Genomic DNA, 109188 nt, shown 5'->3' on the forward strand with positions numbered 1-109188 from the left:
AGGAAAAGCAGATTTAAGCCAATAGGGGGGCCATTGATTTATCTTCCATATTTGTGACTTATATATAAAGCAATTATTATGCTCTTCAATAGAGATATACCTTTGATAATACTTTTCCAACAAATTACTTTGCTGTTATGTAAAGCAACAGATAAAACTTTGTGTTTTTAGAGAACTAGATTTTTAAATGGTGAACGCTTTCCTTAACGCTTACCTGCTTGCTTAGTAGTCCGCCTCCGCCTCCTCAAGTAGTTGGATCCAGCTGAGTCTTCTAAATTGTGTTAGCTTAGTTCCTGCTCTGTGTCTTTTTAGGTTTTGATTCAGTTTATAATAGTTATTAATAGCTCATTTCTAACTATGACATGCGAGATTACAGTGAGCGCAGCAAGAAATATGCAGGGCCGTTTTTGAATCGTTTTCAGCTGCGGAAAATATTTTCTGTTATTTACACCGTAAAACCTGCAGATGTCACTAGAGAGCCACAAACAGAAACTATTAGCTTGATTTCTCCACATTTCTGAGAATAAAAATTTGTCACGCTTACATTTTGACAACTAGTCTTTTTGACCATTTCTTAAAGATAAAAATACAATTTTCCTGTAGAAAAAAAGCAGAGTTGTCTTATAGTTATTAAAGTTGAAATATCAGGATCAAGTCCGGGAATATAATAATTTCTTTCAGTGTCCTTTTCCATGCTTAACTAAAGCAAAATCGATGAACATACTTTCCCAGACTGTGTAGCAACCCCGTGGAAAATTTCTGAAAAGTAGCTGCCCCAAATTTCCCTGAATTTTCACAACCTGCATACGTTTGCATATAAAATGTTTTAGGAAAGATTGACAGGCATTGAGACAAATTTAACAGAGGCAATCAGCTTCAAACATGTAAGATGATGTACAAATATGAATTAAATATTTTACATTTGTATGTGGTTCTTCGCAAAATCCCCAAAACTTTGAGCCTGGACTCATATTTCCAGAGTGGGGCGCTCAACTCAGTTCAGGCCTACTCTTAAATGCAAAAATTTGTACATTATTATTTTCCTCCCTAAAAATTAAATGCTTCATGTGTTAATTTCTGTGGATGTTATCTACTCGGTTTTGAGCTAGTTAAATCCTCCCTCCATGTATTTAACCGCACGTATTATAACCCAGTCAGATGTTACATCCCTCCATTGCCTTGACAGCCATATTGAACATCCCTATGTATAAAAGCGTGTCAAGTTTGTAATAAGAACCCAAGACTTGGTCGGAAATGTTGGAATTGTCCTTCAAAATAAAATAGAATTTACAAAGTAGCTTGTTTCAACTTTCAATTTGAGCTCAGAACAGTAGTATTCAGCTTTGATGTGGCATTCCTGTTTAGTATATGGAAAATCAGATTCATATCTATGGGGAAAATCTTTAGAACCTGAAATGTTTTAAGGTCTACTGCTTCCGTCTTCAGACCTTCCAGAATTAGGCTTTTATTTTGTAAGCTTCAACCAGAACGTACGGTATTTTATTGCGTGCACATTGATGCGGACACCCCAAATCGCCTTACGGTTGTTTAGACTTAAATGCTTTTCTCATGTCTGTAGGTGATTGAGTGTGCGAGACTTAAAAACGGGAATCGGCATTAAATTATCGTTGTGGTCAATTGGTTACAGCTCAGCTTGTTCCTTTGAATTTTGAGGAAGATACGTCGACCCCCGGTGAGTTTGCCTCTCCCTTAAAAAAAGATGAGCTTCTCTTCAACTTTGATGCGCTACTAGCGGATGTCCTCGTGCTCGCGCCGTTGGCGTCTCACAAATATAGATTTAAACCGGACTGTATACATTAAACTGAACAAACTCTCAGAAAACATGGCTTTATTAGCCCTTTCTCAACGACTTCCTGAATTATGTTGATAAATTTAGCGAATTACCAGCAAGCGAAACTTCACAGCCTCGACTAGGCTCGTCCCGTTATGCGGACTACACCCACTAGCATGAAAATGTCAGATTTCAACGGCTCCCTTCTAAAGAATGTATATTTCCACGGATAGCAATTGCCGTGCTGTAGTTAAAAACTCAAAAAGAAGATGCTGTTTGTTTCTCTCAAACACTGAAGGAATTCTTGGCGTCAGTCTGATGCTAGTGTGTTTTACGAGTGGAGCAACAGTTGTCTCGCCGCTGTTTGATGAAGTTGTGGTTAAATTTCAGTTTAAACGGAAGCCAAATCGGCGGGTAAATAGGTGAGCTAGCTGATTAAACGAGACATGTTGGTCTTCAAACGCCCCAGTTGTAAAAAAAATCCGCACCGTTTCAATCAATTGGATTATATTTTAATTTTTAACAAGTTGTTGGACGTGTGTGTTAGACACTTTTATGGTAAAATTATAACATTAAACTGTCTAAAATAAAGTGCAAGTCCTAGAAGTATCTAAAAGTGAAATGTCTTGACTCATACATCTAAATTTCTTCAAATACTTGTGGGCGGTGATGCTGTCTGGTAGCAGTCAGTCTTGCAACCAATTGGAAGAAACCTCTGACTGAAGACTGTAGCTGTACTTGACTATCCTGACATCCTAGCAGCTTAATATCTGGGCAGCAGAGACTGTATTCCGCAGTAACATGTCCTGGGTGACGCCATCAGTCGTTGGCAAGCACTGCTAATCCACCTCATTTTCTTTTGCCTCTTTAAATCTCAGTCTGGTCGAATGCTTAGAAAGCTGGGACGGCTCATCTAAAACCAAGGAGCAATGACTTTATACGACAACGTAGAAGGAAATGGAAATTATTTGAGGATGCAAATAAGACTGAGGAGGAAAACACCAGCCCTCAACTTACAGGCACAGCTACAGTTTGATTAAATCAAAGCATGTTCTTGTGTTAAAATTACTTATTCTATGAACAAATCCAAGTCCCATTGAGAATATGTGCTAAAGCTGCTCCTTATATAATCTATTTTATGAAGAAGAAAGGACAGAAATGTCAGTAAATGTGCAAAGACACGCCCCAAAAGACTTTCAGCTGTATTAAATTGGGGACAGAATACAAATGCATACAAGTTTTTTTAAATGATTTTTAGTTTGTTTTTTGACCTGGAATTTATCATATAAATGACTGTATTCCCCCCTTAAATAAGTGCATAATGGCTTGACTGCAATTCAGTTCCTTCTGACTATTTCCATTTCCACTTATGTACCTTTAAGCGAATATGGTGGCATTCACTGCACAAGCACCTCTTTGTTTTGTGTTGTCATCGAAAGAGATGGGAAAGTATTTGTTTTCATCCTTTTCCCTCCTGACTTGACATAAAGTTCCTCTTGTTTTATTTGCAACTTTCAATACTTCTATCAAGACGTAGCTGGGAGATTCTGGACTCTGGTGGGAAAATCAAATGTATTAACTGTTCCTGAACTCATCCATTGCCAAATGACTTGTTTTTGTTTTGTTTTTTAAAAATGTTCTTTAAATTTCAGGTCTCACTTCCGTCTGCTGACGGATTTATCCTCTCAGCTGTTGGGCGAAAGGTGGAGAGGAAGCAAACATGCCTAAACCGGTAAGATGGAGTAATTCATGCGTCATTCCTGCATGCGTTAGTTGTGCAAATAGTCTCCCTGTTGTGTTCAAAATCTATTTACTTAAAGATAAATGCGAAGAGTCGTGGAAGTGGTACATTCGCCGTCCTGCTTTCTTCCACTCCTCATGCACTTCTTCCAAGTAAACAACAGCCATACTGTCTTGCAGAGTGCCAAGCCCACTGGGCCTGCAGCAGCAACACTGCAGCCATTGTTGTTGAAAAGGGTAAAAAGAGAATGCCTCGGTACAAGGATGTGAACAGCGCCAAAACAAAACCAATTTGATGCAGTCTTGTCATGGGTGTCTGCTTTCCACAGTCGAGCCTCTTTATCCAAATTAGACTTGGCGATCCTTGTTCTCACTCCTTTGGCGCTGATCAACCTGGCTATTTTAAACGAATTATTCCACATTTGTCTGATTCTGGCTAAGTTTTTCTTCTGCTTGTGAGCAAAGTTGCTTCTTACTGTTTTGTAACTCAACCTTTTAACTCAAATTTATACTTTTAAAAAAAAAATTCTTTACAGCAGAGGACAAGACTCTACCATTAAAAGAGGCTTCATCTGTATTTTGAACAAAAAAAAAAAAGACTTGTAATTAGGAAGCTGCAAAATATAACTGGCTAAATTTGAAGCGCTGGAAGTGAGGCGCCTCCCTGCTGTTGGATGGTAGGAGGTGGCTTGGGCTTCAGGGAGATTTAAAGAGGAACAGACGAGCACTGATTTCCTCCCTCACTTCCTCTTCTCATTGTACAGTAAACAACCTGCCGCTCTGCTAAGATCAATGCCTGTTCATAGAGAAAAATCTGGTATCTTTGTATGGCTACCAGCTGTCTCTGGATTTTCTAAAGTGCCTCTCATGTCTGGATGTGAAGCTAATTGTTTGCGAATGCACCAATCAATCAGATTGATTGGAATTGGGCAATTTTTCTGTATGAAATCAGTTGTTTGTTTTTTTTAATTGATTACATCAGAAGTACAGGTTTGCACTTTTTTTTTTTTAGCTTAATAAAAATCAGATATGTACGAGGGAACGTTCTTTGATGCAAAAATCTTGTAATTCCTCTTTTAAACATCCTCTATCAAACACATTGCCGCTCTTCTTTATGCAGTATAGTCTGTGGAAGAACGAGAGGGGAAAAAAGGGAAGTCGCTGGTCAGACTTAACCAAATTCATATCGAAGTAAAGTTTGAGTTTTTGAGTGATGTAGTTTAAAAATTTAGAAAACTTCACCACAAACCTGTGAACCTTCAGAAGCAAAGCTCTTATTTCATATTTCAGTGTTTTAGATTAAGCCAGTTAATCAAACAGGACGGACATTTGTATTGTAGCTAGACTAGGTTGGGGAGGATCATAATGAAAACATATTTTGAAGCTCTGATTCATGCATTTGATCAAAAAGGAGAAATAAAAACAGATTTATCAGTCTTTAAAACGAGAACCACCAAATTGACTGATTGATTCCAATGTATGGGTGATTGATTGGTCCATCTCTAGTCTTTGGTTTCTGCTTTAACCAAATATTTGAGTTGTTAATTTGTATTTCTGTTAACATTTTATTCCCTTTGCTTGGAAACCGTTCCGAGAAGAAGACTTTCTGATTTCTTGCTTGAGGCTATTTTCCTGTTTGCTGAAGAGAGAGAGAGAGTGTGTGTGTGTGTGTGTGAGGGGGGGTCTGTGTACTTTTTGGGGCCCAGTTTAAGTCAACATCCTGGTTCTGTAGAAGTAAAAGTGCAGCTCGCAGACAGAAGATCACCAGGCAACCGAGCGGCTGTCGAGGAAGGCCGAGCTTCACAACGTAAAGATCCCGTCCAGTTTTTCAGAACGTATCTGTAAACTGCCGACCCTGCCTTCCGATGAACAGTTTTTGGCCTTTCTGGCCTCCCCTCCCCGTGTGGGAGGATTCCCTTGGTGTGCTGGGAGGTTAATCAGAGGGACAGACAGTTGCTCTGAGCCTGGCAGCTCAGATTAGCAGCTCTGTACTGGCTGCAGTCGGCGTGGGTTTGCTTTAAGACCGCTCTCAGCAAAGCCTTTGTAAACAGCTTACGGTGACTAAACAGCTGCACGTTTAACAATGGCCAAATCAGAGTGAGAACTGAGCTTTGCCGCTGAAATGGAGAGCGAGAATCTCATAAATTGACCGCACACCGGTAATGATGCTGCACAAATCTTTAAAGAAGGCTAAAGTTGAGTAAGATTAGCGTCGCAGAAGAGGGCGTGGAGAAAATATTTTTTTGTTAGTTTTTTTTAAAAAGGCAAAAGAAGTAAATAAAGCTGGGTGAAAGTTCTTTGACTGGCTGAGGATTTACCCATCAGGATGAAGCCACTTAATGCTTTTGTCACGTTTTTCCTGTTGTCTGTCTGACTGAGGTTGTCATCTACTGTTCCTAATCAGTGTGCCGGTCTCTTTCCATGTGTTGTCGACTTTTACTGCGTGTGTTTTATCGGTAGAGGCTCCTCAACTGCCCCAATCAGTGACCAGCTGGTTGGAAACTCAAAGATTTCATCTTTTTCCAATCAGATTGTGCATCACGTTCAGGAACTCCCATGTTGCACTAACTGCAACTGTGGTGTGGAACAAGCTAGCAGACAGTTTATAATAGTCTAATTTCAAACAAATAATAACTTTAAATGTATTATATCTCTAACAAATGGACTTGCAAAAGTCAGTTCTCGAAGACATCGCAGTTGTCGCTTTGTATGATTAGCGGCGTCGGAGTCCCAGCATGTTGCTGCCGCCGCTCATCTCCTCCCCCTCTGTCTGCAAGCGAAGGGATTAACTGACTGTCTGCTCCAGACGAGATTCCTCTTCCTCAGCGTGTTGGTTTCCAATGTTTTGGCAGCGTCCCACTCCATGCTTCGCCGCAAACGCAGAGCACGAACACCAGAGTGTCACAACTTAAAAACAGAGATGAGTGCATGTTCTGTTCTGACTCCTGTCTCAGGCATGCTCCAGCTTTTCACATGTACTTAGTGGGAGTCACGAGGTTTAAGTTCAGCGTTTTCTCAGGTTTCCTGGGTTATTCATTCTTGGGACGACGCTGAGAGAAACCACAAGAGAGGAATGATGGCAGAAAAATTGATTAAAATTAGAGCAGAGGAATCCAAAACAATCATTCCTGAGGTTTTGTGTATAATTGCTAAGCAGAAAAGGGAGAAAATCGTCTCCTCAGCTTTTCTTTTTCTTTTTTTTTGGCGCTTAAGTTCTCTTACTGTAATTTCATCTCAGTTTCCCCAGATCTCCTCTCCTGCTTCCTGTTGCGCTCTGCCTCGCTCACAATTTCATTTCGTTTTCTTGCGCTTCGTGTTTGCACCCTGCCCTACTTGCTTGTCACCATCCGCCCTGCTAAGCACCTCGCCGCTTCTCATCATGTGCTGCAAACCGCCACTGAGCTCATGCGCTGTGCTGCTGTGTGCACGTAGGTGTGAGAGGAAGGATGTGAGATGCCTCTGAGGTCAGCCCTCCTCGCTCTTTGTCATCAGCTGCTGCTCGGCCTGCTGCCAGCGCAGCTTAGGGAGCCGCAGCCAATGGCTGACTTTTAGCGTCTGCTCCACCCAGCAGAGGCCTGTAAGCAACAGGCTTGAAGAATTGGTCTTTCTCACAATGTGTTGCTTGGTCTGTATGATGGAAGCGACTTAATATGTTTGTACTGCCGTGGTATGCCAAGAAACCTCAGACACCCGCTACAACCTTCAACTGCCCTTGACACTTTCACCCCACAACATGAAAGCATGATGGCTAAAATATAATTTTTCTGCTGCATATTCCATTAAAGTTCCTTTGTAATTCCAGTAGTGCAGGAATTTATATTTTGATTTTTGTCATTTGATATGTTGTATTTCACATATATTTTGAGGATCTTTGAGGAGTTTGCTTTACTTTGGTAAAGGAAAGTTTATTGCTTTGAAATTCAGGACTAAACTATAGATGACACAAAAGAGATGCACCAAAGCACTAAAAAATTCTAGATTGGATATTTGTGATGCTGTTGGATCGATAAGAGCAGATCTATTAAATAAATAGGTTCACACAAAAAGTTGTACTATTTCTACTTTTGGAACTCAAGAAGATCTGCAAATGCAGGGATGAGTTAGTAGAAAGTCCATTATTGCATAATTTTCATTTACGCCACGAAGCCATTGGCATTGTAGGACTAGAGATACAGCAGTCGGATGGCCAGAGATCTGAATCAGCCAATTTTCTCATGACTGAGTCTTATGCGTCAATGGTAGATCCAGTACAGGAAATTTTTTTTTTTAATGAATTAAGAACTCCTACTGTTTTTGGTCACTTCACCAGCCAGGAAAATCCTGGTAGTTGTACCCATGTCTAATAGTATAATCAAAGTAAATTACAGTTTTTATGTTGTTTTTTTTGTGCAGATCAATGTCCGTGTGACCACCATGGATGCAGAGCTGGAGTTTGCCATCCAGCCCAGCACCACAGGAAAACAGCTTTTTGACCAGGTGAGTCTCACTAAAGTAGCTAAACATGTCATCATGTTTGCACTTGTCATGAGGAGAATTTTAAAAACTTTGCCGTGGAAGATTTGACATGCAGAGTTTTTCCTTATTTTCCATTCCAGGTGGTGAAAACAGTAGGTCTGCGGGAGGTTTGGTTCTTCGGTCTGCAGTATGTAGACAGTAAAGGTTACATCACCTGGCTAAAACTGAACAAAAAGGTCAGTTTCTTTTGGGCTAATTTCTACTTTTGCAATCTGCAAAAGGTATTTCTGCATGTGTTTGAATTAAAATGTCATGTAATTTTGTCCAACTTGCTTGGTTGGTATAAACTGACAGTGATAGATCACAATGTTGGTTATATTTCCCAGGTGACCCAGCAAGATGTGAAAAAAGAAAACCCTCTGCAGTTCAAGTTCAGGGCCAAGTTCTTCCCAGAGGACGTTTCTGAGGAACTGATCCAAGAGATCACACAGAGGCTCTTCTTCTTGCAGGTAAAAACGCTCATTTAAAACAATTTTTTTTTATTATTATTTTGTAAAGAAAAGTAAACATTTGCATAATTCCACTCGAACTTAAAATAAAATCTGGACACAGAATCTCTAATGTGCGATTAAAAAAAAAAAAAATTTCCCCCCATTTTCATTTCTCTTTCAGGTCAAAGAGGCCATTTTGAACGATGAGAACTACTGTCCTCCAGAGACGGCCGTGCTGCTGGCTTCATATGCTGTCCAGGCCAAGTATGGAGACTACAACAAAGACGTCCACAAGGCTGGATACCTGACCCATGACAGACTACTGCCTCAGAGGTAAAATAAAGTAAAAATGCAACAATAGACCCTGCGTTCAACTAGACAACACAAAGGTGTGCAGAAATGTGAAGTGGAAGGACAAGAATACATTAGTTTGTTTTGTTTTTTAAATAAAACCCAGAAATTTGTTGTTTGCATTTGAATTCAAAGCACTGTTGCTTAAAATAAAGTAAAAATATCTTTATTTTAACTGCCATGTGATAAAAACAAATAAAAGTCCAGACTGTCCAACCTGCTCTCTCCCTTGAGAGAGTGACCCCTTTTGTTATGAAAGGAAAATCAACTGTTTTTCATTCCCTGTTTGGAGTGCTTGTATTATTTCCTCCAGAGGAAGCAATTTTAGGCTATTTGACATTCCTTCAGGTGAACGTCACCGTCTGTGTGTTTTCCCCAGAGTTCTGGAGCAGCACAAGCTGACGAAGGAGCAATGGGAGGACAGGATACAGACCTGGCATGAGGAGCACAAAGGAATGCTCAGGTAGCTGTTCAGGTGTTTCTATCATTATCTGCTTAGATTTGTCATTTAATGTTAGAATATCACTAGATTAAATGTGATAAAACGCCAAATAATTTCACTAGGTTTGATTTAACTTTCTTCTCCAATTTGTATTTGATAAAACGGTCAAATATATTCTGCTTTACAAGAAAATGCTTTGTTCTAATAGTCGTAATAGTTTTAAAATCTTTTCTCTTGTGTTTTTTTAGGGAAGATTCAATGATGGAGTACCTAAAAATTGCTCAAGACCTGGAAATGTACGGAGTGAATTATTTTGAGATCAAAAACAAGAAGGGCACACAGCTGTGGCTGGGCGTGGACGCTCTGGGTCTCAACATCTATGAACACGAGGACAAGTAAGGGACTCGCAAGCCTAGAACTTAAACACACATCTAATATCTAATAGGGTTCTTGCACAGTTTGAATTTCATTAAAATGTTTTTACAGGTTTTGGGATTAAAGATGTGTCCTTTTTAGGGATTACAGTTTGGAAATGCAAAGATGTTTTCAGTTTGTAGTCTGTATTTAAAGCCTGGTCCCAATGAATATCTGTAGCAAATCCATTGGGAATTTATTTATTTGTACTATAAGAATAAAACAAATATTTTTTTAAGGTATAAAGCTGTAATTTTTTCAGAGACTCCATTAGCTGGAAGCTCATATCCTAATGTCTCAGTCGTGACAGTTGGTGGGGGTTTGTCAATGTGTGTCGTCATAACGATGTCTGTGGTGTAACCTTAAGCCTGAAGGTGCAGAGTTACAGATATAGTTAGAGGGAGGAAGGAGGGAAAAACTCCCATCTTTTTATTGTTCCAGGGGATTTCCTGTTCTGATGAGTCAGATTTATTTTTCACTTTTTGGAAACTGAGAATAGATTTAATCACTGATCTTATGGGACGTCCTCTTGATGGCAATCTGCGTTGTCAAAGGTTACAGCTTTCTTTCCTTATCAAAGAAACATGAGAAGTAAACAAGAAAGAAAGTGTCCCAATGCAGCAAGCAGCCTGTAATTCCTGATTACCTGAACCACTTTTAATACTAAATCCACCCACTGTGGGTGTTGGTGTAATTCGTTTTCTGAAAACTCAAAATTAAATTCTGCTGTTTCCTCTCTTTCAGATTGACGCCAAAGATCGGCTTCCCCTGGAGTGAGATCAGAAACATCTCCTTTAATGACAAGAAGTTTGTGATCAAGCCTATTGACAAAAAAGCACCTGTGAGTAAACGTTCATCAGAGCCTGAGGCATCAACCAATGCAAGTACTCTAAAAATAAATAAATAAATAAACGTATGCTTATTTCAATATTTCCAGGACTTTGTGTTTTACGCCCCGCGACTCCGCATCAACAAGCGTATCTTGGCGTTGTGTATGGGTAACCACGAGTTGTACATGAGGAGAAGAAAGCCTGACACCATTGAAGTGCAGCAGATGAAGGCCCAGGCCCGGGAAGAAAAGCACCACAAGCAGATGGAAAGGTCAGTAATACGCTGTAGAAAACTCTGAACAGACTGGAAAAAATGACCTCCAAGAGACTAAATACACAACAAAATGCGTTTAATGTTTCCATCAAAAAAAAAATTAATAACATAACTTTTTTTAACTTGAAATTTTAAACCCAGAGTGAAACTTGTACCGTCATCCAAGATGGAGTGCAGTTGTGTGTCAACTAGAGTTATAGTCCCTAACGCCCCGTGTTTCTTCATGTGTTCAAATCTTTTGACGAAGCCCTGTGCCTCCCTACAGAAACGGTCATTTGGCGTACTTATGATGAATGTTCTCAGGGCTCAGTTGGAGAATGAAAAGAAGAAGCGAGAGCTTGCCGAGAAGGAGAAGGACAGAATAGAGCGAGAGAAGGAAGAGCTCATGGAGAGGCTGCGGCAGATCGAAGAGCAGACCATGAAGGCTCAGAGAGGTACCCGTTCTCTTCGTGCCCTCCGTCCATCAAGTCTGCTGCGACTGCACCATCGGTTTAAATCAACTTAAACCTGTGTCTGTACCCTCCGCTAGAGCTTGAAGAACAGACTCGCCGGGCCATGGAGTTGGAGCAGGAAAGACAGAAAGCACGAGAGGAGGCCGAGAAGCTGGAGAGGGAGAGACGAGCAGCTGAAGAGGCCAAGGCGGAGCTGGCCAAGCAGGCGGCAGACCAGCAGAAGACCCAAGAGCAACTGGTCTGTTTTTGGCTTTTGGCACATTTGAAACTCTTCTAGCGTTTGCACTCGGTGTCTGTAACACGGCCGTGTTTCTGGTGTCCCAGGCTGCCGAGCTGGCAGAGTTCACAGCAAAGATTACTCTCCTGGAGGAGGCCAAGAGGAAGAAGGAGGATGAGGCCACCGAGTGGCAGCACAAGGTACTGCAGTCATCATTACTTGTAGAGATTGTAAAAACTGAATGCGTGTCAGGAGTATTTAAGACGTTATATGATTCAGTATTGCTCCTTTTTTTTTTTTCCAAGTGTGATGTTTGCTCAGGGTGTTGATTCCATATTTCAAAGCCAGTTTTAACTCTTGAGAAGCAGCGACAGAAACACATCCACCAACTGTACAACATAATAAAAAAACTAACCCAAAACAAAATAGAGCTCACAACATGAAGGTTTGTTGTTTAACACCGATGGAGGAAGAAAAGGAGTCCAAAGATTACTAAATTGCTCACCTTAAATGATGTCACCTGACATCACTGACATCTAAGGCTGTCAGTCTTGTTGTTTTCAGATGACAGGTTTGCTTGTAATATGCGAGTCCAACTCGTACTTTGGCTCATATTTCTTTATTAGCGAATGTTAGGATAACCAATTTGAAGCGGTATAATCGTCGTCTCTACCTGCTTGTGCTTTAGTAATCAACGAAATCAAAACAAATCTCCAGTCAGTTCTTAATCAGTGTTTTTACTGATTCAAGTAAAAGGAGGGATAAAATTTTGTTTTTCTTCTGATTAAAACGTACCGAAAACCAAACCACGACATTAAAACTAAGGTATGTACCTTACCTTTATTTTTGTGTACTGTTACACCCCTAATATCCTTCACTTTTTTTCCCCCCACTTGTTGGTAACCATTAATTATTCTGTCCACCCATCAGTTAGATGATCCGTTCATGGATTTAACTTTTTATTAATTCTTTTATCTACCCATCAGTTTGTCCGTCCATTTTATTATTTTTGTGCGTGTTTGTCCTTTTATGCGTCTGTCCGAATGTTCACCCGTTCATTTCTGTTATCGTCTCTCTGTCCATCCATCAATTTGCCCACTTATCCATATGGGAAAAAAATCTGAAAATTTGACTTCCAAAGCCTTTTTAACCAACTTAATCTTAACCTAGCTCTGTATTTTATTATCTTTTTAGCCTTTTCTTAACACTCCCTTGCGACAATTGACGAGCTTTATCCCACATAGACACTGTGACATTAATAATGCAGATACGCAAGGTTAGCATGTATGTTTGTGAAAACAAACTTTCACGGCGCCAAGCCCAGCTCCAAAAGCCTGGTGGTTCTCCGTCTTAGTGTCTGTGTCGTCCTCTGTCTCTCTCTCTGCCTGCAGGCTCTGTCTGCTCAGGAGGACCTGGAGAAAACCAAGGAGGAGCTGAAGAGCGCCGTGACACCGGCGCCCGCTCACCCGGGCGGCGACGCCGAGCACGAGCACGATGAGCAGGACGAGAACCACGCCGAGGACAGCGCCGAGCTGTCCAACGAGGGCGTCTGCCAGCTGGACCTCCGCAGCGAAGAGGCTCGCGTCACCGAGGCGCAGAAGAACGAGCGGGTCAAGCAGCAGCTGCAGGTGAGAAGCGCCAACGGAAGGGTTCAGAGGTCGTTTCCAAGGAAGGAAGGAAGGTGGCGTCTGGCTTCGTGAGCCAAACGTTTTTCTGAAACCACTTTCAACATTAGGTCTGGAGTACATTTCAGTTAAGCTGCTACAATCTAAAAAAAAAAAACTTGCTTATTAAAGGTTCATTAAACAAAGACATTTATATCCCACGAAAGCAAATAACAACAAGACTATATTATTTTCTAACAGCAGTTTTGTAACAAAGAAGAAACACGGGCCAAGCAATGGCAAATAAGGGTAAGAGAAAAGGCACACTTGTCTGTCCGTTCGTCTTCATCCTCCTGCCCTCAGCAGGAGCTGTGCTGGCTTAGACTGTAGCCCGGCTTCAATCAGACACTCGACTCATTCGCCCCCAAAAAAATCTGTAAAATCTCTCATCTTTATTCACACACAGCTGAATCCAGATATCTGTATGCAAAAACAATCAATGTCTCGGTTGTTTTTTGCTCAACCTTAATGTTTCTAAATGTTTTAAGACATTTATTTCATGTTCTTAATGCAGTGTGTGTCAACATCTGGATTTAGCTGCGTTTGAAAAATAATAAAAATAAAAAAAACAAATTCAAATACAAGCTTGGCTGCTGCATAGGCCAGGACCAGAACAAATTACAATCGTCTCCAAAGAAACAAAAACCTGGAGAAAATGAACCAAACGAACATTCTTATGAATCAGATATGCAGAAAAATAGTCAAGTTTTTAAGCTCAGATCAGCTCAGACGTTGAGTGAAAGTTGGGATATTTTATTAATGTTGACAGAAAGTGATGACAGGAAAGTTGAGCGAAGGAATGCTCGTAATGACCGTTCACAGCAGGAAGTACGAAGGAGGGGCGAAAAAATAGCATTTTGAAGCTCCAGCTTTGATCAAATCACCCCCTCTGCCTCTGTCCTGTTCACGTTTGTCTCCATTTGTCCTCCCTCCCGTTTGCCTCGTCAACCTCGGCTCCCTCTGTCTCTCCCGTCCAGACTTTGAGCTCGGAGCTGGCCGACGCCCGAGACGAGACCAAGAAGACGCAGAACGACGTGCTGCACGCCGAGAACGTCAAGCAGGGCCGAGACAAGTACAAAACGCTGCGGCAAATCCGGCAGGGCAACACCAAGCAGCGCATCGACGAGTTCGAGTCCATGTGAAAGCGGAGCCGCCTCGTTTCCCCTCCGCCTGCCCAGGCCGTCTGGTTAAATCGCTCGTTGGACACATTGCCAAAGCTTCCTAAGATAGAGCCGCTCTGAACTAGATATTCATCGCCAGAGCCAGTCATCATTAATCCTAAAATGTTTTGGGAAAGAGTAACTGTAAAACCAAAAGCTAGGTTTTATTTTGTACTGAATCAACCTGGCCATAGAAAGCTATTTTTAATTTTTGTTGTTCTTGTTTTCCTTAACCCATGTATGCAAAGCTTGAGTCGGATCCCCTTCTTTTTCTGCTTTTGTTTCTCGCTTGTTTTATCGATGGTTTGAGGATAAACCAGGTCATGTCAGCGTTTGGAGAGCTTCTGTTACATCATGTGAAAAACATATCAAATATTAGAGCTGAGGTTACTTCACTATGTCCTTTCAATTCAAACTATGATTTAATATTTAGAGGTTTATGTGGAAGAAACGGAGCTGCAGTATTTTTTTTATTTTTTTTTATGGCTGGCTGATCAAAAACCGCCAGTATTTTTGAGATTTTAAAAGAAATCTTTTCTGTGAATTAGAAGCGAACAAAGAGCCTCTTGTCAAGCAGCGAGTTCGGACAATTGAATGTAGCAAAGATTAAAAAGGGAAAATGTTTTTTTTTTTTATATATATATATATATATATATATGATATATATATATATTCATAGCAGTAACTAATCAGCTTGTGCCACTCAGCCATCGCCCTAAAGTTTAAAAGTATTATTAAAGATAAGCTAAATGGTTCGGTTGTAGTGATGCCGTGTGTGTTTTGGAGTTTTCCGGTTGAGTCCCCAGTGTTTCATTCCCAGTCACCATGGATGGTTTTCTCTGCCTACCAGCTCACAAAGGAACCAAGGGAGTTCGAAGGACATGCGGACAGATCGATTCGTTTTTTTTTTAAGGACGTGGAAGATGAAGCCTCGGCACCTCTCTGACTGGAGAGCTTATGAAAACATCAGTCCCAAGGCGGGACGCATCTCTACCTCAGTAATTAAAGCAGTGGTGACTGAAAGTCAAACACTTGGGATGCGTCCTCCCCTCCCTGCCCTTATGTAAAAGAAACAAACTCGTAAATTAATTTTTTTTGTTCAAATGACAACAAAAATCTATTCCCTAAAATCTATTAATTCAGATTTAACACAATAATGGAATATAGTTTCAAATAATAGTTTTATTTTTGCTATACCTGACAGCTGGTGTTAGTTCATAGTTTTAGGCCTGCTTCTTGTGTTAAACTTCTGCATCCTCTAGCGTGTTTTTTGCCACAGCAGGTGGAAAGAAATGATCTGGTGCTTCCAGCGCCTGGGGGGAAAAAAACAAAAAAAAAAAACTGGAAAACCAGCAGCCAGGCGTCGTTTCAGCTGCCGGCTCCACCGAAGGGGGAGGGAAAACGCTCTCAAAATCTCCGTGTCCGAGCCGTGAAATCTTCAGTTTGACACAAAGAAGCTGATGATGTTATCTCTGGCACCAGCTGTCACTTTTTGATATGATTTTTTTGTTTCCTCCCCCCTTTTATTTCTGATGTTATAGTTTGTATTGTTTAAGTTAGAGGGCACAGGTGGATCATGATCCATTTCTTTGGCTCACAAATAAAAGTTTTACATTTTAAACTTGTTTTGCTGTATGTATTCTTTAAAACACAAATGGCACATTTCTGCCCCGTCCTTCAACAACTTAGAGGAGACATGTCATGAGAGCCACTTTCTTAGTCCTTAAAATCATTTTTTTTGTGTACCCCAAGTGTCTAGGAGAGAAAAAATAATCTGGTGCTGTGTTAAGCCACGCCCCCTGAGAACAGGAAGTGTCATGTTTTACTGTGAAGGATGGCTATCTGACCATCCTTCACAGTAAAAGGGATGTCTATTCCTTTTTTCCTCTTTGATGCCAAAACAGAAATATCGGCAGTATCGGCAAAAAACTTTGAAATCGGTGCATTTCTGGAGTAAAAATAGATTGATAAACATATTTAAGCAGCATATAGCTTTAATTTTTACTGATTATGGTGAACTTTGTGCGTTTTAATCAAAAAATCCCATTAAATACCAAATTAAGCATGAATAGCCACTTTATTCACAGACCAAGATCTGAACCCACATCTCTTACACCTGAAGTCTGATGCCATAACCTGTAGACCACATGATTTTCTACGCTGCAGAATTTTCTCGTGGCGCATTTATCTTTTCTGCTGTCAATGGAGACTGAAAGAGTGACAAAATAGACATCTTTTCCAGGATTTGAACCTTTTTGAGCCATAATATATGAAACATTGAGCTACTTATCTGATGTGCAAAGATGGTTTTGGTGATGGCATTCAACAAAAGGTAATGTTTTTGTGTCTTTATGATATAAAGCACTATGAACTGTCTTGCTGCTGAAATGTGACATACAATCTTGAATGATAATTAAAACTCTGAAGAGCCCGTTTGCTTGCAGAGCATCTAATTAAACCAGTCAATCCAGGTGTGGTGGTGCAGGTAGTAACTGAGAGTCATTAGTTAAACCTGTCACTCAATGAGCAGTGAAACTACCCTGAAAGTCACTTGTTACATGAGTTCAAGTCCTGAAAAGGTTTTTTCATTTTCTCGATATTCATGCAAAAAATCAAGAAAAGGAAAAATCGGCAGTATCACCAAAAAACTTTGAAATCGGTGCATGGAAAGGATGTCTATTTTGTCAGCATCTTTCAAAATCACCATTGACAGCAGAAAAGATAAATGTGCCATGAGAAACTTCTGAAGTGTGGAAGGTGGTGTGGTCCACAGGTTATGGCATCAGACTTCAAGTACCAAAGATGTGGGTTCAAATCCTGATCTTGGTCTGTAAACAAAGTGGATATTCATGCTTAATTTGGTTACTTAATGAGATTTTTAGATTAAAACACACAAAGTTCATCATAATCAGTCAACATAACATTAAAGCTATATGTTCAGAAAAACATTTCTCCTTAAATATGTTTTTTATCAATCTATTTTTACTCCAGGAATGCACCGATTTCAACGTTATTTGCTGATACTGCCGATATTCCCAAAACAAGAAAACAGGAATATCGGCAGTATCGGCAAAAAACTTTGAAATCGGTGCATTTTTAATCCAGCAATGCACCGATTTCAAAGCTTTTGCTGATACTGCCTACATTATTGTTTTGCTGTTTTTCCATAAAAACCAGCAAAACAGGAATATTGGCAGTATCGTCCATGTCTTTGTTTTTTATGTCCACCTTCAGAAGAACCATAAAGTCAGAAACTTAAACACGGAGCAACTGAATCTACCAATGGAAAGTTCTTATCTTGTAACAATAATAAAAAAAGCATCACCCGAGTTTAAATTAAACTGAAACGCTTAAAAATGGAAGCTTCCTTACTTCTTAAATAGGGTTCACAGACCTTTCAACGCTTTGTTCATGTTTTGACTAGAAAAATTCATAAAAGCTCAACAAAGACATACATTTTATTGTACTTATTTACAATTTTATTTGGGATATATATTCACTAGCATTTCATTGATTTATGACACTTTGGAGGCGAGGGGTTATGTAGATTTAAAAAATATATAACTTAACTGCTGGAAAAATCATAAATCAGAATACTTTTCCCACTAAAAATTCAAAATAAGTTAAATGCTTGGTAGGAGACAAAAATGAAGACAACCTGAAGTGTATTTTAGAGCAGTACGTTGCCTTTATTCAACAATCACAATTACAGTTGGAAGTTTTTACACTGTTAGTTTATTGAGAAAATGTAACAAATGCGAAACTGGATTTTTTTTAGCCTCCGAGTCAATTTTAAAAGACTTACAAGTCAGATGTTACCACGGGTGCAGCACAGAGGAGAGGAGGCCACGCCCCCTTCACGGTTAGATATAAATAAAGTGACCTGCTCAGAAAACGTGCAAGCAAGCAAACGTTTAAACCTACAGGCCCGTCGGTAACATCATGGCAAGACAAAAACAAAAACAACTCATGCAGAAAATTAAGAATTAAAAAAAACCTTCATGCATAATAGTTAGCTGAACATAGTTCAGATTATCGGATGTGTCATAAGCACAATGCCACGAAGAGGCATTACTTTGGGCCCACGCTCAGTCGCCACACTGACACACGGTGCCAGGAGGCCGGAGGGAAGGCGCTTCTTCAATAAACACAAATAATTCTCTCTCAATATTATTGTACAGTTAAACAGATATTTGTACAATGTGTCACCACGGACTATGAAGCAAGCTTGTCAACCAACAAGGCTCACTCAAGCTACCCTCCTTGGTAGCCATTTTGAACTTCAAATGTGGGTTTGAATTCTTTCTAATTTCAAAGTTTTTGCGTTTTTGAGAAATATCTTTTTTAGTCGTTTTTTTTCCTAAGTGCTTTTTGGCAATTATACGGAAAAACATCATCAGGATAGAAACAATTCTGAAGAGAATTTCATCAAAACCATGCTTGATAAGCAGTTTTCACAAAAAGATTAAAAACTGCTCATCAACTGACTTAAGTAGTAACCATTTTGACTGTATGAAAATAACCATGCGTCCCATGGGGATTTAGAAAACGACATCATCATTATGTTGTCTGCCCCAAATAAACGGTCAAATCGAATAGAGTTCGTAAATGAGTGTAGGGTGTGTATGTGTGATGAAAATAATGCTATCTGGGAGAAATTCAAAATGGCCACAGGGATATCGTCTAAATACCATTTTAATCACGAATGAACTCTACTGAATTCATAACTTGGGAGAAATTGTTTTAAGTTCATTACAACTCGTCTTACTTAAATAAAAACAACGCAAAACAAGAATGGAGATTTAAAAACGTAGTGATCCCAACCTTAGACTAAAATCAGGCTGTCAATCACTAAATGTTCCTTTAATGGTTATTTACAGCTGGTATTGCCCACCCTGCTATGGATGTGTAAAAAGATCCACTATATAAACAGAAATGTGAAAATTTTACTTTTTCCTCATTTATTGAGATTGTGTGAATGTAAAACTGGTTTCTTCTTACACATCTTTACCAACGTGGCCAATAACGAAACCCGAAGAAAACAAGTAATGTAGTTGATACCTAAACATAGTAGGTCTGCAACTATTTTTCAAAAAAATATATATTTCAAATGAATTGTCGCAAAGCTATTTGTAAAGATAAAAGTTGTAAAATTGCAATTAAAACAGAACGGTCGGCAATGCACTTTGCCATTTCGCATTACACCGACAAGTCAATGTACTGTATATAAATAATATCAGCGACTTAGTTCATGATACAATTTGTATCAAACAGGGTTTTTCTCCGTCTGGCGTGAATTCAGCTGGGATCTGCTCCAGACGACAGCGGACTCTACTGGCCCCGAAAGCAAAGCGAAGGAAACGGTTAAATATATTTACATTTGCTGTCGACGATGCGTCTGAACTGAAGCAAATAACCAGAGCTGACCCAAAAGTCTAGGGCTAACAGAGAGAGAGAGAGAATGAGAGAGATGTCCCTTACTAAAACTAAGGTACACAGGACAGGGTCACCCATCTCTACGGTTTACAACTCTGACCAAAAAAGACTGCCGTCTCAATAAGACGACATTTTGAACACCTTTTTTTTTTTTTTTTTTTTTTCAATCATGGAAAAAAAAACCCAGCAAACAACACAACACACAAACACAAACAGATTGATACAGGAAACAGACCAAGTACCAGAGAATGAACTGTAGCATAAAGATAATTAATGTGTAAATACATAGTTTTTAAGCACGCCACACATGTGAACTTTAACCTAAACAACTGCATTTCTGCAGGTTTCTCTAAAAATCCTTATTCAGTCAAAGCGAATTCTTATCGACGTCGGTGGCGCACCGTCAAAAACATGATATAAAAGTGTTTCCCACACCGGACGGCAAAATTAGGGTTCATGTTCTTTGGAGTACAAAGAGTTAAGTAAGAGTTAAGTAATAAATGTTAGCCAGGTGTCCTGTAGATTAACTAGGTCATAATTAAATACAGACAAAATAAAAGTCAAACTACTGCATATTAAAGACCAGTAGTTTTGGATATAAAGCTGAAAATGTGTTTTAGCATCCTAGAAAAACTTTCAAACAGTATTTTGTGTTAGCAAGAGTACAATACATCCATGTATCATACATGTTTAATAACTGGTCATTACCATCATTAATGTAGCAGCTGACAAAGTTATAATTTTGATGTAAAATTGTATAAGTTCCTTTGGGCAGTCGTGTGAGTAGTTTTGCTTGTTAAAGACGTGTCGACTATGAAAACAAAAGAACTGGGGCTTCTGGGTTACAGATTCTCAAAGATGACTGTTCCTCTTGACTTGTTTCTTTTGCTGTCCAAACGGGAGGGGATTCTTCAGTAGCCACTTTGAGCTTTCTCTGCCAAGATGGCGGCAGCCAGCTGCTGGGGGTCCGTGACATGGGGGTTCCTAGCCATCACACGCCTCACCAGCTCCGAGGGGAAGATGTTGCAAAGGTCGACGTAAACCTTCTCCCTCACGTCTTCGTAGCGACCGTGCACGGGGGACTCGGGGTGCTGCGGCCCGTACGGGGGAGGAGGGTGTGACGGAAGAGCGAGATGGGAGCTGTGAGGCGGGTAAGGAGGGTGGGGAGAGAGGGCTGGTGGTGGCGGGTGGCCTAGGTAACGTGTCGGGGACGGGTGCAGAGCTGGGTGAGACGAGCTGTAGCCCTCTTGAGGCCACGGTGCGGGGTGCCAGGATGACTGATGCGCGTCGGGCAGACTCTGGTAGGACGACGGCTCGTACCGCGACGGTGGGAGTGACGGCTGCCTATAATATGTCTCCCAGCTGGGCAGCGTTTTCGGTCGATGGTGGTGGTGAGACGCAGAGAGATGTTCGTACAGATGCGAGTCGGATACACTTTCACCGCGAGTGGGGGCCAGGCAGCGGCCAATGGGAGATCCGGGGGGTTGACGGTTGGATTGAGGCAGAGAGTGGTAGTCCCCGGGGCAGCTGGAGCGGGCAGCTAGCGGCTGGTGTTGGAGGTGAGGAGGCAGAGGGTAAAGGGGCCGTTTAGGGGGTCCCTCTGGTGGAGGCTGCTCATGAACACAGCTCTGCCCACACGCAGCATTCAGATGGTAGGAATGTACGGCTGGATTAGAGGTGTGGTTGTGTTGGATGCTTGGGTAATCTGCCGCATGCAGACTGCACAGCTCATGGTTGGAAGCGATGTGATGAGGGTACAGGCGGCCGGCGGGGTTGGGGAAATGAATGCTTTCTTCTAATAGAGGATCTGGGGGGCATCCGGGACAGGATCGGTCACTATACGAATCGCTGCTGCCACAACTGACGCTGCTTTCACTCCCACATTCAGAACCTGCGGAGCCCATCGAGCCGTGCCGCAGCTCCGGATCGTTGGGGTAGCGGCAGTCCGGGCTTCGTCGGGAGGAGAGGCTCAGGCCAGAGTAGGCCCGGGTTACAGAGTAGTAGCTTAAGTCTGGAGTCTCACAGTGAGGGTAGAGATCATGGCTGGGGGCTGGTAGATGCGTCCCTGATCTGGACTGTTGGTCTTGCAAAAGACCAAAACCAGGCGACGGTCCTGCCAGGGCTGAAGACACAGCTAAACCTCCGCCACAGCTGATGCTGCTACTAGAACTGCTACTGCTGCTCCCACCTATGTTGCTCTTCTGGCTTTCTAGTCTGCTTTTCACCAGCAGCTTCTCCTCAGCGTCACTGTATGACAGAGCTCGGATGCTGGGATCCGATTGCCTTTTCGGGGCACCGTTTTTTGCCTCAATGGTGCCAGCTGGCACACTGTGGCTCTTCACCAGGCCAGTATCCCCCTGGTTCTTGGAGGGGACGCAGCTCTTGGCACTGGCACGCAACTCGTCGGCCACGGCGCGCTGAGGCTGAGCTCCTCTCTCGGGGTGGTAGTACTTGCACTTGTGGCCATACGTGCACTTTTTCCCTAAAACAGAGAGTCGGGGAGAGAGAGGCTGAGGAGCAGTGTGTGAGGTAAGTGTAGAAACTGGCTGTAATGGCTGTGACAGCAACAACTATAATCAAGCATCTGTGACATTTCATGTCCGTGCGGAGGACTTTCAACACACTCTTTTTTCCAGAATTGTTAAACGCCTAAGGTACACAGGACAGCAGTTCCTCAAGACCAACTTTAGACACCACTGCTTTAAGTGGATTGTAACAAGAGTGTATTTGGACTCAGCGACTACTTTTTCCTGTTGTTTTCTCACCATATGGACAGGGTTGTTTCTTCTGCTCAGGCATGATTGGCCTTTTCCTCAAGAAGTTGTCCAGGCTGGGGCCATGACGTCCGAGAGGGTCATCTGGAGGCATAAATCTGAAACAAAGTGTTCATTTAAAGGCTGGTAATCCTTTTTCTACATGAGGTTCTTTCTTAAGGCGCAATACAAGTCTCCTTGTAAACTAAAGACCTACACTTCACCATCCTTTAGCAGCAAAATCCTTACTTGTCATTGACGAAGGAATACATGAGCAGCCGCTCGTCTATGAACTTCTTCCACTCAGGCTTTTCATTAGCCAGGTCTCTGTAGTTGTCATTGGAGATGATGATGCCATCTGACTCATAAGCCAGCTTGACGATGAAGCGATCGTCATAACAGACCACACGCCGACCTTGGACGCGCCGTGAGGGGGTGAAGACCAGGATTTTTTCTTTCTCGAGGCGCCGCAGGATCTCCTGATCTGAGAAAGTGGGAAAAATTCAGGTAACGGACATAAAAGAGAGAAGGAATTGCACTGCTTAAAGAGAATATTTTTGTTTTTCACTTACCTGTTATTGGAGCATCGGGGCGGGACTGCTCTTTCCTCCAAGCAGGCACGAAAACCGTGATTTCCTGATGGCCACGCTCCACAAACCAGTCTACAGCCAGCTGGATGCCCTGACAGGAAAACACCTCCTTGTTTCCATGACTGTAGGGCATAACAAAGATATCTTTACATGTATTATAAATGTTAAATTTGTGTTCTTAAGATTGTATTTGCTTGTTTTACTTAAAATTCCTGATTCCATTCAGTCAAACTTCACAATAATCAGGGTTTTTCCCAGGGTTGGCCACCAGGCTCAATGTTTCTGTTGAACCAGGTTCATAGATGACACATTTAACTGGGTATTCCTGGCCAAAGCGTTCCTTCTCACCTCATGGCCACGTTGCTACCGTCCACCACGATCGGCCGCAGGTTGTCCTGGTCACAGACAGACTCCGAGGGTAGCGGAGAGTCCGATCTTTGGCCATCTAGCACGTCAGAGCAGCCACAAGACGAGGATGACGAAGACGATGAGGTAGAGATCAATATTCCCGCTGGCTGCTCGCTGTCAGGTTTGGTGCCCAGTTTGACCAGTTCGCCCAGTATGTCGTTGATGAGGGTGTCGGGTCCGAGCTTGGACAGCACCTGGCGCACAGTGTCTTCAGAGTAACCCAGCTTCAAGGCGAACTCCAGCTTTGCCTGGTATTCCTTCCCCGCCGGCTTAGGCGCTGGTCCTGGTGCAGGGGAGTCGGCTGGAGGCTCGGGAGGGTCCCGCTCCGGTCCTCCTGAGGGATCCGACAGAGGCTCAGGAGGCCCCTCCGTGCCCAGATCCACACATGGCGTGCGGCACAGCGGCTGGTGGGTGTTTTTACTGGAAGTGTAGCTGACCTCTCCTCCGTCTGAGTCTGCTGTGGCCGGCGGCGCCGACTTGCACTCGCCATCAGACCCACCGCTCTCCTCCTGAGGGGAACCAACTGTGGTGGTGGTGGTGGTGAAGCTTTCCGCCTGCTCCTCCATAGCAGGGGGTCCGTCAAGGCCGCCAGCCTGCCGGTCGGCCCCTGCTACGTGGAGATACTCCAGGTCCGCCGCCAGGTCGAGGACTGCTCCCGCCTCCACATGGTCCTTCTGGCCCATGGATCCGTCACAGACATCCAGCACACCGGGCCGAGCAGCGCTCCTTCACCAAGCTCCACTCATCTGAGCCTGACGGGGGAGACGAAACGGAGTTAATAGCTTTAAGCAACATTTTCCCCGTCATCCAAGCTAGTATTAGTATACAGCCAGCATAGACATGTTGCATGCTATCGTTTACATCCGCGTGCGCACAATGCTGGAAGGCAAAAGGACTATTCTTTCACTTATCATCCGTAGCATCGTTTACACTTCCGTTAACAGAATGAAACCTGGAGACGTACGCATTATTAACTCAGTGCAGTGCAGCACAGCAAAAGGGACAATAAGGCAGAAAATTCTTGAACAACCGAGAACCACTCGTATTAGTTTTCGCTCGTGCTCTCCGTGTCAACTCGTTGCCATAGCAATTAACTAAAAACGTCACTGATGTATTAGGACTCAAAATCAAAAAACCATCAAATTCTGCAGAACATAATGTTGTCAAAGTCAAGCTAGCATAACTGACCTACTTCCCTTTCCCTTTTTTTTTTATTTTTTATTAAAACGTTTTCCTGACCTTCTTATCAAGTTATTATAGTATTAGCAATTAGTAGCAAAGCATTGGATCCATTTTTCTTTTATATATCGTGTGCATTTGACTACTTGATAGCCAAAACCAATTGTAGTCATAATCTGCTAGCAGTTTATTTGCCCTCCAGCAGGTAGCTGCGTAGCGGGACCTAGCATGCTGCAACATATCGACATATAGCAGCCAGAATCTGCTTTATAAAAATAATCTTACCAAATATATATATATTTTTTTCTCTTTGTGTTTCTGTAAATTTATAATGTAATCTGCTTTGGTTCTGACTGCGTGCCGCACACACAAAGAACCAAAGGGGCCCCCTCACTGTAATGAATGAATTAATGGACTTCCACCCCCACCCTCTCCAGCCCCTCCCACCCCAAGAAGCTGACCTCAGTATGTTTTAAAAAGCTCTGTGCCACAGCACATTAATCTACAGAGCAACATGGGATGAACCGCTTTATATGAAAACAAGACATCCAGCCGTTAACCCCCCCGAATTCAGTCAACCTTGTAATTAAGGTCCATATGCTCCCTCCCACCCTGAGGTGCTACAAATATCTGGCAAAACCTGCGTGTTACCACCTCAAATTAAACTCCCCGACTGCATTTATCTTTAATGGCAAATGCCTCTTAATGGTGAAGCTGTTCAGAGATGCAACAATTTGGCCATTTTTAGCTCAGAAATCTCACATTTTCTAGCAGCTGCTGCCTGAAAAATGTTCCTCCTGTAAGAGGAAATTGTTTTTCCTTTTGCTTTCATGTCTGTGGTTTGTTCAGCCTGCTACGTTTTAAGAGAGAGCTGATAACAAGAAGGCTGAACTGATTTTTTTTTTTTTTTTTTACTCTTTTGAGCTCTGAAAGCATGCTGAGGTTTGCATCTTTTGAGGAAAACCTCAAAAGATGCAAATACTGCTGTGTCTGCAAATAATTTGAATTATAGTGCAACTATATAATTATGCAAACTGTCATACAAAACCAGTGTTCAGATCAGAGTCGCTGTGACACAGACTGCTACAGAAGTAGCAGATAGCATCTAAAAAAACCTCTTTGAAGAAACTTGCATTATCTGAGTTGCAACATTTAACTTCTCATTTGGATCAACAACATATTTTTTGTACTTAAATTGTACTTAATGAATGAATTGTAATTTAAAAGGGAAACTGGAACTTGCTAAAGTCAGAAGTCTTCCACAAAAAAAATCCTTTGTGAACATTATAATATTTTGGCATATTCATAAGCATTAAAGTTATAATTTAAGAGTCTTTACTTGACGAAAAACACTCAAAGGTGTTTTTCTGCTGCAACAGAATGAAGTCAAGTGGAAAGAAGTTTGAGAAAGAAAGAAAGACACTAGATGTTTGATGTCCATTTAAGCCTGAAAATTTATTAATGTCCAGTGATATGCACAAAGATTTGGATAAATCTTACAAAGGTTTTTACAGAAAATATTTCCAATTAAACAAAAAAATATATGCCAATGTTTTGTGCAGATAAGGTGGAAGTCTAGATTTTTCCTGAAAACAAGTCAAACAAGATCTGGACAAAGCAGACGAGGGGAGGTGAGACGACTCGGAGATGCTGGGAGGGGAGGGGGACCAGGGTGGAGAGCATTTTATGAAACAGGAGCTGCCGAGCTACTGTTGCTAAGCTACAGCTGCTGAAAGCATGCCAAGATAGGAGCGTTCAACCGGCTACCCGAGCAAAAAAAAAAAAAAAAGTCCTATATGAGGGACGAGCTGGGCTTAAGTGTGCCTCACTGACAACAATAGAGCTGCAGCAGTGATTAGGATCGGGGCCTTGGCATTTACCACTGTGGGCGTCGATGATGCCCAAGAGCACATGAACAAGATCTACCTCACAAGGTGACTCATGCTCATACAAAGAGTGAGGCCACATTTTATTTTATAAGGATGCTCTCCTCTCAGGTCCAACAAAAAGCATCACATAAGCAGGACCCAAGGATACAAGCAGTTGAATCAACAACCCTGCTGCCGACAAGCAAACTGAGTAAATGTGCTGGGAAACAGGAGAGCTGCTCATTCTGTATTAGCAGAGTTCACACACACATACAAATAAAATAAAATAAAATAAAATAAAGGGTGACGTAGTTCAAATCCAAACTACTGAAGGTACAAAAATAGACAATAAAGACCTGATGAATCTCATTTCCAGAAAATCCAAAAACATTCAACTCGTCATTAATGCTTCTTATTTGGATCTTTTCAGTGTCGGATTTTCAAGTCGTCCGGCTTTCAGTGCAACGTGAAAGCGTCAAAACGAGCCCCCTCTCTTAACCGGCGGGGGAACCTTTCAAGCGCCGTGATAGAGCCGCTGATGAATATGTAACACACTCCTTACAGCGAGTGTGCAGAGGAGGGGAGGGACGGCTTAAAAAGGCGGTTTTTTTTCTTGGGGGGTCGTCTGGCGGCGCATGGCTGCATGCACAGCCGCTACCGTGCAAAAGTTAATGTAGAAAAAAAAAAGGGCAGAATCAGATGGGGGTAGCAGAGTGTGTGTGGGGGGGGGCAGCAGATGTTTACCGATCGGTCTCTGTACACTTTATTCAGATTAATTCATTAAAAAATCTTGAGAAACACAAATTGAGCTGCAAATATTTGTTTCAGCTTCTGTTCTTTGTAATTTAGCAACACGTGGGGGAGGGGACAGTTCTAGTCCAAATGCTATTCTAAAGTCCTAAAACTTTCTAAGCGCAACAATAAAGCTTTGATTTGTTTATGCTGTTAGAGATCATTTTAGAGTTTGAGACAATGTGTATTCATATCTTAACTTTTTTTAGGTATGTTTTTAAGTACTTTTGACCAATTTTAGAATTGTTGAAGTTTATTTTATGGGGATTTTTTTATCCTAATTTTCGGTTAAGTTGGAATTTTTCCACCTCAGCTTTCAGCAAACAATTCAGGTTTGAATTACTCAATTTTCTTTTATGAACTCGTTTATGAAAATTATGAAATTGGGACGTCCAACATGCTCTAAGGACATTTTTTCTCAACTATTCCAGACTATCTAGTTTTACTGTGACCACACATCGTACTTCATCGTAAACCAGCTTCTGATTTATTGCAAACAGGTTTAAGAAGCAGCTTCCAGGTTGGTCACAATAACATTTTGCTGTACGATAAATTGTTCCAGCAGTGATAATGCAAGCACACATTCTCAAAGATCAATAAACATTAAAGAGAAAAACGATAAATCAAGAAAATGAAAATGATTGATATCGTTTTAATTGATCATGCGATTGATTTATTGCTAATCGTCTATGCAAACGTTCCCCTGTTTCACCCCAGAAAGATTGATATGAGGTCAATCAGAGAAAACTTGTAGCGTAAAAGTGTAGATCTCATATTAGATCTCGTCTCATTTTTATAAAATATTGCAGCTTTTATGAAATCCACACCCAAACAATCATTCCAACATGTTAGGTTTCAACAATACTGAGATAACACTTAGCGGAATAACTTAGGACGCATTCACTTCTAATTAAAATAGCTAAAATCACACGCCAGCATTTCACAGTGAGAGCTTACGGTTAGAATACGATGACTCAGCATTTTGAAGGCCGTTTCTCATGTCTGAACCTCAGACGTTTAGTTTATCGTTCCTGCTTGTTCAAGTGACGGCGAGCCAAAGAGCAGTCTGATTGGACCAGCGTATGAAATGACTTTTCTTTCTTTTTATTTTTTTATTATTGTCAAATTGTTTGTATTTTATAACTCTGAATGTCTAATTTTATTATTTGGCTTTGTCTTGTCTATTATGACGTGTGCTGCTGCCCGTCTTGACCTCTCTTCACCCTTGTGTTCTTGCATAATATTACTTGAAAATGGTCTCAAAATAACAATATTATTATTTATCGCAATAACTTCTGGTGCAGGTCTATTTATTAGACCAAAAAGGTTGAATCTCTCATGCACACATCCTGATTGTGTTGCAAAACGTCTCCGATATGAGAGTCAGTTAGGTTCAGGGGAATAATTGTGTAATTGCCAGCAGAAAGGTGGAGGGTTCATATCACTCACCAGAGCCAGACAGACCTGGGTGTCTCATTTCCACATATTTAAATCCTCGCTGAGCAGATGAGGAGAAACGCTGCAGGCGAAATGAACGCAAATCAGGAGCCAAAGTTGCTCCATCCAAGCCTCTTCCGGAGCGAGACGGCGTCCTCCAGCAGGCCGGTTGGACAATGAGCGGCCGGACAGATGGAGCAACAATGTCCGCCGTCGCCTGGTTTGAAGTGAGAGCTTCTTCACCAATCAGAGAGCAGCAGATTTACACCGAGACATGAGGAGGAGGCGGAGGAGGGGAGTGGCTCTGGGCAGATGCCTGCTTCCCTAAGGCACGCGTACTCTCCAACACACACCACACACACACTCCTGTCCCAAGCCTGAAAGGGGCTTCCCCTGTGTGGCCGATGAATCAAGGAGGGGAGGGCCGGTCAACAATAGAGCCACACAAAGGGAGGCTGGGGAGGGCAGCTGCATCGTGGGGAACACCTGGCTACAGAGCGCCACAGTCACTCTTCTCTCTTTTGTTTCAGGCTGGGGGTGGTTCTGCCACAGGGGGGGAAGAGAGACAGGCTGAACCGTCCGGCCTTTAAGGATGGGCCGGATGAGCTTAAGCAGGAGAGAAACGCAAAGTGGGGAGTTCAAGAAGTTTATGTCCCTCTTCTGCATTGTTGTGGCACACTTCGGCCAGATGATGACTGGGAAACACAAATCTTTGCTCCTCTCGTCTCCATGACGCCCACCGAGCCTCTGGCTCATCGTAAACATGGCAGCATCATGGAGCAAAAACAATGAAACGCAGTTCGAATAAAAGTTAACCCACTGACACTAACGGTTAATTTAGTAATCGATTCTTCTATTGATTATTCTGACAATAAATTGGATAAAACATTGACACATTCTGCAGATTTTTCCATTTAACCAAATTTTTTACATACAGTATTAGAAGTAGAAAACAAGCATTTTATTGCCTAAAATATAATAATTCCTTTTCGTGAATTTGAACCAGCTGGAGCCAAAACTGACAATATTTACGGACAAAGAAGTTTTTATCTTAAATGCAACATAAATTTCGTTCAGTTTGGGCTTAGTTACTGCTCTGAATAAGTTGTATTTTTCAGCAAAAGGCCTTTAAAAAAAAAAAAATCTGCATAGTCCACGATTAATCAATGATTAAATTAGTTGATTTAGTGCAATAATCAATTCATCACGATTAATTGCTTCAGCCTTAATCCCTTTTGCCTCAAATTTCTAGATCTAAGCTTTTAATTTATACAGAATGAGTTTAAAGAAGGATGAATGAGTGAAATTATTTCAGGTACATAAAGTGTACTTTACACTGAATTTGATATGTAAACTATGAGACCACAGTAAATAATTCCTGAACTTCTTCCAGTTTTAAGTATAAATCTACAGTGATCTGGACGAAAAATGATCTTGTAGTCATGTACTGTGTGGAAACGATTTTTTGCGTGGTCTGCACCTCTAATTGCTGCAAACTCTAGAAGCAGCATTCCTAAAAATCCAAAAGCAAATGAATGCCTGAGGGCCAACTATGTAACCATCAATCATCGATTATCACTAATCGGATGTTTTGCTCTTAGGGTCAGATAGAGAAAACTGTTGGACCAGGAGATTTGCAGACCGTCTGTCCTAAACCCCCAACTACTTCACTTTTACTTATGAAAACGGAGCAGAGCTGAAGTTTCCGCATGCATTACCCCAACATGTTATTAACGCAAACAGTTACAAATGTGCAGCTTCTACCGATCAAATAGACTTTTATCGGTAGAAGTGTATATTTCTACCGAGCCAACAAGACAGAAGGTAGTTTATTGGAGAGCATAGTCACCACACTAAGGTTTCATTTACATATGTTCACTTTGTTGCTTCAAACATAATGCACAGAGTCCACGTTTTGGATTTAAACACAAAGCAGGTGGAAGAAACGGACTCCTTTCCCTTACACATGCATAATCTCGGCCTTCCTCAGTCCACAATATTCATGTTTTTATTTCGAGATGTGCGTTTTTTTAAAGGGAATGACAACACCCTATCCTCCTTCTCTACAATCTGCTCCACTATCCATATTTAAGACGTCGCGGAGGTCGCGCGCAGAGGCGTGCACGGCCACCGCAGAAACCCAACACCGTCACGACCTCTCTTCCAGCTTCCACCCGCACCAACGCGCAGCTCCTCCGGCTAATGAGTCCGCTCAGCTCACCGCCAGACTCGGCCACTTACCCGGTCAGGGACGCCGCTGCACCAGTTTGGGGCTAAAACGAGCAAAACCTCCCATTTCTGGGCCGGAGACGGACACAACAAAACATCCGGCTGGGGCTGCAGCGTGACCCAACCAACCTCCGTCGAGCTGATATAGCAACAAAGTATTTCCGGTTTGGAGTTTCACAATAAAACTCCAAAAGCAATCGCTTAGTTTCGTTACAAAAAGGAGGCAAAAGCTGACACTAAGTATTTTTTTAAATCATACATCAGTTTAAATTCAAAGATTGACACAATATCTGAAATACGTTTACTAAGATAAAACGCCTAAGTCTCAATTTTCTAAACTGTAAAATAAACAGGAAGCGATCTCATTTAGAGTTAAAACTAATTTACAAAGCGCTGCTAAAAAGGCCTTCTGCTTGAGGTGCAGTAGCCCCCTCTTGTGGTTAGACTAAAAAATACAAGTGATTTGTAGTTGGACTAAAAAATACAAGTGATATTTTTATTTTGGCTAGCCTTGAGTAGTTAAATCTAAAAATAAAGTCTCATAACGTACCAGCCCTAAAGCCACTCTTTAGGCAGATTGAAGAGGTCCTCTCGGCACTTTATTAGTTATTCATCCTTCATAGAAAGTGATTTTATCTTACAAGTAACATTTCAGCACAATATAGAAACCGATTTTAAGTCAGTATCAGTAAATCCTTAACATTGATTTAAAAAAGTAATAGTTCCACCAGTAGATTATCTTCCTAAAGTTACTTGCAATCAAAAGTACATAAAAGCCACTTCTTACTTGTCCTAAGCAAGCTCTAGTTTAAGTATTTTTTTGCACCATCAGAAACCTAGACATTTACAGAAAAATTAATGTTTTACGAAATAATGACAGCTCTGTAAATCACTTCTGATTTTATTCAATGGAGGAAAAAAAGACTTTCAGTAAAACACAGTAATCCCCATAGCACACACAGAGAGGACATAAATTAGAGGCACGGCAGAGTGATGTTTAAGGGAAAACGTGTCACCTGGGTATTGGAAAACATCTTCTGCCACACAGCCAGCGGCCTACTGTGCACTGCGAAGGATGCAGAGGAATCAAGTGAAATGACACTGTGGACTTATTGAGCAGAAGTTGATTATCCCTGCACAGAAACGTCTAAATGATAATACAAAAAGGGTTACAAAATACAAAACGGGGGGAGTCTAGCCTAAAAATAAACCATAAATATTCATACTGACACACACTGGTTTTAAAAAAAAAAGCAAAGCAAAAGGAAAAACATCTGCTTCTGTAAACATTTCGAACATAAGGTGTGCATTACAATTTAAAAACCACTGCAGTCGCATACTTATCTGTAGAGAAATGTCAGAAACAAAGACTACGTTAAAAAAAATTGATCTGAAGTGGTTCTGTAACACTGCTGTGAGAACGAGTGATTTCATCAGCCCAAGACTACAAAAAAAAGCACCTAATATTAATCCCGTCACCCTCAGACGCACCTGAAGGCACCGTCTGACAGCAAAGACTGCTAGGAAGTTGTGTTGTATGAATGAAAGCAGAGATGCATTTGAACTGTGGAAAGGGAGGGGAAGTGAAGTGAAGAATGGGCTTCAGATATGACAAGTAAAACATTTGTTTTGGTTTGGATGCCTTTTGATCTGGACATGATTATGTAAACAACCAAGTGTCATTAAAAAGAGGTCCAAGATTTGGGTGACATGGCTGGTTTTAGGAGTTCCAGCAGTACACAACATCCAAATGTCTTCAGGGTTTAGCTCCAATTTTAAAATCGACGGGGAACCCTTCTAAGGCAACCGTAAAGCTACAGATGAAGCCTGAAACAGGTAAACGCCCCGATTGTGCAGAGAGACGACGAGTCGATTCTTATTCCCTTTTTCCAGCCCGTCATCCTGCTAATCCTGCATGCTAATTCACAGTTTAACCCTAGCCCTACTTGGAACTAATATAAAAAGAAAATAAAAACAAACAGGATATGTCACATTTCTGGATGTGTTTACTTTGTGTGTTTTTATATTTCCAGTAGAAAAAAAAACAAAAAAAAGACGAAACCTGACGACAGCAGTCAAACCGAACACTTCATGAGAAAGTTAGAGCCCTAAAAATATTACAGATTGAGGATAAATAGTGTGGATTTTTCCTTTACAGCTCGTCTGATGTGTCCTGCTTTGTTGCCGTTTATTTATATGCAGCAAGTCACATCCAAAATATACAGTGTATTTAAAAACAAAAACAATTGGGTGTAATTTTGCGCCATGACGTCACCAACAGGGATACTGTCAAAACATAACTTACAGCACAATGAGGCAAAGTGGTAAAAGTGACTGGAAAACCTGCGAGAGTCTGTAGTTAGTATGTACAAGCTGCTGATCCTGTACCCTGTGTTTAACAGATAAATCAAAGGTCCCTATAGGAGTTTTCACTTTAAGGCGAACAAAGTGAAGACGCAGATTCGCACGTCAAGCACCGATCAGAGGGGAGGACTGGAGTTGTTCAGAAACATGCTCGACAGGGAGGTCAACAGCTACACAAGTTCTGGCACATCAAGTTTTGTTTTCCCAAACAGCAAGAGCTGTCTTCTGTCGACCCCTCCGGACAATTTGCTAATTACATACGAGTTTTACTGTGACACAAAAAGAAATCGATTACCATTGTTCCCTCGGTGGAGTTGGAGGAAAGCGCGCAGGGCAGCGAGGCGACTAGACCTAAAGGTGACAAACCCCAACACGCCTCCATTCGCTCCCGCTTTATTTTCATGATTACAGTCCAAACTGCGGTTGGGATTTGCCTGAGTGTGTGACAGGGAGCTCCTCCAGGTCAGGCTCAGGACGGGCTCGTCTCCGTCGTCGGCTCGTCGCCTCGTTGGCTACCAGCTCATAAGGGAGGAGCGTCCCAGGGTCATAAAGTACACCTGGCTGGCGCCGCCTTGACGCACAGAGGCGAAAAAGACCTTAAAAAAAAAAAAAAAAAAAAGATGTTTTGGGTGGAACAAAAGATACAGACACCAAAAAGTACTGACCACAAGAGACATGCTACTATTTTATAATATGCCAAGTTAAAAAAAAAAGCATTTCATTCTGACCTTGTCATTCCTCTCGCAAAGAAATTTAAGTCTCTGGGCTCTTTTGTGCATAAAGACGCCGTCCAGGTGCCCCGTCTCCACTGAGCGGATCTCGATGGCCTTCTCCCCCCAGCCCATTATCTGGTTTGACCTAATGTAGGCTGCAGCAGAACAAGGAGCACGTTACCTTCATGAGCCCATGATCAATTTGTTTAGTTTCCGTTTAGGAATGCCTCCTTACCCACTGACGTCGGCATTTCTCCCCACTGCAGCACCACGTCCTTGGTTATGCGCCCGTAGGTGTTCACGTAGACGCCCTCGTCCTCGTAGCACACCAGCAGCTCGATGCCGTCCGTGTTGGGGAGGATGATGATGGCGTGGCACTGAATGTTGGTCTGGATCTGGAGAAACGGAGAGTCAGGCGGTAAAGAGCGGAAAACGACACCGTGGGCTTCACGGTCCGGGCCCGAACGCTTACATGTGTGGGCAGGTAGATGTCGTAGACGGCGCCGGAATCCACGTCGACGGCATGGAAGCCTGAGCAGGAGCCGTAGATGACCTTTAACCTCTGGCCCTCCTCCACGGTCAAGTCAACCAGCAGAGGCTTGTGCACGAGGTCTCCGAAAGACTAAAGACCAGCCAGGTGCGTGTTAGATTCAGAGATGTTTTCAGTGTCGGGTTGTAATTTGGCAAAATGTAAAAGTTTCATGTGGTAAAAATCCTTTGACTAGAAAACTGAATCCGTCATGCTCCTTACTTTGAATGCCATGAATTTATGGTAGGGTTTGGGAGCCCAGGCGTACACTTCCACAGAGTTCTTCAAGGCCAACACCAAAAACTTAATCCTCTCGTATTTCACTGCAATGTTCAGGGAAAAAAAAAAAAAAGAAAAAATTTCAGGTAATCATCTAAGATGATTTCTGGTTCACAAATAAGATTGAAATAAATATAATGTACTCATAAAATTTAAAGAAACGACAAAACATACCGACTTTGTAGTGGACGCAGCCCTCGAGGTCGCCCACGTTCACCCAGCCCTGCTTCTTCTCCACTTCAGGGTCGTTGTGCAAAATCTTGTTCCTGAGCCACGACAGGTAGTAAACTCGCAGCTTGTTCTTTTTACCTGAAACAGCCCAGAGCAGAACCGTAGAACCGGCTTTGCATAGAAAATACAGAGATTCTGAATTTGGAAATCCGTGTGCAGTCCTCACCCGATATGGTGACCAGAACGTTGAGTCCCTCCAAGACGTCCATCTGTTGGATGCGACGCCGGTTTATCAGCGGGTAGACTTTCCCCTGACCGCTTCGGTCCAGGAGCATCAGCCCGCTCTCTGTCCCGACCAGCAGGTTCACTCCTGAAGCAGACACAGGACAACAAAGTCAATCAGCTCCTATTTCTGGATTTTTTTAATTTATTTATTTTTATTTTAAATCCTACCCCAGAGTGCTGCACACAGGATCTCAGAGTTGAACCTCTTCTTGTACTTGCGGATCTCTGGAGTGTCGCTCGGTGGGCGCGTGTTGACGGGGTTGACGTTGACCACCGATCCTTTACGGGACGGGTCAGACCTCAGTGGGTCAGCGAGCCGACCTTCTTGACCAAATCCAGCTGGAAGAGGCGGACAGAAGCAGTTCTGGTTGGACTTTTTTTTTTTTTTAAATATACAACACTCTCAATCTAAAAAAAACTCCCTGCGATTAGGAGCCAATATGTGAAAAAGGCTTTAAAATAAACCTGACTTTATTTGTAGATGCTTAATACGACATAAAAATATTTTTATTAAACATTTCTTGCCATTTTAAGACTTCTAGATGCCAAACAGAAACATGTCTTATACTGTACATAGTAGTATGGAGGAAGATTTTCCAAATATTCATCCAATATTTATAGGTGTGTAGTAAAACTAATGAGAGTTTTAGATGGGGAAAAAAGCACTAAAATAGTTGAAAGTATAAATATAGTTTTAGTTGCTTTTATTTTAAAGGGTAAACATAACTGAGCATTTAAAAATAATACACAGTCTGTTTCAATATTTCCCAAAATGGCCGCCTCACCCATGTTGTTAAGGGAGCTGCCGCTGGATGGAGAGATCTGAAGAAGACGAGGGTCAATGAAGGGTGTGAACGATGAAGAGGACTTGTGTTTGGACATGGAGTTGTTCTCTGACTGGGACTGGAAGATATTTGACATTAAGAAAGAAACAAGAGTTTTAAAAGGGAAAGCAGCACTGAAGGCTTCAACCTTCAGAAATAATTAGAAAAAGCTGGAAGAGAGTTTTGAAAAGTGCGTCTGAAATTAAATCACACTAAACTTTTCCTGTTTTTACATTTAGCAAATCTTATATACTTAATGTCAGAATAATGAGATTTTTAACATTAAAATGTAATGATAGTCATTATGGCCAACTTAAATTTCAGCAGGAAAAATATCTGAGTGAATTTGCAAACTTTAATCTTGCTGTTTATGCACACAAAAGAAAGTCTTCTCCCTGAAAGGCAAGATAGCTGCAACTTCCATTGATGTTGTGCTTTTGTGTGGGTTTTCTTAAAACGGATGGAAGTGGCTAAATTATGTCGTTGTCTTTGACATTTAGCAAATAGAAATAATTCTGTTGATTCTACCTAAAACGGGAAAAGTTTAGCCAGATTTAAAGTCAGATGGCGAGAACAACAAGGTTGTTTCTTTTTGCACACCATCAATAAATTCTTACAAAACCACTTCAAGCTGAACTTTGTCGACATAAATGGGCAGTAAAACACATTTAAACAAACGGATCACGTGCAGAATGTTAGTTTTTCAGAGACGGGCGGGAGAAGAAACGTTTTAAACGAAAAACGGACGACAAGAACTGAGCTGAAGGAAATTAAAGTCTTTCCAGACGCAGGCCGCTGTGATTTGTTAGAGGAAAAAAAGATTTCTTTAATCACAAGAAATGCAAGTCATTCTAGTCGGAATCGTCCCGCCGTCGTTAATCCAAAGATCCGGTTTAGTTCCCGCCATGTTGTGGCCACATTCTGCTAGCTGGAGGCACCGATGTTAGCGGCGGTTTGATAGGGTGGATTGTGGAGCAGGAGAGAAGAAATAATGCAGGAGCTCAGGGATTAAAACCAGGTGTCAGTGGAGTCAGACGGAGGCGAAAGTGAAGCCAGGAGGATGCAGACAGGAACCAACAGCCAAGGACTGCACAGTCGGTATAGACGGGATCAGATGTGTGCGCGGTGTCTGTAAATTATCTTGTGTTACTAGGCCTGGGCAATACAGTTTAAAATAAAATTGGACATTTTTCCCTTACCGGATTCAATTTAAAAAAAAAAAAAATCTTGCTTTATTTCTAAAAGCAGCTTATATTTCAACCATCCCTTCTGTGAGCTGTGCAAGAGAGTTTTAGGGTCACGCTAGGAGAATTTTTGTTAAATTGTGAGAATATAATCATAACATTAGCAGAAATTCAGACACAGTTTTAACAGAAGAATGTCATAAAGGTTGTTTTAATGAGTACAAAGCTTAAATAATTAATTTAATAAATTCTCTAAAATTTATTCTGTAGACATTGAGACTCCATTCTTGAAACATTATGATTATTTCCTCTATTTAAAAAATTATATTTTGTTGTAGAGTTGACCTGAATTCAAAGTTCAAACAGAAACTCCTCTCAAACAAGATGGCCGCCCTGGGTGTGCTGACATCACTCAACTATTGAAATCCAAAAATTGCTTAAAAAAATAAATAAATCCTGATTTTTTTCCCCCAAAAAACTAAATCTTTAAAAACAAATAATTTGATTAATTGATAAAAAACTGATTCACCCCCCAGTCCTAGTTTTAAATGTTTAGATGAACACAACCTCTCCACATCTGAGCCCGTTTATTCCCAAACCGTCCGCTCCTTGTTTGTTTGCCTCTGTGGTGTGAGGGCGACATACCTCGATGGCAGTGAGCTCGTCCAGGGGAATCTGTGAGCACATTCCAGGACTGGCCTGGCTAGAGGATGACTGGAAGGAGGAAGAGGAGGAGGACGAGGAGCAGGGAGACATGGACATGGAGATGGAGGAAAGGATGGCTGCAGAAGAGGAAGGGGAGTGATGGCTCTGCTGGATAAGGTCGGGCAGGTGGTGAATGCGGCCCGGGAAGCCGTTTTTCTCCGGGAAGCCCTGACTGGGGCCAGAGCCGGGCGAGGAAGAGGAGGAAGATGAGAGACTGACCAACCGCTTTGTGTCAGCTGTGCTCTGGAAGCAAGAACAGGCACACTTGGGCTCGAGCAAGCAGGTGGAGAGGAAGAGGAGCTGCAGGGTTCAGGGCGTTGCAACTTTTTATCCAGACGCAAAAGTATTCACACCCAGTCTGCAATCGATTAGTATTTCTTAAAATTTACTGAATTGTGTTGCAGTTTTGTGTTTACTATTTGAAATAATTATATTTATTGACACAATCTGTGTCCTTCTTTTGTTTAACCTTTGTTTTTAGCAAGACAACAGATGAAAAACAGTCTTTTGGATAATTATGGCACGTTTTCAGAAATGTTAAGCCAAACCAAGCTGATAGTCATATTTCACATATGTTAGAATGGCCTAGTTAAAGTCCAGACCTAAAACCAATTGAGATTCTGAAAATTCCGGCTTCACAGATGCTCTCCATTCAGTCCAAATTTGGTTGTTGTTTTTGGGTGAAATGTGGCAAAATATGAAAAAGTTCAAAGGGTGTGAATACTTCAGCAAATTATTGCATAATACAGTCGTTCATCTTCGAAGAGCAACACCACCGGTTGCAAACGCAAGCTGCATTTTAACAACAAGATCAGTAAAGGTGGAACATCACAACACAGTCAACATGCAGCAAAACGAGGCAGAGAGGAGAATGAACAACACGGAGCCTGGGCCGAGAAAATGAAAACTGGATTTTTGTCAAATTAAAACTTGTTTTTTTGCTTCAGTCGGGAAGGTTTTCTACCTGTCTGATGACCAGGGTGCCGTCTTTGGAGGGGGTGGTGGCTTGTTCGCTCTCCAGGTCTTCCACCAGCATGGTCTTAGCTGAATCTGTCTCTCCGTTGCTCAGCCTCCTGGCAGGGGGTCAGAGGAGGGTTAGGACCATTCAGCTCAGTTTGGGTTTACTGAGCTTCCAGACTCAACTTTCCAGTTTCCAGTCCTTCGTGTTCATTTTAAATATCTGAAATACTAAAGTTTACTTTGAATTTATGATGGATATTTGTGTAGTCTGCAGTTTTTCAATATGGAACCTGGAAAAAAAACTGATACAAGGAATACAAGAAAGAACATTTCCTGTTGGGGAAACACTTTGACTCACCCCGTCCTGGAGTCCTCGGCTCCTGAGGTGGACTCCTCTCCGGCCTCCTGGTCCACCTCCTCCTCGTCCTCCTCGTCCGTGGTGCCGGAGTCGTCGCTCGATGAGGAGTAGTCGGTCACCTTGTGAGGAGGCCGCACGTCGTCCACCGCACGCAGCTCCTTGGCCAGAGCGGTCAGGTCCTGCAAGGATAGATTAAAGACTCTTTCATTTGAACGGTGTTAAAGCATCTGAAGCCAAAGCCACACCGATTCCTCATCGCTTTCTACAAGTTGGCAGAGATCTTTAGGGAGAGAGGCGTCAAGAATTGACAAAGAAAAGTCGCAATGAAGGAACAAAGGAAGAAAGCAAGGGAATAAAAGGAAGGACTGGTGAGTAATAAGGAGAGTTTACTGCATTTCTAGGTTCAAACAGGTTGTTTAGAGACAAACCCAGGCTTGGAGTCAGTAAAAATGTCACCAGGATGCATTGAGACTGTCCTAGTAGCATGTAATCAGGAACCTCATGATGCCGTTTTATAAGGTCAACCACAAGCAGGGAAAGGGACGTTTTCCCGACATGCTCGACAAAACAAACGGGCTGCAATCTGATCCGACAACAAGGTCAGGTGAGATTAGGAGTCGCTCTGACGTGTAGAGAAGCAGCAGGAGTGTGTCTGCATTCAAATCCAGATTCAGGAAGCTGCAGCTGAGGGTTAACCTGCTTTGTGTTGATGGCGAGCGGTGAACAGGAGGAAGTGGCAGGCATGAGAGAAGCTGCTGCATCGTCATCATCATTCACATTTACTGGTGCAATGCAGGGAGTGGAGTGAAGGTGCGGTCATAATGGGTTCCTACACATCGTTCATGGAAATATGTTGAACTTTCCCAAACTTTGGTTTCCGGAGCTCCCAGTCCTTTGGGATCATTTTAAAATTTAAAAATAAGTTTGCTGTGAAATATGGCCGATATTTCTACACTCGACAGAATCCGACAAATCAGAGACTGGAAGGAAACAAAGGAAGGAAGGGAAAATTAAAGAAAGAGAACAAAGGACAAGAAAAGGGACGGAAGGATGTAGGACACAAGGAAGGAAGGAAACAGTAAGGGGAAGGACATACAGAAGGAAAGGAGAAGGGACAACAGCAGCTAACAAAATGGGAAAAGAAATAAAGTCTGTAAAAACGCATATTTTTCCGAGTTTATTTAAATTTTTCCCATATTTACCCCAAACTCAAAAACTCAGGTAGAAAATCTAAGCTTTTCCAAAGTGTGTAGGAACCCTGAGCATAACAAGGATGTGATGATGACGCAAACGCGTGAACGACGCTTACCATGTCACCCTGGGTTGGAAAATTAAGAGTGGCAGAAAACAGAGGGCAAGAGAAAAATAAAAACAGGTTCCAGCTGTTCACCATCAAGTGTGCAATCAGGATTTTGATTTTCCTGTCAGTTTTGATCAACTTCTGGACATCGGAGCAGTAAAAACCAGGCAGAGGAAACACTTTGACTCCTACAATCTGCACTGAATTCAGGGAACTTTGTTAGAAAATTCCAGACTTTGGTTTCAAAGACTTATGAAATTTGGACAGTAAAATACAGTAAAAGTAAAAATTCAGTTCTTTTGTTTTTTTTTGTCTTTCAGATAAAAAACAAAACAAAAAAAACATTCAGATGGTTTAATCCGTTTTGTTTTTCTGTTCATATCTAGATGTGGAAAATCAAATAAATTCTACACCATCCAAAGCATTTCTTGTAGATTATTTTCCTTTTTCTAAAACACTGATCTCTGATATTAAATTTTTTTCTTGGAAAAAGCAATCAACCTATTTAGATCATGAATTATTTGTTTATGATCTAAATATAAATAAATCAACAAAAAGATTGCTTCATTTTTCACATTTTTATCTTTCACATGAGAAATAAAGTTGGGAAAATTGACACGTTTTTTGAAAGTTTTTATTGAGATTGAGAACTTACAGCTGGTCGAGTGGGCCTGGAGGAGTTCTTCTCTTCTTGTTTTTTTGGGATGTTTTCCGGACGCTGCAGAGGCGAGCCTTCAGATTTAGACGAAGCTTTATGAAAACAAAACGGCATTAGTGAGGAGGAGAAACGCAACACGGACAGAGGCTGTTTTTAATCTTGTAGCCGTTTGTTAGTAAAGTATGTGAAATGTGTACAGTACCAGGCGACTCACAACGTGGCCTGAAGCGGTCACCCGGACTGGCCTGGGAGCTGGCGTTGGAGCCCGAGGAGCTGCCGCTGCCGGGCCGAGACTGCAGCTTCTCCACTCTGTCCCACAGGGGGCGCTGCTCCACATTACTGCGACGCAAAAAAAAGTCAACGGCACAACCTGAAGTAAACCGTCTACAATAAATGTATGTGCCCCTGTGTTATTCAGCAGAGCGTCATGGTGCAGTTCTGCTTGACAAATCAAGTGAGTTATGGTGACATGACATGATGATTGATTATTACTCAGCCACCCTCTGGTTATCAAGAATGGCTTGTAAATGAAACCTCTCACAGTACCTTGCAAAACTATGGCAAGGCAGTGAACTTTTCACATTTTATCAGGTAACAGCAATAACTTGACAAATACAATAAACTTGATTGTATTTTGAGATTTGAAGTCATAAACAGACACTATTTCGACATGAACATGTTAACCACTGTGCTACCAAGCACTTTTAAAAGGTCTGATTCTTTTTCTGTTTTCTGAGTTTAGCCATAAAAACAAAAGAAACAAAAAGAAACCCTGGCTTCAAAATCCAACATGGCTGGCAGGTTTTGAAAATGTGGTAATAACCAGTTTACTTGCACTTCTGTGGCTCAATTGTTCAAAGGTTAAAACATCTGAGAAGTACATCATTAAAGGTGTGTAATGCTAATTGTAGTCGGCCTCTTCGTTTTTATCTTTGAACTAGGATCTGGGTGAAATGTCAAAGCCAACTTGAATGCGTTCCAGTTCAAGCCTCAGAAAAATGCCGCTAGTTTCTGGTTCTTTGTTGGCTTCTTTTGTTGGTTGTTAACGGTATATTCCGACAGAAACAATTATATATATATATTTTTTTTATTTATTTTTTTTTTTTGTCTGATTGTATTAGCTCAACCTCACAGTTCAGCGGAAAAATAACACCTTTAACGTGGAAAACAAATAACTTCTACATTTTCTGTACATTTTAGATTAGTCTTGGTGAAAATGTAAAATAATTGCTCATGGTTGGATAAATGAAAGTTGTCCGTCACTGACCTGCCAACGCTCCTCTGGTTGGGCTGAGACGGCAGCGGGGACTCTCTGCGAGACAACACAGGAGACCTGGATGTTGTCCTCACTGGTACCTGTCAGAGACAGACAAAGGCGTTTCCGATAAATATTTCATTTCGCTTCTGTTGTCACAAATTAGAAAGAATTTTAAAACTTTACACACAAACATACAATGCTGTGAAGAAGTGCTGCTGCCTCGCAAAATACGGCCATTTTGCTGAGCTTAGAGCAGCCCCACACACATCTTTCTTATTGCTTATATCATGAACTTTGACCTTAGTTGAGTGAAGTGAGGTGTGCAGATGTTCCCTTTAATAGATGAAATTACAATTTGAAAGTATTTTTTTTTCTCGCATTTATTTAAATTTGATTTTACCAGAGGTGGGTAGAGAATCCAAAAATTTTACTTCAGTAGCAAGCAAAATTTCTCAGTATGAGAAAGTAAAAGTAAAAAAAATGGATGTCCAAGAAATTACAAGAGAGTAAAAAAGTATTTGGTAAAAAAAAAAGGTTTTGATTATTTTAAGGACCGAAATCAGAATAATTTAAACAACAACAATACTTTATAATACTCAAGTAAAACTAGAAATTACAATGTAATAAAACTACTGCTACCTTTTCAAAAAGTTACTCAAGCAAATATAAGTGGTTACCACCCTACTCTGGATTTGACGTTGAAGGGAAGACACTTTACCAACAGCATTGTGTATCTGCACCAGAAAAAGTCTTGAGTAGGCCTGTCACAATAACAAATTTTGCTGAGCGATTAATTGTCTAAAAAAATTATTGCGACAAACAATAATATTGTTCAAGACCTTTTGACACTGATTTCATGGAAATGACTAATAATTCATGTGATTTCCTGCCATAGATAGATACACTTTATTTTCAAAAGAACACATAACACTGGAACTGATAAACTAAATGAACAAAACAACCAAAAACAAAAATAAAATGCATTCTCAGTCTCCATTAACAAAAAGCGTACTTGAATAAAAGCTAAGCAACATAAAGCGAAAGTGGATATAAATACTGCATTCAACCAAAAGAGTGCAGATTATTAAGTCTGTATACTATATTGCCCTTGATGGGCACATCCGGCTACCTAGGCAGGAAGAGACGATAAAGCCGATAATTAAAATGAGGTCGATAGGTTTAATTTATCGTGCGATTAATTGATTTATCGTTTATCGTGACAGGCCTACTTGAGAGTGAGAAAATAAAAGTAAAATGAGAAGAAGAAAAGCAACCCGTTCACTATGACGTAATGAGCAACACATGAGCCCTTTAAGCCATCTGAGTCATAAAGTCCTTTGTAGTGACTGGGTTTTGTTACTTGAAGATTCAATTCTAATGCATTTTATGAGTTACTTCTGCTGTGACTAAAACGAGATTAAACAAACAAAGGCAGACGGAAAGAGTGAAGGACGATGTGAGAGGAGGAGGCCAACGGTGAGGGGAGGAGGGGAGTGGGATAAGAGCGGCCCTCGCCAGCTCCTTACCTTGGGAGGAACCTCCTCGCCGCTGGTCTGGCGTTCGAGCCGGGTCTGGGCCTGGGGGTGGTGGAGGGGAGGTTGGGGTTGGGGGTCAGGGCGTACAGGCAATGGGTGGTGGTGATGGTGTGGGTCCTGGGAGCGCAGGTGAAGCTGTGCAAAGCTAGAGCTCACGCCGCCAGACTCGCTGAAGGACTGGGAGCGAGAGACCACCGGCGGAGGAGGAGAGGGGGCCGCACTGTTGCTGCTCTTTAGAGCAGCCAGGTGGGACCACTGGACCTTTTAGGGAGTGAGGAAGAGGAGGGGAAGCGAAACAAGCAGACAACACAAGTGAGACACGAGGGGAAGATGCGTGAGGTTTAGCACCTGTGTGTGCTTTGGTAGATACACATGCAGACGGCAGACACGGAACAACACAAAACAATGCGTCCCTTGTTTAAATAAGGCTTCGTTTGTTGCATTTCTTTGGCTCGAATTTGCTTTCGTTTCCGACCAGTCCCCTTAATAAACCTTCAAGTTCGGTTCAGTTGCATATAACGCCAACTTGTGTTGTTGAAAATACTCAGAAAAGATTTCCAAGCAGGAAAACTCAAATTATTCCAATTAAACGTCAATTATAAGAGTATGGAGGAGGAGTAGGAGGAGGAGGAAGGAGTTACCTGAGGCTCCATGGGTCGGTGCATGGCGGAGGCCTCCGAAGCCGAGCCGCCGTTGGAGTAAGGTTCAGAGGAGCGGGGAGGCAGAGGGGGCTGCTTGGAAGGAGGGGCGGACTGAGGGGAGCCCTGAATGTTTTTACGGAAACGCTCGTCAGCCTGAGGACGACAAACATAGGATGAAGGCTTGGGGATATTTTAATGGATGAACCAAATCTGACAGAGGAAAAAAAAAACTAGCAGAAAGGAACTACTTCCGAAAGTGACAACAAAGTCAAATATTTACATAAAATGTAGTTCCCATCTCCTTGTCTTCATTTTTTTTAACAAAGGCAACTGGTGAGAAAGATATTAACATGCTGGAAACTCAGAATTAGACACAATGTTTGAACTGCAAAAACACAAAATCACAGGAAGATTATTTTACTTGTAATATGGGAAAAATGTCCTGTTCCCATATCACAGGTAAAATAATCTTCCAGTGGAACTAGCACTTTCTAACCAACATTAAGGAAATGTTTACTTAAAACAAGCTTGCTGAAAATTTACTTGCATATCAGATTTATCTTATTCCAAGTGCACCAAGATATTTGCAAACCATTAATACATTGTAAGATTTTGTGTTTTTGCAGCGGGCAAACAGATGCACATCTGTAAATACAAAAGCCCAAGGTGAAGAAAGTGGACGGTTAAAGACAGACGAGGGGCTCCTTGCAGACGGGACAGGCTCTGCATGTTAGTTTGGGCCTCAGCCGTCTGCATGCATCTGGCCCTTTGGTTACACACAGACAGCCTTTCAGGCAAATTTCAGAGACAGAAACTTTCATCCAGACCAAAAAATTTCTTTACCACCTCGATATACAATATAACAAAAATAAAAACATTAAGGAAACTATTTGTGTGTGTCAGATAGTGCCTCTATAATTGTAGTGTGTGATGGCAAGCAAGTGGAAGCTGAAAAGAGCAGGCAGCAGGGCAGAGAGAGCCAGGGAGGAGGTTCACCTCTCTGATTGGCTGAGGGGGATGAGCGGCAGCCTCCAAACTTTCTGCCTGGGGGGCTTTAGAGTCAGTGGGGGTTTCAGTAACAGGGGGGCTGCTCTCATCACTCCCGTCTTGCTCTGCTAGCTGGGACTTAGCGTCATCTCCGGGGACAACCAGAGGGGCTTTAGCGGACTCGGAAGCAGCGCCGTCAAGGCCCTCGGCTTTAGGGGACGGGGTGTGGGCTCCGTCGGGGGGCAGTGTGGAGGTCTGCGGGGGTTTGCTACGGTCTAGTGGGGGATTTGTCTTGTCGCCAGGCTGCGGTTTGGATTCATGCTGCAGCGACAGCAGGTAGGCCTGCTCCTGCTGCAAGCGCTTATGGAGGCGCTCTGCCTTGCGCTGCTCCTCCAGCTCGCGCCACTTGAACTCCTGTTGCAGAGCGCGGTGGTGGAAACACATGAGCTAATGCCGTTTTGTTTGATTCAGCCTTTATTATAAAACAGATACATGACACAAACTAAAAGAAGTACAAAAACACAAAGTGTCCGTCAATGGAAACCTGAAATTAGGCCGTCAGTATGAGATGCAGTGCTTCTAAATACATCTGCACTCCTTGAACTTTCCCACATTTTGCCTCATGAATGCAAACTTTTATGCATTTCACTGAAACTTTTGTGGGAAAAACTAAAGTGATGCATGATTGTGAAACAGAGTGAAAAAGCTCACACTCAGTTTTCTTTCTTTAATCATAAAAACCTGAAAGGTGTGGAACACTGCAAAACAAATTTTGTAGTCTAGTTTCTAGTGCAAATATCTCAGTACATTTGACAAAACTATCTTACAAGTAACTTTTCAGCACAATATAAAACCTTGTTTAGGTCAATAATGCCTTAATAAAGATTTAAACTAATAGTTCCACAGACGGATTATCTCACTTATAACAAGATGTTTTCCTGCGCTACAAGTGAAAATCTGCCAGTGGAACTAGTAGTTTAAAAAAATTACTATTGAGGCAATATTGACATAAAACAATCTCCTATTTCTTGCTGAAAAGTTACGTGCACTTTAGTTTTTTTTCCTATCTCAGGTGTACTAAGATATTTGCTCTAGAAACGTAAAAAACTGGTGAGATTTTGTGATCTTGCAGTGCATGCCTTTTTCATTCAGCCCCTTTATTCTGATGCTTCTAAATAAAATCCTGGTCAATCAACTTCCTTCAGAAAAAAAGCCAGAATGGGGCATGTTGGGGATTCAAGAAACATCTAAAACCCAGCACACACACTGTTTCACCATAAAGAAATAAATGACAAAGTGAGTGTTGACAGTGTGCATGTGTGTCTGATAAACTGACCAGCAGCATGGCCTGTTCTCGGAGCAGCTGCTCCTGCAGTTTCTCCAGGTGCCGCTGCTCCTCCTCCAGCTGACGCCGGATGTACTCCTGTTGGTCAAACGCAGCACCAGAACAGAAATCATGACTAGAACCTCACGACCCGACTTCTTATCGTCTGATAATTTAGATTAAATTTCCCAGATTATGAATAAACTGACCTGTTCGCGGTCGTTCCTCCTCTTCTCCTCCTCGGCTCGCCGGCGCTCTTCCTCCTCTTTACGCCGGCGATCCATCTCCTCCATTCGCCTCTTTTCCTCCTGCTCCCGCCGGCGCTGCTCACGCTCCTGTTGCCTCCTCATCTCCCGCTCCCGTCTCTGTTGCTGCAGATTAAAAAGCGAAACGTCAACGTTTCCGAGAAGCGACCCAACCCTTCCCGCTCCGCATGTAAAAAACAACAAACATCCAACCTCTTCTAGCCGCCGTCTCTGCTCCTTCTGTTGTTCGATGCGTTTCTGTCTTTCAGCCAGTAGTTGGCGCTTGTACTCCTCCTGCTCACGGAGCTGCTGCTCCTGGAGGAGTTGCTGGTGGCGGAGCGCCTCTGACCGCTCCTTGTTCTCCTGCTGCAGGCGGATGAAGTCGCGCCGCAGAGTCGACTCTCCCGGCACGTTGACGATAGAGCTGCATGTGACGGAGGAGAGGAGAAAACGGTTACGGTTTCTGAAGAAGGGGACGATGTGAGGAGGTGATGAAGTTAGTAGACGGTACCTCGGCTCTCCTTCCTGCTCTGGAGGATCCTCTTCCTCATCCTCACTGCCGCTGTACTCGTATTCGGTTTCATCTGCACCGTAAAACAACATTTTGCTTTAACACGTCAAAATTGTTTTATTCTGAATTGAAGCACTACTTCAACAAACCACGCCTCACCCTTCTCTCCTCTCTTCTTCTTGGTGCGGTCGATGTGGTCTTTGAGCTGGATCCTGACCTGCCGCTCGTTGGGCTGGTCCCGGATGAAGGGATGCTTCAGCAGCTGCTCGGTCGGAGGCCGCTGCGTGTAGTTCTTCACTAGACAGCTCTCGATGAAGCTGAAAAACTTCTTGGACCTGCCGAAAATGCAGAGGAGCATCATGGGAAAGTGAAAACAAGACAGGAGGAGCTGGATGAATATTATGTGCTCGAAGGGGCAAAATGGAAAAAGTTGATAAACCATTATTTCTTAATTGATGAAATAGTCCCAATATCTAGATTGAAACCCGACTGATGAGCTCATCGGCTCGCCATTCCACCACTCGAGCTCTTATTGTCATCATTCTGCTGGAAATATCTCACTCTGAATCAGCTTGAGAAGTAAGCTCGTCACTGATGAGGTTTGTCTTTCGTAGCCACGCTCTGTGTCAGCGTCAGTAAAATGAGACGCAATTTTCAGATAAATTAATTCATATTTGTCATCAGGAAAAGGAAAATTCTTGTAAAATAAAATCATAAGGCAACAATTAATTCCAATTCTGCCTGTAAACCGTAAAACTTACAATGAGACTGAAAAAATTACTTTAGTTGTTTGAACGATTCCCCCTAAACTAGAGCTGGACAACAACAGGATGACACAAGGATGGTGAAATTGTGTTATTTTGCACAAGTGAAAATATATTGGAACAGTTCCTTTGGTATTAAAGCGCAGCAACTCCCAACACATCTGTGAGCTCATTCTAAATAACCTTTCGTCATATGTGAGCCATGAACATCCTCATCACTCCTACAGCTTCCTTAAATTACTTGAAACTTAAATCACACCATGGAGCAATCAATTTGTGGTATGTAACCAAAAAAATGTAAGATCTAGAGTCGAGAGGAGAAAAAATCTGGGTTGTTTCTGCTGCCAAGAGAGGCTGCCAGGACAGGTGCAGCACAGATGTTCAGCTCGGCACCAATGTGTTTGGATCTAAGCCTCTGTGGCTGCCTGAGATAAAAATCTGACTGCACATAAAAAGAGAAAGCAACGAAAGCTTCACCGTGAGTTGAAACAAGCTAAATTTAAGATGTCAGCATGAAAGTGGATTGGAAGGGATACAGAAATAATCACCAAGACAAACTAAAGACGTCAGATTTACGTGAAACTCACCATTTTTTGGATTTGAGCCTCGGAGGAGGGTTTCTTGGGATGAGGAAGAGCGCTCGCATGGGGTGCATGTCGCAAAGCGCTGCAAGGCAAGTCGTAAACTCGTTAGGAATCAAAGAAATCAACAGGTAAAATAAATAAAGCTGCAAAACAAAAACTCACGCGGCGCGCCCTCCGCCATCTCGATTGCGGTGATGCCGCAGGACCACAGATCGCTCTGCGACACAGCAAAACATTCCCATGAAGCAAACCCGGACAGGTGCATGGACACATCAACAAGGACACAATGTGAGCGCCCGACCCTTACCCGGTAATCATACGTGGCATCTGGGTTCTCGTCGCAAGCGATGACCTCCGGGGCCATCCAATACGGAGTCCCGATGAATGTGTTTCTCCTCCCGACTGTCCGATCCAGCTGGGCGCTCACACCGAAATCCACTGAAGAGGAAGTGGCGTGAAGACCAGTGGGATACGACTACGTAGGGTTATTGAAGTGTGCAGATGTCGAACTCACCCAGCTTCACTTCGGCGTTCTCAGTCAGCAGGACGTTCTGGCCTTTGATGTCACGGTGGATCACATGGTGGGCGTGTAAGTGGGCCAAACCCTGAGGAAGGTAGACAGGTTACATTGGTGATGGGAAAAAAATAAATAAATAAACAGGCAATCTGAAAAGGAAAGAGCTGAAAAGTTTAATGAATTAATTGACTACTGAAATAATCAAGTAGTGAGACTCAAAAAAAGGCAATTTGCTGAAAGAAAAGACACATTCAGAGCAGTAATTAAGCCAAAACTGCACAAAACACATATTTTTGAAATAGAAATTAGTTTCCTTAATATGATGCTGCAACCAAATGATATAGAAGAAGCTTACTCTAAGAATCTCTCTGGAAATATAGGCAATCCAGTCTTCCTTCAGCTGGTTTCCCTTTGTGTTCTTCACCAGGTCTGTGATCGAACCAGCACCACAAAACTCCATCACCAGCTGCAAAAACACACATCATCAGAGGACACCAGACAACAACATGAACTATGTGATCCAGGAAGGCAGCAGGGCTTACCCAGAGCTGGTCGTCATGTCCCGGGGGACTCTTCTTAATGAAAGCACCGTAGTAGGTGGCTATGTTTCTGTGGTGGGAGTACTTCTTAAGCATATTGATCTCCAGTTTAATTTCCTCCTCTTCATCCTGTACGTACAAGATTAAGGCAAACAGAAACATCCTGGTTAGAAAAGGAAAAACAAGTATTTGTTGTAATCACTAAAGAGGAGCCAGTCTTAAATTATCTAATAGGTGAAAATTCATCAGATTTTCTAGATGAATTTTTATCTAGAAAATGCTGTGCTGCAGTTAACAGGAATTTAAATATGAAACCTGGAAAAACTGAAAGTGGAAAGACTGAAGGGAAGACACCAGGAAGGAAAGGATTGGAAGGGAGGAAAGGAAAGAAAGAAAGAAAGAAAGAAAGAAAGAAAGAAAGAAAGAAAGAAAGAAAGAAAGAAAGAAAGAAAGAAAGAAAGAAAGAAAGAAAGAAAGAAAGAAAGAAAGAAAGAAAGAAAGAAAGAAAGACAGACAGAAAGACAGACAGAAAGACAGAAAGAAAGAAAGAAAGAAAGAAAGAGAAAGAAAGAAAGAAAGAAAGAAAGAAAGAAAGAAAGAAAGAAAGAAAGAAAGAAAGAAAGAAAGAAAGGAGAGAAGAAATAAGGAATAAAGGAAAGGAAAGAAAGAAAGAAAGAAAGAAAGAAAGAAAGAAAGAAAGAAAGAAAGAAAGAAAGAAAGAAAGAAAGAAAGAAAGAAAGAAAGAAAGAAAGAAAGAAAGAAAGAAAGAAAGGAGAGAAGAAATAAGGAATAAAGGAAAGGAATAAAGAAAGAAAGAAAGAAAGAAAGAAAGAAAGAAAGAAAGAAAGAAAGAAAGAAAGAAAGAAAGAAAGAAAGAAAGAAAGAAAGAAAGAAAGAAAGAAAGAAAGAAAGAAAGGAGAGAAGAAATAAGGAATAAAGGAAAGGAATAAAGGAAAGGAATAAAGAAGGAAAGAAAGAAGAGAAGAAATAAGGAATAAAGGAAAGGAATAAAGAAGGAAAGAAGGAAATGAGGAAGGGAAGAAGGAGAGGGAAGAAAAGGAAGGAAGGAAAGTAGGAAGGGTAGAAAATAGGAATTAGGGTAGGGGATAAAAGAAGTAAGGAAGCAGTAAGGATAAAGGGGAAAGAAAGGAATAGCCTTGTGTCAAGAAACAAAATAAAGAAAAAAGGAAGTAAAGAAAGGAAGGACAACTCTTAGGCAGTGGAATGAACGTCTCAAAATATAAATATTTTCTCAGTACTTCCTCATTTTCCATATTTAACCAGATCTGGAAACACTCAAATCAAATTCCAGACCAGAGTCCTAGGAATCCTTATCAAAATGTTGAGCTCTGTGAAAACAGCAAGGTTAAGCTTCACTACCGGCTCCCTGGACGAGCGTTTTTTCATCGTTTTCTATATCTAGGAGAACCACGCTGCTCTGAGAACAAGGCAGACGTTTTTGTCACCAGGCAAATGATTCCTTTGTTTGGGAATTAATGACGCATGAGTGACTCACGTAGCAAGTTAAACAGATTGACGGTTACATCTGTGAAATATGTATGACAGTTTTTTAGCTGCTTTTATCCTGATCAGAGGCTCCACGGAGCTGAAAGCTGAGAATACTGATGTGAATATCTACCTGAAACATGATGAGTGAAGGATTACAAGAACGGGGGGAGTGATAAATCAGCAGGAAATGGAACAAAGAAGAAGAATGATGCATCATATAAAGAATGCAGCGTCGAAGTTTGTTGTTTTTAGCAGCGATGAAGCTAATTCCATATTAATGCTGCAGTTAATCTCCGCAGGAAATGACCTTTTGTACTAATAACCTCCACTACCAACTCTTCATAAAAACAGTGTAAACTCGTTGCTTTCACCCAACAGCAACTTGACACTGATTAATGATGACACACTAATTGAACACATGCAGAGAGCAGCCTGTGAGTGCTTTGCTGTATGTGTACATGACCCCTCTTAAAAAGCAAAAGCGAAGAGTGGAGGGGGTGGAGGAGGCTGAACTGTGATGGTTTTTACATTTGAAAAGTGAATAAAAGCAAAATAAAAGCAATGATCCGCGCAGACACGACTTCTTTCCGCAAGTCTTTGTCAGCTGTAGCAAAATGGCAGATGAGCATCTATGCAGGCGGCCATACTGCTGCATGACTCGTTTGAGTTGACGTAAGCGTTTCTGCCGAGCGAGACCCTCGCCGCTCCCCCCTCTCCGCTCCCCATCCCTTCCCTCTGTGCTGCCGCGCAGCTGTTGAATTATCACACCCCCGGCTGCGAAAGCCCCGCTGCCACAAGTCACATGGCGAGGGGGAAGAAAGAAACTCGCATGGCGATGTGTCTGCAGGAGGAAAATGCAGGCGGAGACGCTGTGGTCGAACGACGAGGAACAATAGAGCGACGCTCTCTGAAGATGGCATTTATCTGGTACCAGCTCAGACAACTGAAGCTAAATAAAAGCATCCAGAAAAATATCCTGCAACTTCACTGCCTTTTAAGCAGTCAAAGTGATTTGTTCTTTCTTGTCAGCATTAGAATGAAAACCATCTTTCTTGGGCAAACTCACAGTTAATTAATTAGCATGTAATCACCTCTATGCCAAGCTGCAACAACCAATAACTGGCATCATTTCAGCCTAGGGCTGGACAAGTCAATAACAATACATAATCACTATAGACACATGATCAATATGTCTGATGGGGCTTTCCATGTATAGAATATTCACTGAACTCCACGGCATTCTGGGAGATGTAGGCAAAAGGAAGAGCTTAAAAACAAATCAATCGTCCACCTCTTGTTTTGGCTCACTAAAAAGAACATATTGCACAATATATTCCTTTTTATTGATGTTATTCTCTATTCTAATTTTGGGTTTCAATTAGGCCCTAGCCATAAATACTAAAATGAACTGAAATTAAGACATTTTAAATATCTAAAATAAACACACAAAACAACCAAAACAAAAAAAACGGATGTTAAAGTCTGACGAAAACAAAATTACCCTTCGAAACATACAATCAGGACCAAACGGGTAAAACAGACAACAATGCCAGTTAGGAATTTTATAACAAAAAAAGTACAAACTACTTCATATTGTGTCTCATTATTTTTCAAGAGAGTGTTCTTTCACTATTTTTCAGAGTCATCTGTTTTTAGCTCTTGGGCTAAATGGCTGATTTAAGAATGTGGAGCAGCAATGAGAAATTGGGTCAGCTTGACCCCAGACTTGAAGATGGACCAGCTAAAAATACATCAAGTTTTAAATCTTTAAAACTCCACATTTCTAAACATACATCACGCATATATAGCGTAATATTTAGAAAAACAAAGTTGTAAATAAGGACTACAGTTTATAAAATCACCATGTGAGGTCCACAAGATAGTTTCATCATGTTAGAACATGATGAGTCAATAAATTAATCACGGAAAAGAAAATAATCAATGCATGTCATTTTTATGATCACCGTCTGGGAACACTCACCTGTTCATACTTGTTCTGAACCTACACAACTGGTATCAGCTGGTGTCAAGAGATGCCAGAACCATGCCTTCTGCTTTACGTGACAGATGAGCTTCATTTTAAAAGCAGCATTGTTGGCCTTAGGTTACAACACACCATGAAAGGCACTCCTACAGAGTAGTCAGAAAGTCCAGGTGGAGGTTGGGTAACATTTTCCTTAACCGGATGCGATTATCAGTCGAGCAGATTTCTGATTCATCGCTCTGCCGACTCAAGCAAGGCGTGGCAGGTGGAAAGTCAGGGCCTCGTGGAGTCGGATCATAACTTTTGACAGAGTAGTGCTGATCACAGCAGGGATCATTGAGGCTGTGGGACGGAGGACGAAAATGAGGGGGATTCAATGGGTCCTGTTGAGTCTTACCTCTGTGACATCCATGACTTTGATGGCAGCCAGCTGTCCAGTCTTGACATGTCGTCCCTGAAGAGAGTAAAACAACAAAAGTAAAAATGTGAGATTTCTGTCAAATAAAACTGAACACTTAAAAGTTTTGTAAAAACAGCTTCATTGTTCATCTTTCACTCTGAGACCCTGGATGAAAATGAGGTATTACAGCCGTTGCAGATATTGAAGTAAAAAAAATAAACTGGCCAAGGATGAGTATATTTCTCCTCCCACCCAAAAAAAATCTACATTTTTGCAAAAGTTTTCACAAGTAAAATCCCAGATATTCTCTGATGTTTAAAAGTTGTAAATTTATGAGAAAAAGAAAAAGTTAAAGCTTTCTTTAAAAATGCATTATTCCAATACACAAAAATTGCAATTAAAAATTTTCCCGTAATCCAGCAAAGCTTTGCACATTAAAAAACTGTTTAGAAATAAGTTGCTGCTCATTTTTTTGATACCCCCAGCTCAGCTAGGCATCAAGAGAACTTAAAATAAAAAAATATGCATCTTCATTTGTCTTTATACCACCGAGTTGTATATTTACGACAAAACATGTTGAAAAGAATTTAAAGGAGATGAGTTTTGGTCAAACATTTTCAAAGAATTACAAAAAAAAGATAATACAGTTAGCAGAAACATTTTCTGCTGTTCCACCAAAAAATAAGACGCAGACTATAGGTGTCTATTGAAGTGCTGCAATCAGTTGTTTTACATGGCAATCCCTACTGATATCAAATCTCCCAGCTAAAGCCCAACAGTGCCCTAGATATGAGTGTATGAGTCCAACATTCCCAGACTTCTCTGTTCTCCCAGCACCCTGCTGCCACTCCTTACATAAACAAAGGACAGAAATAGAGGGCTCTTTACATCAGCCCCCTCCTTTACCGAACCCTGGGAGGAGATAAAACACGGGACATTTCTGGGAGCTGGTCACATCGGTATTCCCCTCATCTTAGAGACGACACTGGAGTGATACAGCATGACACTCCACACATATTGGAGTGAGTAACCAGCCCCAGCATCACCGTTGTTGTGAGAAACAAACAAACAAACAAAAAAGTTATGTGTATTTCAGATGAATAAAAATTAAAAATGCTCTTCAAATTCAAAACGTTCAGCAACTTCTAAAATGAAACGGATTGTTTTGAGAGTTGTGATTTAGTGTGAAAGAATTTGCATTTATGTATAAAATATTTTCCAATTATAATTTAACTATTGAGCAATAATTCAATATGTATTACTTTTGTCTGTTTAGGTAGAAATAAAAAAAATATTTAATAAAAAGGAGGTCTATTAACCTCACATAAAAAGAAAAAAATCCCATTGAGCTGATCAAAAAGTCAAACACGAGCAATAGTTTGAAATCATTGTAATTCCAATACTGTATTTTTGAAAACATCTTTGTAAAGAACTTTAGCTTTCCTACATAATTCAATGAATGAACATTGAATAAACCACCAGATTCATCTTTTTGCCATGAATAAGGAACCATTGTCAAAGGTTTTATCAATTAAAGCAGATTTTATATATGCATTCAATACATATTCAACAAGTGACCAATCTAGTAAGAGTATTTAATGACAAATCAGCCAATCACGCAAGGGTTATGGTTGACATCTGGCATCTGCAGGATGAGAAAATCTCAATTTGATTTCAACACATGGTGACTGCTGAAGGCCAAATCCCTCAGATCTGATGCATTTGATTGCAACCTCTGATGTTTCATACGCAATGTAAAAACATTAAAAATGTTTTTAATAATGATCATTTTATTTTTATTAAACTTGTAAAATTTCAAATATTTTACTACGCAAAGCTGTAGACAGCTTAGCAAAAAAAATGTCTGTTCAAGTGGGCTCATTCCTAGTAGCTAAAATCTGTGCCTTGGAATGGATGTCAGGATGTTCGTCTCCCTTTCTCCCTCCCAACAATCCCGCCTCCGTGAAACTGAAGTATTTATGGTCACATAACGTTTCCAAATGATTTCTAGCATCTGGGACGGCTATCCGATCCTCAAGGTTATTGCTCTGATGCCACAAAGCAACTGGGTGGTTACACTTCATTAGTGCAACGTATGACGAAATAGTCCACTTTACAGTCATGCTTAATGTTAGGAAAAAAAAATCCTTTTCATCCCGCATTTATTTGTTGTCCCTGTAATAGATTAAACCATCTGGCTGCTTTGAAGTTAGAGCCATAGTGCACAAGAAATCAACAGTAAATCAGCTAGAATAAATTGAGGTTGCCTTGGTAGATAATCAGTTTAAATACACCATCAGTAAGCTAATCATAAAACCTAAATAACCTGTAGAAATAGTCTGACCAGATTTGACAGATACGGTTTATAGATTCTGGTCGAGTCCCTAAACAAATTTTACTTGAATTATGTTGTTTCATTCTTTGTCCAGTTTGTTTTGTTAGTGCAGCTAATTTTTTAAAACTCAGGCTATTTTTTCTAGAAGGTTTTGAAAAATTTTTTTAAGTTCATGCATAGTATTTTCTGCATCAAATGACTCTTGGCTCCAAACTATTTTAAGTGAAATTTCTCCCAGTGTAATGAAGCTCAAAGTGAGAGTGATACACATCAAAATATCAACAGGTCCCATCAAAACAGAGAGCAAACTTGTCAATATGTTAGCATATTGACATATTAATACATGTCAGCAGGTTGTTAACATGTCAATAGCCTTGTATTACCGAAAGAAAGAATACTGATATGTCCATTAACACAAAAAGAAAAATAATAGTTTCCTGAAAAAAATTGCAATCATTGGTATGAGTGACATAATCTTGAAGCTGTGAGTCATGCAGCTGCAGCCTGCTTTAATAGAGTTGGTCAACAAAGCCGACTAATTTCATGTCAGTGCTGATTAACATCGGTGTCATCCCCTCTGCTGCAACCCAAATCCAAACGATTGAGTAACTAAAGTTAATTACATGTTTTTGTTTAAAGTAAGAGCCTCTGCATGAATATGGGTCTGGTTGTAGTCCGAACATGGCACAATTAGCACTAAAAACATGTATTTCACACAGTACTTTACCACCGTCTGCCATCAAAGACGGGACATGGGAACTCCGACAGGCTTAAATGATAAGTCGATCAAAAATTAAAGCATGTTGTGTTGTGAAATCATGGAGGAATGTCTGCAAGGAAAACTTATTTGGGAGTGGGAGTACACAAATGATAAGACACAGCAGCCGGCTACTCAGTGTTGCAATGGCAATCTGTGGGAATATACTGAAGAAACAAATCGTCCAGACCCTGGGGAGGTTCACCACTGTCACATGTTTTCACTAGTTGTGGTTAATGGCTCACTGGAGAGCTGAAGCCTAAGAAATTGCCTTATGTATTTTTTTTTCTTTTTACTTTTAAGTAGAGCTGCAGTCAATGATTATATTAGTAATTAATTCATCGGTTGTTCTGATTTAAAAAAAGGAAAAGTCTCCAGATTTTTTACTGAACCACTTTTTTTTTATAAAATATTAGAGCAATATTAAAAGATGCAAATGAAAATGTATTTTTATTTTTTACATATGAAAAATAAATATTTTAATCTAAAATGCAATAAGAAGAGTTCCAATAGTAGATCTGAACTGGGTGAAGCTAGAGCTTAAGTTTTGGCTAAAACAGGGTTGTTTTTTTTAATCTTAAATGCAAAAAGTATGTTTTGCAAAAGGTATGTAAAAGTTTTTTTTAAACTTTGGCTCAAGTATTGCTCTGAATATGTTGGGGTTTTCTCAGAAAATTTACTTTTTCAAGTCTGTACACTTCAGCTAATGATTAATCAATTACTAAATTAGTTGACGATTATGTCAGTAATTGATTAATCACAATTAATCATTTCAGTCCTAGTTTGGCATGTGATTTAACCTACTTCAAGTTATCAGACAAGAACCATTTACAATATATTTTTGATGATACAACATTTTGATTACTCAGTCTTGGGTGTGTCAATTAAAACTGAACTCTTTTCTAAAAAAGTATGGCTAAATCAATCAAGCAACATTTTGTGATTTCAGAAGTGTCGCAGTAATAAACTGCTTTTGCCTTTACTCATTTGTGTTTACGCATTCAGGGTATTTTTTATATTAATATTTGCACAAAAAAGGTAAACAAGAAATCTGAAAGGGGGCTAATGCTATTTCACGATGCTGTATTAGCTTTTAGAATCACCAGAGATTCGTCAGAGCCCTGCTATTAGGCACTGAAGAGCCTCTTGAAGCAGAAAGCAAGGCGTGGCTGTGGAGAGGGTTATCTGAGGCACTAAGTTATCACTCAGCCCTCCCTGGCCTCCATCTCTACTCCCTCAATCATAGCTCCTCTTAACCATGGCCAGATGTGCTGCTGGCCTCTCTCCAGCTCAGCAATAGACCACTGAATGGCTTAGAGTCTTAAGAGCCAAAGATATTAGCTAAAAAGACAGAAAAAAAAGGGAATCTACCCTCTTCTATGAGAGCCCAGTCATTAAATTTGGGGAGAAATCTCACTCAGCACTCGGACGGCGATAAGGCTGCTCTAAAATAAAGCTGCTGACATGAATGTCTTGGAGAATATGAACTTTCCAGTTATTTTAGAAGAAAACAGACGCTGTGTCTGGATTGTTTCACCATGAGAGAACTAATGGCAAATTTGTAAGGTAGACGCATAAAATATAATCGTTGAAAATGGGTGCTGGGAAACAACTAGTTTGTCTTAACCATGCAGAATGTTTCATGCTCATCAGTTTTCTCGGTCCTGCTTCAAGACTTCAAACTTTTAGCTAAATGATTTTCGAGCAGGTGGAAAACATTGTTTGTTCAAACATTATTTGTTGTTGTTTGAGGACAGAACTGTCGGATGAGAGGAGGAGTGAGGAGGACGTTCAAGACATCGATCCCAATGGGAAAGGATCATATTCCCTACTCTCGTGTCTCTCCAATAATACTACCAGAGATTTAATGTGGAGCAGCAAAAGCAAATGAGGTTGATTAGCAGCGTTTGCCAACAATTGATGCCGTCATCCAGGACATGTTACTGTGGAATAAGCTCTCTGCTCTCAGAAATTGAGTTGTTTGCATGAAACCATCATAACAGTCTTCAGTCAGAGGCTTTTTCATATTTGTTGCAAGACTAACTGCTACTGGAGAATCCTCTTATCCACAGCATCACCATTAACAACGCCTCTTCGAAGATACTTGGTTACGATTTACGACAATATTTAATTTTCCTTTATTTTTTTTTATTTAATTTGAATTCTCCAGAAGGGTACTGCTAAAAGGGGCTTGCATGAACATCTAAGGTGACACTTTAAACTTTAAGAGCAAGTAGGTGGGATTCAACTCGCAGCATCCATCTGCCTTTGGAAAGTTGACGTATCTATTTTCAGATCGTTCACCCACACTCGCACCTCTGCCTACGGCTTTTCCAACATGCATCAAATAAATCCGGAGGAGAGAAATGATCAGGCCACAGCAGGTAGAAACACACGAGTCCGTGCTTGTCGCTGGATCTGACAGAGTTTTTTTTTTTTTTCTTTCACTGTCTCTCTGCTGCCTCATACATCACACTGACCCAGTTCTCACAGACTGCCTCCCTGAAGACACAGAGCCAGCGATAAGGAGGCACAGAGGGGAAGGATGACAGCGCCATGAGACCAGAAGAACAGTTGGATGTAATGAGCAAACAGACATATAGACGACTGGGAAAGAACCAGAACAAGAGGGCGATTGATCTGATTGATCGATTGATTGCATTGCAGCAGCTTGCTGTCGAGAAGATTCATGGTGTCGTCCTTCGGCATCTTGAATTTACAGCATATTAGCAACAATCAGGGTGCCAGCAAAAAATAAAAACAACTATGAAAAAAAGCTGAAAAAAAAGTCGATGTCAAATATGTGTTCTTGGTTATTTACAGGTTTAAGTGGCAATAAGCAATTATTACATGATAAATTAAAATAAGCTTGGTAATTTTCATTCTGATTAACATTTTTTAAGGCTTAAGACTTAAATCAGACTTCATATAAGGACTGGGCGATACAGCTTAAAAATAAAAATGGATTTTATTTTTCCATATCAGATCTGATTTTTTTCTCCCTCTTTTCTAAAAAAGAAATTACAAATGAAAAAAATATATATTGTCAAAAAATGGCTTATTTCAGTCATACTTACTTTGAGTTGTATGACGGGGGGCTAATTAGACAAGAATTTGTCTAATACAGCAATAACATAAGCAGAATAAAAACACAATTTTACCAGAAGAATGTCTTAAAATGATGAGAAAATAGCAGGGGAAAAAAGCTTGAATTAAGTTGGGGGTTTTTTTAGCGTTTGAGTTCTCAAAAATTACATCATTCCCCAAATATTGAAACTTTTTTTCTGGTAATATTAAGAAATTTTTCTTCTATTATTTAAATTTTGTCATTAGACCTATTTCAAAGTCCAAACTAAATCTTCAAAAAATTAGACTAATCAGATTCAAAGCCTGACCCGGAAGACTGAGCAGGAACCTTGACATTTTACAAAGGTTTTACTCCTCTCGCAACATCCAACTTTGCTGACAGAAGAGTTTCCCTCTCTGGGCAGAAGAGGAGCATCTCCTCTCCCACCACCTCGCGAGTTCACTTTGGCAATGAGGCGTCTAAATGGGACAGTAGCATGTACACACAGACAAACACAGAGAGCTCTGTTCGGGCAGAGTGACCCGTCAGGTGACACGCTACGTCTTGTGACACCAATTAGGAAGAAGGGTCACTGTGGGGGCGACGAGGACAAAAGGGATACACAGTGTGCAGGGTGCAAACGAGAGGAGTTTCTCTCAGTGTTTCACATGTCACAAGAAGAAAAAGAATGAGATCAGATACAATCCTGCAATAATGAGGAATGTGGGCAGCAGAAAGAGTAAAGTAGTTCTAACACAAGACACCAGGCCTGGTTGCAGCGTACGCAAGCCAGCCAACACCCCCGTATTCTGACCTAAAGCCTCCGCAGTCAATCAGCAGCCAGGATCTTTACAACTGAGCTCTATTCAGCAAAAATTAATTAGGCAAGCAGGCAAGGCGAGCTGCTGGGTTCAGTAAAGGCCTCTAGACCCCCACTTTGCAACACAACGGTCACCAATACCAAACGCATTAGTGAGTAATAAAGATCAATTCAACATGTAATTTGTCTTTGCATTGTAAAATACAGCAAATCTTCTCTTGTATCCTATTGAATCCTAGTTAGAATGCCCCACTACCTGAACTTGACCGCTAATTGACAACTGGTGGAATCAATACTTCCCTATTGACGAAGTTCTTGTATCTTTCGGACACTTCTACAAACTGCTGAAAAAGGCATGACTTTCAGGGCTGTGTGTGGAAATACTGCATGCAGCTGCAGAGGGGTCGATGAGGATTAACCTCCAGTCTGGTGACATCTACCACCCCCAGCACTAACGCAACTTCACTGGATGCTTCAGGCATTAGAAAGCCCAAACATGTTTGCTCTACACTGAAATTGCAGTTTCAGTGTGTGCAAGAGTGTAATCACAGTAGACTGCTTAGGCACCATATTTGGTAGGTTACTCTCTGCTTGCCATTTATAGGCTATTATTGGCCTTTCACATGATCTGGTTTTGTCTTTAATGCTCCAATTTGATGTCGATTTTAGTGACCAAGAGGCTGAAGTTGACAGTAGAAAAGTTAGATAATCGCAATGGATACAATTAATTTTTTTCAAAATATACCCTAACCGTACCGTCAAACTCTGAAACCCCACTTATTTGCAGATTTTTCTTCTGAATTTAACTCCAAATTATTCGTGGAAAATTCACCTAGTCCCAGATTTTTATGTAGATATTGGTTGAGGTTTTATATTAAGCAGCCAATTCAGGAGAACCATTCATTTTCCTTGATGTGGATTGGCTGTAATCCTAAGTGCAGAAATAAGGAAGACTGTGATTGTTAGCTTCTGCCAAGAAAGTTTACACTGTGCATGATATGATCAATTTGGTGTTTGAACTATTAAAATAGAACAGAGAAATGAACATTGAATGGGGTAGACAGATAGATGGACTGATTATAAACAACTGGAGGGACAGAGACGATGGATAGAGGAACAGATTGATTGATATCCTTCTGGAGAATCTGATAGATGTCCAGAAGGATGGAGGGACAACAAAGATTGACAACTGGATGGACTTTCATAACCAACACAAGTCAAACTATTGACACCCAGATAGTCTGACAGAGTGTGGATAGATGAGCAGAAGATGGATAATCAATCAGAAGGACTTGTGAACAGCTGGATGAACCAACATTTACACAAAAGGACAGGAAACAACAACTTTTTCCCCATGCTTATTATGCAAACTACATTGTAAGCTTGCTCAAATTGGAAATAAATACAAAATTTGCTCCAACCACTGACAGCCCTGTGGTACAAAACAAGTATCAGACAGCCCATATGGTTGGGAGGCCTTTAAACAGATTGAAGGATAGGTTCAGCAGCAGCTCAGAGCCTTTGTGCCCATCAGGCAGAGCTTGCCCCCCCCACCCCCCCTGAGGACGACTGTCTGATTCTGAGGGCAGGGGTGAGGCTGCCACTTCGGATCGGCAGAGTAAACAAAAGGAAAAGATGGACCACACAAGCAATAAAGCTGCAGAGATTCAGAACAAGCTTCTCCAGATTTAACCAGAGATCTGCAGAAAACGAGATTTGTTTCTATTCTTCTGAAACTAGGCATTCTGATGTTAATTTTCTAAACGCAGGAGAAGTGTGAAAACAACAGGGCACAGGAGTTGGCACACCCCACACAGGTCGGCATGGGCGCCATGGGCTCAGGCGTGACTATATACGGTGATTCTGTACAGCAGAGAGAATCTTCTCTGCATACCATTTGCAATTCAAGGATCGTGTTTCGCTCTCGGGCTTATCTTGGGTCATTTTTTCCTTCTTTCGAGTCATGATATCTAAAGAGGGGCCCCAGACTTGGTACACTCTGTCGGTCAGTGCCACTGATAAGCAGGGAGAGCTTAGTAAGAAGCTCTTTGTCTAACACACGAGCATGTAAAAACACCGAGGTCAAATATTTGGAAATACGGTGACTAATGGAAGAGAGTATGAAATGTAACTTCCAGACAACTGGATAGTTTACACATGATAAAAGTGTCGACAGATACATGTATAGTCAGGATGACATCAGATAATCTTGTGTAACCAAGGGAGCAAATCGCAGTCCGATTAGAAAACAACTTAAATATTAGTTTGTAAGCTTATTAATGCAAAACCTGAACTCAAATTAATCTCCGTCGGCTTACATACCAATCAGCTAACTGTCCAAACCAACATATGTGATTTAAAGTGCGCTTTTTAACCCTAAAGCAATTTTCATTAAGGCTGTCTGTCAAAAAAACAGAGGGGGGAAAAACTGCTTTGCTGTGTTTTCAGAAGCTGACTGTAATCTGGCACCTCTCCAGGGGCGATGGCCTGACAGACCGAGCAGGTTTAGAGAGACAGGAGCACAGCGTGGCCACGAAAACATTTACATGGCATTTCAAGACCAGGAAATCAGCTTCTTCCTTCGTTTTTACAGTGTTAAGTCATGATAACTTCACAGATTTCTGTGTTCTTGTTTATAGCCAGTTTTGCAGAAATACGAAAGCAGAGTTTGTGCACTTTATTCTAAAATGGATGCACATTTTAGAATTTGAAGTGGCTATGAAATCTTGTCAATATATTTTTTAACTTCTGGATGTTGACCCACGTCAGATCAGTGAATTTTTTTAAATGCCTTTATCAATTTATGTCAGCAGATGTCAGTCTTCCATGTGGAACCGAAATTACTTATTAATTTTTACTATGCGAGTCTTTTGCAGATCTTTAAAACATGAGCTTTGTATTCCTTCTTTACATTTTCTCCTAAACCAGATTTCTCACCACCACTTTAAATTATTTTTCTTCCACTGCAATCGGTGCCATAAAAACAACAACAGAAGAAGAACTACGGAAGCGGTGCAGAAGAGTAGCAGCTATGGGAGTAGGGTTGGAGTGGCATTCATGTTTTATTCAGTAGCTTTCATCTTCTTGAATAGTACGTTTGAAAAGGATCGCTTTAAGCGTCGGCCATTAAGACTAAATTAAAACGGGGTCGAGAAACGCTGCAGATGTGTGCTGCCCTTTAGACGTGACCTTATAACCAAACTGATCTTAAATTCCTTTAGACTAAAGTATTATGTGTTGCTATTGGAGGTCTAGCCTACTTCAGGTTGTCCGTCAGGTTCTATTCAAGTGATTTTATTCTGAAGGACTAAAGTAGGTAGCCACCAGTGTGGCAACTGTTATAGTTATATTTTCAAATTTACTGTTGCTTTCATTGAAGTAACAATCCTGGCAATACTGATACTTTTGAGGATCTTAGACATCATTAATGGGAGCTTGTCATGACAATGAATCAAAATTATTACAAGAACTTAACTATGATGAATGCCTGACGAATTCAGAACAAGTCCCAGAAAGAAGAAGCTCGAACACATTGTGACAAAAAAAACAAATCTGGGGGAGAAAGAGGGCTTGCAAAGTGTGACCAAGCAGTGGACAAAGCAGAAAAGGCCTCAGAGGGAGGACAAAACTCCTCCCAGTTTTCAGTTAGAGAGGAGCCTGTTGTGATTATTCAGTCGGTTGGACTTTGAAACGCTGCAGACAAACGCCTCCTTTCTACAGACCTCAGCGACTGACGGAGCAAGAGACTCAAACGGCCCGCAGAGACAAGCCGAGCTTTGTGGGTTCCTGTCTGGAGCCGGACAGCTGCTCCTCTCTCAGTCGCGAACGCCACATCCCTCCGGCCAGTTCGCTAATCGACAGCCGATCGACAGGAAGCCGCTGCGGCAGAGCCCCAGCACTTGGCAGCGACTTCACTGGAGACAGTTTGGGCTTATCTCGTGCAGGCTGCCTGCAACTACTATATCTTTTGTGTCAACTGCGAGCTAATCTGACAACTGTGAGCTCCATTCTCACATGGCGGCGTTCGCAAATAGAATTAGCGCCAAACGCTGAATGTAGAAAGAGATTAAATGGTCAAAAAAAAAAAAAAAGGGAGAGGGAGAGGGAGAGGGAGAGGCTCTAATTCCCTTTCCCATGATATGTTGAGTTTAAAAGCATGTGGTGGGAAGATAACATGGAAGGATCCATATTGAAAGAGTTGACTTCCAAGTAGTCACATGAGTGCAATTTCAAGGAGGGGAGAGACTGGGAGTTTATTATGCTGGAGCGACTGAATGCAGGTCACTGGAGCACTGCTGAGAGCTTGCACAAAACAGCATTTACCAGCAATGCCACGCTTTGAACTGGACATATCTGCTGGGTAATGCCATTTAGTAATCCAGCTGCAAGAAGAAAAAGAAAAAAAAAAAAAAAACAAACATGCACAGAAAGATGAATCCGTCTGCCTCCATTCCTGCTTGGCGATGTCTTTCAGCAGTAAGCAATGGTAGTTTAAGGCATGGAAATGCAACACCGAGTGCAGATGGACAAGAGAAACGGAATTAGTCACCAAATCAGGAAAAAGTCTAACTTTCTTGGTTTTGTTGACCAGACTTTAGTTTAAAAATTAAAAAAACTGACTTTGTATATAGTTTTTCAGTTACTGACATGTTTTTTAAATGATTGAATTGAGAGAAAAACAGGCATCCAAAAGACAGATCCCATTGTTTATCATTCCTTATAGCATATTCTCCTTATTTGTGAGTTTTTTAAAATCAAATTTCTCCGTCAAAGTTCTTCACTTTTATTTTGTATCGTTGCATCAGTGTGTTTGAGCCGTATAAGGGAACACAGAATGGATTTGAAGAATATTTGGCAGCGATTAAAACAGTTCTTGACCAATGCAGACTGATTTTCATCATTAAAGATCTTGAGCAACTGTCCATTGAGATGACGTTCAAGCACTGATGAATCACATGCTGCCGCTGCCAAAGGTGATACAGGCAGATTTGTAATGACCCAACTGACCCCACCTTGCGTGCACCTGTTGCGCCACCCACGCCATTGCCATGCCAACACAACAGAGGAAGCTACAAGTTAAGACTGCATGCAGAGGTGCCGTTTTGGGGTGAATTTGTACAGAAACCAAATCAGATGAAAGCATTCAAACTGGAAAAATGAACAGTTCTGAAGACAATCCTAGCTGGGAGATGGTTTGAGTCAAACTCTGGTTTAAACCTGCAAGGTAAAAACCCAGAGATTCACCAAACAGCAGGTGCTACAGTGCACTTTTAGAGTTTGAAATAAATTAGAAAAACGGTTATAAACATGTGCTTTGATACATAAGCGGGGCTAATCTTTCTATTCCTCCATTTTGTTAGATTTAAAACCACATAGTGAAAACAAAAGGTTATTCTGGTCAAATCCAACTTCAGCATCTGGATACAAAAATCAGTCAAACGTTGCTCCGCCATGTTGTTTTTCCAATCCCAGCTGATGAGCTTGATTCTTGTGCCTCTTATGTCATCAACACCACACATATAAAGAAAAATCTGCCGTTTTGTTTCAGCGCGCTTTTGTATTTTCTGAAATCCTGAAGTGGAAATCCATTTTCTTTGCAACGCTGTGCGTTGACCTGCGAACATTTGTTACTTGGAACACACACAAAAAAAATCCACAATTACATGGTTCTTACAGACAGGTTTGTAGGCTGCAGTGTCACAATTCTCACTGATAACTGCTTGATATCAGGAAAAGATCAAATATGCGATAATGTAGGAGGAAGTTGTCATGACAATATGGCATGCAGTTAAACCAGATGCAGGAAAAACTTGAATTCATCATTTCTGTTCCAGCAACATTGATCACTGAAAAATGTTTTTTTTCTAATATATATAAATTTTCCCAGAACATCTAAATGTTCTAGAAACAAAGTCTTTAGATACACATATATGGCGAGCCAATATAACTTCTAAAGTTCAAATTTCATAATCTGATCAATCTACTGTTCAAGTATAAATCATGTTTCACCCCAGGATGTTGCATCTACATGATCTTGGCACGATTTTAAGTCTTTTAATGCTCTGTTAGTTTGTGACATGACTCCTGGAGATTTTGCCTACATTAAGGCGAGGGTTTCTTATCTACTCTTTCGTTGATGCAAGATGGGTGAAGCATCAGAGTTTACATGGTCTGATTCAGCCATTAACCCTCACCTCCCAGGCCAACCCTCAACAATAACACCAGAGGGAAAGCGCTGCTCGTTCTCCCACCATGTGGTCCAACCTAACCATCCACCATCCAGCCTCAATGTCCCTTCCTTTGTTCTTAAGAGTTTAAAACAGAAAAAACAGATTAGATGAAAACAGGACAGGCCATGCCTCCAACCAACCTTGTATACTTGTCCATAGGTGCCATTTCCAACTACCTCCACCAGCTCAAATATCCCAGCCGGATCCTGCAGTAGAGAAAAAGGACAGGGTGGTTCAATAACAAGCGCTGCTACATCTTAAAACTGATAACATTGTCCGGTGTCCGCCAGCTGTTGCGCCCTGGTCTCCCCTACATGCCAAACGCATCTCGAACAAAGGAAAATCAGACACTGGCAACACCTCGATGAGCCTCAGCGCTCGTTTTTAAAGCATCTTTAGCGCAAAAAAACGCCGAAACCCAGCCTGAAACCTGCTCATGTAATGCGCTTTAAACAGAGGACGCTTTACAGAGAAATGTGAAATAAAGAAGAGGTAAAAAAAGAGCAGGAAAAACATCGTCTCGGGTCCCCAGCACTCACCCGCAATGAAGCCAAGTCTATGTCTACCAGACTTTTAGCTGGAGAGTCGTTCGCCATCTTTTCAAATAAAAGCCGGGCTTCCCTGTGACTCTACTAAATATGGCCGCTGTATCATTTGCGAGTGTTTTTCTTGGCAGATAAATTAAATATATAGCGCCGGGTATTCCCGTCAAAGGAATCCGCTCTTCGGCAGTAGGCGCTCGGCTCCAGCTACTCCATGTTGAGGTGGCAGCGGGCTCCCTGTGTGCTGCTGCTGCTGCTGCTGCCTCGCTGCTGTGGTCAAGCTAGTAGTCATTGTCTGACTTCCGCTGGGCCGTTTCAAAATAAAAGCATCTAATATGTCCTCCCCAAAATAATGTTCATGAAAGATAACATTTATTATATGTAATATATGTATGGAAACTGTATAGATAAGCATATAGACATCTGGGCATTTTGTTGCTTTTACTGCAATCAAAATAGAAAATAAACAGGTTATGTACGTACAAATACCTCAAATGATCATTTATGCCTGTTATTTGTTGCTTTTTTCAAGCAGTTACAATTCAGTTCATGTAGAGAATCTTTGTGTATATTTGAGAAATTTGAGAAAAATCAAGTCACTATGAGATCGGAAAAAATGGTCTATTGAATAAAGTAAGTAGAAAGTAGTCACCACATAAAGAAGCAAAATATAAATCTTTGAAAAAAAAAAGTCTGTACATTTTGGATGTTTTGACTTTCTTTCATTTTTTTTCAAATGTATTTCTTTATTTATGTATTTTGCAGTTTGAGAGTTGCTTATATCAAATAATTTTGAGCAATTTTTTCAGCTTCCTGCCTCTTCAAAACAATTTATTACTTTAATCAGATTCGTATTTTACCATAATCCATAAAAACTCAAATGCATCTTTGTGAGTGTTCTGATATTGTTTTGGGCTATTTCTTTATATATATTTTTTTCTCGTTTCCCTGTTTGTTTTGTTCAATTATATGCTCAGATATGTTTTTTCATAAATATGTGCTTTTACTCCCTCTTGCTCTCTTTGTGTTCATCTGTTCATGAAAACACCGTTAAAAAAAACTCTATTCTTTATATTAAACCACACTTTACACATGATTTTGCCCATTTTCTTCTTGTGTTTGGGTGATTTATCATTTTAATATATGACACATGTCCAATATGAATACTTTTTTTGCCTCTCATTTCTCAGGCTCAGCTATCTCCGGTTTTATATCTCTTTGCAACTTTATTATTAATGCTTGTAAAAAAATTTTTATATATATATATATATATATATAAAAGGATGTGAATCTACAGTAATATTGGATTGATTTTCAACCAATCTATTGTTATTTTCCTACGTAGCAATGTATTTTTCCTCTTTTATTGTGTCACGGTGACATCAGGAACTCTATCTGTCTTTCTTTTATGCTGAAGGTGAAGCTACCCCAGCAGAGCTTCTCTTCTCTTCTGTCTGCTTTCCTCTGGCTTCACGCTGATTTAGAAGAGAATCCCTCAAACACAGGAAGCCGGTTGGCTGCACACAGAGAGATTAGGGCTGGGTCTGTCCTCAGTGAGCGTGGATACAGTGATGATAACACACAATTCCTGCCTGAACTGTCCAACAGACATCAGCCCGCGCACTGGTGTTTACACAAAGCACCTCAGTGGGCAGACAGGTGAGACGAGGGCAGACGCCGGCCTGGACGTGTGTGCACATTGACCTAAAATGTTCACACTGGTATGGGTGTGGCAGATGAGCAGAATCAGGAGGGGATGTGATGTGATGTCTGGACAGTTGGCATACCGGAGAGCTTTAGGAGAAAAATAAAAAAGGATTTTTTTTTTGCTACAATAATTTCCAGAACTGATTACTATCTTAATAGTAAACAAGTTAAAAATCAGTAGTTTTGCAGGTGAGTCAATTGTACTAAAAGCTGTAATTTCTGCAAACCTCACTCAGTCCGTTGATGTAGTTCAATTACGGCTCTGCGTCTTTATCTCAAGCCATTCTGCAGCTGCACCAATAGTCATAAATCCTTTAAGTGCGCTACACGCCGTCATGCTCTGAATGCTTTCTAACAAAGCAAAAGCAAAAGGCAGGATGTCAGTTAATTACCGCCACAGTACAGTGAAAGGTCCAAACAGAGAAAGACAATCTGTTGCTTGAACAAACTTTACCAAGACATGCAAATAAAAAGACAGGAGGAACCAGTTGGGCAGGCTGGGGGGAAAGCAACAAAGCTGAGGGAGAAAATGCAGAGAACTTTTCATTCAATGTATTTTATTTAGTAGACAAACACAAAGTAGTTTGTAAATGTAAAGTGAAAGAAAATCTGAAAAGTGTGACATGCATTTATATATTTACAATTAACCACCCGAGCTTTCAACCACTTGCTGAGCATCGTCCAATCCATCATCGGAACATGGAAAGAGTATGTCACAACATACACTCTGTGTTGTGGATACCAAATACTTTACTTTAACCTTAACATCCTCCATCCCACTCGAGACTGGGGTGGAGGTTTCCCTTCCTAAGGTCAGAGACCCAAAACATATAATCAGTGTCGCAATTGAATGATTTAGACACAGAGAACTGCAACTTCAGTCCTCAAAAACCACTATTCTGCTTCTTTTACATGTTCACAGATGTTCTACGTACGTTCTACGTACAATCTGGCTGATTTTTGCACTAAAAATTAGCTTAAGTTTGCATAATTTCCTCCTGCTTCACAATTAAGCACTTTTTGTGTTGTCTGCATCATAAATTCCAATTCAAACACAATGTAGCTTGTGACTGAAACATGACAAAATGGGGAAACATTCAATATTTGTTTTAGACCGTTATACATAACAGTGTAAAACATGACTAACGCTTAGTAAAGTCTAAAAAAAAAGATACCAGAACCAAACGCGAACATTCAGCAGATAATAAATGTAAACTCTGTTCCTGGTGTTGATGTGATTACTGTTATCTTATATCTGGCATGTTTGTTTTGGACACACAACAGGTGACATTTATTAATCCAATATTTCACCGCAATATTGGCAATGTGGTGGCATTTAGATCAAGGGTTCATTGGAGTTCAAAGCTTGTGTCACTGTTAATTCAAGTTTTTACCGCCACCTCGTGAATGTTTGGTATCACTGCATCCAAAGTTGATCATGACGTCGCTGTTTCGATCTTTTTTTTTTTAAGATTGGGTTATTCTATGCAATATCTAAGATGCTAGCGTGTCATATTTATTAGGCAGAAATTGCTTCTTCAAGTTGTCCACTTTGCTTTTTTTGTGCTTTTTTTGTTACAGCAAGTTGTTGGGATAACAGAAAGGAAACAAAGACATCACCGTTTCTTTGGGTTTAAACCACTACTGAAATGTCAAAAGTGAATCCAAAGCAGATATACAAGGTTTGTCGTGCGTCCCTTTAAATTGTTTGCACAAAATTCAAAAGCACAACAAATGGAAACCACCACACAGGTATTTTACACCTTTATTTTAAACCCGGTCTCTGAAACACAACTACCCACAGGGAGCCAATAATGCTTTAAACCTTGCAGCCACCCGTCACCAAATTCCTAATATAAATATCAACATTTAATAAAAATGTTTAATTGCAAGTCATGTTAAGAACATTTAAGTGTTACACTTCTTGTAGAAAAAAAAGTAGCTTTCAAAATTCAGTGTCGGCGCAAAGGGAGTCAGTTTTTCAGTTCATTATTACACCTATATTAACCTTACGCAAGTTTTGTTTTTTTCCTTGACAAGACATTTGTTTGCCTTGTTATTATATTTCATTATTATAAAAATGTAAAAAAGTTAATGCTGTTCGATAAGTCATAAAAACCTTAATGAAAAACCACAAGTGCTCAGTTTGTTCTTCAAAGAGGACCTTCAATTGTAACAGAACAGGATCTGCAGCTGCGCAGGCGCATCTCAAAACATCACCAAGGAGTTTAAATAGTTTAGCAAAAATTATTCAATTTGTTTAATTAATCTACATAGTACACATGGTTCAACTGAAATAAACTTTTAAACGGGCAGTTTTGTGTTTTTTTTTGTGAGACTGAAGAGTTTTTCAAACATGCATTAAATAATCAAGGCAACACTCCTGGTATGTTTTTGATGAGGGAATAACATTATAACACGATGTAAAGCTAAAAAAAAAAAAAAAAAAAGTCAATTTGACACAATACTGCCCCTTCAATGGTATTCTAATTTACTGAGATGCACCTGCAGCATCATCCATAACGAATCCCTGAATCAGGAGATCCAAACAGTGCAACAATATAGCTACATTTACAGGACTATATGCCTGTATAACAGATAAGAAGTCAAACATGATTATTAAATATAAAACCATTAAATGTGTTCTTTGTTTGATTTATACCTCTCATTAATTATTATATTGACTACTTTCTTTCAGTAAAATGATAATTCAACACAGCTCACACCAATTATTCCAACAAAAGCATGGGAGTAAAAGTAAACAATTTATTTTAAAGTCTGCTCTTCCTATGGCAGCAAGGATGCTAAAATCCAGCACCCTAGTTCAGTTTTCCCATTCAGTTCAGTAAAAACTCTGGCGTCGGGTAACCAAACAGCTGGAAGTCACCTTGGTATCGTGCATAGAGACGCCTGATGTCCCGCTTACTGATCCCTGAGAAGTAGTGCTCCACCTTGGTCCTGTTGTAGCGCGTGATGCCTGGAGGAATGGCCGGGTACGACACCAGCTGGTGGATGCCGGCCGCTTTCAGGATGAACGCCGCGTCGTGCTCCAGGGTCTCGTGGTGCCCGACCACGCTGTAGTTTATCTCGCATGGCGCGCACAGCTCCGCGTACGTCACCCAGTGGATGATGTGCTCCCCGAACTGCCGGTCCATCCGCCGGCGGCCCTCGGCGTCTGCCAGATAACGGACGAAGTCCTCGAAGTGCAGGCCAGAGGTGGCCAGGTCGCTCTCGCGGTGGACCTTGCGGTATTTGCGGATGATGGCCGGCGCGATGTCATGCTTGTACCAGGGCTCGAAGCGCGGGTTCTTCACGAACTTGTCCTTGAACGCCGAAATGAGGCGCTCGAAGGGATCTCTCACGATGAAGAACTTAAAGTAAGAGTTCAATCTGGTGAGGCAGACAGCAAGGATTAACAAGTTAATTTGAAAAACTCCAACGAAGCATGTTAAATTTCATGAAATTTGATCCATTGCACTTGCAGGGTAAGAAAAAAGAAAAAAGATTGTCTGCAGTACGTCATTTACACACAATAAACAAAACCAACCTTTCAGTTATTTCCTGAGGGGAGAATGACGACAGGCGGGGCAGGCCGTTTTTGTCGTGGTCGTGAACGAGGTTTTCTGGGATTTCTTCCACGCTGGGAAAACCTCCTGCAGCAGCCAAGACAAATCAGAAACTTTCTAAGCTTCATCCTTGCAAATTCCCACTGCAACTCCAGTAAAATGTGCATCGGTCCATCTTGTACTCACCATTGAGCACAATGAGCACCTTCTTCCACTGTGTGTTCCCCACTTTAGGCGTCTGGCAGAACAAGATCTGGCGCTTGTCGCAGACAAAGATGCGGTCGAGGACGAACTTGCTGATCGAGACGTGAGTTAAATTCCTCAGGCTGCTGTTCTTGCACACAGCTGAAAGATGCTCGATTCGGCTCTCGGAGACCGCCTGCCAGTCAGACGCAGTGGCCGCAACTGAGGGCTGAGACAATCACACAAGAACTGCCATGACTGATGGACTGGATTTCACAGCAACTTTTTATGTGAATAGGAAAGAGGTAAAAATAAATAAAAATAAATAAAAAAATATCTGAAATGAATTTCTCACCTGATGTGATGGCGTTTGATTTTGCTTTAATGTGCTCGGCACAGATGCCGGTTTCGCCACCTTTGTATTTCCCACAGTCCAACTTTGAGCAGGTCGCTTCTTGTAACCTGGGAAAGCACAAACAAATGTTAATCTGACTTCTAAACACACAGAATAAAATGAAATAAATAATTTGTTTATTGTCCTGAAATATTTCTAATACCAAAGTGTGCCATCATTACCAAAAACCAGCCCAAACATCAGTATTGAAAGAAAATATATATTGGAGTCTTATCACTAAAGTTTTGTATTTTAACACAAAAGGTAGTTGAAAAAAAAGAAGTAAATAGAAGAGTTTAAAAAATTTGCTTGAAAAGCAAAGGTAGAATGAACAAAATGTTGCACATCTAATATTTCTTTTGACAATCTTTAGCTTTAATTACAGTAACCACTCTCTGTGACTGATAAGCTTCTGAAATGAACAGTGTTGCATGAAGATATAGCACCGATGACCGGTATCTTACCTTCAATAGTTTTAAAGCTAATGAATTTACTGACAAACATGAGGACGAGCAGGACCCAGCCACAAGCCCCGAGGAGCAGCCACTGGTGCCGCATGGTGTGCACATCAGCCCACGGCCATGGAAAGCAGAAGCTCGCACCTGGATAGGTTTACAACATGCAAAATGAGATGCCTAAAACATGAAGCCACCATGTGAAAGAAGATTCAGAGGTGTCATTGAGAAAATCACTGGGTTGTACAAATTTCTATAAAATATTAGCATTTGAAGCTCCAGTAGTTTATATAAAAATGCTTTAATTGGCTAGCTAGGTATCTAGCCAGTTAGCAAGCCACGCCTGCTCGTCCCTGACATCCCGCAGATCTCTTAGTTTATCTCTGCGAGGTTCATAAAAGGTGACAACGCAGATAGTAAGCCAGTAAAGCATTTCCTCTTACCTTTATGTTGACTTATAGAGAACGCATAGCTAAGCTAAATAAGGAGTAAACGTTAGCCGTTGCTATCGAAGCTAATGTGTTTTTCACTCCATCCGATCCAAGTGCAGGCAAAATGAACAGCTCCTCCCGGCGACGGGACCGCGTCACTGCACCCTAGATTTGGCGTCTCCTGTTTTTCTTGTTCTAAATGCTGAGACTTGAATGAATGCGTTCATGTGACAAGCTGTGGAGATAAAGTCGATAGATGGATAAATATTCAAGGAACCTAAATTATTTTTTTTAAAAGGCTTAGAAACATTTTCGTTCTGTACACCGCAAAAAGACAAAATCTTACCAAGTATTTTTGGTCTAATTTCTAGTGCAAATATCTCAGTAAACGTCTAATAAGACAAACTAAAGTAACTTTTTCAGGAAGATGCAGAAGCTTGTTTTAAGTAAATAATTCCTTAATATTGATGAAAAAGTACTAGTTACATCGCCAAATAAATTAACTTATAACATGGGGAAAATTTGTTATAAGTGAAATAATCTGCCAATGGAACAAGTACATTTTCATGACTATTAAGAAATTGTTTACTTAAAACAAGCCTCTATATCTTGCTAAAAAGTTATGTGTACATTAGTTTGTCTTATTTGAAGTTTACTAAGATATTTGCACTAGAAATTAGACCAAAAATACTTGGTAAGATTTAGTGTTTTTGCAGTGCAGTCTGCGGATGACTGACCCTTGATTCCCAAACTGATGTGACAGGATCAGCTTTTATTTCCAGCTTCTCACTTGAAAATGTAAACTTTTGATTTAAGATATAATTGAATATTTATGTATATTTATATATATATATACACATCTGTATTTTTCTATTTAATATTTTCATATATTTCAGTCTAGCTTGTATGTTTTCTCTACACCTTACTGCATTTAATTTTTTCATATTTCTCTTGTTCTGTCCACTGTCTGTCATCTTGACAGCCTAAATTTCCCACTTGTGGAACAAAAAGAATGATTCCATCTTTAATAGTCAGAATGCTGTCTGTTCTCTCAGAATTATTTGATTAAAATCCAAAATTTGACTTTTTGTTTTCCATATTTAATCAAAACTCTTACTAACTTTTGGTTAAAACATATACAAAATAAATGCCTGTTTTGGCATATTTTTCACTGAACTATGATAAAATTTCCACAAGAAATGACTATTAAACATATTCTTTAGATCAATTTTCAAATCTTTAGTTGGAAACTACTTTTCCTATAAATATATACAGAAGAAAATGTCTTACTTCCCATCATGCTCTCATTTGTATTGGCCTGACAAAACTCTAGTAAAATACATTTAGAATTTCATGGTTGCAACATGAGATTTGAGAAAGTTCAGTCTGTAAACTTTCAGGTCATTTTCATAAAGAAATGCATCTGGCCATTTTCACCATGTTCCTTATGGGAACAAATAAGTGACAAGAATGAGCTAAACAAAAAGACAAAGACAAGCTTTTTCTATTTTTTATTTTTCATTTATTCCACAAATTTAATTTTCATCAACGTTGACAGTCTGCAGACCTGTTGGAAAAAGGAGAAACAAATGATTAAACATCTATATTGCTTGTACGGACGCTTCAGAGCCAGCGGCCTGAGGATTTTACCTTTGCATGTGGTGACAGGAACGTATGTGACCAGGGTGTAGAGTTTGTTGGGAGAGTCCTCATCCTCGTTACGCTTCCTGGACAGCCGTACGCGCATCCTGTACGGCACGTTCCTGCACAACACATCAGGAGAAGGCGACTCAACAGCTGCTTCAAGTGCCAAACAAGCTGGAATAAAACCTCATCATCTGTTTGCACCGCTTCGTCCAAGTTCAGTTTTGTTGACATCTTCATTTTTCATCAGAACCAACAGCCCAATTAAATCAGCAAAAAATAATAATTTCTACAGCACAATGTATCAATTCCAGAAAGCACAAAAACAATATTTGGAGCTATAAAGGTAGCAGATTCAGATCACTATGTGTGTAGTACAATTGTCACCAATTTGAGTTAAAATTCGTCCAATATTTTCCAATGATCCCAACCACAAAAAGAAATATTAATGTAAAGCTTTTAAACACATTGCACACATTAGTGGATAGAGAGCAGCCAAAATGAAACTATGATTTAGGTGCGATTTCATATTACATAAGGCCAGAGCCTCCTGCACCATCATGCATTTCAACAACAACAACAACAAAAAAAGGGGAAATTCAAATAATGTTTTTCTTGATCTTAAGCTTATTAATTTCTTTTTTGTTTATTAGTGGAAATCAGACAGACAGACTGACCTGATCCCCTTGCTCCACACCGCCTTGTTAAGGCGAGTGTCGATGCGGACATCAGGAGTTCCCATCTCCTTCATGGCGAACTTGCGGATCTCGTTGATGGCACGGGGAGCCCTCTTCTTGAAACCCCTGCACGAGACATTTCAGTCACATTAACAGCAGAAAGGAGGACGAAATGAAATTCACACATTGTCGGATTGTTTACACGACCATTTGCAGTTTATAACTTTTTGCTCTTTATGTACAATCAAGAATATTAAACGGTGATGGAAATCTGCATAAACAGAGACAGAAAAACACGTTTTAGCCCGTTTTGATTTTTATTGAATTTCTAACAACAAAAATATTTAGGAGTCAATACATTTTAGTATTTTGACCTGTCCTAATGTTAAAAAAATTAGGACAGGCTTGATAATAAAGATTTTACAAATTAAACAGAAGCTTCCCAAATGGACTACGCATAAAATATTTTGTTTTTCCTGCAGTACTCACACTCCATGAATGCGCTTGTGGATATTGATGGTGTACTCTCTGGTCACCACCTCGTTAATGGCTGAACGCCCCTTCTTTTTCTCTCCTTTCTTGGTTGGGGCCATCTGGAGAACATTAATATATTACAGTACCGATTTAGTTGCTTTTGGAACAAGTGCTAAAACTACAAAGCAGCTTCAACCTCAACTAGCATCTATCTTACAGAAAACCGCCGCGTTAGCATTAATTTGGCAAACTATGACATTATTACAAATAATATACAAATTAGTTTATATAAGCTGAAAATGCAATAAAAATAATTTAATAAAGGACCAATTCTGTTTCTAAAACAGAGTAATTGTACTTAGATTAGCCACGCTAGCTGAAGCCACATCTCCCGATCCCCTGCTGCATCTCATCGTTTTAACTACCAAATCATACGTTAAACTATCTAAAACACAATGTGACCTTTTATAGTGTCCTTATATACATACTTATAATGCTAAAGCGTAATTTTATTCCTTTTAAAACAGAGGATGATGATGGATTGTAGAAGGTTTTGATCCCGATAAACGTACTCACCTCGGCTCTTAGCTGAGGCGGAAGTCGGAAGGACGGACCAAAATCAGAGCGGAGTGGTTGAAGGAAATGGGTCCGTTGGATATAAAATGCACTAGAAACAGATAGATGAATAGTGGTTCCCAATGCTTTAGAGTCAACTACATTTTTTGGCAAATAATGACATTGATAAACACATATAAAAAATATTTGAAACAACTACTTAAAGTTAAGGAAATAAATCAATTATAATTTACAAATTTAATAACCCGAAAACAAACAAGGACTTTTGCTGCTAGAACTTACCGGTTTCCCTTTGTGGAAGGATGACCGAGGCACTTATTTTTTCCAGAACCTTTGTATTTCCGAGAAAAACAGTTCTGCTTTCCAGACTTAGACTTGTATCATAACTATTTAGAATGACTTTAATGAAGCCCCATGCAGTGGTTTTTTTACTAACTTTCTATTATATAATGGGCAGATCGCTACCAACCTTGCTTAAAAAAACCTAACCATAATCCATCAAAAGGCTTTGTCAACATAATAAAGGCAGAAAATCCAATGAAATTATTTTTGTTTATTTCTTCACACGGAGTAAATCCTTATCAAACAGTCAACTAAACAGAAAAAACTGTAATTATTAATAATTGTATTGAATCATATGACAGGAACCAGTATTTTAACATAATTAACTACATGAGAAATTAACCCAATGTATCTCAATTATGTGGGGTCTGTCTTTTTACCTTTTTTTAAAGCACTCTTACCCTAAAATAAAAACTGTCCAGATTTTGGTTTTTAAATTGTTTTATGAAAGAGTAATTAATAAAAGTGTAGAGAAAAGAAATTTGAAAGGCTACTAAATATAATAATGATCATGGGCAAGTTCTTCATTCACAAATGTCATTTTCTTAAAACGAAACCATCTTTCGCCATTTTTCAGAAGGAACTCTGCCACCTCTTCTTATCCCTGAAGTTCATGGACAAACAAGATGCAGAACTGTATATGATAAACAGCCTGGGATGGCTTTTTCAGGTTTGAGTACATCTGAAACTGATACCATGTTTGTGGTATTAAGAAAAAAAAAGGTAAGGAAATATATCAATTGTAATTTTCAAATTTAATAACCTGAAAACAAACAAGGTCTTCCACAGAGGGAAACGTACCAGTTTCCCTCTTGGAAGCATGACCAAGGCACTTATTTTTTCCAGAACCTTTGCATTTCCGAGAAAACCAAAGCTGTATAAATTGTAAGTTACTGATATTTTCATAAAATACAAACCAAAAAATAATCATCAGAATACAAAGAAATGGCTCCTACATAAGGCAGGAGACAAGCATGGGGAAAAGGAAGGAAATGAGTTAGAAAACTTGGAAGGTTGGACTCAAGGAATGAAAAAAATTACAAAAGGAAGAAGTCAGACACGTATTTTCAGCTCTTCAGACTTGTCCCAGTTTAGCCACAGCGTAAGGGTGTTATTCTACATTTATTTTACAATAGAAAACAAGTCAATACCACACCAAATATCATTACTTGTACACTTTGAAATGACACAGAAAAAACTGTTTTCTAGCGTTCACGTGTGCAGTCCCAACACTACAACCAGATTTGTCCTCGTCTTCATGATGTTGGGTGTTACGCAATCCTGAAACAAAGGTGGTGCAAGGGTGAGGTCGCACTGAATCCAAGGCCTCCGCTGAGCCAACAGAGCCAGAACACACAGCCTGCACCATTCCCATCCTCACTGATTATTCGCTAAGCATCAGGCTTTTTCCTATAGGGAATTTCCTTTACTGTGGGTTGACAAGGAAACTCAACATGGCAGTGTTTGTCTGCTAGTGCTCTGCACACTCTTCAGTTCAAGTCATGGAGTCACTGCCAAGCCATTCATTTCAGCTATATGAAGCACATTATACTGTTTATACAGACCAACAGAATAGTTTGGCAGTGCTTTGTAGTAAGTTCGTTCAAGTCTCTGCAGGATGTGGATTTTTACCCTCACCAAATCTGCTCATTTGTTATGAACATGAAATGTTCCATATTTTCCACGACTGGACGGTCAGTTTTGCACAAAGCAAAGAAGCCGGAAGAAAAAAAAAAAAAAAACCCAAAGATCTAACCATTTTAATGCACATTTATAGCAACCAATGCAGAACATACAAAAACAAATGAAGCTTGTTAATCGAGGGAAGATCCGTGAATTAAAATTCACTTTTAAAACAGCACAAAAACATGAATTAGACATGTTTAATACAGAATACACACTTCTATGGGCTCATCAGCAGGGGGTCCTAGAGTACTGTCACATGGTCACGCCCTCTTACTACTAAACAGGGCTCTTATGTAAAGAAAAGTGAAGAGGAGAGTAAAAGTTCAGATGAAGACTTTTAATGCGTTTTACTCTCAGGACACGCAAACCTCTGGTTGAGCTGCGCTCAGCTTGCTGCTGCCCGTTTCGGCAGCCTCGCCTGCTGGAGCCGACTCGCTCTCTGACCTCTCCGGGGCGGAGGTCTGACCCGCCACGGTCCTTCTGAAGAGACGGATGCTCATCTGGAGCAGCTCGTTGTCCACCACAGGTGTAGTGGGGTACTGCTTCGTTTGACCCTATTGAAAGGAATATTTTTTATTTTCTATTTTACACATGCATGACATTGTATTAGTTATGAGTTAAGGAGCATTTAGTTACCTTTTCGTTTTTCAACAGCTGCCGGCGAATGGCAAAGTCCCTGCGAGCGCATAGCGCCTTACAGCAGGGTCCCAGGTTGCTCAGTAAACCGGCCCTCTCCACCCGCCTGTTCAGGGCAGCCATGTTCAGCGCTCCCAGGTCATGCTCAAAGAGCTTGTCGGCATCTGATATGAGAGAAACAAGAGCGTAATCGGTTACAAAATGTTTTAAAACCAGGAGCAAATCAATATAAAATCATTTGAAAGAATAAAATAAAATAGGATAAAATAAAAATCTCTCTGCCTGGCTTTCTAACCATAAGGCCAAATATAGATTTAAAGAGGAGCAACAAAAGCAAATGAGGTGGATTAGCAGTGCTTGCTAACAACCGATGGCATAATTCTAGTCAGATTATTGTGGAGCATCTTCTCTGTTGCCCCGGAAACAGAATAGGGAGACCGTCTTCAGTCAGAGGCCTCCTGAGATTTCCTGCAGCAAATCTCAGGGACACACACCTTTGGGATCGTCCAGCTCCGACTTGCACACCTCTTTGACTTGTTCTAAGAGTTCTGGGCCTGCAAGGCGCTTGGAGATGCCCGCCCTCAGCAGGACGGCGCCTGGCGTGAAGCGGAGCAAAGCCGCGCCCGCCGCCCGCGGCTCCTGCTTCTGCTTGGGCATCAAGCTGGACCAGTCCACATCGATCACATCCAGGGGACCTGTGGACATGTCCAAGGTTAAATAGGTTTTGTGGGATTACTTCAAAGAACGACTGCAGAAGCTAGAAAAAGTACTACAGCCATACCTGTGATCTTCTCCTCCTCCTGCTGATCCTCCTTTTTCTGGCTGTCGGCCAGAATTTCGTCTAGCTCATCATCGCTGATGGGTTCATATTCCTCTCCAACAGAAGCGATGGACTGCTCATCTTCTTTCCCATCATCCTCTCCTAGAAAAATATTTAATTTTAATTCACATGAAGAAGATGAGTTAAAGACATGTTTTTCTTTTTTTTTCCGTCTTGTCTTCTCACCGTCGATGCTTTCTGTCTTCTCCGGCTCGCGCTGATCTCCAGCTGGATGGTGACTGTTGCTGGATTTCTCTGGTTCTGGAGGGCTGAAGGCTTCTCTCGGGAGCAAAGGCTCGAAGTCGCTCCTCATCACATCACCTCTCGCGTCGCCTCGTGCTGCAGCTCTCGGGTCGCCGTGCGGCGGCAGGTCCATCATTACCCTCTCCCGTTCTCGATCTGCACCTCGATCGCCCCGGCCGTCTCGGTCACGCTCCCTCTCGCGCTCGTGCTGCTGGATGAGGCCCTCCGGGAGCAGCCGCTCGCGCTCCCGGATGTCCCTCTCGATCCTTAGCAGCGGTTCCCGGCCGGAACGCATCAGCATGGGGTCGCGACCCCGGCTTGGCCAGTCCCTGGGTTCCGGCTCCCAGTCTCTCTGGGGCTGGACGGGCTGCTGGAGGTGCAGCGGCGGCGGCGCCGGCTGCTGCTGCTGTTGGTTCTGCTGGGGCCGGAAGTCCTTACGATCCCGCTCTCGCTCGAAAGGCTCCCGTTCTCGACTGTCGTAGGAGCCGGCTCGCGACCTTGACCTGCCCTGCCTCTCAGAGTCCGGAGAGCTGCGCCTCGAGCTGTGGCTGCGGGAATCCTGACGGTCTGCAAAACAAGTCAGACTGGTAAAGTTTAGGGCTGTTTTGTCTTAATTACTGCTCTTTTTATGATGTTCTTTCAGCAAATGGCTTTTTTTTTTATCTGTATAGTCCAGCTAAAAATTAATCGTTTACTAAATTAGTTGCCGATATTTCAACAATTGATTCATCGTGATTAATCTGATTAATGGCTTCAGACAGGTAATGAATCCTGACCTGAAGAGGTGCTGCGGCTGGGCTCCCCTCTCCGCAGCTGATCGATTCTGGATTTCCTCTCGCCCCCAGGAGGATCGCCCACCATTGGCCGCTCTCTCTCTCTCTCCCTGTCCCGCTCCCTGTCCCGGTCCCGGTCTCTGGAGTTGGAGCCCTGCAGCCGGCCGCGGCGCAGGCGGGGCCCCTGAGGGTCGTCCAGGTGGGCCGACTCGCTGGAGGGCGAGCGTGGGCGGCGGGACGACGCCCGGCTCTGGTTGCTGCCCATGCTGCTGCTGCGCGCCGGCTCCTGCGGAGGTTTCCGCAGCAGCGGCTGGGACATGAGCGGTTGCGGCGTCAGAGTCTGCAGCAGCATGGGGGGTTCCGGGGAGAGCAGCGGGGCGATGGGTGGCGCGCCACCCCGCTCCCGGTCTCGGCCCATCCTGTGTCCGGCACCCCTCCTCAGCGGTTCGGACGGAGTCCTCTCAGCGGGAGGGGGCGGAGCTTGTGTGTCTGCTGCTCCTCCTCTGTCTGACTCCTCCTCATCGGACCAATCGCTGAAGTTGTTCGTTTTGGAAAGCGGGGAGCGCTCGGTGTTTGTGGCGGCGGCTCCGTGACGATCTGGCCTCATGGACGGCGGCGGCGTCCGGGGGCCTCTCTTCCTCTTGCTGGGCGCCGCCTGAACAGCCGTCTCCTCCTCTGATGCATCAGACTCTCCGCCTGGTGACCGCTTCCTCTTCCTCTCATGTACCTTCTTCTTGGCTCCTTTTCTCGGCGAGTGTAGAGGTGGAGCGATGTCTGCAGACACGCTAACTGGAGGCTCTGTGGGAGCAAGAGCGGCCCCTACAGGAATATCCTCTTCCTTACGCCCTTTTTTCACACCCTTCCTCTGCGTCTTCGTCTTCTTTTTGCCTTCCTCGTGGGACTGGGCGGCGGCAGCATCTTCGCCGCCGGTGGGAGTCGCTGCAAGTGGAGGCGGTGGAGTTGATTCTCTCTGGTCTCGGCCTCGGGCGCGTGAGTCTGACGTAGCATCGGGGATGTACTCCCCCCGCCTCTCGCCTCCTCGGCCTCGATCTGTGCGCGTCTCCAGCTCGTCGTGGCGGCCGCGCGCGTCCCGCTTTTCCCCGGCTCCCCGGCGGTCCTCGTCTTTCCAGTAAGCTGCCTTTTCACTGGGCACGGCGCTTCGTGGCGGCGACCGGGACAAGCGGTCCTGAGGCCTCACCACCTGGCTCAGCAGACGATGCTTATCCCCGCCTGCACATAAAACACGTAAACGGGGAAAATGTCAGAAATTAAACACCCTATTTTAGAGGGGTAAGCTACATATTTACAGACGGGTAGAAATGTTTTGGCACCCCTGATAAAGACATTTAAAAAGCCTATAAATAAATACACTCTTTTTATTGCATCAACAAAAACTGACTCAAACATTTACAGCATCTCAGTGTCACCCGGTCTCTATAGCAACCATCAGATGCCTCTTCACTGACGTGTTTTATGGAAGCAATGCCTAAAAATATATATATTTTATTTATTCTGTTTCTTAAGTTCTGCTGGGATTTCAGATAAAAGATCATGCCCATTTCTAGTGCTGAATTTGAGCTGGATAGGAGAGACTGCTGGAAAAAATGTGCACAGCTAACAGGGATGACGATAGTTATGTGTATCCATGGCAACAAACTGGGAGGTTGTTTTTTTATTTTTGTTTTTACAACCGGAAGCATCTTCAAAGGCTCACATAAAACTTCAATCATGGCTCATTTAAAGAGAAGCAGCAAAAGCAAAAGTAGAATATAACCTCCAATAATTATGGCTCCTCTTTTCCCCTTAACTGAATAAATTAACACATAAATTAACGATTGCATTTTTCAGAGCGGGTTTGTACCACTGCAGTAAAAGTTGCATTTATTTCAAGGCTTTTCACACACTTTTACCAAGAACGCCAGCAAACGGATGCGTCCGATTGGCCGATAAACAGAAGGGTGTATTTGCCTTACACAAGCAAATCAAACAGCAGTGTGTCCTTTACAAAAAGATTTTCCCTACTGTCAGATGGAGGCAGAGACACGGGGCTGGGGAGGAGGGGCTGAGGGTGGAGCTTGGCCTGCCCGCGGCTGGTTGGACGCTCACTTTTGTCCTCGCCGCTATTGTAGCCGTCGCTGTCCGCCGGGCTGAAGTCCCGCGCCGCTCGCTTGGGCAAAGGCTGGGGGCTGGGGCTGCTCTCCACCCGGAGCCTTTTACGACTGCAGAGGTAACAAGAAAGAACACAATCATGAGCCACAGCAGGTAAAAGGGACACAATTTATTAAATATTAAAATTAGAAATGCGTGGGGAAAAAAAGCAATACAATTTAATTAAGATTTATTTTTTAAACCATAATTATTTAAATATAGAATTCATCGATGGTTTTTTTTCTTTTTAACTGAATCCAAATATTATTCAGTCAAGCTGAAATTTTATTTTTTGACTTTTTTAGAAAATAATTTTATAGTTCGATGCTACAACATAACAAAGGCTGAATCCAAGAAAATATAAAACTATTTAATTTTCATCATTTCACCTTCAAAATGTGATAATTTTATAGTGTACTTTGCTAATGTAAAAGTACTCAACTTTAATTTCCAAATTATATGATTTTTTTAGGTATTTATCCCATTTTGCTTTTTAAATTACACGTCATAATCAAAATTAATATTCTTCTACTTTGTAGAGGTATACGATGCAAAAACACAAAATCTTACCAAGTATGTTTGATCTAATTTTAAGTGCAAATATCTTAGCATACTTGAAATTTGAAAACACTAAGTAACTTTTTTGCAAAATACAGGAGCTTGTTTTAAGTAAATAATTCCTCAATATTCATTTAACAAGACATTTTCCCAGGTTTCAAGTAAAGCAATCTGCCAGTGGAACAAACACTTTTGATCAGTTTTAAGACATTATTTATTTCAAACAAGATGTTGCTCAAAAGTTACTTGTAAATTTTGTCATATTCCAAGTGTAGATAAAACCACAAGATAAGGTTTTGTGTTTTTAGGCCATTCAACAATCCTGCAGCATCACTCATTAAAATGTAATTATATTTATTAAAAATGAATGAATGTTTCTGCAGCTCAATGTTTTATTGTATTCATCCGATTAAGCAGATTAAAGCGGAGACTGAGATTAAGACGTGCCTCATCTTGCGCTCGTCCCTGCTGTCCTCTCTCCTCTCCCGCCTCTCCTCCCTCCCTCTCTCTCGCTCCTCCCACTCCCGCTGCCTCTCCCGCTCCCTCTGTTCTCTCTCTCTTTCCCTCTCTTTTCTCTCCCTCTCTCTCTCCCGCTCTTCTCTTTCTCTCTCCCGCTCCCTCTCCTCTCGCTCCCTCTCTCGCTCTCGTTCCTCCCTCTCCCTTTCCCGCTCTCTCTCTCTTTCCCGTTCTCGCTCCCTCTCTCGCTCTCTTTCCCTGGCCCGCTCCCTCTCTGCCTCTCTCTCTTTCTCTTTCTCTCTCTCCCTCTCTCGCTCCTTCTCTTTCTCCCTCTCTCGCTCCCTGTCTCTCTCTCGCTCCCTCTCGCGGGCCCTGTCGTCCCGTCTGTCCTCCGCTCGGTCCGTCCTCCGCTCGTCCCTCTCTGACTCCTCCGATCTCCTCTGATATCTGTTTGGAGAACCTGGAAAAAAAAAAAGAGGGAAAAATCTAAATTTTCTCCAACTTGTGCAAACAGTCATGAAGAAAAAGAAGGTAGAAGGAAACGATAAGATAAATATTGCAGATAGGAAAAAAATATCTAATCAAAAGACAAATTTGGAAATAACCACTAGAAATACATCAGATTTATTTCTTGATTTGAATTAATGAAATACATCAAGTTCAGCATTATATTCAGATTTTTCATTAAATTCCTAACCGTAGGCTGAGTGTGAATAGCAGATAATTGTTTCCAAACATCGTTCATATTTTCAATGTTTCTCTCTAAAGCTGACGTTCCCTGCAGCTTTCACAGCGACGCCCACCTCTGTCTCGGTTGTCCCGGTGATCCCTCTCTCCATGCCCCCCCCTCCGGTCGTAGGACGAGTCTCTAGTGTGGTCTCTGCGGTCGCTCTCGTAGCGGTCCCGATCCGAAGTCCTATCCGAGCCTCTCTCGTTACCGCTCCGCTCCACGCTCCGGTCCCGGACCGCGCTGCTCCGCGACTCCCAGTTGTCATAGCCGCTGTCCAGTTGGGAGCTGCGGGAGTTTCTGTTGGAGCCTGGGTGCAAGAACAAAAACCGTAATTCAGGGTTTCTGGAGGTTTCACCTCCAGAAACTCAAATTTAAGACTTTTTAAGACCATTCATATCAGTCGATGTCAATAATTATTAAACTTGTTTTAAATATCTGAAATACTGCCAAAGTCAGCTAAAGTCTTTCCTCTGCTTACATCTCCCAAAATGCTGCGTGATTCTGGATCAGAGTTACTGTTACTGATTTATTGCCCAGGTCTTTTACCTAGCAATGGTATATTAGCTGCTGGTTAGCGGTAGCCTCAGTCGTCTCGCGTTAGAACATAGTGAGTGAAGATGTCTGAGTGTCTCAAACATTTGCCTGACAGAAAAATCAAAAATAAGCTCCAAAACAAGCTCTAATATTACTGCCAAAATAAAATTTAAGACCTGTGATTAATGTATTTAAGGCCAACTTACATTTTTAAAATTAGTTTAAGATATTTTAAAGGCATAATTTTGTACACATGAATTTAACATCCTGGACATCTTGTAAATAAAGGAAGTGAATCACATGATGAGGTGTGCAATTTGTCTGACCTTTATCAGAGGCTTCGTTGGCGCGCCCCCTCCCTCTGCCATTCCTCTCAGCTCTGTCCATCTTGCTCTCCGTCCTCCCTCCATCGTCCCGCCCGTGACCTCGCCCATAAGCCCTGTCGTCCGGAGGCGGCTCCTCCTTCCTGTAGGCGTCGCCCCGCTCCTTCTCCCTCCCACGCTCCTTCTCCCGTTCGCGGTCGCGGCGTTCCAGAGACTCCCGGCTGGAGCGAGTCTCCGCCTTGATCTCTCTGGAGTCCTTCAAGTCTCTGCCGTCTCGGTTGTCGCGGGAATCTCGGGTTGCTTCTCTCGCTCGCTCACGAGCGTCACGTCGCTCGCGGGCCTCTCTGGTCTCCCGATCATCTCGAACTTCGGAGTCATAGTCGCGATCGTCGCGATCCTTCTCTCGTTTGCTGCGGCTCTCTGTTTATAGACGAGACGCAGAAGTTTAAGAACAATCGAGAGGAAATTCTAACTACAGCTGAATTTATCAAGGCCATATCTCTCTGGCCATGAGATATGCCAGAAAAAGCTAAAGATACCGTCTCTGTGGTCGTGTCTGCGCTCCTGGATGGGCGGGGTCCGCTCTCGGTCACCGCGACTTCGCTCTCTGCCCCTGGAGTGGTGGCGGGCGGGGCTGGACCTGTCGGACCGCCGGTGTGGAGAGGAGGCGTCATGAGAGGCGGGAGGCGATCGGGAGCGGCGAGAGTGGAGAGGCGAAGAGGCGGAGACCTGCGCGGAGCTCCGGTGGTAAGAGGGGGAGGAGGAGCGGCGGCGCCGAGGGGAGGGGGAAAGGCGATGGGCAGAGGAGCCCGACTGGGATGAGGGGGAGTGGTGGCGGGGGGGAGTGGGGCTGCGTTGGTGGCGCAGCGGGGAAGGAGACCTGCGGCGACAAAACCAATCCCTCAACACTACTGTTTTTTCAAGTTTAAACAACAGATTGGGTAAAGTAGGAAGAGCACTTTCCCACGGTAAAATTCAGCACTTTTCAAGCATTTTTAAGGTACAATTTCAAACTTCTCTGTCACCAATTTAAAAGAACTAACTCACATATCATTACTGCTATTAATAATAATAGTATTTTATAGGGATACTCCGATCAGGCTTTTTGTTGCCGGTTCAGATGCCGATGAACCATGAGGCCGATCCCTGCCAATCGCCTGGAATGGCTGCTAATTTTTTGGTTTAGGTATAAATGATGCTATGTTATCTGGCAAAATGGAAAAAATTATTTGGCAATAAATTCACCTGATTTAGACATAATAGACATATTTTAATACATATCTAAAATCTTTTTATTCTTCAGTTACATGCTGCAGCTTTAAGCAGACGTTTGGTATTAGAGTTCACTGCTGGGTGCAGCAGAAAAGGCGCTTCGTCTGTGAAATATTATTACAGCGCATAGCGGCGGTCCAGGAGCGAGAGGAGAACCAGTGTCTTACACTGCCAGCTCCAAGACTTTAATCATTTTTCAGGTTATTTGTTGAGCTTTCTGATCGTGATGCTAATCTGGGTGAGTGTTGTGCGCTGCTTTACCTGCTATCTGATCGCTCCGGATGTCCTTTTTTTCGTCGATGTAGCCAAACTTCAAGTGCTTGTTTTATTCAAATGCCATATTAGATTTGCTGTGTTGATGCATTTTGAACTGCTTCAACCCTGAGGTAATTTTACGCCGCAACACGCAAACTTCCCCATTCACTCTCAGAACTGCTTGTGCAGTGTGAAGGAAAGAGGAGTTCAGCTGCACAGGCAGACTGCGAAATGAGATAAAGGTGATCGGTTTTGGTGATCGGCGATCACCGATCATACATTTTTTCACGTAAATCGGCCAATTATGATCGGCGGCCGATCAATCGACATACCTCTACTATTTTACATGGTACAGCAGGGAACACTCATTATATACACCTGACTAGTCAGAGAAAATTTCTAAAAAAAATGTTCTTGCCAAATTATCTGGCATTTACTGAGTAGAAAAAATGTTGGTGATTCTAGTTGTCCTAAAACAAGTGAAGTTTGGTCGGATTTAACTACAGAAAGAGACAAAAAATTCAGGTGTCTTTTTACTATCTTTAAATATCTGGTTTCAACTGTACATAACGCTTTCCAAATTTAGACTTTTAATCAAACGATAGATTGAACTTCATAACAAAATCGTGCAGTTTTAAGGTCTTTATACATAAAATTCAAGCATTTTCAAGGATTTCAAGCAATCCTAAGTCACGTTAAAAAGAGAACTTGGACAAACCTTTGAGGGGGAAAGGCTAGAGACGAGGCTTTGTGGGAAGCTTTGGGAGAAGCTGACTTCTTCCTGGCTGGAGGCGAAGAGTCTCTGGAGGGAGACGACACGCTGCCCGAATGCTCCTCTGACGTCAGCGCACGCTTGGCCTTGTGGGAACTCTCTGAACGATCCCTAGAAAAACAGAAAAAAGCAAAGTAGTTGAGGCAAAAATGATAATAAAAGCAATTTTGTTTTACAAATCTAGTAAATTGTGTGAATTTAAATGTGGGTTTACAAACACGTGAACCAGCTTTGTTGCATCAACTTGGTTTGCACAGCATATTAAATACAAAAAATGTGGGTTGTTCTGGAAAATTCGAACAAAATCAAACAGCTTGGCCAATGTACAAAGCATTTGTTCGAGGCAGCATCATGTTCAGAAGAAAAAAGCTTTAACAAAGTGTCATTTTTCTTCTATGTCATCTTTCTGCACCAATTTATGTTGGAATTTCACATAAAACAAGACAATTAATGTATGTTTTCATAAATTATAGATAAAGAAGAGAGTAAGAAAACTTTGGTTGCAACAGCTGACCTGCGTTTCTCCTTCTTCTCTTTGTGTTTTTCCGTATCCCTGCCCCGGTCTTTCCCTTCCTTCTGCTTCTCCTCGGTCTTCTCCTTGTTTTTGTGTTTGCCTTTATGCTTCTTCCCAACCACAGGAATGTCCAGCGGGACAGGGGGAGGAGGACTCGGCGTGCGGGGGCCTTTTTTCTTGCTGTGGCTCGCTTTTGTTGGTCTAATACGACATCAAATACAAATTTATACAAAAACCATCACTTTCTGTGATTTCAACTTAAGTTTAGTCACTCTAAGGAGGATAAACCCATCTTCTCAAAGAGATTCCTCCGTACCTGGTTGTTTCTGAAATGGCTAATGCCAGTGCTAACTTCTTCTCCTTCTTCCCAGACCCCGCCCCTTTGACTCCACTCTTGTGTTTCGGGGAGCCGCTGGACTTTCTGGACACGGGCGACTCTTTGGAGCTCAGCAGCTCGTCAGAGACCTGTTGGATGGAGGGGATCGAATCGAGAACCATGGTAACAATCAAGCTGCGTCTGAATCTGTGCGCAACCTGGTGCCTCTTACCTTCGGCAAACCCGTGCTTCTGGTTTTGGCGGGGGTCTCGTCTTTCTTGATGACTATATCTTCTCTCTTGTCCAGGTTCTCCTGCTCCAGCTGCATCAGTTCTCGCTGAATTTTCTGCCGCTTCATCTCGAGGGACAACTCGTAGTCGTAGTCGCCGATATCAGAATCTGAACGTCAAAATGGGAGGAGATGAATGTTTAGTGCACAGAAACACACCAGGTATAGCATTTTATGAGACATAATTATGAGCATTCTATGTTATCATTCTTATAATTGACCTTCACGATTAGTTTCCCACTCTGCAGGCTCTTCTTCACTGGCCGGGGTACGCTCCTTTGTGATCTTTATGTCCTCCTTCTCTCTGTGTCGCCCTCTAGAAGGATCTCTCTGCTATTAAAGGCAAAACGTACAAATCACTCAAAGTGTAAGTTTTTATTAATCTGGGCTTAAAACAACATCTTACGGTTCTATTCTCAAAAGAAAGAGTCATTGCTACTAGAAAAACACTCCATAACAGAACTTACTCTCACTGTGGGGGATGTGGGCTCGTCTAGGTCTCGCTTTAGGTTTTCTGGGTCAACATCCTGTCTCTTATTCTTCATCCTCTCCCGCAGGTCACCTGTGGGCCTCTCGGTTGTCCTACTCACACAAACAGATATGCTCAGCGTTTGGTTCGATGCGGGCAGAAAGAGGCACGAGTCTAATCCGCGTCCAGGTCTTACCGGCTGAAGGTGAATCCTTTGCTTCGTGGCTGAGTTCCATGTGTGTAGCGGCAAGTGTTGCCGTAACTGCAGGTACCGGTCTTCAGCCAATTTCTGCAGTGACTCTGAAAAGAAACACACGGGTTAACCTGAGGACTGCCATATCTTAAAATCCAAATTTTTTACATTCAAAGCCATACACACTGGTTTTCCTTTGGTGTTTAAAGCAGAAATTTCTATCCAAGAGATACATTAAATAGAAAAACCACTAAAAACAACATATGGACAACCAGATTTATTGATGTAGGTGAAGAGAAAAAGTGAATGACACATACATCAGCAGCATTACTCCCGGTGCTGGGACCGAGTCTCTCAAACACACTGGGCCGGCGAGAAGGGGCGGCGGGATTGGTGGTGCTGCTGGTTGTGGCGCTGCTGCTGCTCCCGCTGTCCGAAATGGTTTTTGAATTCTCCACTGTCACCTTCCGCCTGATCTTGGACATTCTGCAGGACTGGGAAAGATTGCAGTATGGACAGATTGTTGGTTTAAGCAGATTTTTAGTCTCGAAATGAATCGACTGTCAACATGATGCGCTTTGCAAAAAATATCAGATATGGAGGATTAGGGATAAGATGCTTTGAGGAATTATCAAAAACTCAGCAGTACATGCTCTACATCTGTCAAGATGGAAATCTATTCTATTTTTGACCATTTTATATATAAACTGTTTTATTAGTTTTGTGTTTTCACAAACAAGCAAAGAAAAAAAAACTGTCGCTGTACTATATCACTTTCAAATTATATACCCATCACCAGAATGGTGATAGGTATAGACCTTGATATTTTTTAAGTCATTTTAGTTCCATATAGTATCTACATAAAGATAAATTTGAATTATTAATGCTTAAAAAAAACACAAAAATGGCGGTATTATTACTTTATTTTCTCCACTGTTTATTTTCTTGAAGAGTATCAATAAATGTTAAGTTTGAAAGTATTTGTTTATGGACTCCTGTGTCATGCAGTCACAGCGGTAACTAAAATTACCCACAGAAGTACTTCACTTTTATCGCTTTCACAATAGTACCACTAAATATGTGATGAAACCTTAGGGTTCGTATCGCCCACTGCTCTGCATGACATTTATTTAATTATGTTACATATCATATCAACACATTATTATTGTTGGTACTGAGAAGCCGTAATTATGCATCCAACATAACACAGCAACAAATCAAACAAAAATACAATCATATGGCAAAAAAGCTAAGTAATGTTTAAATATTTCCTTGATTGACCCTCTGTAATCTAACGATTTGCGTTAAATTCTAATTTTTCTGAACGGTAGCTGAGTTTTTATCTTAATGCGGTTGATTTTGTAACACTTTAAATTACATTCCAGTAGATCTGGTTTTAATATTTACATAATCGATGCCGATAGAGTTGGTGAGGAAAACGGCAATGAATGAGCAACAGATGTATCAACACTGCTCTGCGGCTCAAACAAGTTAGCATTAATGCTGCAAAGCTAGTCAGTTTTAATCTAAATATATAGTCATAATACTGCACCATACTCTACTTTAATCTGAATGAGAATTAATTTTAAATATTAAGCCGTTTTGAAGCCATAGCTTTCGACTACTTCATACAAGAGAATCCTAGCAAATTGAGGCTAATGCTAAAACTAGCATGGGCCCTGGAGCAATTTGCAGCAGAATACAGGCTAATAATGCGGATATATAAACTAGCTCTCACCCAGGATATTGTTTTGGTGTCGCATCTACTTTAGACTAGTTAGCGGAGTGAGCGCTTGTTAAAATAACAAGGCTTATTCTTTCAAATCAAATGCGAAGGCTGCCCTGACAGGCGACATGTTGGCGGAGAGTCGCTCACCGTTCTTCTTCTATGGCATTGTTAGAGGAACGCTGTAGCTAGCTGATACAATACCGCCACCAGCGACTTTCACTCATCTTAACCTTTGGAGTATTATTGAAAAACAAAACAATGGAAATATGTTGTAACCTAATATTTTGTTTGGCAAAATGTTTTATTCATAAACAAAGAATGCTGAGATCATCTCCAGTTTTTAAACTTTTTTTTCCTGAATTCTAGTTATATTTGAAATCTCTGAAATGTATTGGATCATTTGAAAACCTGACTGATTTATTAATGGAATTGCCCGTCAATCTGTCAATCCTAACATATAAATCCCCTTGTTGCTATTTCAGTTATTGTTTCATTATTATTATTATTATTATTATTATTATTATTATTATTATTATATGTTATTATTTTTTTCCTTAGCAATCTCTGTATTTCCACTTTGAAATCTGCCTCTATTATGCCTTCTACAGAGTTGCACTTGTATTTGCCTTTCTTGTTTGTACTTACCTTGTTTAAATAAAGTTTGGAGAAAAAAAGACTTTCACTCGGAGCCCCTTTTTAGGGAGATGGGGGGATATATGGAGAGCCATTTCATCCAAAATTAAATAAATAAATGGGGGAAATAAATAAAAAATGAGTAAAATAAATCAATAAATGAAGAAAATAAGTGAAATAAATAAAAAATTAGTTAAATAAATAATTTTTTCATTTTCTTTTATTTTTTCATTTTTCATGTATTTATTTTCATATCAATTCCTCAATTTCCCTTTTTCATTTATCTATTTTAAATAGATAAATGATCTATATAAAGTAGATAAATCTGTTTTTCATTTACCCATTTTTCAATCTATTTTTCATTTAACCATTTTTTTAATTTAGCCTTTTCATTAACCCAATTTTTAATTTATTAATTTTTTATATCAATTTCTCAATTTCTCTTTTTCATTAATACATTTTTTATTTATCCCCTTATCCGTTTAAGCATTTTTCATTGATCGATTTTTCCTTTAACCCCTTTAACACCTCTTTCATTAACCCAATTTTTCATTCATTTATACTTCAGATTATCAATTTCTATATTCCCCTTTTTCATTTATCTATTTTTCATTTATCCCTTTATCTAGTTACCAATTTTTCATTAATCTATTTTTTAATTTAACCATTTTTCAATTTCCTTTTTCCATTAACCCGATTTTCTATTTCCAAGTTTCATAAATCAATTTCTCATATATCCTTATTTTTATTTACCCATTTTTTCATTTATCTATTTTTCATTTAACATTTGTTTGGAAAAAAAATATTTTCCCATTTCCCAATTTCCCTTATTCATTTAGTATTTCCTTATTTTCTTATTTCTGACATTCTATTTTCCTCGCAAAACTAAGAAAAAAATAAATGCAAATGAGAAGAAGCACGTCACCAGGCTACAACTTCCCCATTTGGTGTGTTAGCTTCACACCGTACTTTGCTTCAAGAAAGATGGCGACCTACTAACGGGTTATCAACAAGCTGAAGCTCATTAACTTCATTAGAAAATAGTGTTATTACTCCTCACTTTATTTTTCGTGTGGCCGCTCAGACAGAACGTGTTTCAACTGGCTGCTCTTATGGACTCCGTTGGGGGGTTTTATAGTTTGGACAAAGCGGCCGCTGAAGTTGGCTTACGATTGAAGTTTCGGTACACCTTTGTAGCTACCAGCTGTGTCCTGTTAAGCTGCGCAAATCACTGCAGCCCGATATTTTATTTGGGAATCAAAATAATCTTATAATTTTAATTATTTATTTTTTTTATTTAAAAATCTGGGATGCATTTGAGTACAGCATTATTACTCAGATACCCCAAAATAAAATCGAGTGAAATTAAGCACTTTCAGAAGTAACCTGTAATAAACAAAGTCCATCTTTGTCATAGCATAAACACCAATGTTTACACTGTTTTTCAACGCTTCCATGCAATGCATATAGGGCACCTATTGCTCTACACCAGTGTTTCCCAACCCTGGTCCTCAAGGCACACTGACCTTTGATGTTTTAGATGTTCCCCTGCTTCAACACACCCCATTCAGATGATTGCAATTCAGCAAAACCCTGTTAATCAGCCATCAATTGCAATCATGTGTGCTGTTGATGCAGGGGAGCATCTAAAACAGGGGTGTCAAACTCCAGTCCTGAAGGGCCGCTGTCCTGCAGTTTTTAGATGTGCTACAGGTACAAAACACCTGAATCGAATGGTTTAATTACCTCCTCAGTTCTCCAGAGCCTTGCTAATGACCTAATTATTCTATTCAGGTGTGGTGCAGCAGAGGCACTTCTAAAAGTTGCAGGACACCGGCCCTCGAGGACTGGAGTTTGACACCCCTGATCTAAAACATGCAGGTCAGTGTGCCTTGAGGACCAGGGTTGGGAAACACTGCTCTACACCTATAATTAATTTGGTGTTAAGAGATGAGCGTTTTCTAAAGGTAACGAACTGCAACGAAGTACAAATCAGATTTTTACTTTTGTGTTGAATGTCTGTTATACAATATATTTACCACTAAAAACAAACAAACAACAACACTTTTATGCAAAATTCAGCAACTGCACAGTTCTTGTTAAATAGTGTAAGATAAGTAGTAGGCCTATTTCAAAAGAGCAGAAGAAATCTTATGTTTTTTGAGCAATAACAATATTTGTTGCTAACCTGTTGCTAAGAGATGGGTGTGTTTACTGGTAACCAAGTGCCACAAAGTGAACAACAGATTTTTACTTTTGAAAAATTTGGCAACGGTAAATGTCTTGTATCTAATAAGGTAAGCATTATTTCGAAAGAGCTTATGTTTTATAAACTATAAAACTTGCTACTAATTTGGTTTTAAGAGATAAGCGTTTTCTACTGGTAACGAACTGCAACGAAGTATAAATCGAGATTTTTACTTTTGTGTTGAATGTTTTATAAAATATTTAAAACTAATGACAAAGAGAATGAAGTTTTCTACAAAATTCACCAACTACACAATTCTTAAGTATAAAATAAGTGATATTTCCAAAGAGCAGAAGAAATATGTTTTTTGATCAATAAGACGTTTTGTTGCTAGCCTGTTGCTAAGAGATGGGTGTGTTTACTGGTAACCAAGTGCTACGAATTAAACTTAAGACTTTTGTGTTGCGGAATAATGTATTTAGTGCCCACAGATTTTTTTTTCATAGCGCCTGCTCACTGCCTGCTATTTTTACCCTTAGCAACAGTTGCCATGCTTCTGACAATGATGTCATCAGCATGACTTCAAATGATGTCTGTGTCATGAGGCCCTTCTGAGGATGACTTTATGATGTCATAAGAGTCCATGACATCACCAACTGATCAGTTAATTCTCTGATCAGTTACCACAAAACAGTTAACAAGTCAGCCAACGCAAGATTCATTTGGACGTTTTAGCTCAGCATAATAAAGATGAATGACGAAAGCCCACAGAGGGAAATGGATGTGAAGCCTAAGGTTTCCTTTTGGACGAAAGTGAAAAAAACATTTTCCAACAAAGTTCAACCAGGTCAAAGAAGCCCAGATTACAAAAAGAGATACTTTCTCAGTGAACTTCTGTGGGAAGTGATTGAAAAGGCTGCAGATGGACCAACTCTGCATCTTGTCAGACCAAACTTTGAGGATCAGCATAGTCAAATTTTGATTTTGCTTTTGAGAGAAACTGGAGATATAAATGTGGACATACTCTCGGAGGTGTCAGAAGAGCTTGGTGAAAGGATTTTCCACAGTATTGCGAGAGATGCATTCCACTTTGCCAATGAACTGCATTTAATTGCACTACTTGATTACCCAGAAGGACACCAAGTCATTGTGGAAAAATTCAAAAAGCACCTGGAGAATCCTGTTCCTCCAAAGAAAATGTTAACATCAACAAAAAGAAAGTTCAGAAAGACTTTTTTTCCTAACGAGGACTTGTACGCAGATGAAAACTGCTTGAGTGAGGATTATACTCAGGCAACCATGGACCCTGAACAATTTTGAGGGACGCAAACAGAATGGGTTTCAGACGTGGAACAGAAGATGAAAGGAGGGTTATGGTGGAAAATATTGTTTGGAGATTGATTTACCAGTCTAGTAGCAGATCTAGCTGTGCGGATTACAAATTGAAGCACCTCAAACGTGTCCAGAGAAAGCTTGCTAGAAAAATCTGGAGAAAAGTCAAGCACATAGATTTTGTCTTTTATGATAAAATGGAAAAAAAAGTCTGCCAAGATATCTTGCAACTTCTCTGGGGCAATGAAGATATGGTTAGAGAGTTACTCTTCAAGATGATAAAAAGCAACAACCCAATTGTCATTTACAAGGTTGTGGAGTGCTTTATAAGAACCCTGGCACGACCGAGGAAAATTAATCTCCGAGACACCTTTCTTCATAAGGCATGGGGGCTCATCAAAAAGGCTGCATGTTGTGGATATGATTCAGACAAAGAAGAGAGACAAGAACCCACCAAGAGTGGACCAAACGTGTTTAGTCCACGCTTAGCTGGGCCTCTAAATTTGATCAACTCAGAGGCTGGTACTGACTCGGAGGAGTCAGGACCGGTCCCTGAGTCAGGACCTGTCCCAGAGTTGGGACACATCTCAGAGTCAGGACTTGTCTCTGAGTCAGGGCCCGTCTCAGGGTCAGGACAGACATCTGAGACGAGACCTGCCTCAGAGTCAGGACAGACCTCTGAGATGGGACCTGCTTCAGAGTCAGTACAGACCTCTGCGACGGGACCTGCGTCAGAGTCAGTACAGACCTCTGCGACGGGACCTGCGTCAGAGTCAGGACAGACCTCTGCTACGGGACCTGCGTCAGAGTCAGGACCTGCGTCGGAGTCAGGACCTGTCTCAGAGTTAGGACCTGTCTCTGAGTCAGAACCTGCCTCAGGGTCAGGACAGACATCTGAGACGAGACCTGCCTCAGAGTTAGGACAGACCTCTGAGATGGGACCTGCTTCAGAGTCAGTACAGATCTCTGAGACGGGACCTGCCTCAGAGTCAGGACAGACCTCTGCGACGGGACCTGCGTCAGAGTCAGGACCTGTCTCAGAGTTAGGACCTGTCTCTGAGTCAGGACCTGCCTCGGTGTCAGGACAGACCTCTGAGACGGGACCTGCCTCAGAGTCAGGACCTGCCTCAGAGTTAGGACCTGTCTCTGAGTCAGGACCTGCCTCAGTGTCAGTACAGACCTCTGAGACGGGACCTGCCTCAGAGTCAGGACCTGTCTCAGAGTCAGGACCTGTCTCAGAGTCTGGACCTGTGTCAGAGTCAGGACCTGCGTTGGAGTCAGGACCTGTCTCTGAGTCAGAACCTGCCTCAGAGTTAGGACCTGTCTCTGAGTCAGAACCTGCCTCAGAGTCAGGACAGACCTCTGAGACAGGACCTGCCTCAGTGTCAGGACAGACCTCTGAGACAGGACCTGCCTCAGAGTCAGGACCTGTCTCAGAGTCTGGACCTGTCTCAGAGTCTGGACCTGTCTCAGAGTCTGGACAGATGTCTGAGTCAGGACCTGTCTCAGAGTCTGGACCTGTCTCAGAGTCTGGACCTGTCTCAGAGTCTGGACCTGTCTCAGAGTCTGGACAGATGTCTGAGTCAGGACCTGTCTCTGAGTTGAGACCTGTCTCAGAGTCAGGACCTGCCTCGAGTCTGGACCTGCCTCAGAGTTAGGACCTGTCTCAGAGTCAAGACCTATCTCAGAGTCTGGACAGATATCTGAGTCTGGACCTGTCTCTGAGTTAGGACCTGTCTCAGAGTCAGGGCCTGCCTACGAGTCCGGACCTGTCTCAGAGTCTGGACAGATGTCTGAGTCTGGACAGATGTCTGAGTCTGCACCTGCCTCAGAGTTAGGACCTGCCTCTGAGTCAAGACCTGTCTCAGAGTCTGGACAGATGTCTGAGTCAGGAACTGTCTCAGAGTCAGGACCTGTCTCAGAGTCGGGCCCTGTTTCAGAGTTAGGGCCTGCCTCCGAGTCAGGACCTGTCTCAGAGTTTGGACAGACGTCTGAGTCAGGACCTGCCTCAGAGTCAGGACCTGTCTCCGTCTCACGACAGACCTCTGGGTCCTCATGCCTAATTGGTGTTTTCAGGATTTTTTCTCACCAACGGATGGACACCTTGTCAGAAGTTTCAAAACTGGATGCGTTTCCTCAGCAGAACTTCGCAACCTACCGGAGCAGATGATTATGGCCTGAAGAGTGCTTACAAGTTTTCAATCTGAGAATACCGGAAACTTTTAGTCATCCGCTGTTACAGTCAGAGCAATGTGGGTAGAGTGTACCGAAGAGTCAGAACGGGGGGCCGACAGAACGGTGGCGGACTGGTGGGGCTAGAAGGGGTTCGAAGAAGAACGAGAGAAGGTGGGGGGCTGACATATCGTTAGAGAGGTGGGGGGTGGGGGAAGCGAAGAAGGAGGGAACGAAGGAGAGACATTGAGGGGGGCTAGTGTACCATGAGAGGTACACTACCCCCCCCCCCCTCAATGTAGAGGTAGATGTGAGGGGTCGAAGAGGGTGGGGGCGATCTAGCGTACCATTGAGAGCTGGGAGTGGGGTGGACGGACAGCGTATTGCAAGAAGGGGGAGTTCTGGCTGTAGAAGGAGGGGGGCGAGGGAAAGACATTGGGGGGGCCTAGTGTACCATGAGTGGTACACTAGCCCCCCCTCAATGTATAGGTAGATGTGAGGGGTCGAAGAGGGTGGGGGCGATCTAGCGTACCGTTGAGTGCTGGGGTGGGGGGAGCGGACGGACAGCGAATTGCAAGAAAGGGGAGGAGGTCTGGCTGCAGAAAGAGGGGGGCGAAGGAAAGACATTGGGGGGGCCTAGTGTACCATGAGTGGTACACTAGCCCCCCCTCAATGCATAGGTAGATGTGAGGGGTTGAAGAGGGTGGGGGCGATCTAGCGTACCGTTGAGTGCTGGGGGGCGGACGGACAGCGAATTGCAAGAAGGGGGAGGAGGTCTGGCTGCAGAAAGAGGGGGACAAAGGAGAGACGTTAATCCCCCGAGCCACCTATAAATGCTATTTTATTTATATAATCAGGGCTATTGTAAATAAACAAATATTTTAGTGATCGCATAATCTATTGATTCTTACGATTAATCGAGTAATCATATAAAAAAAATGGACAAACTAAGTATTGGTAAATCTGGCATAACAGTAGTGTTACTATTGGATATGAATATTGGTTAAATTTTCATTTTTGAGCTTCCCTAACAGTTACTTTTTGTAGTTTAGAAAACTAACCTGTAATAATAACAAGTCACTTTCTAAGTTAACCTGAAAAAAGTTATACAAAAATCTAAAATTAATTTCAATTTAATAAAAAGAGGCATGCTCACAAATACGCTTATTAAAAATGTCTATGATCCAGCATTTAGTTTATGTAGTCAGTCAGTTTAATAGATGAACTCTCACGTTGCCCCATACATGTCAAGCTTTGAGTTTGAGAATATGGGAAATGTCGCCTGAAGTGGTGGTGGTGGTGGGCCATAATTTAACAGTTTGTATATGTTAAATTACAGGAGAAAAACAGTTAAATTACGGAAAAATTCTGCTGAAATTCCGTAAAAAACAAGAAAATGTATTGGCAGAAAATTACCAGGACATTTCCCTGTTTTTTATGGAAAAAATAGAAATAAAATACTGTTAAATTACGGGAAACTTCTGACGGAAATTCTGTGAAAAAAACATTTAATCTAATTTTTTATTTTTTTCAGAATTTCCATCAAAATATTTTCCATAATTTAACAGTTTTTATGTTAAATTTAACAATTTCTTGTTAACCCAAAACTGAAATTATCTCCCTTTTACTCTGTCTTTTGTGATTTATTCACAAACTTTTTTTAAAAATCTTGGACATTTCCAATACGGTAGGAGGCCTCGGGAAAGACCCAAGACACGCTGGAGGGATTATGTCTCTCGGCTGGCCTGGGAACGCCTTGGGGTTCCCCTGGAGGAGCTGGAAGAAGTGGCTAGGGAGAGGAAAGTCTGGGCCTCCCTTCTGAAGCTGTTGCCCCCGCGACCCGACCCCAGATAAGCAGCAGAAAATGGATGGATGGATTTCCAAATACTTTTGTCCACCAAACCATTGAAGTCTGTATTCTATACCATATGTTAATTATAGTGTAAAATATATTAAAGTTCATTTATTTAATATATTAACATAATTTTGAAACAAAATTAAATTCTAAGTCTACAGGAAATGTAGTTGTAGAACCCAAAACACTTAGTTTGAAAGTAGCTCATGCAAAGTGATGTAAAAATGAAACCATTCTACAATCAATTTGCAGACTTTATTTTGCAATTTAAGACCATAAATTAACATGTCATCTGGTTTTTATAACTAACATTTGCTATTATATATTAAGAGTATATTAAGAATATTAACATATTCTTGAGCTTGCTGTTGTTTATCTTCTATACATCACAACTAATTTATTGCATTTTACTATACAAATTTTCAACGTATAAATTAAATGTAAAGCAGTCTTGACTCTAGTCTTTGAAGTCAAATAAACAATTTTGTTAAGTTATTACTATAAGATGGAACATAAAAAATTGCTTTTGAACATGAAAATCATAGTTGTAAAGAGGACCAACATACTTCAAAATAAATCCCGAAAGTCAAACATTATTTTTATGAAATACAGGTATAAATATTTTGTTAAAAATCAAATGCTACATAAATTTGGGGTGGCATTGCCACCCCTGTTGTGACCCCAGCTGGCGACTATGAATTCAATAAATAGTTATGGCAAATCGGACATTAAGCGCATGTCTGATTTGCGCTTAATGTCCGATTTGTTATCGGAATCTCTTTTTTCCGGTAACATTGAATGCAACACAATGTAACCTTACGTCACCAGCTTGAATTTACCAAAATTAGTAATTATTGTTAATGCCTTCCCTACTTTGAAGGCAATATTATGCGAGTAAAAATGGCGAATTTGAACAGCGCTTGTTATCTTCCCTGTGTTCAAGTTTTTACTTCTTTTTGTGGCGTTTTTTAAATAAATGACAATACCGCCACCATCTGGTCTGGAGTGTGAACTGGAACTAATGCGGTTGATTATCAGGTTTTACATCACACATCTGAAAATGGATTGGGTACTTTCTTAAAAATTCCATCATGATTATCTTTTTTTTTATTATTGTATGCAATTTTAATAAATAGTAAAAGATTATTAAGGCACTTAAAAATTCATACTTTTTAGGTACTTAAAAATATGCCTACATATTACATTAAACACACTTTAAAGGTGCCTAAAAGACATACTTCTGCATATGTATCAATTAGTTTTATTTTGTAATCAGGTTGCTGCGTGATGCAGACTTCTGCCCAGGTCCCTCTTGAAAATGAGATCTGGATCTCAATGGGGTTCACCTGGTTAAATAAAGAAAATTAAGGCATACTTTATTAGCCTAAAATTTACACTGAGATGTAATTTAAAACATACTGAAATTAATAATCTAAAGTAGTGTTAAGTGAATTTTAAAAAATTATATTTTGAGCATATATTTTTAAATATACACAAAATATATTTTAAATATACTTGAGAAAGTGTATATTTACACTTGGGCAAATATATATTTTGTTCACTTAAAGTATACTTTTATTTCATAAATTAAAAGTGTATTTTGGTACAATTATGTTTAAGTGTGTTTAAAGTTCTAATTTCGAAATTGGTACAAGTATACTTTTAGTATACTTCAGATATACTTATAGTACACTTATTACTTAGTATACTTAAAGTGTACTTTCACAAATTTAAGTATGTTTGAAAGATACTGAAGTATACTTTTTTTCACCTGGGTGAACTGAGCCATAGTTTGTCATGTTTCACCTACTGGTTATTTATTATAGTTTAATTGGTAGATCAAATCACTGCAGCCTGACATTTTATTTGGGAATCAAAATAATCTTATAATTTTACTTATTTTTTAAATTTTTTAAAATCTGGGTGTATTTGAGTACAGCATTATTACTCAGATACCCCAAAATAAAATCGGGTGAAATCAAGCACTTTCAGAAGTAACCTGTAATAAACAAAGTCCATCTTTGTCATAGTATAAACACCAATGTTTACACACCAATGTTTTAGATGTTCCCCTGCTTCAACACACCCCATTGCAATTGCAATTCAGCAAAACCCTGTTAATCAGCCATCAATTGCAATCATGTGTGCTGATGATGCAGGGGAGCATCTAAATCATGCAGGTCAGTGTGCCTTGAGGACCAGGGTTGGGAAACACTGCTCTACACCTATAATTAATTTGGTGTTAAGAGATGAGCGTTTTCTAAAGGTAACAAAATGCAACGAAGTATAAATCAGATTTTTACTTTTGTGTTGAATGTTTGTTATACAATATATTTACCACTAAAAACAAACAAAAAACAACACTTTTATGCAAAATTCAGCAACTGCACAGATCTTGTTAAATAGTGTAAGATAAGTACATAGTGACCTCTTTCCTCAACTCCTCAAACCTGTCCTCCCATGGACCAGATGATGTCCCTCCTACAAAACCAGCCAATGAAAATGATGGAGAAGATCTGGAGGATCAAGAAGACAAAAAAGACCTCCATGACCTCCAGGGGACAACTATCAGTCTTCTGTTGGGCATTTGGGCAGAAAACTGTGTGAAACTGAGCTTTAACGTCCATCTAGATCATGACTTTAAATCTGACACAGCAACAGAGTGAGCAGCAAAACCTCACTCGACCAAGTATCAAGTGCTTCAACTTTTGACACCAAAGAGGACAACGTCCAGAGCAACAGCTAGTTTAGATGTTTCTGAAAGACTCTCCACTCAAAGAACTATTGCTGGTCCACTGGCGAGTGGCCGAAGAGGAGAGTGAAGATTTACACTGTCCTGTTATCCTTAAATATGCATTTAAGAGAAAATCAGCTTCAGACATTACTTGGTTTTTTGATATGTTTAATTTTGACCAAAGACGATGAAATCAGATGTTGCTGGTTGTTTATAACTTGGGTTTATTTAGAATCAAAGAGGATGAAGATCACTTTGAAACTGTTTTGTTTTCATTTGAAGTGTCGGCATTAGAATCAGATGGGCCAACATTAAAATTTTACTTGTTTATTATAACATGGGTTGTATTAAAAGCAAAGAGGATGAGATTAAATTAAATTTTAATGAGATTTTCATAGGGGGATGACTTAATATCACGTAAATTACATTTAGGATTTAAATTTAAATTTACATTTAGGATTTAAAATTAGTGTAAAACCTACATTTTCATTAACATAAGCAACGTAAAATAAAATTATTCATAATTATCGTGTTAGGGATGTCTAAGGATTGAAATACATGCTCTTATTTTGCAGAGAAGAATTTGGGATTAAAATAATTACTTATTTGAACAATTAGAGAAAATTTATCATTATTTCAAATTCATCCTTTTAAAGTTTTGTGAAAGATGACAAAACATATAGATGACCGTCTCCCTGGCAAGGAGAGGTTGCAGGGTAACATTTCCTACTTAACAGAGGTGAAACGATAAAGGGATGAATGAATGAATGCCAGTGGGTTTTTCGTATCCTGTGTATATGATTTTGTTTCATCATACAGAATAATGTTTCAATGACTGCATGAATATGTAATGTCTTAAAATGTATGGGATAATTTTTCACTTCTCACTATAAAAATTGTAGAAATGTCCTTTTATATAAGACTCATGTTGTCTCTGCCTGTCAGAGCTTTCTATCTGGAATTGCTTCATGATTGATTGTCCTACTCTGTATTGTGCACAATTCATAAATAAACCTGATTGAGTGATTTTACCTGGACAGTGCTTGGTAATAGTTTTTTTCCACAACAATGGACAAAAACATTAAAGGCTCTCAAGTAAAAGGTGTGGCGGTTTTAGCTAATGTTGGTCCCATGAGCAACATGCTAACATTAGCATATTAGCCTGCAAAGACTTTTGTGCATCATTCTTTTTAAAGAAAAATCAACCTTAAACCATATATGCGAGTAGTAATGGCATACATGACACATGAAAACATACTGAAGACGAATAACTCGCCTTTAAAGAAGCTCTGCTTCTACCAATGTTCAAGTCCACAAATGTTCTAGAAGCTTCCCACACTTTCTTGTGCACCGCTGAGCTGAAGCATTCACTCCAGTAACAAAAATAGTCAAATCCAGTTTACTCAAAATAACGTAGTCTTGTACTTTTCTCAGGCCAAACATGTACATTACTCACATTACTTGAGTTGAATAAACAATTTAGTGAGACTTTAGTAAAGCATACAAGCCTAATTTAAGTAAGAATAGGTAAGCCAAGATACTGCGCAGAACCCTTAAGCTCCCAGGCCTCGTAGAGGACATTTACGTCACTCGGGGCCATTTTTGGTGTCCACAGACCAAAACAAACTAGTCAGAACACCGGTGTTTTCATTGTGTTACCGACCGCAGTGAAGTTGTTTTCAAGTTGGATATCGGATATTCGCGCTCCGTGGTGTAAGGGACGTTCAGCTCAAAGTTGAAACGATTTATGAACGCTAATTTCGGCCAGCTGTTCTTTATTGGTCCTTCTTCAAGCGCTCGGAGTTTCACATCGGGACCGTCAATTTCCGAACACTCCTGTAAATAAATGCCTTGTCTTGTGACCAAATGATACAAAAAAGTGGTTATGCATGCTGTTACACGAGACACACTATCCTCTATTAAAACTTTAAGTCATATTTAATAATTTAAATAATTTTAACATTAAATGTTTTCTTCAGTAGATTTCAAATCGTGTGCCATTAACTCAATCTGTGTGAAATTGTTCTATTAAACCAGTGTTTCTCAACCTTTTTTGGGCCAGCGCCCCCCTAGCCTTTATCCAGTTCCCTCACCGCCCCCCATCAAAAAATGTGCAGGCCTCACTGTGCACTGACCATTATTTTATCATTAATATTACTATCACTATTGTAGATGTTTTGATTTTTATGCTTGTTTCTGTATTTATCATCAAAAATTATTTCCCGAGAACAAAAAAGTCATGGGAATAGAAATTATTTTCACAGGTGTCCACGAAAAATGCAATGAACATTCAAGTTAAAATTGGTAGGCCTAACAGCAGTCAGTCAGAGTGGAAAAAAATTTTTAATCTTTGCCATTTTCTAATTATTCATTCTTGCACAAATTGACCAGATAAAAAATGTACAACATGCCAGTTTAAACTTTGAACCGACTGAGCTCTGCAACATTAAAACATGGATAGAACTGTAACTACATTCATCATAACTCTTCTTCTCTTCAGTGTATCTGTGAGTTTCTGGAGCTCTGTGCTGCCTTCAGGAGAATGGGACATCAGAGTATCATCCATAAAACTTCACCCACATGGCATTTATTGTGCAAACCAGAGCTTTCAGTGGAAAACAAAAGTTCAAGATCCTTTTAATGCCATACAAATATGAGACAGAAACATGGATTATATCTTTATATAGACCTGTCTATTGATTATAGATTAATAGCTTTACTGGACAGAAATTACAAAAAACAAATCTGGTTCTTAATCAAATCCTAATGAGTCAAATTGAAAGTGTCATGGAGTCATCAGCCTCATGACATTAACACTGACATGAAAAATAATATTGAAAAAATAAATATATACAATCTAATTAAAAAGATAAATAAGTGATCAGTTCTTTAAGATATATTTATTCTCAGTACTAGATGTGGTCTCAACAAACCCATCACATTTCAACAATATTATTTTACCTTTTATCTGGAAATAGTGTCTGTTTATGCTTGCCATACAGTCGTCTGCAGTGTTGTGTTCAAGACCACCTAACCCGAGACCAAGACAAGACCAAGACCAGAGTGTATCGAGACCGAGTCAAGACCAAGACTTTTAGGGTCCGAGACCAAGTCAAGACCAAGACCGAGGGAAGTCAAGACCGAGTCAAGACCAAGACCAGCGTCCCGCGCTACATGACACAATAAAATGTAAAATATCATCAAAATTACTTCTCAAATTGATCTGAAAGATCCACGTTCCCATAAGAACACATAGGTATTAAATACTTAATAAATTTAACAAATATTAAATTTAACAAACTCTTTGTTCTGCATTGCTTCCATCTCTGTGCAAAGCAGAACAAAGGAGTTTTGTCTGCGGTGGTCTTGTGCCATCCCTAAAAAGATAACGCCCTGGGTGTTTACCCATGTTGCTCATGTCAGAAACCACCGTCTGCACCATTAAACATAGCAATTGCGGCAAAGCCCTGACGCTCAACTATGAACACTGACCAAGGAGCAACAAGCAAGAAGTAGATACTTGTATGCCAGTAGTTCCCAAACTTTTTGTCCTGCGCCCCCCCAGTAGTTTCAAGACATTTTCTACTCCCCCCCCTACAAATAGCTGTGTGGTTGAACGATGTGTTTTTGAGAGGGGGTGATCGTCATATTTGGTTTCATCAAACCAAACAGTTTTTCCTGCAGGGCTTTGGGATTCTCTTTTCTTTTTTTCCATTTCTCTTGAAACCTTGATCTCCTTACTCCTTAATAATGATGGCTAAATTGATCAAGAACCTATTAATGTTTTTAAACAAAGATACAATATAAATGTAGTTTTTTAGCAGTTTTTTTATGTTTTCATAGAATATTTGCGTTAATTTCCACAACAGAGTAGAACTGAAAGTACAAATGTTTTTAGATCAATGTTTCTTTATTATTAGGTTGGAAACTTTGTGCTTCTTTCACGTCATTTCCCTTACATCAGTGGTTCCCAAACTTTTTCTAGCTAGTCATCTTTTAGCTAACTTTACCTGCATCAAGCAGCTTTACTAAACAGTCTGTTAGTTTGGGGGGAAAACTGTGAAAAGTTCTTTGCGTTTTGCTGGTTTGCTTCCATGATTCTAACACACCTGTGCAGCTCCGCACAGCAGCAGGTCTCCTTCGCTGCCGCACAGGTGTAAACCCAGCGTCGTAGCGCTCATGTTGCGTTTAAAGGCGGCACGGAAAAACAGATTACCACATGTTAACGGATTAAACAGTTTTAACTGCTGATAAAAGTGACAGAGGACACAGATATGGTTAGTGTGGAAACCCCTACTGTATCAAATTGACAGAGAAATAACAGAGACTTGGCCATTCTAAAGTAAAAACCCAGCGCATACAGGGTTCATGTTTTTTTTTTTATTGTTTGTTTCTCTTTTTCATCCAAACGGCTTCCCGTTTGTATTAGTATTATCCTCTCTTGGTTTATTGCTATGTCCACTTTAGTTTCTTTCCTGTTGCTAAATTTATTTTATCATGTATTGACCACCAGTCATCTTTATTCATCATCTATTGCGCCGCCTAATCGTCATGTTTTTCACATCATGTGTTGATTTTTTTCACTGTTCAGCATCGGATTCTCTGTTTTTATGCCATAATTCACATCTAGTTCGTCGCTCCGTTTTATGTCCCGCTTCTCCTGTTTCAGAGTTTTGCGCAATGTGCTCGTCTTTTTTTTAAGCCCCTAAGGTGCAGGGCGGTCGGGAAGCGTATCGATGGGGAAAAGGCAGACTGACATAAACCTTTTACAACAACGGAAACAATTTCTGCATTCTGGTTATTGAAATTTAAAAGTGCTGTGTTGTTCCATCACCCCGTTTCATACCGGACCACTTACAGCACCGGTGTTAACGCCATAAAATGAACGCTCTCTATCGTGGTATCACCCATGGAGGCATTTCTTGATTTCTTTATTTAAATGGGTTCATTTTTCAGAGGGATACACAGTGAGGGTGTCGTGATTTTAGCTACCAGTAGCAGGAGAACGAAGCTGCGCCAAGAAGCCAACAGAAGCTAACAAACACTGAATAGAAGAAGAGAGTTGCAGCCAGCATGATTTAATGTTACATAATACAGTTTTACCAAGTTGCTCAAAGTCTAAACTGGCATTGTTGTGCATTTAAGGTGTAAAGTTTACCTTATACCTTATAAGTTTACTTAACTTATAATTAATTAAAAAATAAATTAACAAATTGAGTTGGATGATTATAATATATTGAATTGGTTAAACTTAAT

At 41.0% G+C, this 109188-nt stretch overlaps 6 protein-coding genes and 1 long non-coding RNA gene across 15 annotated transcripts; 2 read left to right on the top strand and 5 right to left on the bottom strand.

Moving 5' to 3' along the window:
• The first annotated feature begins 1503 nt into the window (after positions 1-1503).
• Positions 1504-15903, top strand: LOC103475423 (radixin-like). Its single transcript, XM_008427021.2, has 15 exons — positions 1504-1693; positions 3445-3524; positions 7925-8008; positions 8128-8223; positions 8374-8496; positions 8660-8811; positions 9209-9292; positions 9520-9666; positions 10430-10526; positions 10623-10786; positions 11093-11223; positions 11319-11479; positions 11566-11658; positions 12850-13086; positions 14100-15903. The coding sequence occupies exons 2-15, from the start codon at positions 3513-3515 to the stop codon at positions 14262-14264; spliced, it is 1746 nt and encodes a 581-aa protein (XP_008425243.1). The 5' UTR covers positions 1504-1693; positions 3445-3512; the 3' UTR covers positions 14265-15903.
• A 2043-nt stretch (positions 15904-17946) lies between these two features.
• LOC103475429 (putative ribonuclease ZC3H12C) lies at positions 17947-31173 on the bottom strand. Of its 2 annotated transcripts, none has more exons than XM_008427031.3 (6): positions 30987-31173; positions 23410-24221; positions 23044-23183; positions 22721-22955; positions 22484-22590; positions 17947-22200 (listed from the first exon to the last, which is right to left on the bottom strand). In XM_008427031.3, the coding sequence occupies exons 2-6, from the start codon at positions 24150-24152 to the stop codon at positions 20630-20632; spliced, it is 2796 nt and encodes a 931-aa protein (XP_008425253.1). In that variant the 5' UTR covers positions 24153-24221; positions 30987-31173; the 3' UTR covers positions 17947-20629. The 2 variants fall into 2 exon arrangements, with proteins under 2 accessions (XP_008425253.1, XP_008425263.1); XM_008427041.3 differs by lacking the exon at positions 30987-31173 and adding an exon at positions 28758-30964.
• A 686-nt stretch (positions 31174-31859) lies between these two features.
• Positions 31860-68145, bottom strand: LOC103475444 (mitogen-activated protein kinase kinase kinase kinase 4). Of its 6 annotated transcripts, none has more exons than XM_081616484.1 (32): positions 67851-68137; positions 67452-67517; positions 54100-54156; positions 50213-50338; positions 50026-50136; positions 49668-49758; positions 49461-49591; positions 49316-49370; positions 49157-49235; positions 47965-48140; positions 47806-47878; positions 47508-47718; positions 47259-47420; positions 47062-47148; positions 45735-46139; positions 44739-44891; positions 44089-44358; positions 42572-42660; positions 41519-41643; positions 41302-41396; positions 39347-39525; positions 38993-39101; positions 37969-38271; positions 36101-36218; positions 35484-35654; positions 35257-35400; positions 35034-35168; positions 34803-34903; positions 34524-34673; positions 34287-34446; positions 34067-34206; positions 31860-33934 (listed from the first exon to the last, which is right to left on the bottom strand). In XM_081616484.1, the coding sequence occupies exons 1-32, from the start codon at positions 67905-67907 to the stop codon at positions 33851-33853; spliced, it is 4413 nt and encodes a 1470-aa protein (XP_081472610.1). In that variant the 5' UTR covers positions 67908-68137; the 3' UTR covers positions 31860-33850. The 6 variants fall into 6 exon arrangements, with proteins under 6 accessions (XP_081472610.1, XP_081472597.1, XP_081472614.1 ...); XM_081616471.1 differs by having other exon boundaries at positions 41507-41643; XM_081616488.1 differs by lacking the exon at positions 44089-44358.
• Positions 68146-71311: 3166 nt separating this feature from the next.
• Positions 71312-74939, bottom strand: chst10 (carbohydrate sulfotransferase 10). Its single transcript, XM_008427179.3, has 6 exons — positions 74602-74939; positions 74168-74305; positions 73665-73771; positions 73313-73538; positions 73108-73213; positions 71312-72950 (listed from the first exon to the last, which is right to left on the bottom strand). Exons 2-6 carry the CDS (start codon positions 74259-74261, stop codon positions 72398-72400), a joined length of 1086 nt encoding a protein of 361 aa, XP_008425401.3. The 5' UTR covers positions 74262-74305; positions 74602-74939; the 3' UTR covers positions 71312-72397.
• A 1146-nt stretch (positions 74940-76085) lies between these two features.
• On the bottom strand, positions 76086-78099 carry rpl31 (ribosomal protein L31). Of its 2 annotated transcripts, none has more exons than XM_008427200.2 (5): positions 77961-78099; positions 77400-77503; positions 76911-77036; positions 76240-76352; positions 76086-76156 (listed from the first exon to the last, which is right to left on the bottom strand). In XM_008427200.2, exons 2-5 carry the CDS (start codon positions 77501-77503, stop codon positions 76125-76127), a joined length of 375 nt encoding a protein of 124 aa, XP_008425422.1. In that variant the 5' UTR covers positions 77961-78099; the 3' UTR covers positions 76086-76124. The 2 variants fall into 2 exon arrangements, with proteins under 2 accessions (XP_008425422.1, XP_008425413.1); XM_008427191.3 differs by lacking the exon at positions 77961-78099 and adding an exon at positions 77873-77896.
• Positions 78100-79038: 939 nt separating this feature from the next.
• Positions 79039-93190, bottom strand: zc3h13 (zinc finger CCCH-type containing 13). 2 transcript variants are annotated; one of them, XM_081616501.1, is made up of 20 exons: positions 93166-93190; positions 91607-91783; positions 91293-91396; positions 91095-91209; positions 90849-90960; positions 90571-90737; positions 90339-90487; positions 90023-90223; positions 89455-89619; positions 87749-88089; positions 87213-87629; positions 86426-86659; positions 85614-86082; positions 84483-84679; positions 82464-83690; positions 81631-82254; positions 81406-81546; positions 81119-81319; positions 80625-80788; positions 79039-80542 (listed from the first exon to the last, which is right to left on the bottom strand). In XM_081616501.1, exons 2-20 carry the CDS (start codon positions 91772-91774, stop codon positions 80342-80344), a joined length of 5397 nt encoding a protein of 1798 aa, XP_081472627.1. In that variant the 5' UTR covers positions 91775-91783; positions 93166-93190; the 3' UTR covers positions 79039-80341. The 2 variants fall into 2 exon arrangements, with proteins under 2 accessions (XP_081472627.1, XP_008425435.2); XM_008427213.3 differs by having other exon boundaries at positions 93028-93186.
• A 2690-nt stretch (positions 93191-95880) lies between these two features.
• LOC145555176 (uncharacterized) lies at positions 95881-101363 on the top strand. The gene is made up of 2 exons (XR_014091269.1): positions 95881-95948; positions 101035-101363. It is a non-coding gene; the product is annotated as an uncharacterized LOC145555176 (long non-coding RNA).
• Positions 101364-109188: the final 7825 nt, after the last annotated feature.

This window comes from Poecilia reticulata, chromosome 2 (assembly GCF_904066995.2).
Source record: "Poecilia reticulata chromosome 2, P_reticulata-male-v2, whole genome shotgun sequence".
Lineage (NCBI taxonomy): Eukaryota > Metazoa > Chordata > Actinopteri > Cyprinodontiformes > Poeciliidae > Poecilia > Poecilia reticulata.

What these genes read in the sequence shown, in the direction of transcription:
- LOC103475429 (XM_008427031.3), bottom strand. Translation starts at nt 24,152, where the DNA reads ATGGGCCAGAAGGACCATGTGGAGGCGGGAGCAGTCCTCGACCTGGCG. An exon ending in GGTAGCAACGTGGCCATGAG is followed by an intron (nt 23,184 to 23,409) that starts GTGAGAAGGAAC and finishes TATGCCCTACAG; the next exon opens with TCATGGAAACAAGGAGGTGT. An exon ending in CCCCGATGCTCCAATAACAG is followed by an intron (nt 22,956 to 23,043) that starts GTAAGTGAAAAA and finishes CCACTTTCTCAG; the next exon opens with ATCAGGAGATCCTGCGGCGC.
- LOC103475444 (XM_081616471.1), bottom strand. Translation starts at nt 67,907, where the DNA reads ATGGCGAACGACTCTCCAGCTAAAAGTCTGGTAGACATAGACTTGGCT. An exon ending in CCTATGGACAAGTATACAAG is followed by an intron (nt 54,157 to 67,451) that starts GTTGGTTGGAGG and finishes TACTCTCTTCAG; the next exon opens with GGACGACATGTCAAGACTGG. An exon ending in CCAGGCCCACTCGACCAGCT is followed by an intron (nt 39,526 to 41,301) that starts GTAAGTTCTCAA and finishes CTATCCTTGCAG; the next exon opens with GACCTGACCGCTCTGGCCAA.
- chst10 (XM_008427179.3), bottom strand. Translation starts at nt 74,261, where the DNA reads ATGCGGCACCAGTGGCTGCTCCTCGGGGCTTGTGGCTGGGTCCTGCTC. An exon ending in TAGCTTTAAAACTATTGAAG is followed by an intron (nt 73,772 to 74,167) that starts GTAAGATACCGG and finishes GTGCTTTCCCAG; the next exon opens with GTTACAAGAAGCGACCTGCT. An exon ending in GGTGCTCATTGTGCTCAATG is followed by an intron (nt 73,214 to 73,312) that starts GTGAGTACAAGA and finishes TGGCTGCTGCAG; the next exon opens with GAGGTTTTCCCAGCGTGGAA.
- LOC103475423 (XM_008427021.2), top strand. An exon ending in ATCTATGAACACGAGGACAA is followed by an intron (nt 9,667 to 10,429) that starts GTAAGGGACTCG and finishes CCTCTCTTTCAG; the next exon opens with ATTGACGCCAAAGATCGGCT. An exon ending in AGAAGACCCAAGAGCAACTG is followed by an intron (nt 11,480 to 11,565) that starts GTCTGTTTTTGG and finishes CTGGTGTCCCAG; the next exon opens with GCTGCCGAGCTGGCAGAGTT.
- rpl31 (XM_008427200.2), bottom strand. Translation starts at nt 77,503, where the DNA reads ATGGCCCCAACCAAGAAAGGAGAGAAAAAGAAGGGGCGTTCAGCCATT. An exon ending in GTGTGGAGCAAGGGGATCAG is followed by an intron (nt 76,353 to 76,910) that starts GTCAGTCTGTCT and finishes TGTGTTGTGCAG; the next exon opens with GAACGTGCCGTACAGGATGC. An exon ending in TCCTGTCACCACATGCAAAG is followed by an intron (nt 76,157 to 76,239) that starts GTAAAATCCTCA and finishes TTTTTCCAACAG; the next exon opens with GTCTGCAGACTGTCAACGTT.
- zc3h13 (XM_081616501.1), bottom strand. Translation starts at nt 91,774, where the DNA reads ATGTCCAAGATCAGGCGGAAGGTGACAGTGGAGAATTCAAAAACCATT. An exon ending in CCGGGAGTAATGCTGCTGAT is followed by an intron (nt 91,397 to 91,606) that starts GTATGTGTCATT and finishes GTTTCTTTTCAG; the next exon opens with AGTCACTGCAGAAATTGGCT. An exon ending in AGGGACGAGCGCAAGATGAG is followed by an intron (nt 84,680 to 85,613) that starts GCACGTCTTAAT and finishes TTACCTCTGCAG; the next exon opens with TCGTAAAAGGCTCCGGGTGG.